The sequence below is a fragment of the Chrysemys picta genome, chromosome 4 (genome assembly GCF_011386835.1).
Source record: "Chrysemys picta bellii isolate R12L10 chromosome 4, ASM1138683v2, whole genome shotgun sequence".
Classification (NCBI taxonomy): Eukaryota; Metazoa; Chordata; order Testudines; family Emydidae; genus Chrysemys; species Chrysemys picta.
The window spans coordinates 40,693,326-40,837,504 of NC_088794.1; the positions used below are offsets into that span (position 1 = coordinate 40,693,326).

At 46.8% G+C, this 144,179-nt stretch overlaps 2 protein-coding genes and 1 long non-coding RNA gene across 5 annotated transcripts; 1 reads left to right on the forward strand and 2 right to left on the reverse strand.

The window, feature by feature from the left end:
- Positions 1–11,227: 11,227 nt before the first annotated feature.
- LOC101952407 (adenylate cyclase type 10-like) lies at positions 11,228–22,693 on the reverse strand. The gene is made up of 6 exons (XM_065594058.1): positions 22,303–22,693; positions 22,123–22,219; positions 20,750–20,865; positions 16,939–17,056; positions 16,076–16,271; positions 11,228–11,416 (listed from the first exon to the last, which is right to left on the reverse strand). Exons 1-6 carry the CDS (start codon positions 22,490–22,492, stop codon positions 11,228–11,230), a joined length of 906 nt encoding a protein of 301 aa, XP_065450130.1. The 5' UTR covers positions 22,493–22,693.
- A 25,975-nt stretch (positions 22,694–48,668) lies between these two features.
- Positions 48,669–69,360, reverse strand: LOC135983370 (uncharacterized). 3 transcript variants are annotated; one of them, XR_010600958.1, is made up of 3 exons: positions 69,342–69,360; positions 63,293–63,415; positions 48,669–51,293 (listed from the first exon to the last, which is right to left on the reverse strand). It is a non-coding gene; the product is annotated as an uncharacterized LOC135983370 (long non-coding RNA). The 3 variants fall into 3 exon arrangements; XR_010600959.1 differs by lacking the exon at positions 69,342–69,360 and adding an exon at positions 68,844–68,862; XR_010600957.1 differs by lacking the exon at positions 69,342–69,360 and having other exon boundaries at positions 63,293–66,314.
- Positions 69,361–72,500: 3,140 nt separating this feature from the next.
- Positions 72,501–105,563, forward strand: LOC101934222 (tesmin-like). Its single transcript, XM_065594745.1, has 12 exons — positions 72,501–72,610; positions 82,167–82,284; positions 84,471–84,529; positions 86,417–86,575; positions 87,153–87,273; positions 89,569–89,645; positions 91,749–91,840; positions 97,148–97,219; positions 97,815–97,917; positions 101,249–101,386; positions 102,193–102,368; positions 104,072–105,563. The coding sequence occupies exons 1-12, from the start codon at positions 72,596–72,598 to the stop codon at positions 104,262–104,264; spliced, it is 1,323 nt and encodes a 440-aa protein (XP_065450817.1). The 5' UTR covers positions 72,501–72,595; the 3' UTR covers positions 104,265–105,563.
- Positions 105,564–144,179: the final 38,616 nt, after the last annotated feature.

Sequence of the window (144,179 nt, forward strand, 5' to 3'; positions counted from 1 at the left end):
TGGCAATATACAAAAACCTGTAGGAGAACACTTCAACCTCCCTGGCCACACAATAGCAGATGTAAAGGTAGCCATCTTACAGCAAAAAAACTTCAGGACCAGACTCCAAAGAGAAACTGCTGAGCTCCAGTTCATTTGCAAATTTGACACCATCAGATCAGGATTAAACAAAGACTGTGAATGGCTATCCAACTACAGAAGCAGTTTCTCCTCTCTTGCATAGTGACTGTCCAGTTTGGCCAATGTCTAAACTTCCTGATGGCCAGTTTATATCCATTTGTTCTTGTGCCCACATTGGTACTGAGCTTAAATAATTCCTTTCCCTCCCTGGTATTTATCCCTCTGATATATTTATAGAGAGCAATCATATCTCCCCTCAGCCTTCTTTTGGTGAGGCTAAACAAGCCAAGCTCTTTGAGTCTCCTTTCATAAGACAGGTTTTCCATTCCTTGGATCATCCTAGTCGTCCTTCTCTGTACCTATTCCAGTTTGAATTCATCCTTCTTAAACATGGGAGACCAGAACTGCACACAATATTCCAGATGAGGTCTCACCAGTGCCTTGTACAATGGTACTAACACCTCCTTATCTCTACTGGAAATACCTCGCCTGATGCACCCCAAGACCGCATTAGCTTTTTTTCACAGCCATATCACATTGGTGGCTCATAGTCATCCTGTGATCAACCAATACTCCGAGGTCCTTCTCCTCCTCTGTTACTTCCAACGGATGTGTCTCCAGTTTATAACAAAAATTCTTGTTATTAATCCTTAAATGCATGACCTTGCACTTTTTACTATTAAATTTCATCCTATTACTATTACTCCAGTTTACAAGGTCATCCAGATCTTCCTGTAGGATATCCCGGTCCCTCTCTGTATTGGCAATACCTCCCAGCTTCGTGTCATCCACAAATTTTATTAGCACATTCCCGCTTTTTGTGCCAAGGTCTGTAATAAAAAGATTAAATAAGATTGGTCCCAAAACCGATCCCTGAGGAACTCCACTAGTAACCTCTCTCCAGCCTGACAGTTCACCTTTCAGTATGACCCGTTATAGTCTCCCCTTTAACCAGTTCCTTATCCAGCTTTCAATTTTCATATTGATCCCCATCTAATTCCCCATGTGGAACTGTATCAAATGCATTACTGAAATCGAGGTAAATTAGATACACTGCCACAGAGGGTCCTGTGGCACCTTTAAGACTAATAGAAGTATTGGGATTGAGCAGGCAGTAGAGGCTGGGGATGGATCTTTGACGGAGAGAGGCAGAGAATGCTTCAGGAGCTGTCTGTCTTTCTCAGAAAAAGGGGTGTCTGAGCTGAGTGGAACTTACCCAAAACTTACAAGAAAAGAATAAAGTTTAGGTAAGACCCAGGTGTATAGGCCTTTTGTTGTTTTATCCCTTTTCTCTGCTTGTTATGTACCTTTGGATGAATAAATAGTGCTTTGATTTTGAAGAAGCCATTTCTGAGTCACTCACAAGCCCCTGAAGAAAAATGGTTTGCAGGTGCCAAGCCCAGTTGGACCTGTTGTGTTAATGTGGTTGGGAAATAAGGGGGTTGCCACCCAGAGATCCAGTCCCAGCGTGGTTGCTCGGTGGGAAAGGTGAGAGGAAGACAGGCCTGTCACCTAAAGGGTGCACTAGAGGGACTAAAAGGGATCTAAAACACAGCTTGCCATTTAGCTGCAATAGTGCGTTTTCAGCTAAATTTTCAGAAGTGGCCTAAGATGTCTCAATTTGGACACCTATTAGTGGAGAGATCCCAAATCAGTGGCCACTTTGCTCCATGGTGGCCTTCGTTTTTCTAAAGCTCTTTTTGGTTCTGTGTTACGTCCTGTTGGGTGACTCCATTTTCACATCCTACCATTTCTTTTTCTTATAGACCTGAAGAAAGAGTTGCAGGACTTCAGGAAAATGTTAAGGAAGCGGTGAGTGGCCCCGGGGCAGGACCAGTGTCATAAAAGAGGCTTGTTTAGCCTTTGTGGCAGGGGTGACTATCCACCCTTCACAGACCATCCAGGCAACACTACCTGCTTCTGCTTGCTTGGAGTCACCACTTGGAAAGTGCTCTGCTACTGGCTCTGGGGCTGAGGGGCCAGTGCTCTCCAGCAGGAGGCATCTACAGGGTTGTGCTGCTGATACTGTCTTGTATCACAAAGTTTGCCTTGAGGGATCTGTGTCTCTTCTGCTCCTGCATTTTAGCTCACACTGAACTTATTGGGGAAATGGCTGAAACAGGGTACAGAGACACGTGGCATGTATCTCAACAGTAACACCTCTGGCCAATTAAGGAGCAGCATCAATGTGTCTCAGAAAGAGTCCCATCCGGTCTAGTCTTCATTTGCTGGTGGATATGACCTCCAGAAAGGGTGGGGATGAAGAATGAAAGAGGGGTAAATTAAGTTGCGGAGGGCAACAAAAATGATTAGGGGGCTGGTGCACATGACTTATGAGGAGAGGTTGAGGGAACTGGGATTGTTTAGTCTGCAGAAGAGAACAATGAGGGAGAATTTGATAGCTGCTTTCAACTACCTGAAAGAGGGTTCCAAAGAGGATGGATCTAGACTGTTCTCTACCAGATGACAGAACAAGGAGTAATGGTCTCAAGTTGCAGAGGGGGAGGTTTAGGTTGGATATTAGGAAAAACTTTTTCACTAGGAGGGTGGTGAAGCACTGGAATGGGTTACCTAGGGAGGTGATGGAATCTCCTTCTTTAGAGGTTTTTAAGGTTAGGCTTGACAAAGCCCTGGCTGGGATCATTTAGTTGGGGATTGGTCCTGCTTTGAGCAGGGGGTTGGATTAGATGACCTTCTGAGGTCCCTTCCAACCCTGATATTCTATGATTCTATAAGAGGAAAGAGGTGCTCCCTGTTGCCTATCTAAACTCCCAGCTTTTCCTCCTCTGACTGTTCCTTAGAACTCCACTACCTACACAGAAGAAGGAAGTTGACATGGAACAGGTCTGGCAGTTGCTGCTGAATGCTGATAGGAAGGATTATGAGAAAATCTGTTTAAAGCATGGGATTGTTGACTTCCGTGGGATGCTGAGGAAGCTTCAGCAGATGAAGAAGGACAGAGAGGACAAGCAACAACAGGTAAGACAAACCTTGAAAACCATTGGATTTCAAGCAACAGAGGGTCCTGTGGCACCTTTGAGACTAACAGAAGTATTGGGAGCATAAGCTTTCGTGGGTAAGAACCTCACTTCTTCAGATGCAAGTAATGGAAATCTCCAGAGGCAGGTATAAATCAGTGTGGAGATAACGAGGTTAGTTCAATCAGGGAGGGTCAGGTGCTCTGCTAGCAGTTGAGGTGTGAACACCAAGGGAGGAGAAACTGCTTCTGTAGTTGGATAGCCATTCACAGTCTTTGTTTAATCCTGATCTGATGGTGTCAAATTTGCAAATGAACTGGAGCTCAGCAGTTTCTCTTTGGAGTCTGGTCCTGAAGTTTTTTTGCTGTAAGATGGCTACCTTTACATCTGCTATTGTGTGGCCAGGGAGGTTGAAGTGTTCTCCTACAGGTTTTTGTATATTGCCATTCCTGATATCTGAGGAGTGATGAGCAGCAGTGGCGTAGCCAGCTTCTAAGAGGAGGGGGAGCAAACATAAAAAAGGCTCCCCCCCCTTGGCTCCTCCTCTGACCGCCCCTCCCCCCCATGGCTCCTCCGGCCCTGCCGTGCCACCCCCGTGGTCTCCCCCCCTTGCTCCTCCAGCTGCGGCTGCTGGCTGCCATGCTGCGCCCCCCTGCTCCTCCGGCCGTGCTCGCCGCCCCCCCCCATGGCTACCGGCCGCGCTGCGGGCCGCCAGCCTGCGCTCCCCCCTCACTCCTCCCGCCGCTTTTGGAAAGGCGGGGGAAGCAGCTGCTTCCCCTGCACCCCGCTAGCTACGCTACTGGTGAGCAGTAGTAGCGAGGTGGGTTTACCTCTGTATACTGCACACATTTTTAACAGCGAGCGTGATTAACAATTGGAACAAACTACCAAAGGAAGTGGTGGATTCTCCATTTCTTGAAGTCTTCAGATTAAGACTGCATGTCTTTCTGGAAGATATGCTTTCGCCAAACACAAGTTACTGGACTCAACACAGCGATAACTGGGGAAATTCTCCAGCCTGTGTTATAGAGGAAGTCAGACTAGATGATCTAATGGTCCCTTCTGCCCTTAAACTCTGTGAAGCTATGAAACAAATGGGTGGGGAAGTGGTCCATGCAGCCACAAATGGTAGCAGAGATTGTGAGTAAAATCAAAAATTGGAGGGCAGTTTGATCACAAGCTATTCCATCCACATTAGGAGAGAGTCTAAGCACCCTGAGCATTTACATCTTCAAAGCTACAATGAGAAATTAATTAATTAAGCCTCAAAATGCCATGTGAATCAGGCAAATAAATATTTTTTCCTCATTTAAGAGAGTTCTGTACAGGGCTCATTGTGAAGTCAGTTTTCATAAGCAATGAGCAGCAACTGCCCATTATCAGCAATAATAGGCTATAGGGCAGGGGTCGGCAACCTTTGGCACGCGGCTCACCAGGGTAAGCACCCTGGCAGGTCGGGCCGGTTTGTTTACCTACCGTGTCCGCAGGTTCAGCTGATCGCAGCTCCCACTGGCCGCGGTTCGCGCTCCAGGCCAATGGGGGCGAGCTGCGTGCCAAAGGTTGCCGATCCCTGCTATAGGGCCAACAAACATGTGGACAAAGGTGATCCAGTGGATAGAATGTTAGGAACTGTTAGGAAAGTAGGGTTACCATACGTCCGGATTTCCCCGGACATGTCCGGCTTTTTGGTGCTCAAATCCCTGTCTGGGGGGAATTTCCAAAGAGCCAGACATGTCAGGGGAAATAGGGAGGCATAAGCCAGGGTCTGCCCAGCTCGATCCACCGGGTCCGCAGCGCAGCCCAGCTGCCCCAGCTACAATGCTCAGACGGGGAATGGGGGGGGGGGGGGCTCGGGCTTCCCTCGCGGGCGGGGACCCCCCGGCCACTGGGGGACCCTTCCTGTGGCCCCGTTGCCCCGCGCGGATCGGAACCCACCGCCGTGGGAGCTGTTTCCAGTGGGGACAACAGGCCGGGGAACGTGCTCGGCGTCGGCAGGAAGGAGGCTGTGGCCAGGGCTGCAGGGACCCGCGCCGCCCTGGTCACCGCTGAGCGTCTGAAGCCCCTGCCAGGCAGAGGCGGCCGGGTGAGCGGGAGAGCAGGGCAGGCGGGGGGGCGCAGAGGCTGCAGGGCGAGGAGGAGCAGGGCAGGCAGGGGCATAGAGGCTGCAGAGGCAGGGCAGGCGGGGGGCGCAGAGGCTGCAGGGGCAGAGGGGTGTGGGGGCTGCAGGGCGAGTGGGGAGCAGGGGTCACAGAGGCTGCAGGGGCGGGGAGTGCAGGGGCTGCAGGGCGAGAGGGGAGCAGGAGTCTCAGAGGCTGCAGGGGCGGGGGGGTGCAGAGGCTGCAGGGCGAGTGGGGTGCAGGGAAGCACTTAGCAACCCCCAACCAAGATCAGAGCGGGAGGGAGGAGGGGGAATGCAGGGTGCTCAGAGGAGGGGGCAGGGACTTTGGAGAAGGGGCGGGGCTGGGTGGAGTTGGGGTGGGGCCGGGGGTGGGGAAGGGGCGGAGTTGGGGCAGGGCCAGGGCCCCCGTGGAGTGTCCTCTTTTTTCAGTGTTGAAATATGGTAACCCTACCCAAGCCTGGGGGGGTGATGGAGTGGTGGGGAAGGGGTATGGGATGGGGAAGCAGGGGCCCAGCATGCGGATCCCCTTGTCAGCAGCTGGGGCTCCCCTGTTAAGCAGGCCCATTAAACCCTCACCTTGACAAGCCCCACCTCCCCTTCATCTGTACCACCCCGATGAGCCCACCCAGACACCTCCCCACTGAGCCCCATCCACCTACACCTGGACCTCCACCCAAATGAACCCCACCTCCCCTGCACCCAGACACCCCCGTCCCCCATTGAACTCCAACCACTTTCACTTGGTCCTCCCTACAGACTCCCATTGCCCCTGCACGTGGAATCTCCCTGTGCATCCAGATCCCGCACTGAGCTGCCTGCACCCAGACTTCCCCACACAGAACCCTCTTACCCCCATCTGGATCCCCCCACACTACGTCCTTCTGCACTTGGATCCCGCTGCCAAGATGAGCCTCCCTGCCCACATCTGGTGTGCCTGGCGCAAAAGGGGCCGGACCCCAGTGTCTTTCTGTGGCAGACATGGCCCTTGTGCTGTGTCAGGGTCAGATTCAGCCTCACTGCCAAGTCCCTGTCCCAGGGGGGCGGGGGAGGCTGCAGGGTATTCTCCCACCTCCATGCAGCCAGTGGCCTGTGCTCCCCACTGCCATGGTGGAGCTTCCACATTTATTTATTGTTAAAAAAAAATTGCAGAATTTTAAAATATTATGCACAGAATTTGATGCAGAATTCCCTCAGGAATATGGGGCACTGTACAGCTATAATGGTGGGACTGTGAAGGGGGTGCTGGACAGTAGGGCATCTGTAGGTGGGGGAGCTGGGCAGGGGGTGTGGTGTGCAGGGTGCTGTGCAGTTGTGGTGGGAGGTCAGCGGGAGGGGTCTCTGGGCAGGGGGTGCTGGGCAGCGGGTCTGGGGGCATGGGGCATTGGGCATAGGGATCTGTGTGGGAGGTCTCTGAGTGAGGGGGTGCTGGGCATAAGGGCAGGGCACTGGGCAGGGGGGCAGTGTGGAAGGGGCGTCTAGCAGTTTTGGGTTTGTAAACAGTGCCCTTGTGCTGGACTGAGTGGGGCCACTCCTGCTGCGCTGCACCTCATTGCCCCCAACCATTCCCTCTGCGGATCGCCCCCATCACATGCCCTATTTCCCCAATGGGGGCCCACAAATATGTTTGGCACCAGGCCCACAAAAAGTTAATCCAGCCCTGCCCTTTTCTGTAAGGTGAAGATCCTAAAGCCATATTTAGGCTGACATTCCCAAATGTGTAACCACCTACTCCACTTCCAGAATGTGCATATTCTGGTGTGGTCCCATAGCACATGTGTAAGCAGGGTGGCCTCTACAAACAACATTACCCCGGGGCTGGCATTTTCCAGACATTGTTAAATAAACATGTAGAAGATCAAAGATATATATAGATCAGTGGTTTTCACCTTTTCCATACAGGACCTGCTCATTTAGCAATATGGGAAGGGCAAGATGGTCCCTGATACCTGGTCACATGCCCCAGGCTGAGAACCCCGATATAGATAATATGTAGTCTCTGAAAGTTAATTCAAGAAAGTATCAAGAGGACTCCATAATTTTCTCAAACTTCTATGGTATTCTCATCAGCAAATACTGAAATGGGTTTTGACCCCAGTACAATGTATATCGCCACTGTCCCCCATCCCCTGCAAGAGAAATTGGCTCCCACTGGAATTCTCAGCTCAGAGGGGATGGAAGGTGGCCTCTTGGGTGTTATTTCAAGGGCATTTTTTGTTTGCTGAATAGCGGAGTAATACTAATCCTGCACAGAGGGAATAAGGCAGAAACCATAATGGCAGAATTAGCTGCTAAAGTGAATAACTACTGGGTATTTCTCAGCATGAAATACATTTATATTCCATACATAGAATAACCCGAGGATGGCACTGCTGTACTATCAAAATCCCTGTGTCAGTTCAGCATACAATAACACAGTGGTTCTCAAACAGGGGCCAGGAGGGCCGTTGGCCGGTTTCAGGGGGTCCACTAAGCATGGCCAGTGTTAGACTTGCTAGGGCCCAGGGCAGAAAGCTAAAGCCTTGCTGCACAGGACTGCAGCATGCTCCACCACCCGAGGCTGAAGGCGAAGCCTGAGCAACTGAGCTTCACGGTGCCCCCTGTGGCGTGGAGCCCTGGGCAATTGCCCTGCTTGTTACCCCTTAACGCCAAACCTGGCTTTTATATGCAGTTTTTGTGGCACAGATGGTCTGTGGAGTTTTTATAGCATTTTGGGGGGCCTCAGAGAAAGGTTGAGAACCTCTGCACTAACATAAAATAAATATTGACTATTGACACATGACACAGAAACCCCTGCCCATACACAGTTCTTTGACCACTTTTGGTGGGAACATTTTTGACTATTTTGTAGCTAGTTTGGGACACTTTTTAAGACCACATTTTAAACCATTTTGAAGCTTTTTTTTAAAAAAAACTTAGTTTGTATCACTTTGGGCATTTGGGGGACAGTTTTGATCATTTCTGTGCATTTTTTGTCCTCTTTTGGGGAATTTGGGAACATTTTTAAACATTTTTGAGGGGAAGTTGTTTTCACAGCTTTTTGGCAGTTTGGGGGAAAGTTTTATTTTTCTCACCAGTTTTTTGGTACATTTAGTCTCTAAAAATTGCAAAACTCTGGCACCACAAATGCTCAGTTGAAGTCAAGGGGCTCATTTAGGTGCATGAAGTTAAGCACGTCCTTAAATGTTTTCAGGGTGAGGGCCAAAGAAAGGAGGGAGAGAAAGTGGATTTTTTTGCAGTTGTGGTGACTGACATGTGCAGGGTTATTATTACTCTGGTTATTTACCTTTGAGCATCATTGCTTAGTAACTTCTGCACTTACTGAAACTCCTCGGGAGTTAGAGGATGCAGTGTTGGAGAGTTTGTATATCACCTGTGTCAGAACAGAGTTGAATTCCTCACTTAAAAATGTTTTCTCCCTCCCAGTGTGCAGACACAGATTTCTATGAGACTCCAGATTTTCAGAACTTTGATAAACATTTTTTTTTCTGTTTTTCAATGCTTTCATAGGGTTTTGGAACTTCAAATTTCAATGACAATTTTTCCACCAACTCTATTTCTCAGTACACCACAAACAAGAAGTTTTGAATGCATGCCTTCGGCTTCTCATCTCCCATGTCTGTTTCCTTTCAAAAGTTAAGATGGAGGCAGCAGCCTAGTTGAAGCAAAGCTGAAGGCCACGTGGATTAGCACCCTCATACACAGGATCTCTCTTATCGAAAGGCATCACGCAACAGACTTCATGCCTTTTAATAAAATATAGAAACTAGTCATGAACAGCACCAGCTGGGGATGCCTAAAATATCTGTGGTGCGTGTGACATTATTGACATAAACTGTGACCATATAGATCATTGTTGCAACCAAGGTCCTATAGTTAAACCAAATCTTGTACAAAGGAGGTCAAGTAAGGTGTCTATGAAAAGGTTATGATTTGCTGGTTATGATTATGCTATCTGGATGCATGTATCATAAAGGACATAAATCCACACCGTGTAGAGGGCAAGCATAGCTCTCATCTATATTTCTTTCTTTTTATGAATAAACCTTTAGATTTTAGATTCTAAAGGATTGGCAACAGCATGATTTGTGGTTAAAATCTAATTGGTATATTGACATGGGTCTGGGGCTTGGTCTTTTGGGATTGGGAGAACCTTTTTTCTTTTACTGAGGTATTGGTTTTCATAACCATTTGTCCCCATAAGGAGTGGTGCTGGTGGTGACACTGGGAAACTGGAGTGTCTGAGGGAATTGCTTGATGACTTCTGGTTAGCCAGTGGACTGAAACTGAAGTCCTCTCTGTTTGGCTGGTTTGGTATACCTTAATAGTGAAGGAACCTCAGCCTTGGGCTGTGACTGCCCCGCTCTAAGCAATTTGTCCTGAATTGATACTCTCAGTAGTGTCCTGCCATAGGCTGCATTGTTACAGTGGGTGGAGCGTTGTAGTGACTTTGTTGAAGAAAGTGCATTTTAGTCATGAATGTTTAAAAAAAATTAAATTCGACTTTCTGTGACGTTGTGCAGTCTATATGGCTTTATAAAAACATGATAATAAGTGAATATAAGGTAACTGGAATAGTTTTATAAAAACATGATAATAAGTGAATATAATGTAATTGGAATATGCTTCATGCAAAAGGTCTCTTGTAAGGTATCATTACAAAGCTTATAATCTACTGTGTGTGATCATCCTATTTGTATAAATGTACCATGTACCACTCTTGTATCTAAAACTAGAAATATAAAATATAACTCTGAGGGCCTATTGTAATTGTGCAAAGTGTGGGCCATTAATGGTGGTTTGGAATCTTGATGACTCCCATTAACCAGGACCATTGTCTGCAGATGGCTGTGTTTTACCTGTAAGTCTTTCTGTGTATGTGTGTGCTGGCAAGTGGGTAATGAAGTCTTGCAGTGACATGTGATCATGTCACCTGAACTGGATTCCATCTTTAACCTGGTGCTTTTCCAGTGGGGGGGGGAGGGAACCCAGAGGGACAAAGGGTTCCCACCTATGCAAAAGATATATAAAGGGGTGGAAGAGAACAAGGAGAGAGAAGAGCCATCATGAAAAATCCAATAGGTACCACCTAAGCTGGAACAAGAGCTGTACCAGGGGAAAGAATTGTTCCCAGGCCTGGAAAGTGTCCAGTCTGAGTAAAAAACTTACTGAAGCATCTCTAAGGGTGAGATTATCTGTATTTAGTTTGATTAGACATAGATTTGCGCATTTTATTTTATTTTGCTTGGTGACTTACTTTGTTCTGTCGGTTACTACTTGGAACCACTTAAATCCTACTTTCTGTATTTAATAAAATCACTTTTTACTTATTAATTAACTCAGAGTATGTATTAATACCTGGGGGAGCAAACAGCTGTGCATATCTCTCTATCAGTGTTATAGAGGGCGAACAATTTATGAGTTTACCCTGCATAAGCTTTATGCAGGGTAAAACGGATTTATTTGGGTTTAGACCCCATTGGGAGTTAGGCATCTGAGTGCTAAAGACAAGCACACTTCTGTGAGCTGTTTTCAGGTAAACCTGCAGCTTTGGGGCAAGTAATTCAGACCCTGGGTTTGTGTTGGAGCAGACGGGAGTGTCTGGCTCAGCAAGACAGGGTGCTGGAGTCCTGAGCTGGCAGGGAAAACAGGGATAGAATTAGTCTTGGCACATCGGTTGGCAGCTCTCAGGGGGAGTTCTGTGATCCAACCCATCACACTTTCCTTTTTGGGAATAGCACTAGATTCTGTTCCAGGTTATAAAGGAATAAATTACTATAATGAAGAGATACTGCAGAGTTTAATTAACAGTGAGGAAAAATGGTCTAAGCAAGCCACGGTGAGACATTAGAACCTACATTTACCAAAGGAAGAGATGAGCAAATACAGAGGGCTTTGCAGAGAGCAGGTGTTGTTATGTGTACCGTAGGAATATCATAAATGCTTATAAATTTGGGCAGTGCCAGCTAGAAAGGCTTACAAAGTGCTCCAGTTGGGCAGAACTACATGCAGCTCAGACATCGGGGATCTCAGGTTCTGGGAAAGGATTGTTAATATCCAATGCTGGCACCCGCAGCAAGTACTTGGTTTTATGGATCTCTGGAAAGTCTTTCTCTGTCATTCCTATTTTCCACTTGGGAAAATCTGGTGCGGCCTTCAGCCATAAGTCTTCCATGGGGCCTTTTGCAGTGAACCACCACTCCTAGGGAAAACAAAAGGGAAACGAGATGCCAGAATGAGACTGGATCTTCAGAGACAGCATTTCCAAGATGGTCAGGAAGGGGAGAAGTCTGACAAGAGCCCCCTATTCTTGCTATCGATCGCTATCTATCCCACACTGCCCCACCAGCAAGCCAGGGAACAAACGGATTACGAAAGTTGCAATTTGACCCTTGGTTCCCAGCTGGCTTTGGGGAAGGAAGTAATCTGCATCACGCCTAAACCAGGCACAGATCTCTTCCCCTTCCATGCTGGCTCAGCACTGCTGGCTGGTGTGTTGGATTCCCTGCTCCTATGTAGGAAGGGAAGTAGGACCCCATTGAAACTACTCAGCTCCCCATGTTGTGACCCACGATACAGATAGCCCACAGAGGGATGTTGAGGCCCCTTAAACCCCCTTACTTACGCCCTTTTAGGGTGTAAGGTGAATGGTTTTCATTGATGATTTACTCCTGCTTCACGCTACAGAGGCGCTATACTGGAAGTGTAAATATTGTAGTGACTTATCTTTCTACAAAAGACTTTATTGCAATAAAGCAGGCCAGCTGCCTTTACAATGATGACACCAGAACAGAACCATCAAACCACAGAACTGTCCTCCAAGATGATAAAAATGCATCTTGCTAGGGGAATTGTTCTCTCAGTTTGCCACCGGGGTGGAATTTCACAGGCTAGGCTGGCAGAGCCTATGGTTGGAAAGGCCGATTCCAAACTCAAGTCTTCCACATTTTGTATGGCAGAGTACTGTAAACAAGGAGCCGGAGAAGGATCTTACGCAGATGGTTAGAACTCTACCTGTGTCCATTTGGGTCTGGAAAAAGTTCTCAGACATCCATATTTCAAATCCCCTCTCTTCCTGGGGCATGTCCTTCTGATGAAAGTAGGTAGTCGCCATGGTTTATATGCCATCCTAGCTGTAGATTTCCCATACTTTTTTCCCCCCTTCTCCTCCAACTGTGATTGGACCAAGCATATTTCTGGCCAATGTCTTTTTAAAAGGCCAATAGCAGGTGCTTCCTGGCCCCAAAGCTGTCAGCCTGTCTATTAGTATTATTATTATTTTTTATCTGTATTGCCTCATTGTGCTCGGTGCTGGACAAACAGAACAAAAACCATCCCTGCCCCAAGGAGCTATCAATCTAAGACAAGAGTCAACAGGTGGATACAGACAGACGGGGAGCATAAGAAAACAGTGAGACAATATTGGTCAACATGGTTGACTGTGGTCTCAAAGCACTTGGCATCATGGCAAAGGAGAGTTTTAACTCCAGTGCCCACACTGGCCTTTGTTGTCTTGGTCCAAAACAGAACTGTGCAGCCAGGGCCATGGTAGAAGGTCCTGTTAAGACAAACCAAGTAGTTTTGAGTTTGTGTCCATAGTAAGCCATCACACCTTTCTTAGCCTAATACTGTACTTTCAAGGGATGAGACAAATGTAGCCATTTTGCTTAACTTCTAAATTCCAAACTATACACCCCAGCCATTTGCTCCAATCAGCTCCCTGGGCAGGAGAAGAAAATAGGCTCTGTCAAGAAACGCAAGAGCTACATTAGAGCACTGGCTTTGAGATATTTTCTGACATTACCTCACAAGAGTGGGCTAAAATTAGGTCAGAAACTAACACGTTCAATGGTAAAACTCTTCCAGTAAGAATGCTTGTCACTGTTATATGTCCATTGTTCCTGTGGTTGCCTTCACTTGTTCCATGTCCCGTCTATATGAGGAATGTACCATGAAAGCGCATATTACTGTGCACTGATTTTCATGCATTGCAGGCATGCTACCATCTGGCAGTGTGTTCCAATTATACCAGCCTCTTTGCAGGTGCTTCAGGGCACATGGCCCAGCAGATACGTTGTCATGTAGGTGTCTTGGCCAGACTGCACTAGATCTTTAGTAATGCTCCTGTTTTTAAGTCTTTCTGCATTGCTGCTTGTGGGCCTTTTACATTTTTCTCTGCTTGTCTGACATCTGACAACAGCCAGCTGCTGTTCATCAGGGACTGGGCGTTTCTGTCCCTACTGGGAACAGTAGGCCAGGCAACCAGAAGGTGTGGGGTCAAGAAAGGGAAATTGGGGTGGGGACTGGGTGTGCTGGGACCTACTGACCATGCAATGGAGGTGTAGGAAGGAAGGAGGGAAAGAGGGGAAGGGTGGCTTGTGCAGGGCTCTTACAAACACACCCTCAGGAGAACCTGGGAATGCATTCCCTTCCCAATCCAAATCAGACCCCATTGGTACATTTTCACAACTAAAAAGTAGCTTACCAGATCTGAATGGCATTTCTCCTGCTCTCCAGGTTGAACCTGCAGCTGTCTCAGGAAGCACTTCATCAGATTCCTCTTCCCCCTGGCATTCAGAGGCCTTCTCCTCTATTGCTCTCATAATGCAGTCTCCAGTATAGGGAATGTCCATCTCTGCCAGATGCTGGGAAATGCCATCATACTATACACCTTCCCTGATTGCTGTGATCATATGGTACCACAGGCTCTGGCCCTGTCTGTAAGGCAGTGAGCAAGCTGATGTCGGTGCTGGCCAGCTGGCAGCCCGGTCGGATGATCCAATGAGGCATTGTAGAGATCAGATCACAAATCAATCACCAGAAGAAGCCTGCCACTGTGGAAGCACTGTGCAGCTAGGGGCCACCCATGTGTGCTGCATTGTTTGTACAAGTAGGTGGGTCCTGGCCAGGCTGACTCCTGGACAGTGGAATGCAGACAAGTGTCCAGACAGGCCACCTCTACAGTATGGGATTGCACTGGGAGGTCCATTTGCACTCTTTGGGCTAACACAACATTGCCCTCTGCTCACCATGACACTGAAAATGACTGAGGCTCGATCAAGGTGGACCTCAAAAAGCACAGGTGGGTCAGCACAGTCAATAGCATAATAGAAACCCAAGTGTGTGTGTAGATGTGGAGCATGTTACGGCCATGCTAGGGAGAACATGCTATGTTAACCATGACAAGTTTGACCAAGCCATGATGGGCAGGCAGGTGTAGACAGACGCATGGACAACATGAAAAGGAGATTTAATTTTGCAAATATAAAGTTTGTGCTAGAGAGAAAACCACTGGCCCCTAAAAATGATGCTCCTATAGATCTTCCATCAAAATGTACTCCAAAGCACAAGTTCCAGGAGGCACAGAGCAGGAAGCAATGCTATTTTGGAATGGTTGGTCGTGTACTAGAAATGGTCCCAAACCTGTTAAATGTTTTGAATGGGATTTTATGCTTCTTAAACCATAGCCCTGAGAACCGTCCAGTGACGTCACATTGACTGGAAACATATCGTTGAAGGGCCATGATAATGAAATACTGCTGTTTGATCAAGGGTTGCCCCCACTTTCTGAATCCTTCCACTAGCTTCCTGCCTCTTATTGCATCAAATTCAAGTTTCTCTGTCTCCCCTACAAACTCTATAATGTAGAAATAAACCTAGCTGCACAATGCAAAAATGTCAATGCCGTCTCCCCTCCTCCCTTGCACAGCTGGACACATACAAATATAGAACATCACTTTTGACCAGTTTCCATGTCAAAAATAGAAGTGTCTATGTATGCTTTGGGGGCACTTCATTTTGTCTGGGGATTTCCCCTCCTCTCCATTGTAGTGTATTATGGGGAAAAAAGAGTTTTTGCAATTCTTGCCATCAATTTTTGGATGAATCAACTGGAAAGAAGCAAAATTATGATCAACCTTCCCCTCCACTTGTAATAGGCTTTGCATTGGTTACTGCTCATGCTGAGCTGTAGTGCAGCACTGAAGGGATTTCAAAACCAAACCACCACCTGAATAGCCATTAAAACAATTACAGGGGCCCGAACAGGGAACTAGGCAATTCAAGGGAGGAGACCAAGGCTAGTAGAGCTGAGTAGATACACAGGGCTGGAGTGTTGCAGGTGTCAGGACCCTGGTATTGAATCCAAGTCCATTGGGTCCCTAAAAGGTATCCCCAGTGTCCGCGCCATGGCAGCATGCTGAACCGCTACCCCTGACTGACAGCCTTGGTGCTAAAGACCTACAGCCCCACAACAGCTAGGCCCCTGATTGGCTGGACAGACAGCATTCTCACTAGGCACCTGGACTATATAAAGACCCCAACAGGAAGAGGAAGCTGTCTGAGCAGCAGGCCATTACTGCCTGGACCACCTTGCTGCCCTGCTGTTTTGCCTGACCTTGCCTTGCTGCTGTACTGTCTAACCTGACTCTGCCTTGCCTGACTGCACCTACCTATCGTGCCAACCCAAACCCTTCGATTGTATCTCCTGGCTACAGACCCCCCTGCGAGAACTCTAACCATTGCCCCGGACTGCCTGTAATACCAATTGTCCTCCCAGTTACCAGACCACCCACACACCACTAGACGACGACTCTGGACTCCCCTAGTCTGCTCATCCTGACCTATCATAATGCCCAGTGTCTGAAAGAGAGGTGTGCAGGGAAACTTGATAGATGGCTGCTCCCAGTGGGCCTGATTCAAAGCCCATTGAAACCCGTGGAAAGACTCCCATTGACATCATGGGCTTTGGATCAGGCCCTCCATGTCTAGCAGCCATCAGGAGATATCCAACTTCCATTTGCAGATGTATTGCATTTTACAGTCTTTCCACATAATGTGGACATCTCCTTCTCCCTCTCACCTTTAGCGTCTTAGTACGAGTCTCCCGGACCAATTCAGGCTTTTCCTCAATGTGTTTCCGTAGCATAAGGATCTCACACTCCAAGAATCTACAGAATCCACTGGTAGCAAAGAATGAGGTGCTAGTTCTCCTCAGCAACCTTCTGGCCTTTTCAAAAGGCTCCTTGAAGTTGCCCCACTGCTGAAGTCTGGCAAACCTAGATCACCAAGAGAGAGATCCACATAAGATTTGCTGTAGGGGATTGGACTATTGGACCAGCCAGTGGCACTGATCTATATATGGAAAACTCACGCTGCATCTAGCTACCTGCACAGTGCTATACAATGGGCAGAGGAATTCTTCCTAATGCATGCAGCAAAGCATGAGATATGATTACCACCAACTTAGATTGTACTTTGGGGGCAGTGACTGTCTCGTTATTCTGTGTTCGTACAGCGCCGAGCACAGCAGGGTACTGGTTCATGACTAGGACTCCTAGGCACAATGATGTTGATTATAATAATTTAATGCAAAATAAAGATGTTTTTACTAGACCTAAAATTATCCATCCGAGGTATGTGCCATGATCACAAAAACTTTTCAGCCACCCCCCCAGCTAAGGTGGCCTTAAGGCTCATCAATACCCCATTCAGTCCTCTAGTAGAACTGGCCCAGTTCTGCCACCCTTACTCATATTGAGAAGTACCTGATCAGCCAAGTAGTCACACTGATTTCAACAGGACTCATGGACTAAGGAACTATTCAACGTGAGTACGGATGGCAGAATCCGGCCCAAAGTTTCTGAATTCCGACACACCATATGGCAAAATAAAGATTAAACCAGTAACACAGCAAAGCAATTTTGAGGAGACTTTGTATATTACCAAATGGCCAGGGATGAATACAGCCCCAACATGATGCTGTTCTGAGACATAAGGATGCAGTTTTTTTCATTGCGTTGTATGAATTCCAGGCATTCTTTAAATGACTTAAATGAAAATCCTGTAAAAGAAATTTGCATTAGAGAAGCTGTTTCCCCTTCTGGTGGGGGTGTATTTCCCTGTTCTAAAACTACCATAAGTACAAAGATAGTCAAGAGGGATCTTGGAAGTAGCTGAATCACCTGGCATAAAAAATCCTCAGATCTCAATGAAAATCTAAAAGAAATGTTGCAAGATTTGAGTTTTAACTGAGCTCCTTGGGGCTGTCACAGGCTCTGTATCAGTGGTCTCTAGTGCAAGGGGAGAAACCCCATACTGGGCAGAAAAAATGAAAGCCTCATCACCCAAGCATGCAGTCCATTTTAAACTGCCCATGTTTCTGTAACACCGACAGACTCCAATTGTCAGCAGCTGGGATCGAATCTGAGACCTCTGGAGCTTAGTGCATGAGCCTCTACTGCATGAGCTAAAAGCCAACTGGCTGCTAGCTAAGGTTGTACAGCAGACTCATACTCTCGCTCTAAGTGGTCTCGGTGCCACTAGATGGGACAGAATACCACACTCAGCAGCATAGGCGTGCACATGGGGTGTGCCGGGTGTGCCCAGGCACACCCTAATGCAGGGGTGGGCAAATGGCCCCCTGTCATAACTATAAAGGGAAGGGTAACAGCTGTCCTGTGTACAGTACTATAAAATCCCTCCTGGCCAGAGACTCCAAAATCCTTTTCCCTGTAAAGGGTTAAGAAGCTCAGGTAACCTGGCTGGCATCTGACCCAAAGGACCAATAAGGGGACAAGATACTTTCAAATTTTTTTGGGGGGAAGGCTTTTGTTTGTGCTCTTTGTTTGGGAGTTCGTTCGCTCTTGGGACTGAGAGGGACCAGACATCAATCCAGGTTCTCCACATCTTTCTAAACAAGTCTCTCCTATTTCAAACTTGTAAGTAAATAGCCAGGCAAGGCGTCTTAGTTTTACTTTGTTTTCTTAACTTGTAAATGTACCTTTTACTAGAGTGTTTATCTTTGTTTACTGTACTTTGAACCTAAACCTAGAGGGGAGTCCTCTGAGCTCTTTAAGTTTGATTACCCTGTAAGGTTAATTTCCATACTGATTTTACAGAGATGATTTTTACCTTTTTCTTTAATTAAAAGCCTTCTTTTTAAGAACCTGATTGATTTTTCCTTGTTTTTAGATCCAAGGGGGTTGGATCTGTATTCACCAGGAGTTGGTGGGAGGAAGGAGGGGGAATGGTTAATTTCTCCTTGTTTTAAGATCCAAGGGGTTTGGCTCTGTATTCACCAGGGAATTGGTGAAAGGTTTCTCAAGGCTCCCCAGGGAAGGGAATTAGCTTGAGATGGTGGCAGCGGACCAGAGCTAAGCTGGTAGTTAAGCTTAGAAGTTTTCATGCAGGCCCCCACATTGTACCCTAAAGTTCAAAGTGGGGATACAGCCTTGACACCCCCTCTTCCAGCACGGCAAGCCACAGGGTCTGTGCTCCTGGGCCCCCTCCCCTGGAGCCATGCCGCTGCGCACGCAGCGCTTTGGGGGCCGGGGCTGTGCACTCCCGCGGGGCAGTGTTTGGCTCCGCGGGGAGGTTAGGAGCCTCATCTCATGGTAAGGGGTCTGGGGCCAGGGGGGTTGGATAAGGGGTGGGGGCAGTCGGGGACAGGGTGGGTTGGATAGGGGGTGGGATCCTGGGGGGGTGGCTAGGGGTTGGGGGAGGTCTCTGGAGGGGGCAGTCAGGGAGCAGGGGGGGTTGGATGGGGCATGGGAGTCCCGGGGTCTGTCAGGGGGCGGATAGGGGTCAGGGCAGTCAGGGGACAGGGAGTAAGGAGGGTCCTGGGGGGCAGTTAGGGTGGGGGGTCTATGGAGGGGGTGGTCAGGGGACAAGCAGCTGTGGGGGATTGGATGAGTCGGGAGTTCTGGGGGGGGCTGTCAGGAGGCAGGGGTGTGGAGAGGGGTTGGGGGAGGCAGGGAGCAGGATGGTTGCATGGGTCAGGATTTCTGGGGGTCCTGTCTGGGGGCGGGGAGCGGTTGGATAGGCATGGGAATCCTGGGGGTCTGTCTGGGGGCGGGGGTGTGGATAAGGGTTAGGGCAGTCAGAGGACAGGTAGGGGGTAGGATCCTGGGGGGCAGTCAGGGGACAAGGAGCAGGGAGGCTTAGATAGGGGGTGAGGTCCTGGGGGGCAGTTAGGGGCAGGGATCCCAGGAGGGGGTAGTCAGGGGACAAGGAGCAGGGGGGATTGGAGGTTCTGAGGGGGGAAGTCAGGGGGCAGGAAGTAGGAGGGAGTGGATGGGGGCAGGGTGGGGGTGGGGTTAGGACGGGGCTCACTGGGTGCACACCCTAATGAAATGGGCTGTGCATGCCTATGCTCAGGAGGTGTGTGAGTTACATTTGTTCTCCACAATGGATGCAATGCAGGGATGGGCAAAGCAATTCCTATGTTGTGGAGCAGCAGCAGTCCTTCCATAAGGAAGGTTGCCACTTGGGTCCATCCCTCTCTTTCTAAAAGGTGTTTTTGAAAGAGGACCTCCTTAAACTATAGAGCAAAAAGAGAGTTTCAAATTCTTCCAACTTTTTTGCCACTTTTGTAGGGGAAAAAAACAGATAACCTCAACCAAAAACCCAAAGAGAATTGGCTTCAGCAGATCACTGCCTTTGAGCACGATTGTGAGAGTAACCTACAATACGTTATTAAACACGTTTAACAGATACTCCAAGGAACAGACATTCCTACACTGGCTAGCTTGGTGTTGCATGTAAAAGGATTGCTGGAGCCCTAGACTTTCACTGCAAGGAAAGTCTCTAGCCCTTTCCCATGCAGAAGCAGAGCTCACAGCATAGTCAGATCAGTAGAGAGGCTAGACTTGTCAAAGAAAAAGGTTTCCCACCACCAATCAAAGGTTCACAAGGGAGTTCTCCCCTCTTGCAGATCTCAGGAAACCCACTGTAAGGTGGTGTGAAGTGACCACCTAATCTCCCAGCCAAGCTCACCCAGTCCCTTCACTTTGTGGGCTTTCTGAAGTCTGTACAAAGGGAGCTGTGGTCCTGGAGACCTTAGGCCAGGTCTACAATTCAATGTTTTACCGGCCTAGTTAAGTCAGTTAGGGGAGTGATTTTTTTTAATGAGATAGCTGTGCCAGCCAAAGCCCTAGCACGTAGCAGCTATACTGGGCGGGGAAAGGGCTTTTGCCAGTACAGTTTATGTAATTCACAAAACTGGTATAAGCTGTACCAGCAAAAGAATTTTTTTGCTGGTATAACAGCATCTCCATTAGCAGGGTTTTGCCAATTCAACCATACTGATATAGTTATACTGGCAAAGGTTTTAACTGTACACAAGGCTTTAGATGTGCGGAGTGCCAGGGGGCTAAAAGGAGCAGGGTGATTGGGGTAGAGATGAGGGGAATTCCTCCATGCCAGCTGAGTGAAGTCTGCAGAACCCCAGTTAGCCTTGTTGGCCAACTTTACAACCTCCCACCTCCCAGTATAAGGCTCCAGATTTGTATGAGAATATCCCAAAAGCGTCAACGTTCACACAGATATCAACATCCCTTCATCGGAGCTACAACCCCTTTTCTGTTAAATCTTTTAGCTCTCTTCTTTAAAAGCATATCAATTGCAGTTTAACCACAAACGAGATGCCAGAATGGCGCCACCGTTTTCTGGCAGTGTTGACATGGCAACCGTCCCTGTCCAAGAGTGTCTTTGCAAAGCACGCCTTTATCTGTTGTCCTCATTACCCAGTACTTACCAACATAAAGCAAGAGTTCTAAACAGTAAGAAAAGAAACAAGCCATCCCAATGATTGTCTCCTCCACAACAGCCAACTGCTCCAGCCAGCTCAGTACTTGCACACAATCTTGGTACCTAGACATCATGGAGAATTATTGCACGACTCATTTTATTCTGAGGAGTTTCTCCCCTATCCCTTTATTTCCTTTCCTCTTTCCATGTCTCATTCTCTATCCTCCCATCCATCATTCCACTCATATATCTATCCTATTTTTCTCTCCAAGGATCTTTGGTCAATGAGCTTATGGAGAAGGGCTTCAAGGATGCCTGACAAGACACTGAGTGGATAGGGACGTTCCACTGTGGTCCTTCCCAGGTGCGCAAAGTATCTCTATGTGCATATAAGTGTCTGCAAGGTCCACTGTGGATAGCTAATTGCCTTTTCAGCTGATCATTGACAAGGAAAAGCACCAGGAGCAGTGCATATAGAAGCCAGGTGGCCAACCTATTACTACAGACAAACATGCCCCAGCAGAAGGAACAGTTGTGAGAACAAGTGTGTTCAGGAAGCCACTGTGGCTCAGAGAGAGTTCTTATAGATTGATGTCTAATAAGAGACAGACCAGTCTTTTAATCTGCCAGGGGTGGGAGGAAATAAGGCTGCCACATGACTCCAGTTGACACTTCTGAGCCATGTGACAGAGGTACCTGCATCCCAAGTATGGGGATCCAAACTACCTCCTCATGAGGAAGAAATTCACTTCAGAAGAAAAGTACCAGCCAACCAAAGCAAAAAGCCAAACTTAGCCTGTCCATACTTCCTCACTTCCTGGCTCTCTAGACCAGGGAGGTCAATGGTCGCCCTCATAATGTGCCTCCCACCTCTTTCTGTCAAGGGCACATTGTTATCATCGATAGTAATTCACATTAAGAGCTGTTAGGTATGGCTCAGTATTATCCCTCCATCTCCTCCTTGGTCAGCCATGAGGTCAGACACCATAAATAGGGCCCTGTGTAAATCACATTTTTGTGGAGGACATGGAAATCGAGAAAATGCCCCCAAACCATGATCTTTTACATATTTTTCCTTACAATTGACTAAATGTACTTATCAAATTCATTCCTTGCAAACTGTCGGGAATTTTCTTTAAAAAAAAAAAATTGATTTATACAGGGCCTTAAACATGATGTCCTTCCTAGAGACACTTCCTAGAGACACTGGTCTGTCTTCTGTCATTGTAACCACACGCCTTGCCCACTGAAGTCATTGGAATTTCTTTATATTTACTATACTTGTGTCTCCATCGACCTCCCACAGTTCCCTATTAGATTTCTTCTCCATACACCATTCTCCTTAGCCCATCCATATGGGAACATAAATTTGCATCATACCTGATGCTCAGAAAGAGAGCTTTGAAGAGCATGCAGAGAACCAGATAGTCCAGCTTCGGTTTCTTCAGACACACACACATTTCATGGGCTCGATAGCCTGTGGAGAAAACAAATCTATTAAGTGTCTCTCCCTTAATACTGACACCTTCTCTTCACAGTATACGATGAAAGCAGACTTACCTAATTGAATAGATAAGGGCAGGTTACCCAAGCAGAGCTTCATATAGGCCAATGACTGTGCTAATTTAACTGTTGTTAATAGCCCTCCTCCGATAACCCGGAGGTGAGAGCTACGCTGGATGGCCATCAGCTCATATTTCATCCATTCATCTTGGTTACCCATCATCTGGCAGCAGAGTGAGAATTCCATATAGGATGAAATGATCTAAAATGTTCAAAACAAGAAAAAACAAGAGCCTGAAACTGTTGACTGAATCGTTATCTGGTATAGGCTCAAAAGGGACACATGGATGAACCAGAAACCCCCACATTTCTTTGTTCCTTTTTCTCTTACAACACTGACCATTAAAAAAAATTAGGATTATTAATATTAACATTTATTATGCTCATGTCTAAAGGCTCCAGTCAGGATTCCCCCCTGTGCTAGGTGTTGTACAGACACAGAATATAAACTAGTGTACATGAAATTAGCAATAGCTTAAAAATCAGAACCAACCTAAACTGTTACAATAAAAAAAATGAAACTGAACCTCAGATCAACTCTTTTGGGAGGCTTAAAAAGCTCAGTGAACTTTAATTGTTTGTCATTTCACCACATCTCTGCCTCCCTAGTTCTTACCAGAGGCAGAAGTGCTGCAACATGACAAGGAAGACCATGGGCATATTTTACCAGCCAAGACAGAAAGAAGCAAGGCATGCTGGAAATCTGACAAGAAAGCTGGTTTTCCATGAGATTTCCAGCCCCAGAGGCTTAGACAGTGTGAATGAGGTTCAGAAAAACATCAGAACATTGGGATGATTATCCAAAGCAAGCTTTTACAGGTCAACCCATTGTTTGTTGAAATCGGACATCTGCTCCATAACAGTCAGGACTCTTCAATCCCCTTTGGGCAGGGTGTGTCCTGTCACCACAGTTATTTCCAGGGCTGCTAGTTACTTCCTCTTCTTTGGGGGCAGGAGGAGAGGGTTCCCAGTGGCGAAGGTGGACCCACCTGGCTCTCATCATCTGATTCCTCTGCTGAGTTCACCTTCATGAGTGCTGCCAGGTGACAGAACTTCTTGCTGTTTGTAGCAGTGTCCAGGCTGAAAAGTTGCCACAATAAGGAAAGGCAGTGGCCCTGCTGGTACAGGAAAGCTAATTTCTTCTCCCTGTCACACAAGAGACACATCTTTAGCCAGAGCAGATCACAGCAGCACAAAGATCTCACTATTGCTACTAATTAAACAGAGAGCAGCGGTGGGAGGAGGAGGAGGCGGGATCCTGAACTGGACATTTCTTCCTCCTCCTAGGAGAGGAGGCATGGAGGATTCCAGGGGCAGGAAAGGGGAAAGGAAGAAGTAGCAATCGGATGATGGGGTACCAGTTGGGGGAGGGTCAGTCAACGGAGGGGTGGCATTGTGGGGGAGGTGGATGTAGCAGCAGGGAGGTTGAGGGTACCTGTGGGCATTGGAAAGGAAGGGAGACATCTGCTCCCCCACTTTGGCTGGCTGCAGAAGGGAGCAGCACAGAAGAACCTGAGGCTGCTTTATGCAGCAATGCTGAGAACCCTCCCCCTTCCCTGGCCACTACAGATCAGCTTTTAGGCTCCAGCCAGGGGGGATTAGCAATTGTAGCCCTGTGCCAGCAGGGGTTGCTCTGTCAGCAGAGGGGAGCAGGAGGGGCTTGGCCAGGGCATGAGGGAGCACCATTGGCTGGGTCAGATGCTTCTCCCCCACTATCCTGCAAGCATGGAGGGGGCACAGTTATGGGGAGCATCACGGGGATAGCTGTGAGGGGGATATGGGGAAAGCCATGCTGTCAACTCTCGTGATAGATGGCATTTTTCCTAAAGCCCCAGCTCCTGGAGTCATGGGATCACAGGAGAACCTTGGCTGCCATTTATTATTTCAAAAGAACAAGGTTCATGTTGTGAAGAAAAGCTTGAGAGACTGGTGATCTTCGGGGAAGGAAAGAGAAGCTGGAAGGGCTGGGAGAGAGGAAAGAGACTGGGGTGGGAGGCTGTTTGGGGCAGAGAGAACAAGAGGGCTATTGGGGAGTCTGGACGGATTTCACATGGAGAGAAGCCTGGAGCGGGAAGGAGGGTGAAAACTCAGCTCACCATCTGGAGACTGCTGCAGTGTAGGCTGGGAGCCTGCCACTGGGGACACTGTAGGGGGAGGCCAAAGTAGGTGTTGGGTGTTTTATTGAGGGGTATCGGATGAAAGGCAGTTGTGCTAGGACATTTTGGTGATCCAGGAAGGAGGGTTGTTTCGTGGCAGAGAATTACTCTGTCCATCTCCCCCACCAGTGGCTGTAAGTGGTGAATGTAATGGGGGGAAGGGGGAAGTTGCGGCATCAGGAAGGGGGTTCCAGCAGAGATGGGGAAGAAGGTGAGCAGAGGAGGAGGGTGGCAGCAGCAGGGGAATATGATGAGGTACATTGGGGATTCCTGGGGGAGAGGTGAGACAGCCTGACTCCCGCCTGGTGCCTCAACCCAAACTCTGTCATCCCACCCCTCAGGGCCTCACCTACCCCTCCTGGAATCCAGCCTTTTCCAGCTCACTTTTTTCCCCACTCCTGAAATCCCCCTGCTGGACTGTCCATCACTTCTACCTGTCCTCACTACCTCACCTTCACCCCCAAGCACCCCATCTTCAGGCTCCCCTTCTCCCCTCCTACCTTAACCCTTCACCTCTGCACTTCCTCCTTTCCACTGCCTTAACCCTCACCGCCTGGTACCCCGGGCTGCCTCACTGACCTCTGCCACCAACCCCTCCCCTGCTGTTTCACCACTGCCTCCCTCCACTGGGGCTCCATCATCTCCCCCAGCTTCCCCCTCCACAGCACCTCCCCCATTATGCACCCCACTCTGATATCTCCCCTTCCTGGGTACCTCCAGCCCCTCATGCTGATACCCCCACCGCCTCATCTCTCTCTCTCTGCTTGAATCCCCAACAACACTATCCTGCACGGCCCAAAGGGTATCTCCATAACACCAGATGCTTTTCCTTGCTCCCTCTGCCCCCGTTGGCCCCAAAGCCCATGGCTCCCAAAAGAGCTTCTCCTAATCTCAGGTGCCCCTTCACCTAGGACATCCCCGAACCACTAAGATGAGGACTTCTTGATCCACAACCTAAAAGAATGCTTGTAAACACATTACGCAGCCATGCAGTAGAATACAGTCTGTTAAAGCATTGGCACTGTTCAAGTAGATTATTTATAGTGCAAATAAAAACCTTAAAACTTGTTTACATATGTTGCACCCATTTTTATCACAAACGGGTAAATTGAATCACTGTTCCCAGACTGAAATATGAGCATTCCTATGACGAGGCTGGTTAGCAAGAACAGGCCAACGTTTGGAAATAATGCCTTCAGCAGTAGCAAGGAGTATAAAAATATTCTCAAAAGCAAATGCATTTCTTTGCAATCGATTCCTGTTTTCCAAAATAAATGCCTTGCTTTAAAGTACTGTACCATTGGGAATGCACGTATCTGTAATTCCCTCTTCCCTACAGTGTGTGAACACCATTTTTTAAAAACCCCACTCTTCACATGCTTAATTTGAAGCTTGCAAGTTACATACTTCAAATTAAGCATGTGCTTAAGTGTTTGCAGGATCGAGGTCTAAATGACAACCAGAGACTAAAGTAAAATCCACCCAACTTGGTTTTACTCCAGTTCTACTTCCTACCCTTTACTGCGACTATACAAGAATTGCTGCTTCTTCTGGTGAGACGCGTGCTTTGACACTTCCATCAGAGTCTTAAAAAAGACTCCAATCAAGATAAATGGGAATCTTCTGTTTAATAAAATCAAAGCCTTCCTGATAAATTTCTTTGACAAATTCATTTGGCCCATGTTATAACAGACCTGCAGAGGGGAAGCGAGAGTGAGACAAAGACCGTTTGTTATCAGTCAACTGCATGTTCCGAAATGGTGGAGCTCTCAGCTGCCATTTTCTAGCATGACATCAATGCTGGAGCCAAGGGCGGAGGTGGGGAGTAGAGAGTGGGTTGGGTTAAACCTCATTGAAACTGTTGTGTCCTCCACTCCTCATTTAAGATAGCTGTGAGAGACAACTTAGTGGCCCCGCCTAAGGCAAAGGGGGCATGCGAGCCCATCCAGTAGTTTGGACTTTTAGTTTTGGATGAGGTTGTACGGACATAGGAGGGAGACACAGGAAACCTGCAATCATCTTCCATAGATGTTCCCAACCAGATACATAAAGAGGTTCCTCAATGTCTTGCTGTCTCTTTACCTCACCCTTCAGGCTGTAGAAGGTAGCTTCCTCAAACTGGTTAATTACAGTTGCTCTGAAGTCCACCAATTTGATCAGATTCTCTGCTGTATTCAAATTGCAAAAGGCCTTAAGCAAAGCAAACCACAGAGAAGGGTAGGTGACCATCTGTGCCGCACACTTTCTCCAACCCCACCACCAGCTGAAGAGAAACGGCTGGATTCTCTGGTCTGCTACGGCCACTGCAAGCAGCAGGAGATGGCCAGTAGAGAATCCCCTCTGCACAGGTGGAGGCAGCAATGTGTCTCCTGCCCCCCTCCTCCCACACCCTGTGGCAGAGGAAGGAGGGAGTGTTCTGAGGGCAAGGTGTGAGCAGAATGGGGTCATGGCAAAGCTTTATGCCTGATCTTCCACTGGTGGAAGCCTAAGCTAGGGTTGCTCTCATGCAGCTATCGCACACCAGGGCAACATGGCACTGAATCACGGAGCTGCGGCTGTGCATCCCGTCTCTTCGCCACCCTAGCTGTGATCACACAGGGGTGAATCAAGCCACAAAGCAAAGGGAGCTCTCGTCACTCTGTCTAGGACAGCAACATTGCTTTCTTTCCCCTTGGAGTAACCCAGGAGCTGCCTGCAGAACTGGGACATAATGCCCATGGGTTTCTTTGGCTGAATGTATGGAGGAAATGTAGTACTGAAGGACTGATGGCACTGAGTCCCAGTCACCCTTCAACCCCCCCTCACCCCCCCCCCCCCCACAGCCCTGCCAATGCACCTTATTCCTGACCTGTGTACCGCCTCCTCCAGGCTATTCCAGTTGTGGGCACCTTCCACAGCTCGGTAACATACTCTAATTCTGACTAGAAGCACCCTATCTCTCCCATGAGCTCTCCATGGTAGAGATTGCTAATTCATATGGTGATTTTTGTCATATGACTAAATGTCACCCAGAGACTACGATGGGCCTCCCAAAATCATGTCCCTAATGATCTCCTTATCCTCCCCACCCCCACCCCCTGTGCTCTAGCCTCTAGAGGACTGGGGCTAGTGCCCTAAACCACCATGCCTTTAAACATTCCTCACTCCCCTCCCATTACTATATTCACTATATTGGGGGGTTGGGTGAAACCGCCTTGAGGCTGGTGCATGTGATAGCTGGTCTTCACTCCGGACAAATGTGTAAGGCACTCAGCTCTTTTCTGGAACAGACAGCCAAAGCGATAGGAGCCTCCCCCTAAAACACAGGCCACGGGCAAAGCTGGAGCAGGAGTTGATCCATGTGACCTAAGCAGTTTCCTGGGAGTCTGATAACAAACATAGGGCTTGGGATCGACTGGACTGCACAGGCGTGTGTGGGTGAGAAACACCACAGAAAGACCCAGAGAAGGCAGAAGAAAGCCAGGAGAGCCACAGAAGGACTTGTAGCATGACCCTGAGAAAAAGGTGCAAGAGCGAGAGCGTTGGGGCAGAGTGCTGTCTCGAAAGAAACTTGGATCTGTGAGCAATTAACTGTCTCCAGCTGTTTGAGTCCTACAGCGTTCAGGGAAACAGAACTTTATGTACATTCCTTGTAAATCAAGAGGATTGCATCAATGAAATGGCTGACTTAGTTTTTCCTTCTAACAGAAACAACCCACAGGATCCCAAATTTTGACTTAAAGCTCAGGTCAAAAGGGGTAATAATATTAAACTGTATGTATGCTTGTAGTCTCTCATGTGCTATGTCTGTAACATTAAAATCCTGCGCCACAGCTCAGGGTCTCTTGCAAAGTAGGAAGGAGAGGCAAGGAAAATGTAGGGCCTAACACTACCAGTCTGAAAGAACCAAAGAACGTGTGTTCCTAGATGAAATCTGGGGTAGCCTGCTAATATGGCGAGAAGTAAAAGGGAGACCAACGGAAAGGACATGAACTCGCATGGGATCAAGGAAGCAAAGCAGCTCACCATGTAGTTGTTTGACAGATGTAAGTAAGCCGCTGCACACTCCAACAAGTAATACAAGCCTCTGGCGTATTCTCCCATCGCCATGCAGTGCCGGGCCAGGGACACAAAGACAGCCTCCACGATCTCTTCACATTCGCAGGATCCCAAGCGCTTGATCTTCTCCCAATCCCCGTCAGACTGCTGAATGATCTCGTCCAGCCTTTCCAGAAACTCCTTCTCTATCTCTTCAGCTCTGGCCAGAGACAAGATGGCAGAGAAGGGGCAGGATTCCCATGTCACAAGGCTTTCTTGTATATCTGTGTTTGGCAGAATTCACAGTTCTAATTCCCTGGTGCTGTTTTTATGTTGTTCTTGTGACCCAGGGGATGGTGCTCTCTGTCCCTAAACTCCTAGCCCCTCCTGTGCCTTTATGGCACTGTTCTGGAGGAAGACTATGGTATTCCTTTATGCAGGGCAAGTTTAAGGCAATCTGCGACTCTTGGCACCCCCCCACATGGGGTCTTGTGGCCACTAGAGGATGGACATGTGGCAATGCTCCCCCACCACCACCTCCACCAGACATGGCAGAGCCCCCCTTCTCCCTTGGCCCTGCCCTGTCTGCTGTGAGGTGGGCTCAGGCAGCTTCCTCCCTAGCTACAGTGGCTGCTGTTCCCCTGCAGACTCAGGCAGACGTCACATCCCTGCATCAGTTACTCTCCCTTCTGTTTTTTCAAGTTCTTTTTTTTGCAAGATCTGGAAACAGATTTCTTAAAAATGAAAGCTGAGATGCAGACGTCATTGCAGGATTTCTGGAGGGAACCCAGGCACACGGCACAAGCCTGTGACATTAGCCAGCCTTGGCACCCTGTGCTTTTGGCCAGGATGCAGGCAGCCCTTTCCCTGCCTCGCTTGAGAAGACAGAACTCCATCGCCTCTGACAGCACCAGCACCTACTCCCTCCTAAACAGAATAACCGAAACCATTTCAGCTTGGAGAGCTTCCTGTCTCTTAATACGCCAGAGAGAAAGCGGAGCACAAAAGTTGGCTAAAATGTACCTGACTGAACAGCGGCTCTACAAGATAACTTTGTAAGCTGGCCTGAGTACCTTACTTTGGATAGAAAAGAAATGTGACCTAATTGATTAATCTGTATCTCCTGCCCTTGGCTCATCTGCAGCAGGACTGTGAACCATAGCTGGCCCAGACAGTATGCAGCTTTCATGACTATCTGTCTTTCCCGAGCAGGACCTTGAAAATGTGAATTGAATGTAAACAGATGGAGAGATGCCTGCCTGAGTCTGCAGAGAGCCTGAAACAATCATTCTGAGAGTGTGTTCTGCCGCATCCATCTCAACCAGGGCTCCATCAACTCTGATCTTCCATGGCTGCACAAGTTGCCATTTTTCCAGGATGCCACAGAAACCACCATTTCTGCCATGGAAATCACTGTTTTGCTGCATTCAGGCACTCACCGTTTTATCTTCCTGACCTGCCAGGACCTGCCTGCAGCTACCTCTTGCTCTGCAGATTTCCCCACAACAGAGAGTTATTTCAGTGCATGCTCCCTGCATGGTTCCATAGAGCCAGGGAGTAGGGAAAGCACCAACTCCATGGAACAACACAGGTTGGTGAGCTAACCAGGCTGAAGAATGGTACAAGAGCCAAGGTCTGAAAAGATGAGCCACTAAGCCAGCTCCCAGCTTCCCACTTCCCTGGCATCCATTGGGGAAGAGGGCTCTGGGCCAGGCTGGGGCAGGAGCTAAGGTTTGGGGTGTGGAGCCAGGCCACCCAGAGGGTGTAATGAAAAATCCATTCTTGGACTGTTGAATATAAACAAATTCTACTGCAAGAATGTTTAGCTATGAGCCACGGGGGGATGGGAGGGAGAGTGAGTGGGAATGAAGGGCATTTCCCAGAGAGAGAGAGAGAGAGAGTAAATCAGGGTCAGCAACTTTTCAGAAGTGGTGTGCCGAGTCTTCATTTTTTCACTCTGATTTAAGGTTTTGCGTGCCAGTAATACATTTTAACGTTTTTAGAAGGTCTCTTTCTATAAGTCTATAATATATAACTAAACTATTGTTATATGTAAAGTAAATAAGGTTTTTAAAATGTTTAAGAAGCTTCATTTAAAATTAAATTAAAATGCAGAGCCCCCCGGACTGGTGGCCAGGACCCGAGCAGTGTGAGTGCCACTGAAAATCAGCTTGCGTGCCGCCTTCGGCACACGTGCCATAGGTTGCCTACCCCTGGAGTAAATTAATGCTGCTGTAGAATGTAGGAGTCCCATTGTGCCATGGAATGCATGGGGCCCTGACAATAGGGATGTTCCATTCTGAGAGAGTCCTTCACACCCTCCAAACTCCCAGTCTCCATGGGTATCTTGCCCCCCATCAGGTAATGTCTTCCCCCACAGGTAGCAGCCAAACGCATATATTCCACTCACAACCTCTGGAGCCGCTTTTTACCATTCTCTAGCACTAAGATAATGAGATGAAATTCCATAACATAGGAAATGTCTTCACTGCAGACTTAGTGTGTGACATACCAGGCCAGGAAACTCCAAAGGCCACAGTTAATGGGAAGAATCCCACCCACCCAGAAATCCTCCAAATGCCGATAGCTTAAAGAGAAGAAACACGCACTACTCTCAAATGTTCTTTATGGTCCAGATCTTTAGCTGGTGTAAATCAGCATAGCTCCATTGATGTCAGCACAGCTATACCCACTTACACCAGTATATGATCTAACCCAGTGGTTTTCAACCTATTTACCGTTGTGAACTGCATATGTAGCCCACAATGTGTTATGTGGGCCACATCCAATACTACCTCTACGGCCCTGAGGATGTCACATGGGCCGCAGCTCTGTGCGGATTGGGCCACAAGCAGCCCGCGGGCCGCAGGTTGAGAACCACTGGGTGGGTTTTTTGCCCAGACCTGTTAGTCCATAATGCACTTCATCAAACTGTTAAAGGTTCTTTTCAGTGCAGCATTTTAGGTTTTGGCTACACTAGCACTTTTGTTGGCAAAACTTTTGTTGCTTGGGGTGTGTGTGAAAAACCACACCCCGACTGACATAAGTTTCACCATCAAAAGCGTCGGTGTGGACAGGGCTATGTTGGTGGGACAGCATCTCCTGCCGACATAGCTACCACTGCTTGTTGAGGGTGGTTTAATTATGCAGATGGAAGAGCTCTCTCCCCCCAGCATAGAGCGGCTACACGGGAGACCTTACAGCAGTGCAGCTGCAGCGGTACAGATGTGCCGCTGTAAGGTCCCTAGTGTAGACATAGCCTTAGTTAGTCAGAGGGAAGGGGGAGAAATTCAGTTCCCTCTAGTCACCTATTTTTGTTTGTTGCTTTCTTTTAAACAGTATTTTTCACTCCTGAATTTTTCAGGCTAATATATGATGCTGAGGAGGCAAATTTTGCTCTCCGTTACAAAGATGCAACCCCCATTGAAATCAGTGGAAGTCCTATATCTAATAAAGCTGTGATTTGAACTAGACAAGCACAGTTCTGTTTGGGTTAGAAGCTGTTATAGTCAAGCATGAATTTGGTCTTTAATTTCTCACTGCTGCACTGACTGAGTCTAAAAAAGAACCCATGGCTCGTTTGTTACATTCCAGGAAGATAAGCTTGAATTTACCTTTCTCAATGTCTTGTGGAAGTAATAACTCTAACTTCTTGGAGAAAGTAGAGGTAGTGATGTCTGAAATTCAGAGAACAAGGGAGAAGTCATATCTAAGAGTGCTTGCTGCACACATCCTTTGTTCAAGACAAATGGTTCTCATACATGCTGCCTACATAGAGAAGAATCTTTACTGGCATTGGGGATCATGAAAATTTCAGGAGATGGTTGCCTGGACACAGAGATCCTAGTCAAGGGTGCACCTGCTCAACATGAAAAAGAATCAAAGAATAAAGTTCCTCTGAAAAGCAACCTTAGAGTCATCACTTGCCTTTGCTTATTGGAAAGAGAGTGTGATGAACTTTCATCGTGACCCCACCTGCAGTCTGCAGCTGAGAAAGAGAGTGCTGCCTCTATGAAAGTGGCTACCATCCCAATAGACTTGCCATTGGACATTAGCCATTTTCTGTTGTACTCTTTTGTACATGACGACTTGAACGCTCCCTTCATTTCTTTCTGCAAAAGGACCACAACCAGCATAGTATGACTGTCTTTTGTATGACATATTAAACTCAGGTACTGACCATTCATGGTCATGAAAGATTTCATAGCACTTTTCTCAAAAGTTAGAGGTGGCAACCGTGATGTCCTGACCTAATTTCTTTGTGGAAATGTACATTCGGCTTCATAAACACTTTTCGGAGTGTCATTTGAAATGGTTATTCCTTCCCTCCTACTCCTTAAAACACCCTGTTGGGTAATGTTGCTGACACAGAGTAGTTGCAGTACTCCACCCCAGAGATGGCTGCATTTCTTGGTGGGTGAGTAATCCATGTTTAAATAAACTGTAAAACATGACGCCATTGAAAGACACTGTATAAATACTGTAGGAAGTTTTACTGTATTTTCAGTGCCCTGTTTGGCCCTATTTTATTACCACAATAAGCGTAATGCCCCTACTCCATTTGTTACTTTCTTAGATCTGGTGCGATGAACAGCTCAGTGGTGTAGGGGAGAATATATAGAGAGAGGTTTAATTATTATCACAAAACACCACCACACACGGTACCTTTAATCCACCTAACTCCTCTTTTCATTAAGAACTAAATGTCCAGTTCTTTCGCAGAATCTGTGCAAAGCTGTACGTTCTCATAAATTAACATACTAGGTCAAATTCACTTTAGTCCAACTCCACTGAAGTAGGCTTACTCTTCTCTTAAATTATCTGCAATAGGTTTGGTACATATTGCACATATTTTCCTACTCGTACTGTGAACAGCAGCATTCTTTAGAGAGAGCCAATGTTTCAACATTCAGACTGCCTGAACTGAAGCAGGCTGAAAGGAATGACCCAAACTGGAACTTGATCAGAACACCTGGGCTTGGATCCTTCTTCTTGCCTCACTTGCCGTAGGATCTTACAGAGCTCAAGTTTACATTTCATCTGAACAATGGGAAGTCTCCAGCCGGGCAGCAATCCCTAGCACCATGGTAGGGCACTGGTTCAGTACTGACTCAGGGGACTAGGCCTCAAAGGTATTTAGGCACTGAGCTTCCATTGAAATCAATGGGAGTTAGATGCCTAAATACCTTTGAGGGGCTGGGCCATAGTCAATTGCTCCCTGCAGGGCCGGCTCCAGGCACCAGCCGAGTAAGCTCGTGCTTGGGGCGGCAGATTGTACGAGGCGGCAATCCGCCCAATCCTAGGGCGGCATGGCAGCTTTTTGTTGTTGTTGTTGTTCCGCTCCGGCCGCCCCCTCCCCCCTGGGGCACATCTGTAGCGCTGGGAGTCCCCCTGCACCCTGGCTCCGGCCACGCCGCAGGTTTTTTTTTTTTTGCTTTGCCGTTTTTTGCTGCCCCGTTTGTTTTCTTTTGTTTGTTTGTTTTTGGTTTTTTTTTTGCTTGGGGCAGCAAAAAAGCCTGTGAGGGGGCTTTCTCCCCATCACCTGCAAGGCAAGGGAAAGAACCCCAATTAGTCATACTCCACACTTGGGAGTGATTAACTAATTGCCTCCTGGCCAGAGGAAGCAGAGCAAGACATTTTAAGTAGACTGAGGGTGCTCAGGTGGGGACAGACTACAGTGGACACCGGTTTCTGATGGAGCAAAGCCCTAGCAGCAGGTTTAACAGACAGGAAGCACCAGAGGAAGAACTCTACAGGAGTGGGTTAGGCCTCTGCAGGAGAAGTCCTGAGGCAGGGCCAGCAAGGGAACTACAGTGGACCCTGAGGCTGCAGAAGAGGTATTAGTTTGAAGATCTGATTGGACTTTCATTTGGACTTCTTCATGTTATCCCTGAAAGGGGTTTAAATTTCCATGTGCCTTGGTCAGATGGCCATGCCACAGCGTATCCAGAAGGGGCGAAGAGGAAGCCTGAGAAAGGCCATTGAAGGGCAGGGAGTGAGCCCAGTAGGTGAGGCCAGAGACAAGGACCCTGTGCAAGGCAGCATGAGGGGTGCCCACTAGGTGAGAATGTGCTACTAGTACTACACTGCCCCTGAATCCTTCTCCACTCTCCATACCAATACTTTACCTGCCTCTTTCATTTTCTTTTTTGTGCTCTGTCTCATACCTTCACCCATACTATTTCACTCAATCTCTCTCCCTGTCAGCCACTTCCTTTTTCACCCCTCTTTCTCTCCGCAGCTCCCTGGGTTTGAGTGTGGTGGTCTTGCCTCGGTCCCTCCAGGTTACTGTGAGTTCTGTATCTGATGGGACGTTTTACCTTCACTTGTCCTCTGGACACTTTCAGGGGAGCATGTGCTGGTTAGGGAAGCCTCGGCTGTCACAGCTTTTCTCTCCATCCCTGCCAAATCGGAGAGAGAAACACATATTAATAAAGAGCTGTAGAACAACTTCTCATCACTATCCGCATGGCAGTGGCCAGCGGAAGCTAGTGGGCCATTGTGCTAGGTGCTATACTGACACAGACTACAAAGATGTTCCCTCTCCAAAAGCACTTAAAATCTAAACATTTAAAAGACAAAACTCTAAAGGTTATGTTCTTACTGGCCATGAAAAACGCATCACGGGCCGTGAAATCCCTTCTTCCCCATGAAATCTGTTCTTCTGTATAGTATAGGGTAAAAGTACACCAATTTTACAGGGGAGACCAACGTTTCTCAAACTAGAGGTCCTAACCCAAAAGAGGATTGGGGGTGGGGGGGTCACAGTATTGCCACCCTTACTTCTGCCCTGCCTTCAGAGCTGAGTGGTCGAAGAGCAGCAGCTGCTGGCCAGGTACCCAGCTCTGAAGGCATCACCCCATCAGCAGCAGCGCAGAAGTAAGGGTGGCAATACCAAAACCCCCTACAATAATCTTGTGACCCCTCCACTCCCCCTTTTGGGTCAGGACACTTGCAGTTACAACACCATGAAATTTCAGATTTAAATATCTGAAATCATGAAATTTATGATTTTTAAAATCCCATGACCATTAAATTGACCAAAATGGGACCGTGAATTTGGTAGGGCCCTACCTGTGGGGGTTACACAGCCAGTGCCCATTGTGCTCTGTGGAACAACTATTATTTGCATTGCCATAGTGTCCAGGAGACCCAGCCACAGATCAGGACCCCCCTGTGCTAGGGGCTGTACAAGCACAGCTGTCACTGAACTATCTCAGTGCCTCCAGAAAGATACTAACTAAAATCACAATAGGCCCACAGTCTGATTCTCCTCCCCATTCTCACAGCTGCTCTCCAAGAACCGATGCAAGGTGTAAGAGGGGGGTGCTCAAAATAACTGGTGGGCTGCAGGTAGCAATGCTCCCACTTCCACTCCCTGGCAGGTTGGTCGTATTGTCAGAGTTCAAAGCGGGGACACCAGGATTGGCAAGGGGGATGGATCAGGGATTTGGGTGTTATCCTGTCAGGATGAGTACCTGGGGCCTTTTACAGGAAAAGGCAGGGCAAGTGAGAAGAGTATTTACCCTTCTGTGACCCCTTTCTTGTTCTCTCCTAGCCCTAATATCTCCCATTCCAATCTAGCTGTACCCTACCACACCCCGACCACCCCCTCCACAGTCACTGATTCACCCACACCCTCAACCGACTCCATCAACCTTCCCACCCAACTCTTCCCTCAGCTCCCCACCTGCTGAGAAACACACCCGACAAACATACCCTTTCCCCCAGGCTGAGATCCTCCCTCTTCCTAACAGACCTCCACAGCTCAGGCCCACACCCTCAGCTCTGAGCCCTGGCCACCAGACAGCCCCAGGCTCAGAATGCCCCCACACATCCCTCCAGGTCTAGCAAATCCATCCCCAGGCTCCAAAATCTTCCCCCTCCTACCTGACACCCATCACCACCAATCTCAGATGCCCCACAGGTCGGAACCCTGCCCCCTGCTCAGAAAGCTCTGGTATTTGCTGCTCTGCACCTCCTCCCTCTGCCACTTGCATCCCTTCTCTTGCAGAGACTCTTGCAGGGGCTGGAGGCTGCAGGGAGCATGGGTAAAGAGCCCCATACTCTGGCTCTGTGGCTCTGTCCCCTGCACTACAACAGCTACACTACCCAGTTCTGAGATCACTGGTGGGGCTTACCCCCCTTATTCCCTAACGACCAGCCACTCCTGGCAAGAGGAAGCCAAAGTTAAGTCCACATTCTACTATGCCTTCTTACTTCATCACCACTTTCAACTTTCGCATCACCATCCCTCTCGGCCCCCTCTGTCCAGCTGGTCCATTGGATACAGGCCCAATAACAGATATACACACAAGCATACGTGTGAGGTTGCATCCAGCAGAAGACAATGGGGCGCGTAAACACACCCCAACCTAGATAACAAAGCAATACACACGCCACTGGTTATGAACAATTGTTGCACACTCCACATTGCCCACCTTAACAGATCTTTGATCTTTAATTGTTTCTATTTCTATCATGTTCCTGTTACAGAGTTCCCAGCAGTTCGGCGATAGAATAACCTCGCTTGCTTTTGCTAGGTTTTGGGCCAACCGAACTTCATCCACTGCTCGGCCAATTACCAGAAAATATTGGTGCTTATTGTCTCCAACAACAACTTTGGAGATGTGACCTGCAGATAGCCCTGACAAGAGAAACAAGATTGTTATGGAGGGCATTTTTACTTTACCATTTGTAATATATGTATCTCAATTATCTTAGAAGCAGATTTTGGAGGCCAACCTATTTTTTGGGGGGTGGGAGGTTTGGATCAGTTCTTGACAATATGTGATATTTATTCCAGGAATCTGAGGATTTCTAGCACAACACTCTCCAATGAATTAAACAGCATGTCAGTTAATAAATAATAATAATGCACACATAATTATAAGGGTCACACGGTAGCATCTGTTATAAGGTTACAAATCGGTTTTCATTAGAACAATCTGTTTATATCTGAAGAAGAAAGCAGTGTGCTGTAATCTTGGACTCTCATTCAGACAATATCTGGATCTATGAGATTTGTAACAAGCTGTGTTACTCTCTGTGACGTTGCAGTCTATATGGTTTTATAAAAATATGTTGATGAGTGAATATAATGTAATTGGAATATGCTTCATGCAAAAGGTCTCTTGTAAGGTATCATTACAAAGCTTATAATCTACTGAGTGTGATCATCCTATTTGTATAAATGTACCACTCTTGTATCTGAAACTAGAAATATGAAATATAACTCTGAGGGCCTATTGTAATTATGTAAAGTGTGGGCCATTAATGGTGGTTTGGAATCTTGATGACTCCCATTAACCAGGACAATTGTCTGCAGATGGCTGTGTTTTACCTGTAAGTCTTCCTGTATACGTGTGTGCTGGCAAGTGGGCAATGAAGTCTTGCAGTGACATGTGATCATGTCACCTGAACTGGAATCCATCTTTAACCTGGTGTCTTTCCATTGAGAAGGAGGGGGTGGGAACCCAGAGAGGGACAAAGGATTCCTGCCTTATGCAAAAGATATATAAAAGGGTGGAACAGAACAAAGTGGAGGAGCCATCATGAAGAATCCCCTAGTTACCACCTGAGCTGAAACAAGAGCTGTACCAGGGGAAAGAATTGTGCCCAGGCCTGGAAAGTGTCCAGTCTGAGGAAAAAACTTACTGAAGCATCTCTAAGGGTGAGATTATCTGTATTCAGTTTGATTAGACATAGATTTGCACACTTTATTTTATTTTGCTTGGTGACTTACTTTGTTCTGTCGGTTACTACTTGGAGCCACTTAAATCCTACTTTTTGTATTTAATAAAATCACTTTGTACTTATTAATTAACTCAGAGTATGTATTAATACCTGGGGGAGCAAACGACTGTGCATATCTCTCTATCAGTGTTATAGAGGGTGAACAATTTATGAGTTTACCCTGCTTAAGCTTTATACAGGGTAAAACGGATTTATTTGGGTTTAGACCCCATTGGGAGTTGGGCATCTGAGTGTTAAAGACAGGAACACTTCTGTTAGCTGCCTTCAGATAAACCTGCAGCTTTGGGGCAAGTAATTCAGATCCTGGGTCTTTGTTGGAGCAGACGGGAGTGTCTGGCTCAGCAAGACAGGGTGCTGGGATCCCGAGTTGGCAGGGAAAGCAGGGGTAGAGGTAGTCTTGGAACATCGGGTGGCAGCTCCCAAGGAGGTTTCTGTGATCCAACCCGTCACACTCTCAAATTGGTCTTGTCAGCCACAGGTGGATTCACCCATCTTTTCTATCCTCTCTCTTCTCTACCTTGTGTCTGTTAGTAAAGAACAGGATAAGTAAATGCACTCTACACATCAAAACTGAGAGTAAAATTAACCCTTTCCATCAAAGAACAGTTGTTCTGAAAATATGAGTCTGCTATTTTGTCTCCAAAAGGAGAAGGGCTTTCAAGGTTTTGCCTAAGTTTGTTTTGCATAATCATTCAACCACAGTTTGACTATAAATGCCTGTTTTGATTTCTTGTTCTTTCTTGTTTTTAATCAATAAACTTTTAATTTAAATAATGCTTTTGGGTGTTTGCCAAGTTACTGAGTAAAATCAAGCCCTCTGTTTAAAATAACCCCAAGCCTATCTATCCCTGTTTGAAGTTGGACAGTGAAAGAGTTTATAAACACCTTTAACTCTTTGGGCTTTTGAGATCACTATCCATACAACAAGGCCCAGTCCATCCCACCCTGTAACACCTCAACCAAGTGTCAAGCTTCAAGGGAGGAGGGAGAACCCAACTCAGTTGTTTCCTGGCTGGAAAAGAGAGCAAGTCTGAGGCTTTCATGGTGTGAGAGATTGGTTGGGGCCAGAAACTGGGGAAGATAGCTACCTACCAAGGCCTGCCTAGGGGAAGGGAAGGGTTTATGCTGCTTTGTGTTTATTTTGGACTTTGGGCACCCCGATAAGGTTGAGCTGTTACATGACCTAGCTGAAGAGCTAAATCCCTTCAATCCAGAAGATGTTTGAGACTTGGTGGAGCAGTGGAGGACCAGGAGGGAAACAGAGGCAGAGCCATGGCCACACAGTGCCATGCCATGAGGGGGTATAGCAGGAGGACATGTCGCCACAAATGGTTAATGCCATGAGACTCTGATGGTCTTTCCTTTCAAACTCTGGGCTTGCTATGCTTCCCCACTCAATAGTTGAGTAGAAATAAGGAGACTATATTACCTCTGTATTTGGCACTGGTGTTACCGCCAGTTCTAGTGTCCACAAGTCAAGAAGGATGTTGAGAAATTGGAGAGGATACATTGTTCAGAGAAGAATCATGAGATCAGAAAGGGATAGCTCAGTGGTTTGAGCATTGACCTGCTCAACTGAGGGTTGGGAATTCAATCCTTGAGGGGGGCATTTAGGGATTTAGTTGGGGATTGCTTTGAGCAGGGGGTTAGACTAGATGATCTCCTGAAGCACCTTCCAACCCTGATATTCTATGATTTATGGATTGGAAAACATGCCTTCCAGTGAGAGGCACAAGGAGCTCAATCAGTTTAGTTTAGCTTTCTCTTTGTTAAGGGGAGACTTGATCACAATCTCTAAGTACATACGTGGAGAACAGAAATTTGATAATGGGCTCGTCAGTCTAACAGAGAGAGGTGTAACAAGATCCAAGGGCTAGAAGCTCAACCTAGTCAAATTTAGACTGGAAAAAAGGTGCAAATTTTGCACTGAGCCTGTGGGTGGGTGCCAGGGCAGCTCATTACAAAGGGGCCCTATTGTCAGCTGCAGTGATGCCAGGGAGGAAAACCCAAGGTGGGGGCTTTGTCCACCCTTGGGTTCAGCAGTTCACACTGTGTCAGAAATGGGGGAAGCATCCCTTGAACAAAAGAGGGTCTGTGTGAGACAGGAAGGTCAAACCCACTGGAGACAACAAATGAGTAGCTCATTTAGCTCCCTTGTCGAGTATCTTAATTGCTCGCTGCATTATTGCCTCTGAAAGTGGGTCACCCTGTCCTGGCCCCCCACCCCATGGTCCACGTCCCCATTCAGAACATTTGTAGGGCTGCCATGTGGTCTTCAGTGCACACTTGGGTTAAGTCCATGCCACTTAACTTGGGTTAAGTCCATGCCATCAGCAGAGGGGTACATTTGCCAAACACGGGCCAGGCATGCAACGGCTGTGTCACGGTTCAGTGGCCCCAGTCTCTCAGCAATAGCCTTGGCTTGACTAGGAGACCACCTTACTACATCCGTGACCAGCTCTGTTGTGGGAAGATCAGCTCCTGCAACTATGCGCTTAACCTCCCTTGTGAAAACAGGGGCAACATTATGCCTGTGTGGCCAATTGGGGTTAAACGGGTTTTGGGGGACAGCATCAGGGGGTATCTTTGTTTTCCCAGGGAGCTCTAAATCACAATCTTCTCTCAACCTTACAGCTGCTACCACCCCCTTATGGGCACTAAGTTGGGCACGCAATTTACTAATTTTTGCCTCACACTCCTGATGGTCTGCTGCTGCCTTTGCTGCCCTGTTCTCTTCTGCCAAGAAGCGAGTTGATGCTCTTGCTTCTTCTAACAGAACTTTTGTGTGTGTTAACTCTTTTCTATACTGTTCTGCATTCCTGCTTGCCTTGTCTCTCTCCTCTTTTATATCTCTGAGTACAATCACCATTCTGAGCTTTTCTGCTATCAACTCACACCCGTCTGTCTCACATTTATTCAAACGTTGTTGTAACTGCTTTTTCTCAAGCTCTAATTCCTGCCCTCTCTTTACCATTTCAACCATGTCCAGACATGCATAAAATAATGCCCATGCAGCAGATGCATCCTTTGCACTACCACGTGACTTAAAGGTTGTGCAATACTGTTCAAAGCTCAGACTAGCTTCAGTCAGGGGATTCTCACCCTTAAAACACACCCTTTCCCAAGGGCATTTCCCCTTTTTTATTACCCATCTCTCTAACCTGTTGGTTTTCTCCTGTCTCAAGCGAGCAGCAAAAAGGTCTTTTTCAGCCATCTCTATTTCCTTATTTCACTAATGATCCCCACCAACAGCTCTTTCTAACACCTTTACTTTGAAGACACTACTCTTAACTCCTTATTTCACAGTTCTACAGGTATTCTAAGCACAATTCTTATCAGAAGGTTACCAAATAGTGTATGAGAGAGAGAGACTTGCTAAAGGAGCTTGGTCTGAAAAAAAGAACAGAAAGAAAGCTTATGCAGGTCTGTGCCTCAGTTTCCCCACTCCATAGCAACTACTCAACAATTACCACGTGATTAGAGTCATGTGCTGCCCACGTATCTCCACCAATTTGTTACCAGATTTGCCCATTACTTTGCGGTATGCTCATTTATTCGGGGGAAGGGGGTTCTGTAATCCTGTCAATGTACCGCTTGTGTCACTTGTGTTTACATATGGAGCTCTACTTCTCCCTTCTGCAAGTCCCCTCCCAATGGAGCTATCTTGCAGGACCTAGGGTCCCTAGGGCTGGGTTACTCCCACCCCAGAACCGGATGAACACCCACACGTACATTAACAGAGCAAGTCTGAGCAGACCGGGTCAATCAGCACTGTCAAGCTGACCCCTTATATGTCTCTGGACTCACTGGGCTGGAGGAAGCAGCACTTTCAAGCTGTCTCTCCTTATATGCCCCTGGGCTCCATGGACTGGGTCAAGCAGCACTTTCAAGCTGTTACCCTTATGCGTCCCAAATTCAGCACGTCCCTATCCCCACTCCCCCAACACAATTGTACTGGCAGTAACCTGCTCGATGAGCAAACCCCACAGTATTTTGGACGCTGCAGGGATCTTTAGCTTAGGTAAAAGAAGCGTTGCTGTAGAGTGAATGGGGGAACTAAAAACACAAACGTAGGGTTACCATTCGTCCGGATTCCCCTGGACATGTCCGGATTTTTGAACTAAAAATAGCGTCCGGGGGAAATTTGTTAATGTCCGGACTTCCCCCCCCATGCAGAGCACGCGCGGCTAACAGGGCAGCCGGATGGTGCCACTTACATGGGGCTCTGACAGCGAGAGAGAGTCCCTCCTCCACTTCCCCCTCCTCCCCTCTGCAGCATAGCTCATTCATTCCCTCCCTCCCTGCATTCACCTCCGGCAGTCTGGAGCTCCTCCCCCACTGCTGCCCAGCGTGCCGGGAGAACGGCTCAGACAGTTCCTGAGCAGAGAGACCTTAGGCGAACCGAAGCCCAACGACAAGGGAGCCAGGGGGTCGGAGAAGGGGCAGGGAGGTTCTGGAGGGGGCAGTCAAGACACGGGGAGCGGGTGGGGGGTTGGGATTTCGGTGGCGGGCTTTCTGGGAGGTGTGTGGAGAAGGTTTTGGGCAGTCAGGGTACGGGTAGGGGGTAGGGTCCTGGGGGGCAGTTAGGGAGAGGGGTCAAAAAGGCAGCCAATGAGGCCTGTGCCAGAGTCGAGTGCGCCTTCACAATTGGTGGCTGAGGGATTCCCGCCAGGTCATAACAGGTACGGATGCATGAGGTGATCCATTTGAAGAGTCGCTGAGTGGAGATCAGCTGACCTTTCATGCACTCAGCCGAGGCAACGAACAGTTGCGAGGACTTTCTGAATGGCTTAGTCCGTTCCAGGTAGAAAGCCAGAGCCCGTCTCACATCCAGCGTATGGAGGTGGCACTCATCACTGGACGCATGGGGCTTGGGGCAGAGGACTGGCAGAAAAATGTCCTGACCCATGTGATAGGTGGAGACCACCTTCGGGAGGAACGAGGGGTGTGGGTGGAGCAGGACCTTATCCTTTATGAAACACCATGTACGGGGGCTCAGAGGTCAGGGTCCTGAGCTCCGAGACCCGCCTAGCTGACGTGATTGCGACCGGGAGCACATGGCTAGCAGCTCAAACAGGGGCCCCGTGAGATGGGCCAACACCAAGTTTAGGTCCCACTGCGGGACTGGGGGCCTACCATATGGGAAGAGACGATCCAAACCCTTAAGGAATCGGCCAGTCATAGCATGGGAGAATACCGTGTGGCCCTGCACCGGTGGATGGAAGGCCAATATGGCTGCCCAGGTGCACCTTGACTGACGAGGGCACCAGGCCCTGGGCTCTAAGGAGAAGGAGGTAGGCCAGGATAAGCTGGATCGGGGCAGCCACCGGGGAAATGCCCCGCTCATCCGCCCATCTGGAAAACTGAGACCACTAGAGACTACTAGGATAATGCGCTAAACTCCTTCTGAGCACGTCCTTTCCTCCCTACCTAACCATTGAGCAGACATGCCGTGAGGTGGAGTGCCACTAGGTTGTGGTGGAGGCAGCAGCCCTGGTCCTGGGAGAGCAGGTCCAGGCGGGACAGCAACAGCCATGGTGGGGCAACCGCCATGCCCATGAGGGTCCTGTACCAATACTGTCTGAACCATGCTGGGGCAATCAGAAGGACCCAGGCCTTGTCAGTCTTTATCTTTTCCCGGACCTTGCCGATCAGCAGGAATGGGGGAAAAGGCATAGAGAAACTGGCCTGACCAGGACAGGAGGAAGGCATTGGAGATAGTGCCCTGTCCCAGCCCCCAGCACAGAACCAGGAACAGCGATGGTTCTGCCAAGTCGCGAACAGGTCCACCTGGGGAGTTCCCCACACTTGGAAAAGTCTGTGCACCACCTCTGGGTGGAGAGACCACTCATGCTGAGAGGAGAAGTCCCTGCTCAAGCAATCCGCCCGCGTGTTCTGGGCACCTGACTGATGGAAGGCCTGTAGGCAGATGTGGGCTATACAGAAGTCCCACACCCTGAGGGCTTTGCAGCAGAGGATCGGACCCTAGCTTGCCTGTTGATATAGGATATTGAGGCCGTGTTGTCTGGGAGGACCCATACCACCCGGCCCTCCAGGTGTGAGTGGAAGCTCATGCACGCCAGCCGTACCGCTCTGAGCTCCTTAACGTTTATGTGGAGGGTAAGATCCTGAGCCGACCACAGACCTTGGGTCTGAACGTCCCCACATGGGCCCCCCATCCCAGGTCCAACACATCTGACATCAGCGCCAGGGCCTGCCCCTGAACGGGACCCCTTGGAGCATGTTTCGCAGGAAGGATTACCACCCTAGGAAGGTGATCATTGATTCGGGCATTGTGAGGACTTTGTCCATCCTGTCCCTGGCCTGGGAGAACTCCGAGGCCATCCAGAGCTGGAGGGGCCTCATCCTGAGTCTGGCGTGACGGACCACTTATGTGCACACTGCCATACGACCCAAGAACTGGAGGCACGCTCTGGCTGTTGTCACCAGAAACCTTGTGACCATGTCAATGAGCACCTTCAGGGTGTCGAACCTGTCTGGTGTGAGGGAGGCTCTGTCCGACGAGGCATTCAGGACCACCCTGATAAACTCTATGCGTTGAACTGGGACTAGTGTGGACTTGGTGTTGTTTACCAACAGGCCCAAAATGGTGCACGTGGACAGGAGCACCACTTGATCCTGCACCTGCAACCGGGAAGTACTCTTTACCAACCAATCGTCCAGATAGGGGAAGATCTGGACCCCCCAGCACCTGAAGTGGACCGCCACCACAGACATACATTTTGTGAATACCCTGGGGGCTGTGGACAGGCCAAATGGGAGGACCGTAAATTGGTAGCGCTCCTGCCCCACCGTGAAACGAAGGAAGCGTCTGTACCCCTCCAATATATGAATGTGGAAGTACGCGTCCTGCATATTGAGGGCGGTGTACCAGTCCCTGGGATCCAGGGAGGGGATAATGGAGGCCAGGATACCATGCGGAACTTGAGCTTCAGCATGTACTGGTTTAGGCCTCACAGGTCCAAGATGGGCCTGAGCCCACCTTTGGCCTTCGGGATAAGGAAGTAGTGGGAGTAGTACCCCTTGCCTTTTAACTCCCCGGTTACCACTTCCACTGTTCCTAGGCCCAGGAGCCACCCCACCTCCTGCTCAAGCAGGGCTACATGCAAGGGGTCCCCCAGGAAGGACGGGGGCAAGGAGGAAGTAAACTGGAGGGTGTAACCCGAGGAAATGGTGTTGAGGACCCCATCGGTCCAAGGTCAGCCGCGGCCACTCAAGCCCACAGCCGATTGGCCAAAGGAAGCTTTATTGGGGGTGGATCCCTGATGAGAACTGGCAGGGTGCCCCCAGGCGTCCCATCAAAACCGCCTTTTCCCCCACCGGCTTGCCCTTGGAGGACCCAAGCTGGGAGTCAGGGCAAGACTGCCTCTGTGGGCACCTCTTATAGTCAAACGACTTCTTAGAAGCGGTCTCATATTTTGGGTGGGTGGCCTGAGCAGGAGTCTGCTGCAGCTTGAATTTAGTTTTAGACGGAGTTTGGAGACCCAGAGTCTGGAGAGTCGTGTGCGAGTCTTTCAGGCCATGCAGCTTTGTATCCTTTTGTTCCGCAAACAAAGCTTTGCCATCAAACGGGAGGTCCTGCAGGGAGGTCTGCGCCTCACTGGACAGTCCAGAGAGCAGGAGCCGCGACACCCTTCTCATGGACACCGCTGAGCCCATGGACCGCGTGGCTGTGTCTTCTGTACGCGAAGCTGCCTGCAAGGTTGCCCTGGCAGCTGCTGTACCCTCCTCCACCAGCGCTTTGAACTCCTTCCTGTCACACTCCTGGAGGGAGTCCTCAAACTTGGACAGGGAGCCCCACAGATTGAACTCATACTGGCACAGGAGAGCCTGGTGGTTTGCCACCTGTAACTGGAAGCTCGAGGATAAATAAATCTTCCAAAAGATTACAGCCTCTGTAAATCTTTATTTTTCGGGGTATGGGCTGGCTGGCCCTGCCGCTCCCTGTAGTTGACCGACTCGACTACCAGGGAGTTAGGAGCAGGGTGGGTGTATAAGTATTCATGCCCCTTGGCGGGTACAAAATACTTGCTTTCCGCTCTCTTGGAGATGGGGGCCAATGAGGCCGGTGTTTGCCACAGGGCATTTGAAATTTTTGCCACACCTTCATGGAGAGGCAAGGCCACCCTGTCCAGTGCCGAGAAGGACAGCACATTAAACATGGAACCCGAGGGCTCCTCCATCTCCTCTGCTTGGAGGTGGAGGCTTGATGCCACCCTTTTAAAGAGTTCTTGGTGGGGCCTAAAGTCCTCCTGGGGGAAGGAGGGGCTGTAATCGCCTCATCTGGGGAGGGCGAAGAGGCTGTGCGGTACTTTGGGTGTCCACCAGCACCGGAGGGTCCACCGCCTGGTCGGTCTCCGGGCATGGTGCCGAAGATGTACATCCCACAACTCCTTCCTCGGAGGTCTGGAGAGGGAGGCCGATGGCCCTTCTGAGGCTCCAGCCACTGGGGGATGCGTCAGAGGCCACGGTGCCCACTGGTACCATTGGGCCACCCCTGGGGCCTGGTGCCACTGCATCTGCTGTGGCACCAGCAGGACCAGCTGTTTGGCCTGGCTGGCCTCGCCCATCCGTGGACGACTTCGAAGGGAGGCCGGGCTGACATATGACCTGCCGCTGTCCCCAGACCGGGAGGAGTGGTGGTGCTGGGAGCGGTGCCGACCACAGGACTGCAATCCCAACATGGAGGACCGGTACCATCCGTAACAGTTGCTCTGCGATCAGCTCCGACGGGTGGACCTGCGACAGCGAGACGCCAGCGATCGATGCCCGGGGCTGCGAAGGCAGTGCCATGGTGGGGTCCTGGAGCAGGATGCCAAACAGGAATGATATCGACGTGCATGCCATGACCAGCTACGATAACCCCTCCGAGATGAGGACCTTTGGCGACGTCTGTCTCGGTCCCGTCAGTGTTCGCTCCTTGAGGCGGAGTGGTACCGAGAGTCTTGGTCAGATGGAACCCAATCAGACAGCCTGGTGGGCATCGAGGGTGATCCACGTAGACTTTGCCCTGAGCCGTCACTGGGCAGCGAACGGCATCGGGAACGTTACCTCGACTGAGACCGGTACCGAGCTGGGGGCAACTGCGGAGATCCCAGCGGTGGCTTGCCTCAGGAGCGCGGGGCCGACATTGGTGGTGCTCCTGGTACCGGCATGGACATAACATCCCGGGCCGCCTGCAGGGCCTCCTGCATGGAGGGCATCCGGACATCCAGGGAGGCCTGCTCCAACTTGGCTGGGCTACTCCGCTCGACTTGAGTCGGAGACCTATGGCCGGTGAGGATCGAGGACTGCCCGACATGGGTCTAGCCTCTGTCCCAGATTTACTGTGGTGCCATGGTGAAGAAGGCCTCTTTCTAGCCTTCTTGGCGTGCTGCGCAGACAGGGAGCAGTGCCGACTAGTCGATGGCGCCGAAGGGTCACCACGCACCAACACGGCGGTGCCCAGTGCCGACTCGGAGCGGCGCACCGGAGCCGGGGTCAGCACCGATGCCATCAGAATAGCCCGGAGCCTAATGTCTCTTTCTCTCTTGGTCCAAGGCTTAAACAACTTGCAAATCTTGCAGCAATCGCTGAGTTGGGTTTCCCCCAAACAGCGCAGACAGTCTGCGTGCAGATCACTCAGTGGCATAGAACACCTACAAATGTCGAACGACTTAAAACCTGGGGCACGGGGCATGCCCCGGCCCAGGCACTGTAGCTAAACTAAACTAACTACAGGTACCGTACACTGAATGAACAAGCAGTTTTGGGGACAACCTACAGCAAAACTGGAGCAGAGCAGTTCCAAAGCACCTTCTGAATGATCTGATCTTTAAGACCCTAATTCAGCAAGGTACTTTAGCATGCTATTTAGTTCCACTGAAGTAAGGGCCTATGGCTTGATCCTGCAACCAAGGCTAAGAACATTTAGTTGGACCAGAAAGCTTTCAAATAGTAGTCCTGGACCAGGAATCAGAAATACAGTATGATCTCAGGTATCTATGTGAGCTTAAAAGTCCTACCCCTACAGTTGTTATACAAATTAATTATATGGCTCATGTTTAAAGATTTAGTTTTGATATATGGAGATATACCTATCTCCTAGAACTGGAGGGGACCCCAAAAAGGTCATTGAGTCCAGCCCCTTGCCTTCACTAGCAGGACCAAGTACTGATTTTTCCCCAGCTCCCTAAATGGCCCCCTCAAGGGCTGAACTCACAAGCCTGGGTTTAGCAGGCCAATGCTCAAACCACTGAGCTATCCCTCCTCCCCTTTTGAAAGGTTGCAACCTGCCAAGAGGATAGGCTTGTCCTCATTGCTCAATAACTATGAGTTGAAGTTCTGAACATGCATCTGGAATTCACAAAGAGACACAAGTAAGGAAATTCCCTGTTGTTGGAGTAAATACCTTATACCAGAGAGAGACCACAGTTTGGCTGAGTCATCCTTTAATTATACTCGACATCACTATTGTCCTTCACAGTGTACACTAACAATTGTTGAACCTTTGGCACTCTCTCATAAAAGCAGCACTATTGGACAATACTCTGCTGTAACTGGGTGATAGTGGCAAACTTTTCTTTCATCTAAGAACTAAAAACTCTCAATACAGGCGATACAGAAAAAATTGAAAAGGGGCATATTTACAAATTTTTACCATAAAAAGTTAAAATCTCAATCAGTACATATAGGGTGATTAAGATGGAGCCCATTCAAAATTCACAAATGGGCAGTTGGATTCTCCAACTATACCTTTAAACCCCACTATCTCCTAACACAAGAGGGAGAGAGGGAACACAAGAAAAATACTTCTAGAAACTTAGCACAATCTGGGTATTATAAATTTACTTATTTTCTATAACTTCCATTTCATGATTCAGCATTTCTGGTGTAGTTAATATACAACAGAAAATTAGAACTATCACCTTTTGTAATTTGAATGTAACACAGAAATGCTTCAAACCTCATCAGATCTTCGTAATCCCTGTAAACGCCCCCATCTTACTGCAAAACTCTTCAGCGAGTATCTGCATGCATTTCTCCTTGCTTGCTAAGGAACAGGAGGTCACTAGAGGAAACAAGCAGTGCTACTTCCCCCAAGGACACCATACCTGGAACCCAGACAGCTGGAGCCAAAGTTGGTGGTTTTGGTACTGAGATAACCGGTTCAGTAACAATCACAAAAATACAACATAGAACATCCTCAAGATAGCAGATAAAGTTAGCAGTAGAGCATTAAAAATACTCTGATACCAACATGTGAAATATATTCAGAAGTGCTCAGTTGGAAGTAAGACAAAGTAGGAATATTCCATTTTATAGAATGGGACACTTTTTTTTTCTTCCTCTTTAAAGTGAGTGGGTTCCTGCATCATTTATGCACAAACAAGTAACACTGGTTGTCCTTTTTTACCCTGAAGATTATTGTTGTTTGCCTCTGTTTTCACTAGATGGATCAAGTAATTTCTTGGGGTTTACCATTTGGAATCTCTCTGTGGAGATATTCTAGCATTACATTGTATGAAATGCAAGACAGGAAGAATTAAAAGAAATACCATTATACATTTGTTTTTCCATTTGTGTATGCAATGTAATGTTTAGGCCCGGTGCTTGGGACACTTTCTAAAATAAATCATTGGCCATTGTTTAGAGTATCCTTTTGGCTTTAAATACTGGTCAGGAAAACAAACAATGTAAAAATAAATGACTAACTTCCTATTACAGAAATAAAAATGGATTTGCATCTAAAAGTACAAGAGGTGAAGTACTTTAACCCTTTCACCAATCTGGCAATATACAGTATATTGCTTCTGTTTGTTTGAGAAGGCTGTTGGAATTTCATACTGACATAGAAAATTATAAATTACGCAGAATTAGTTTCCATAATCACTATATATATATATATATATATACAAACCAGCTGTGAAAAAAATGGTTTAGAACTTACAAATGAAAGCCTCACACAGATCAATACAGTGAAAGTAACAATTAACATGCTCAGGTGCCAAATTTTGATTTGTACTTTAAAAATACTATATTTTTAAAATGCATGTACTGTAATTACATTAGCAGCACAGGCATTTCACTTAGTTGACTTGTCTAACAGGATTATGGTGTTTAAAATATGTAGATTGTTCTAAAATGTTCAATTGTAGAATGCTTGGTATTAAAGTAAATCTCGGTGAATGGGTTCAAAGGTAGGTGAATCACTTTAAAAAACACAACAAGCCAGGTGCACTTCAAATAGTCTAGTGTTTCACCTGTAAGGTATTGTTTCAAGCAAACAAGACTAACAGAACATATGGCTTTACAGTAACATCAATTTGTCACCTAAGTTGTAGTAATAAATACTTAAAATCTCTACAATAAACTTACATTTTTGATCTGATTTAAACAATACAGAAAACAATTACCAATTAAAAACCTGTTGTAAAATGCTGAACACCAAAAATTCTTATTTAAATCACTTTCGTAAGCTAAAACAACCAAAATAACATTTATAGGGCATTTCAGTTCTACAATTCTTCACCAACCTGGAAGAAACATGAATTTTTTTAATTTTATTTTTACACGGTGAAAAAATGTATGAAAACTGCTAAATACTTCGGTCCACACTAATTGTCAAATAGTTATGTCTTAAATACATTAGATTTGTGTATTCACTTTTTTATAAAACTATTCTTACAGCCATTTTAACTATAGTATCACTACTATCATTACCTGGGTGGCAAGATCTTATTTCACAGGCCACCCATTATTTAGAACAATACAGTATAAACATACACAAAAAATATTGGTATTTCTCAATGTGCAATTTTTTTACACTTATGAATTTCTGTACAATGTCTTAAAATCTAGAATATAAATGTTGCTGGTCTTGATCCCTTGCAAAATTAGTGCAGCAGTGACTGGCTTTGACAGGCTCAAGATGAAATCCTTGAGAAACACTAAACCCCCTGGATATCAGTTCGTGTTCTTCAGCCAACAGCAGCAGACATCACATATCATACAGGGCCATTAACAGCTGCCTCTCCTAAAAGGGTTTGTTGATCAGTCCTAAGAAGTCAAAAGGAGGATGGTAAGTGTATAAGAAACCAATGCACCCTTATAATAATCACTACAATCAAGTTTGGGGGTCAAAGCAAGAACATGAACTTCCAAAGACTTGTCAGAATATACTAATTTAGAATTGGGGTCATGGAAAAGAGACAATGCATCCATAACACTGAAACAAAATAAAAAACACACCCTGCTATGTCCTATTTTCATTTTCTTGTTAATCACCGAAGTAGATTAGCAGCTCTACTCTAGTTAAGGTTAAGACCAGCTTTCTGTTTAAAGGTTCCTGTTCTAACTGCTCTAAAATCTACATGGTTACTGGGATTGCCTTGAAATTTGGTTTGTCTAGTGGGGCTGTAGGGTTCTGTTAATGATCCAAATTTGGGGCCAGCTGATCAAGGGGGTTCCCAAGATAGAACACCTGGAAGAAAACAGCTTTACTTGAAATTGACAGATTCTGGCCACCTAAAAAGCAACAGAGGGTCCTGTGGCACCTTTAAGACTAACAGAAGTATTGGGAGCATAAGCTTTTGTGAGTAAGAACCTCACTTCTTCAGATGCCACCTAGTTTTGCTCATAGACAGAGATCAAGCCAGGGCCTAGATCATTGCATGCTCACCACACTCTGGGGACTCCCCCCCTTCCCTGGCCCCCTAAAGTGAGCCAGTTTGGGGTGCTTGCTCTTCTGGGGGTTTAAGCCCTGCCCACCGTGAGCTGGGATTCAGGGTCTGTTCTGGTAATGTCTGAGCCCCAATCTCTGTGCCTCCAGGTGTGTGGCAGAATCTGGGGGCTCCTGCCCACCAATGGGGTTCTCACCCTCATCCCTGTCCCCCCACCCCAATGTGAGCCAGACTCTGTGGAAGCCCTGCCCCCCCTCTGGCTAAGAAGCTAAGAACATGGATGCCATGAGCATGCATCCAGAACATTCTGTTGACCAGGGGTCGGCAGCCTATCGCACATGTGCAAGACACGGCAGGCGAGCCGATTCTGAGTGGCACGCTGCCTGCCCACTGAGAGGAGGAGGGGCTGGAAAGCGCCACGCTGGGGGAAGAAACGGGGGAGGAGGGAAACTTGGCTGCGGCAGGACCAAGCTTCTGCCTCCTGCCCTGGCAGGGGAGAGCGGTGGGGGGGGGGTCCTGGCCCCCCGCCCCACTCAGCCCCCCCGCCCACCGCTCTCCCCTGCAGGGGCAGGAGGCAGAAGCTTGGTCCTGCCGCAGCCAAGTTTCCCTCCTCCCCCACTTCTTCCAACAGCTTGATGCATTCCGGCCCCTCCGCCCCTCCTCCTCCTCCCTCTCCCTGCCCGCATGGCCCTTGCGGGGGGGGAGGGGAGGGGAAGAGCGGCAGCCTGCACACAGCTCCGTAGAGCAGGCAGAGAGAGATAGGGACGGGCCTGGGGGAAGGGGGTGGAACACGGCATATCCCCCCCAGCCCCCCTGCCATGAGCCGCTCAGGACAGGGGGCTGGGAGCACCAGCAAGAGCCGAGCACCCCAGCCTTCTGCCCTGACCTCCCATCAACACCCAGTCCTCTGCCCTGACCTCCCCACACACCCTCCAGCCTTCTGCCCTGACCTCCCCCCAACACCCAGTCCTCTGCCCTGACCTCCCCCCAACACCCAGCCTTTTGCCCTGCACCTCCACACACCCCCAGCCTTCTGCCCTGACCTCCCCACACACCTTCCAGCCTTCTGCCCTGCACCTCCCCCCAACACCCAGTCCTCTGCCCTGACCTCCCCACACACCTTCCAGCCTTTTGCCCTGCACCTCCCCTCAACACCCAGTCCTCTGCCCTGAACCCCCACACCGCAACACACACCCAACCTTCTGCCCTGCACCCCCCCACACACCCCAGCCCTCTGCCCTGAACCCCCCCAACACCCAGCCTTCTGCCCTGCACCCCCCCACACACCCCCAGCCTTCTGCCCTGACCTCCCCCCAACACCCAGCCTTCTGCCCTGCACCCCCCCACACACCCCAGCCCTCTGCCCTGAATCCCCCCACTACAACACACACCCAGCCTTCTGCCCTGCACCCCCCCACACACCCCAGCCCTCTGCCCTGAACCCCCCCACCGCAATACACACCCAGCCTTCTGCCCTGCACCCCCACACACACCCCAGCCCTCTGCCCTGACCTCCCCCCCAACACCCAGCCTTCTGCCCTGCACCCCCACACACCTCCAGCCTTTTGCCCTGCACCTCCATACACCCCCAGCCTTCTGCCCTGACCTCAAGTCGCCCCAAACACCCAGCCTTCTGCCCTGCACCTCCACACACCCCCAGCCCTCTGCCCTGACCTCGAGTCACCCTAAACACCCAGCCATCTGCCCTGCACCTCCACACACCCCCAGCCCTCTGCCCTGACCTCCCCCCAACACCCAGCCCTCTGCCCTGCACCCCCACATCCCTCCCAGCCCTCTGCCCTGCACCCCCCCACACACCCCAGCCCTCTGCCCTGCACCTCCACACACACCCCAGCCCTCTGCCCTGACCTCGAGTTGCCCCCAACACCGAGCCTTCTGCCCTGCACCTCCACACACACCCCAGCCCTCTGCCCTGACCTCGAGTCGCCCCCAACACCGAGCCTTCTGCCCTGCACCTCCACACACACCCCAGCCCTCTGCCCTGACCTCGAGTCACCCCGCTCAGCCCGCTGCAGGCCTAGGTGAACAGAACCCCAGGCTGGAAGTGGGCTGAGCAGGCTGGCGGCGTAAGAGCAGCATTTTAATTTAATTTTAAATGAAGCTTCTTAAACATTTTGAAAACCTTGTTTACTTTACATACAACAATAGTTTAATTATATAATACAGACTTACAGAGAGAGACCTTCTAAAAAACGTTAACATGTATTACCGGCACGCGAAACCTTAAATTAAAGAGAATAAATGAAGACTCGGCACACCACTTCCGAAAGGTTGCCTACCCCTGCTGTTGACACTGGGGTGAGCAGCTAAGAAGAGGTAAGACCAACACATCAGAAATTCTCCACACCTACAGCACTGCAGCAACGCAGTTGTACTGATGCAGCTGCGCCGCCGCAGCACGTCTGGTGAAGAAGCAGAATGAAATCACCTCCGTGAACGGCTGAAGCTATGTTGTTGGGAGAAGCTCTTCTGCCAACATAGCACTGTGCACGAGTGCTTATGTCAGTGTAACTTAGGTCGCTCAGGGGGGTGGTTTATTCACACCCGAGCAAAGTAAGTTATGCTGACAGACTGTAGTGTAGGCTTAGCCTTAGGCTTTGTCTACCGTTCTGAAAGGCACAGGCTATCACTGAGCAACCTTAAATCCCCATTAGCAAAGTTTTTGCCATTTAATTACTCCCACTGACTAATTATATTTAGCACTTTATTGAAGACGACTGATGAAGTAAGCACAGCTAATAGAAGTTGCATTTGGTCTTTAACAAAAGGCAACTGGCTTCAGTCACTGATGGAACGCACGTAACAGTAGTGATATTGTAAGGTACAGTGTCTCCTCACAAAGTATGTTTCTATTTCCTTTAGAGAGTTCCTCTGCTTCTCATTCTGTACTAGGTGTACTGGGGCTTCAGCTTACCAAAACATTACTTAAGTACATCTCATATCAATTATTTTTCATATGTAAGTAATATTTGCAGAGTCAAAAATACAAAGTAAATAAATACAATTTTTTTAAAAATTGTGCTGTGTGCTAATCTGACCTAGGAGCTGCTGTTTCAGGAGCATTCTGAATTTCATTCACTCCACTATGGTGAAAGGATCAGGAACAGTTTGGGGGCAAGTAGGGAAGAAAGTAAAAAGCAGAAAAAAAAAAGCAAGAGCCCTATTATGGTAAGAACAGTTTTAGTGTAAACACTCTCCCTGTAACTCAGGCAATACAAAAAAACCCACTCCACTTTCATCCAGTGCGATAACTAATCCACTGAAAGCTTGTCAAGAATTTTTTTTAAAGGGGAAAAAAATGACCATTCTGCACTGCACACAAAGAAAAATGACCTGTAACGCTTGTTCTCTGGTGGTGTACAATCACAGAGAAGCCACACTCTTGGGTCCGTGCTCTACATGCACATGACCAGCAGGAGTCCCCTAGCTAAGTCTTTGGCTGCCAATCACTAAAAACACTTTTTAAAAAAATATATACATTAGAGAAGAGACAGACTGCACTAGACAGAAAATTATCATCAACTTTTCAGGAAAAATCTGGGAGGTAAAATAGAAAGAAACTAGATGGGCAAGAGTCTGTTCTACACAGTCATCACAGCTGTAGCAGTGACCTTCACTAATTGATTGAAATAAACTAACCACTGGGACATTCTGGGACTCCTAGCACAGACCTATTATTGACTGGGGGTAGAGGGGGCACGACTTACCTAGGGGACTCCCACCAACTATATATACACATGGAGCCCCAAAAGTGAGGATAAGTCTATCTACGCATTTATATTGCACTTGTGATGAATCTGATGAAATCTACTGTGACAGCCACCTTTAGAGAGAGTATTTTAAAATACCTTGTCCATTCTAAAATTTGTCATTAAAAGCCAAAAAGGGATTTAGAAACAAGGATATCTAAAACAAAACATTTACTGAAACCAGGAACAATGCAAAGAATTGCTAGCTTTGAGAGCCCTCTTCTGGTTTATGCTGGTAAGTCTTTATTCACAGGCTAATACTGTGTGTCTTGGCAAACATCTGACAAGCTTTGCAAAGCTATTTTTAAAATGGTGCAGTATTACAGCATTTCAGTTTTTACATTTCAGATAAACAGTTGGAAATCAAAGAAATGTTCAAAACTTTAAATCTACTAAGAGTGCATGTAAAGGTCAAATAGTTGAGGTTTTTTTTAAAACACCCATAGTGGAGTGTAAAAGAGAACCCCTACATGTGTTATTTACTCTTCTTATATATAAAATATTTACAAAAGTAAAAAATCGCAACTCAATAAACAACACGGTTACCCACCTTTTGTAACTGTGGCTGTTTGACATGTGTTCCTCATGTCCATTCCATTCATCAGAGATCTTTGCCTTAGCGGTATCCGTAGGGCCGGCTGTGTTGCCCCCTTGAGTGCCGCACTCATGTGCTGGTATATCAGGCGCTGCCGGCCCTATGCCCTCTCGGTTCCTTCTTGCCAACAATCCAACAGAGGGGCGGGGGGGGGGGTAATGGAATGGACAAGAGCAACACATCTCGAAGAACAGTTACAAAAGGCGGGTAACCGTTTTTGCTTCAACTGCTTGCTGATATCAACGCCATTGTAGATGACTCACAAGCAGAATCTTTGGAGGTGGGCTTGGAGTTCACAGCCTTGCAGATTGCAGCACAGCTCTGCCAAAGTCAGCGTCATCCCGAGCTTCCTGGGTCAACGCATAATGCGACGCAAACGTGTGGACGGACGACCAGGTTGCAGCCAGACAGATTTCTTGGATCGGCACCTGCGCCAGGAAGGCTGCCGATGACGCCTGTGCCCGAGTTGAGTGAGCCATTAAAATTGCTGGTGGGGATATCTTTGCTAGCTCGTAGCAGTAACGGATGCAGGCTGTGATCCAGAATGAAATTCTCTGTGCGGACACAGGGTGACCTATCATCCTATCCGCCACTGCGACGAACAGCTGCAATGACATACGGAACGGCTTCGTTCTGACTATGTAGAAAGCCAGCACCTGCCTGATGTCCAGGGTGTGACGCCTCCCTTCCTCATCTGATGAATACAGCTTTGGGCAGAGGACTGGTAAAAATATATTCTGACCAGTATGAAACTGGGACACCAGCCTGGGCAGGAACGACGGGAGAGGTCGCAGGTGCACCTTGTCCTTGAAGAAAACCGTATAGGACGGCTCCGAGGTGAGTGCCCTGATCTCCAACACCCTATGGGCTGACATTATAGCGATCAAAAAGGAGACCTTCCAGGACAGGAAGAGGAGGGAGCAGGAAGCCAAGGGTTCAAAAGGAGGACCCAGGAGTCTGGACAGCACTATGTTCAGGTCCCAATGGGGGGACCGGCTGCCGGATCTGTGGGTAGAGGTGTTCTAGCCCTTTAAGGAACGCACCATCATAGGATGGGTGAAGAGGGACCCACCCCGGACTGGGGGGGGTGCAGCTCCGAGATGGCTGCCAGGTGGACCTTGATGGAGGAAAAGGACAACCCCTGAAGTCTCAGATGCAACAAGTAATCTAGGATGTCCTGCATCGAGGCTTGCTTGGCCCGAAGACGTCTCTCTGCAGCCCAGCACTCAAATCTTTTCCACTTTGCCAGGTAGGTTGCCCTGGTCGAGGGTTTCTGCTGCCAAGCAACACATGTTGAACACGGGCGGAACATGCTCTTTCATCTGCATTCAGACATGCCATCAGATGCAGCGCCGCCAGGTTTGGGTGCAGCAGGTTGCCATGGTTCTGCGACAGTAGATCCTGTCGAAGAGGCAGCGGGAGGGGGATGGCTGCTGATAGGCCCAACAGCATGCTGAACCAGTGCTGATGGGGCCATGCCAGAGCTACGAGGATGACTTACGCTCTGTCCTGGTTGACCTTCACAGGGACCCTGTGGATCAATGGCACTGGTGGAAAGGCATACATAAGCACCCCGTCCACAGAATGCGGAAGGCGTCCGAGAGGGAACCCCTTTCCAGACTCTGGATGGAGCAGAACTGGTGGCACTTCCTGTTCTGCCTGGACGCGAGGCAGAGTTCCCCACCGTTGGAAAATTACGCTGGGGAGTTCCCCACCGTTGGAAAATTACGCTGACCATCTCTGGATGGAGGGACCCTTAGTAGTGAGACGAGAAGATCCTGCTGAGGCGATCTGCAAGGACGTTCCTGGAGCCATGCAGATGGGTGGCAACCAGATGAATGGCGTACTGCACACAGAAGTCCTATAGGCTGAGCGCCTGGCTCCTCCCTGCCTCTTGATGTAGTACATCGCTGCAGTATTATCTGTCAGGACCTGCACCACCTTGCCTTTCAAGCGAGGTAAGAATGCCTAGCAGGCCAGGCGAACCGCTCTGAGTTCCCTGACATTGAGGTTGTCCCGCATCCCGCGGCCCTGGATGCTGAACTCGCCCAGGTGGGCTCCCCAGCCCAGATCTGAGGTGTCGGAGACCAGGGTCAACGACAGGGATGGGGCCGCGAAGGAAACCCCCTGCAGCATCGACCTGGGGTCCAACCACCAGCTCAGGGACAAAAGGACGTGGTTTGGTACCGTGACCAATCTGTCCAGGGAGTGTCTGTTGGGGATATAAACCAAGACTGGCAATGCCTGCAGTGGCCACATATGAAGGCTGACCACGTATGTGGATGCAGCCATGTGCCCCACCAGATGTAGACAGGTGTGGGCTGTAGTGAGCGGGTGCCTTCTTAAATGGCAAATCAGGTCCGCGATAGCCTGAAACCATGTTTCTGGGAGGAAGGCTCTGGCCCACGTGGAGTCGAGAACAGTCCCAATGAACTCTGTGTTGAGCTGCCGTTAATGTGGATTTTTCTGGGTTTACTAATAGGCCCAGGTCGCAGCAGGTGGAGTGCACCAAGTCGAGACTTCTCTGCACCTGCTCTGGAGACCTGCCCTTGATGAGCCAGTCGTCGAGGTACGGGAACAGATGGACCCCTCACCCCCACATCTGAGGTAAGCGGCAACCAGCGCCATGCATTTTGTAAACACCCTGGGGACCAAGAGAGGCCAAAGGGTAGTGCCGTGACTTGGAAATGGCGCCCTCCCACTACAAAACAGAGGAAGCACCTGTGGCCCGGGAATATAGAAATGCGGAAGTAAGCGTCTTCCAAGTCAAAGGCAGCGTATCAGTCTCCCGAATCCAGGGAGAGGATGATGGGGGCCAGGGAGACCATGCAAAACTTCAACTTCATGAGAGACTTGTTGAGGCGGCGCATGTCCAGGATGAGTCTGAGGCAGGGGCGGGCAAACTTTTTGGCCTGAGGGCCACATCTGGGTACAGAAATTGTATAGCAGACCATGAGTGCTCATGAAATTGGAGTCTGGGGTGTGTGGAGGGGGTGAGGGCTCCAGCTGGGGAGGCAGGCTCTGGGGTGGGGCTGGGGATGAGGGATTTGGGGTGCAAGAGGGTGCCCCGGGCTCGGATGGATGGGTTCAGAGGACAGGAGGGGAATCAGGGCTGGGGCAGGGGGCTGGAGTGTTGAGGGCTCTGGCTGTGGGGGCAGGCTCTGGGGTGGGGCTTAGGATGAGGAGTTTGGGGGTGCAGGAGGGTGCTCCGGGCTGGGACCGAGGGATTTGGAAGGTGGGGTGGGGGGATCAGGCCTTGAGGTTGGGGCATGGGGGAGGGGGGGCAGCTCAGGCAGCGCTTACCTCGAGCAGCTCCCGGAAGCAGCAGCATGCCCCTTTCCGGCTCCTATGCAGCGCCACCTGTGCAGCTCCCATTGGCGGAGCGGTGCGGCGGGGGAACATGCCGCTGCTTCCGGGAGCCATGCGGAGTGGCCCCCGACCCTGCTCCCCAGCGGGAGCTCGAGGGCCAGATTAAAAATGCTGATGGGTCGGACGCTACCTGTGGGTCGTAGTTTGCCCACCCCTGATCTGAGGCCTCCTTTCACTTTCGAGATTAGTAAGTACCAGGAGTAGAACCCCTTTTCTGTCATGTCCTGAGGAACCTCCACCATGGTCCCTAGACAGAGGAGGTTCTTGACCTCCTGAACAAGGAATTGCTCGTGAGAAGGGTCCCTGAAGAGGGATGGGGAAGTGGGGGGGGGGGGGGGGGCGGGGGCGGCGGTCAAAAATTTCAGGGTATAGCCCCATGATATATCTAGAACCCAGCGGTCTGACATAACCCGCAACGAGGCTGAGCGGTAGGGGAACAGGCGGTTGAGGAAAGGTAGCAGTGGATCTGGAGAATTGACTGGGGCGTCGCTCTTGACCATGCCATCAAAATGAGTGTTTCTGCCCTGCAGAATGCTTGGTCTGGCCGGTTTACACAGGCAAGCGGGAGGTAGAAGGGCGGCAACGACTAAAAGTAGTGTCCCTGTCCTTTCTTTTTGCAGGTCCAGGGTGAGACTGCCATGACCTCAACGGAGGGGGTGGCCGGAATGGTTTAAGCACCGACTGCGGTGTGTGGATACCCAGCAAACAGAGGGTAGCCTGGGTGTCCTCCATCCCGTGCAGGCTCACATCAGTCTGCTCAGAAAACAGACCACTTCCATCAAAGGAAGGTTTTGTATAGAGGTCTGCATCTCCTGGGAGAGACCTGCGATCTGAAGCCAGGAGCTGCGCCTCAACCACTGAGGACGCCACCACCCTGGCTGCCGAGTCCACCATGTCCCAGGCCATCTGAAGGGCACAGCAGGCTGCCGAAGTGCCCTCCTGCAACAATGCAACAAACTCCTTGGCCCAGTCCTGTGGGGAGTCAGTCCTTGAATTTATGGAGAGAGTCCCATAAATTGAAGTAACAGGGGCTCAGGAGGGCTTGGTGGTTTGCCACACAAAACTGTAGACTTGCAGTGGAATAAATTTTCCTTCCGAACAAGTCGAGTCTTTTGGCCTTCTTATTTCGTGGGGTGGCGCTGGTGTGTCCCTGCTTCTCCTTTTCATTGGCAGCAGAGATCACCAGCAAGCCTGGAAAAGGGTGGATATAAAGGCATTCAAACTTTTTTTGGCCGGCACAAAGTATTTTTTCTCAGCCCGCTTTGAGGCGGAAGGGATGTAGGAGGGCATCTGCCAGATACCCTTGGCAATTTTCAGGATCCTTTCGTGAATGGGTAGTGCAATACGTGTAGGAGTGGAGGCTGACAGGACGTTGAAGAACGTGTCCTCTTGCTCGGCCATCTCCACCGGCAGGCCCAGGTTGTCCACCCCGTGTTAGAGCAAGGCCTGAGGGTCCTTAAATTCGTCAGGTGGGCTGGCACTGGAGGGACCCATGACGATCTCGTTAGGCGATGAGAAGGAGGACTGAACCAATGGAGGGGGGGCTTGGTCATTCTCCTCTGCTGGGGAAGGATGGCTTAGGCATAGGTGTAACCTCGGTCACTGGGTGTGCCTCCGGCACTGGGGCCGGTACTGACGGTGCCAGCGGTCGCTGCTCCGTGGCTGCTGCAGGTGATTGAGCCGATGGGGGCAATACCGTAACCGGAACCTCCCAGGTGTTCTAACATGGACACTGAACAGGCCGCTATCCTGATTGCTACTGTCCCAGTGTCGCCACTGGCTCGGATGCCAATCTCGCCGCTGAGGTCGAGGTGATGGACTCAAATGTCCCTCTGTTCCGGAGGAGCCCCCTCCCGGGGACCACGGAGGGGCTGTCAAGGCCTGAGTTTGCCTTGAGGCCACTGACATTGGAGACCGGTACCCCTCCCGAGGTGACCGGTATTGCTGGTGCAGGGAGCGGCTGCGGTGCCAGGGCAGGAGGGAGATCATTCCCACGGCATCGGTAACTGGGACTGATGTCGATAACGGGGGACTGGCGCCTTTCTCTTGACGAATCATGTCAAGAAGGCGGCAACCACGAACGTGGAGCCGGAGACCGACGATAGGTTCACGATGATTTAAGGGGACTATGCTTCAAGACACAAATGATTTGTACATGTTTTGAACAGTTTTGTCCAGAGAAGCAATATATTCAAAATCATCATTTATAAAGATGGGAGTTACCAGCATAAATTGATAAATTACAATAAAGTAAGGTGGGATGTTGGATTACTGGCACTTTCACCAATCCATGAGAACTGAAACAGCAAGATTTATAATGTGCTATTTTCCTTTCTCCATGTTTGCAGCATTTGTGCGCTCATGCTTATTGTGCTAAAGTGTCAAATATGGTTATTATGCAGAATAGGACAGAGGAGCTAAGAGTAAAATTAACTGTCATTTTCTAAATGACTGTTTTACATTTTATGCCACCATATCAACTCATGGTTCAAAATATAATCCTGAAAAGACTATTACAACACAAAATGAAGATGGATGTCTTAAGCACCTCACAAAATGAACAAAAGGTGAATAAAGTGGATTTAAATACACCATAGATTAAATTGCTGTATATCACATTTTAAATGGAGAGTCTGAAGTCAAAAGATAAAACTGCTTTCTGTGATAAATTCAAGGTTTCCCAGTATCTCTCTGCTTCTAGACTCCAGGATATTCCACAGTAAGTCAAAAGGAATTAATCACTCTTGTGTGTAAGGCCATCACAAGACCTATTCATCACAATGTCATGTTATGCCTTCAAAATAAGCCGTGCATAAAGCCTTGTGCTGCCTCTTAGGGGTTAATTCCACCCAAAGTTAACTCCATTTTTAAACAACATCAGGTTAGGTGAAGTCACGTCAGTTTCTTGCATTATTTAGTGTCAGTCACCACTACAGTACCTACGAATATGTTAGGTACTTCAGTTTCCAACTAACTGAATCTGAATATTAATTTCATTTGAGAAGACTAAGGTTTTCCCCATCTTTTGGAAATTGTTTGACCATTAAAGCCTTTTATATTTTCAACCCAATAAACTGCCTGCAAAACAATGTTCTTTGTAGAGTTGTTGTAGCCATGTTGGTCCCAGGGTATTAGAAAGACAAGGTGGGTGAGGTAGTATCTTTTACTGGATCAACTTCTGCTGGTGAAAGATGCAAGCTTTCAAGCTACACAGAATTGCTCTATAGGTCTCAGGCTGAAGAGCTCTGTGTAGTTCAAAAGCTTGTCTTTCACCAACGGAAGATTGTCCAGTAAAAGACTACCTTACCCACCTTTTCTCGCAAAATAATGGAAACAGCTCATTTTAGCTACAGTATACTGAGCACAATGCACACAGTACTGGGTAAAAGGGATTTGGATGAAATACTTCAGAGGAAATAATGTCTGGAGTTCTGAAAAAACTAATAGAAAAATACAACTCATAAGAATGCACATAAAACAGGTACAAAGAATAGATTAATGTGTGCAGAAAAGACCCTTAACACCAAGCGCTGATAAATGGATTCTGGAACCAGAAATTGTAGATATATGGATCAGTTCTATTAGAAAAACATGCTATAAACAGCTGGTAATAGGCTTGAAAGCAGCCTGTAATAAGGTTACCTCTGTTCTGGACTGCTGCTATCAGGCTGTGGAGTAGCAGGATTTTCTTCTACAGCTTCTGTGTTCTCCTCCACCACATATTTACAAGAAACATCTTGCGAGGTAGACAATTTTCCTTCCTCACTAAATAAAAAGCAGGTTACAATTTAACTTCAGTTTTGGATGTAGGGAATTTCATGCAATAGTGGGAGACTGAGGGAAGGGTGCAGACTACATGCAAATGGTTTTTGAATTATGATTGAAGCATGGAAATCAAGTACGGGAATCTGGACTCTGTAGACATCCATTAGCACATCAGTGTTCTGCACACTTAAACTGGATTGAAAAAATGCATGAACTACAATGATTACATACAAGTGCAAGGAGGGAATAAAGAATGTGCTTGGTGCCTGAAGTGAGAACAATCACAGCCTTTACCATACATACCAATAGGATTTCAACACTCTGAAGCCAAAAGTATGCAAAAAATAGAAGGAGAAAAGTATAAAAGATTTGAGGTTCCTTTCAAAATTAGCACTTTGACTAAATTTGTCCATGGAAAAGCACATCAACAAAACCAGCCTTATATTTCTCTTTTTATAAAGCCACTTATTTATATTACACTCTACTCATTCAAAATTCCTAAAGAAGACATCTTTTCATTTGGAGGCTAAAGAACAACTGGCATATGTTGCATAGCACTAAAACAGACAGACAATGAACAGCACACATTTGAGAAAAAATGATCATTTATGTAGATGGTTAGGGTTTTTATTCAGCTAGAACTACACATGAAATGTATGAATTTCCCTTACAGTCGTGAAGCCTACGAGGGGGTGGGGAGGAAACATCTATATTTATTAAAAAGTTTTCGCCCTTCCCATTTGCACTCCAATGCTACATGTTCTTTTTTTCTAGCTACTCTGTTATGGGTATGTTCATACCCAGAAGATGTCAGCCAACCACCTTTCATTGATTTCAAGTGCAAACCTTACACCACACCTCTCAAACTGTAAACCTGCCACCATATGACGTAAGTCATCTGACAAAGCCCCTTTTCTCTCTTAAGATTTGAGTGACTCTCCTCTGCCAGTTGTTCTACTACTTTGGTTGTTCTTTCAGTGGATCCTCCTGCTTTCATATCTCACTTTACCCAGGTATCCCATCCCACAAGGCTTTGTCCTTGGCCCACTTCCTTTCTTCCTGAAGATCCCATCTATACATGACCTCACTGACACTTTCAGATCCCACTACCACCTCTGTGCCAATCATACTGACATCTCTCTACCACTGACCCATCTCCCTCCATTATTATTTGTTTGCATTACAGTAGCACCTAAGAGCTCATCCATCTAAACTGGCATCTCCTTTTAGATGTTTCGCCATTAACTTACATGTAATAGAACCAAAACTTAACTCAAGTCCGTCTCCTCCAAAGCCCTCCCCACTCCATCCATTCTCCATCACACCTGACACCTGCTATCCTTCCTGTCACACTGGTCCATAATATGGCTGTCAGCTTTGACTCCACCTTTGTTCAAGATCTGCACAACATCCAGGCCATGTCCAAATCTTCCTAATATTGACTCCCTAACATAGCTAATCCCTTTTTTCTTCATACCACTAAAATTCTTGTCTGGATCTTCTCCTCTCAGATAGGTTGTGACATGGCCAGAATTTTCTCCCACTTCTGGGTCTCTCCACTTCCTCTCCTTTCTTCACTGCTTGAAATTCAAACTTCTGGTCTTTACAGACCTTCACAACTTAAATACCTCTACTCTGTCAGCTTTCATTACCCATTTATCAGTTTCTTCCATAAGCACTGCCATAAAGAGCAACACTAAAGAGTGCATGAAACACCCTTCCCAACTAGTCCATAAAGCTTTTACTCTGTTCTCCTTTAAATCTTTCCTCAAGAGCAACTTTCCCCAAGATGCCTACCAACAAACAAACAAACAAAACAACCCCAACTGATGACAGATGCCCAAGAGGGATTTCTGGTATTTGTTTTGTCTTTACAAATAAACATGCCTATAACTATTTTCCCCATCTTCTCCCCCAAATGTTTTTGATACCTCCTTTAAAATTAAAATTATTTGGGGCAGGAACTATGTGTACCTCCATGTATGTATTTTAGCACAAAAAGGGTCCAATTCTGATTACAGCCTCCAGGTGCTACCTCAATTCAAACAGCAGTTAGTAATAATAAATTAGCTGACCTAAAGTAAGCCCTAAATACATTTACTGAAAACCTCTTGTGCAATCTCAAGTTTCGCTCCCATGGTTCAGGGAAAAAGAGGGAGACTGATCTGAACACCCAACTCTCTCTGGGACCCTGTCAATTTCATTATACCAATTTTCTATCAGCAGCAGCCTAAATAAATTCAAAATGAGAGAATATGGTAAGAATTTGTATACAGTGCCTAACTCAGGGAGGAGCAAGCCAGAAGGACTGATGCAAATTTCTATATCCTCACTACTAATGGACATCCCCACATCCCAAAGCTTTCCAAAGCAGCAAATGGGGTTTTAGCCACACAAATATTGACTCTAATGGGAGTTCTACTGCTCCCACAAAATTCTGTGCACTGCTTTGAAATATTTACAGATTAGGATTACAAGGAATGAAAAGACACATGATTACAATTGTCAGAGAGTTGATTTGATCAAAGCTTGCCATACTGCATTCTGGAACATTCCCCTGGTTTGTGGGATTACAAGTTACATGTTTTCCTATTCCAAGCTACTCTCCCATCTTTCACATTGACCTGATCTCTGTCTTACTAGGCATGAGTGATCTATTTACAGAAGTGCTGCACTTAAAGGAAATGGATTTGATTATCTAGTAGGTATTTTTTCATATGTAACATCTGTTATCCTAAACCATACAAATTTACTTTAATGTTTTTTAATCATATATGTTTGGTTACTCCAATAGTGTTCATAGATATTTGGACTGTGGTTTTCTTTCCTCTTTGATTAATCCTCTGTCTGTAGTATGCTTTTAGACACATTTCTGTGACAGAAAGATTCCCCATTCCTGTTGTTGACTTCGCTAGGTAGCTTTTCTCAGTTTAAGGTATTTGCACTCCATTTTTCTGATGCTGTTGTAGATGGAATCTCTTTTTAACATGATCATAGAAATTTAGATTTTCTCACTACTGCAGCCAATTTTCTCATCCTGAATTCTGAAAGTATCCATGAATGCCCCTTGTCAGGCAACCACCCTGAGCAATAGTTCATGTCATTATTACTTGCAGACTTCATTAGAAGGAGTAACTGGCTTGCACACCTGTCCTGACTTGGATTTTAACCAGAAAGCTGCTGATACATATTAATTGGTGATGTGTAACTTCCTTGGTAAATTTTAAAATCAGTGTATGGGCTGTAATGCGCCCAAGTATAGTAATATGTAGGAACCTTTCCATTGACTGTTCAAATGGGCTTTGGATCAGGCCCTGTCAAGCTATAGAGAATTATGAAGGAAAAAAATGTGTGGGATCGTTTTTGTTAGGCTTTTGGTTGCTTTTATCCGAAATTTTGGGAAATAGTTGTTGAGCCAATTTTGTTTTCATAGACTTTAGGATGCAGACTGTGTTTCAAGTTTTAGGATGAATGGATAAATACTTTAGTTTGGTCAATTTAATTTATGGTGTGATTTTTTTTATTATTAGTTTCTGTATGCTTGCCTTGATCTGCTGCTTTATAACACCAGGTTTAGTCTGAGTAGATTTTTCAATCTTTGTTTTTTGTCTCCAAGGACATGGGAAAATTTTGTTTAACATATGAAGCCTCTATGACCCGCCTGTTTAGAGAAGGCAGGACAGAAACAGTGCGCTCATGTACTACTGAATCATGCAATTATGTTCGAGGCATGGAAGATCTAACCCAAAATGTAAGTTCATTGCAGCAATTCATGATAAATTCTCATCAATTTTGTGTACATATATAGGTATCTGGTAATAAAACACAGACTTCCTGTGACAGTACACTAGATTGCTTTACTGCATTGTCTACCAACCCAGAAATAACATTAACTATACAAATAAACCCCATAAGAGGCAGGGATTTGGAGCAGAGCTCGGAGATGAAGCACAGACCAGTAGGTTTTTGCCTGGAGCCGGAGCGGAGCAATTCAAAAATTTGATTGCTCCAAATCCCTGATAAAATGGTTTTAAATGCTTAGGAACTTCTATATCTTTCTTTCCTTAATGAGGAATAAATATCTAAGTTTGGATCTACACTGCGAAGTTTTGTATGCATAGCTATGTTGGTCAGGGGGTTGAAAAAACAGTACCCTCCATCTGACATAGCTATGCCAGTAAAACCCCTAGTGTAGACACAGCTACGCCGAAAGAGTGCTTCTGTCAGCATAGCTAAGGTTTGGGGATGTGGTGGTGTCATGCCAACAGAAAAACTCCTTCTGTTGGCATATACTGCATATACAATAGGGGACTCTGCCTGCATAGCTACACCAGCAAAGCATTTGTGGTATAGACAAGGCTTAAATGCAGACTAGTGATGATCTGTACTTCTCTATCATTGCAGCAGGATTTCAGAATTGTTACATAAAAAGAGAATCGCAGTAGCTAAAAAACAAAAAGTTTCTTTGCAACTCAAGATTTCCACAAATATAAATCAATTATCATTTTTAAGCGAAAATGTGTTCTCTTCTTAGAAGGAGAAACTGAGCAAATTAATGCTATTGAAAGGTAATTTTCTGTTATGCAAAGTACTGTGCTAGCTATGTTTGTGTTTTACTTTAAGGAATAAATATTTGGTAGTGGTTGTAATCAGTGATGAGCTGCCAAAATTTTAACAACCGGTTCCATATAAAAAGTTCTGATTTAAGGGATGTGCCACAGTATGTATTTTTTAGTACCTTTCTCCATAAGAAGTGGCAATGCATTGAGTCATTGGGAGTCATACTTAACAATAAAAAATATGTCCGTATTTTCCCGGGACAGCGATTTAAGAACCAAAAAGCCTGACCTGTCCGGGAAAATACGGATGTATGTTAACCCTACCTAAAGTTCTTTTTTAAAAAGATGGGCCTGAACTAGAAATGAGCTCTGTTTCACATGTGTGGGTCCCTGCCACTCCCCGGGGGTGTGCTAGGGTGACCAGATGTCCCGATTTTATAGGGACAGTCCCGATTTCTGGGTTTTTTTCTTATATAGGCTCCTATTACCCCGCACCCCCATCCCGATTTTTCACACTTGCTGTCTGGTCACCCTAGAGTGTGCACATGTGTGGGTCCCTGCTGCTCCCTGCCCCCCTCATTGAAGCAGGTGTGCAGAGTTACTGCCCTGGGAATTGCAGGGCACCAGTGGACGTGGGGCCGGCTGCAAATGGGCGTGGGGCAGGGCTCGCTGGAGGCAGGGGGTGCAGGGCTGGCTGCGGGCAGGGCAAGGGCTGTGGGACTGGCTGGAGACAGGGGGATGTGGGGCTGGCTGGCTTCGGGCAGGGCCGTAGGGGGGTGCGGCAGGGGCTGGCTGCAGGCAGGGCAGGGGGTTCGGCAGCGGCTGGCTGCAGGCAGGGGCTGGCTGCAGGCAGGGTGGCGGGTACTCACGGGGAGAACGGCTCGGAACAGCCCGAGCAGCAGGACGCAGCCCAGGTCCAATCAGAGCAGTCGGGGACCCACCAGGCAGCAGCGGGAGCCCCAGGGCCAGCGGTTGGGGGAGCAGTAGCAGCAACAGGTCCCGTGCCCAGGGCCAGGCGGCAGCCCACATGGCTCCCACAGCCAGCGCCCCCGGCGGCCAAAGGAGGAATTACATCACTTCCTGGCCGGAGCCCATCAAAGCCGCAGCGCCCCCTTGCAGGGAAGCGGGTTAACAACCGGTTCTAAAACTGCTTCAAAATTTAACAACCGGTTCGTGCAAACCGGTGCGAACCAGCTCCAGCTCACCACTGGTTGTAATAGTATGAATGCTGATAAGGGAACACAAACATTTCTGGATGACATCCTCTGATAATACCAATAATACACTCTAGCTAACATAGACATAGAAGAAAATATTGAACTGTAGCGTGGCTCTTAACTATTTAATCTAAAAGCTTCCTTCCTTACCCCTCAGTATTTCTGCTAGTCTGTTGCAAATAACTGCAAAGTCACAAATGTAGCATTATAACCTCACTGTGAGACTGAGCAAGAGAACTCCGGGCCTTGTTATGGGTAAAAGCTTGAGGGGTGGGGAGGGCGAAGGTTGTGTGGCTTTTTTACACAGATGTTTAATAAGTAAATGTCATGGGAAAACCTAAACAGTTAAAAGGTAAATGGAATACAGTCTAAGTAAATGTTTTCCTGACTGTGAATATCTCTTTAAGTGAAGCAGATAGTTCTGCTGCTGCACAGTTGGTAGGGTAAAGTCCTGTTTTACAGCTGTGCAGTGCAGGTCAATGTCTTGTGAACAAACTGTATTAAGATAACAGAAAACATGTTCATTTTACGCAAGAATTGCCCACATACTGCTCAGTCCAACAATATGAAAGGTCAAAGTGAGGACACATGTACAGGCTGAATGAGGTCAGTTGAAATTGTCACTTTTGAGTTTACAACTACAAGTAGGCATATTGCTGAAGACACCTTTGTGACACCACCATTGAATGACTCCAGTTAACATCATGTTAAATACCATCTTTGCAACTTCTTCATATTACGTAGTTTTAAACAAAAATTCACAATTGAAATGGTTACTTTACCCTATGATCTCTTATTTGGTGCTCTCAGACTGATAGTGTAAAGTACTACAATATGGCATGTTTCATAAGATCGCTGGTGCTTTCGATGAGCTTGGAAATTACTTACCTGATTTTCAGATGTGCTGAGCACTCACAGCTCCTATGGACTTCAGTTGGAGTGCTAGCAATATTGAAAATCAGGCCTAGAATTCAAACTTAATTTTTAAAAATGTTTTTATTTATGCAGTATGAAAAGTGCTTTTCACCCTGTGAACTTACTGAAGGCCATGCCAGAAAGTCACTGGAAACTGTGGGTGCGCAGCATCTATGAAGATCTTTCTTTAGGTGCCTAGATTTGAAAATCTGGGCCAGGGCTCATTTCAGAAAGTTCTGTGACAATGTCCTATTATTTGGCCAAACATTTTAAAGGTAAAGGTTATAGCCAAGGGTTTTTTTTATTACAGTAGGTCAGATGACTCAATCACTTACAACTTTTCCAAGTCGTGAATGGGCTTTTCTGAAGGCAGTACTTCAGCCTCTGACAGGATGCTGTTTCTACTAGAATACTTTTTTCCTTTCTTTATTTCTACATCTGATTTTTCCTCCCCGTTTTTCCTGGTCTCTGTTACTTCTCCTTTTCTTTCTGTTTTTCTTCCTGCATCCCCCTGTGCGCCTTTCCAGCCACCCATGTTTTTCTATCCCGCTCTTTGCCACTCTTCCCCTTCTTCTTCTATTGAATGCTATCATTATCTCAAATAACTAACAGGAGAAGTATTAGCAGCTTCTTATGCCAAACCAAGTAGGCTGTCTAATACCCTATTCGGATAGTACACCATGCTATGATGGGAGAGGGCTAGGGAAGAAGTGACAAATTATCATACTCTGAGATAGCACACTGGGTGTATGAAATAATCTGACAGAATGTGCTTGACTATCTAGAAAATGAGTGTTTTATTTAGTAACTAAAATCTTCTATTGCCATTGACTGCACTATCTATCAGCCTCTTAAAATAGCTGTTAAGCTCCCAGTTCTTTCATCAGTTCAATAAGATCTGCTTTTTATAGCTGTCTAAGCAGAGTAATACAAAAACAGAGTAAGATTAGATTTTTTTGTTCTATAATCTCTCAGGGAGCTTGATTTGATTAGATGCACAATGAAGACACAAACTTCATAGGGCTAGTATTGTAATCATATCTCATGATGTACCTGATTCAGTGAGTTATATCATACGTTTTCTACCAGAAACTATTGACATATATGCTAACTCCAGAAATTGAAATATGTTAAAACTAGAAAAATTGGATTTAAAAAAAAAATCAATCCCACATCACTTCAAAGTTCCTTTCCTGATGTTGGTGGTAGTTCCTCATAGCTGGTTTTTGTTGCATACTTTGTCTTGTACTTGGCTTTTAGTGCTGCAGGTTGAGACCAGTCACTGTAATTTTGATTTCCCAATTTAAATACCTTCTGTCTTTTTCCTTGGTGTTTTTTTATTATTATTATTCTTTAGAATGAAAAGAGGTGTAAACTATTCAGGATTGCTGCGGATAAACACCAGCACTTGTAAAGCACACTCCACAGCCATTCTGCACCGACTCAGCCTGTTGTTGAACCGCTTCTTGCTGCTGTCAAGGCTCCCTGTGTAGGATTTCATGAGCCATGGCATTAAAGGGTAAGCGGGGTCTCCAAGGATCACAGTGGGCATTTTGACTTCCCCTACGGTGATCTTCTGGTATGGGAAGAAAGTCCCAGCTTGCAGCTTCCTGAACAGCCAAGTGTTCCAAAAGGTGTGTGCGTCATGCACCTTTCCAGGCCAGCCTGCGTTAATGTCAATGAAACGCCCACGGTGATCCACAAGTACCTGGAGAACCATAGAGAAATACCCCTTCCAATTAACGTACTCAGAGGCTAGGTGGGCTGGTGCCAGAATTGGAATATGCGTCCCATCTATGGCCCCTCTGCTGTTAGGGAAACCCATTTGTGCAAAGCCAGCCACAATGTCATGCATGTTACCGAGAGTCACAGTTCTTCTGAGCAGGATGCAATTAATGGCCCTGCAAACTTGCATCAACACAATTCTAATGGTCGACTTTCCCACTCCAAACTGGTTAGCGACTGATCGGAGTTGCCAGCTTCCAGATTGCAATAACCACCTGCTTCTCCACCGTCAGGGCAGCTCTCAATCTCATGTCCTTGCACCATAGGGTGGGGGGCGAGCTCATCACAGTCCCATGAAAGTGACTTTTCTCATCCGAAAGTTCTGCTGCCACTGCTCGTCATCCCAGACATGCATGATGATGTGATCCCACCACTCAGTGCTTGTTTCCCAAGCTCAAAAGCAGCATTCCACGGTGGTGAGCATCAGGGGCGGCTCTAGGCACCAGCAAAGCAAGCATGTGCTTGGGGCAGCCCATTTGCAGGGCCGGCAGGGATCCAGCCTGGGAGCTGAGAACCAACAGAGGGCCCTGGGAGCTGTAGTTCCTTGGTTAGCTCCCTGCCTATAGAGCCAGCCCTGGAGCAGGGAAAGAACTACATTTCCCAGCATTCCCTTGGCCATTTCCCAGCATTCCCTTGGCCACTACCAACAGGAAAGAGGAGGAGAGAGTGAAGTAGCTGAGACCTCACTCTGTAGCCTGCTGTGAATGGAGAGCTACACTGTGAGTAGGGATACCATATTTTAACATTAAAAAAATAGGACACTCCACAGGGAGGGAGGGTAGCCCCACCCTGCCACCATCCACTCCCTCTGCCTGCCCCCCACAGAAACCCCAACCCCTCCTGCTCCCTGTCCCCTGATCACCCCTGCCCCTAACTACCCCCCAGGACCCCACCCCCTATCTAAGCGCCGCTGCTCCTTGTCCCCCGATTGCCCCCTCCTGGGACCCCTGCTCCTAACCGCCCCTTGGGATCCCATCTAAGCCTCCTTTCTCCTTGTCCCCAACTGCCCCCTCCTGAGACCCCCCCCCAACTTCCGCCCTAGGATCCCACCCCCTACCTGTCCCCTGACAAACCCCTGGGACTCCCATGCCTATCCAACCGCTGCCTGTCCCCTGACTGCCCCCCCCCAAACCCCTGACCCATCTAACCTCCCCTTCTCCCTGCCCCTAACTGTCCCCCCCGAACCTCCACCCCATCCAACCCCCCAGCCCCCTTACCGTGCCACTCAGACCAGCGTGTCTGGCACCGCGCAGCGCCAGACACACTGCTGCATACATGCTGCTGTGCTCCCCCGCAGAGCCACAGCCCCCTCCCCCCCAGCACCTGCCTTCCAGATTTGAACACCTCAAAGTTCAGGAGTGCTCAAGCTCAGTTTGGGCAGCTGTTACTTCATTTCTCTCAAATCAAATATACTGATCCACTGTAACTTGCTGTAGAAAAAGTAGGATAAAATTGAGCAAGAAATGCTTCCCAGTGGTTATTAGGACTGGAATTGCTATTTTCAACAGCCATTGCCTTTTTTGTTTGTTTGTTTGTTTGAGTAAAAGTAATACAATGATATTGCATTGGCAAATTCCCCATAGAAAGAAAGAGTGGAACAAAAGAATAATAAAGGCACCTCAACTTTTCCTCATTTATGTAGGACAGTCTTATAATATGCATCCAGATATCCTCCAATCACACAAGCTGAAAATTGTTCCACTTTACTGCAGTTCTGTAACCATATGGGAACGAATCCTGTCTGTGTTCTGTGCACATCTAAAATTCCTGCTGAATGACCTGCTGTGGGAGCGAGTTACCAGTGATCCAGGGCTGCAGCGGAAGGAGGGTGCAGGTGGGGGGGGGGAGAGCCCAGGGCTGGGGTGGCAGGAGGTGTGTGTGGGGGGCAATGGTGGGGAGGAATGAGGGAGCCCAGAGCTGCTGTGGCAGGGGGTGTGGGTGGGGGGGGAGAGCCCAGGCCTGAGGCAGCAGGGGGGTGCTGCGAGGAGCCCAGGGCTGGGACGGGGGGCAGCCAAAATTTTTTTTGCTTGGGGTGGCAAAAAACCTAGAGTCGGCCCTGATGAGCATGTCCGTGAATGCCACAAGCAATCTCATGTCATATGCATTATGTGAGTCGACATCATTGTCGGACTCCTCACTGTCAGTTTGTAGCTTAAGGAGTAACTCGACTGCCAACGTGATGTGCTGGCGAGACCTATCAGCATATTCCTCAGCACTTTGGGATCCATTCCCGCAGACCAAAAGGGAAGACAAAGCGCACAGTACAAAAAACGTTGAAAGAGGGCGCCAGATGTGGATGGAAGCACAGGGATTGCTGGGATGCAAAGCGATGCATCACAGGGCATTGGGGCAGGACCCAGAATGCCCCACGTACCCCCGCCCCCTTCCCACAAGCCACAGCGCCGGAATGGGAAGAGGTGCTTTGTGGGATAGCTGCCCATAATGCATGACTCCCAGTGCCGTTGCAAGTGCCGCAAATGTGGCCACACCAGTGCGCTTGCAGCTGAAGGTGTGAACACACTGCAGCGCTTTCCCTACTGCTCTCTCTCTGTGGGCTGGTTTAACTCACAGCGCTCTACATCTGCAAGTGTAGCCATGCCCGTAGTGTCTAACAAAGTTATGTGGAACAGATTGTTTATCGCAAGTAGTTAACACATATTCAAAGGGACCATTGTTTAACTTAAATTGATCACCTGATTGTGAAGTTCCAGATCAGGTAGTCTGTGTTTGTTGTAATTTCTGTTCATAACTTAAATTTGCAAATAAAAAACAGGTATTACAGATGATGCAATTATAAGTGCCCTGCATTTAAAATACAAAGATATGTTCGTGAACAAGAAAACAGTAGTAGTGTGTTCAGCTTTCTTTCACAAGGTTTTATTTTAGTATCTACTAGTACTAGATAGATTGAAACAGTCTTATACAGCTCTCTGACTATCTCTAGATCATATAAATATAATAGAAGCATAGACTGTGAGGCCAGAAGAGACCACTGTAGTCATCTATTCTGACCTGTATAACACAGGCCACTGGACTTCCTTGAATTAATTCATATTTGAACTAGAGCATATCTTTTAGAAAAAATCCTATCTTGATTTAAAATTGTCAGTGATGGAGAATTCACCATAACCCTTGCTAAGACGTTCCAATGATTAATTATACTCACTTAATTTTTTTACCTTATTTCCAGTTTTAAATTGTCTAGCTTCCATTTCCAGCCATTGGATCTTGTTCAGTCTGTTAGACTGAAGAGCCCTATATCAAAATTTTGTTCCCCATGTAGGTATTTATAGATTGTGATCAAGTGACCCTTGGCCTTTTTTTTCTTTTGGTTAAACTTAGCAGACTGAGCTCATTGAGTCTGTAAAGCATGTTTTCCAATCCTTTAATCATTCTCCTGTCCCATCGATGGCTCTCCAATTTAATCAGTATCCTTTTGGGGTTTTGGACATCACAACTGGACATAATATTCCAGTAGCAATTGCACCAGTGCACCATGTCCCCCCTAAATTTCAAGGTAATTGTAAATCAGGTTTTTGGATAACCAAATCTTCTTCTTCGAGTGCTGTTCCTGTGGGTGCTCCACTTCAGGTGTCAGTGTGTCCCGTCTGTGATGTTACTGACATGAACCATGACTGTATAGATCATTGTTGCAACCAGGGTCCTATGATGGCACCAGGTCTTGTACAGAGGAGGTCAAGTGGTGTGTCTATGGAAACGTTGTAGTTTGCTGGTTATGATTATTCTATCTGTGTGTGTGTGTATCATTTTTGTATTTGAAGTTATGAGTATTGGCTATGTACTTGTATCTCAATGTGTTTGATTCTAAGTAGCCTCAGTGAAGGATTTGGTCAGCTTCTTGAGAAAGGACTAGTCTCAGTAAGTGCCCAATCAAGAAACACTTATCTGACAATGGACTTTGGGAGACGCCCATCCACATCTGAGCTTTCCTGGGAATGTTCAAACTAATATGTAAACAATGGCTTTGGCCTGCAAAAAGCTGAATCATTCATGGACATAAGCTTTATACAGAGTAAAACAGATTTATTTGGGGTTTAGGCTCCCAGAAAAATTGAATACCGGATGCTGGGAAAGTTCCTGTTAACTGAGAAACTCCTGGGCCAAGTGAATCTTAGTTTCTGTGAACTGCAGGGGGGCATGGCCCAGCCTCTTGGTCTGTGCTGGAGCCAACTGGTGTGTCTAGCTCAGCAAGATGGGAGTGGAGGGAAGCCTTTTCTGGCAGAGGGGTTTGTTCTCAGTGGTATCCCAGCACATCTAGAGACAGTCTTCAGGGAGTTTCTGTGACCCAACCCATCGCACAGTCAATCTGAGATTTTCGGTAGCAGTGTCTGGTCAGGATGCACCTGTACAGTAGCAGTCTCACGGTGCCGCCGGTGCCTCATCTAGCTCACACACACCCCGACCCCTGCAGTTCCTTCTCAGTCATCCTCGGCTTGAGACAGAGTCCGGTAGCAATGTCTCTAAAACCTTCAAAAACATTAGGTTAAGTTAGATAGCATAGTTATTACCCTTTTTTATTAGTAATTTGTTATTTTAATTAATATAGTTAAAGTTAGCATTAGTTAAACTTAGTTAGATAGCCATAAAAAAACCTTTCATTTTCCCATCCCCCTTTTTCATAAATATGCCTGGCTTCCCAGGATTTAAAAGATGTACTTCATGTAAGGACGCAATACCAATTTCTGATGGCCACTCCTTATATGTCCGATGCTTAGGTGAGTCACACGTACTGCAGAAGTGCGCTCACTGCAACAATCTCAAAGTGAGAGCAATGAGAGATAGAGATCTTTATTTTAAACTTATTCTAATGGAGAAATCCCTCACTCCTACATTGGGCCCTGGACAACTCGCAACAAGGGACTCTGCAGCTCATCCTCCATGGACAGACTAAGTGCCAACTCCTCTACAAAATCGAGGAAAAGGGTCATGTCTCCACCAAGCCAAGAACTGTTAAAAAAGAATGGTCTCCAGCGAGATCGCTCCCCATGGTGCCGACCTTCTCCAGAATGAGCACTATTGATGCATCGGGCACCTCTGATACCGTCCGCTCCATGACCTCTGCCGGCAGGAGAAAGGAGTCAAGTAGCAGGCACAAAGAGACTTCCTGCTCCACAGCTCCGACTACCCCTACAAAGGGCACAGTACCACAACCTCAACCACCTGTGATGGCTCCCCCTCCAGCATCAAGCTCATCGGCACCGAAGAAGGCTACACACAAAGGGTCGGCACTGGGCTCACTTCCATCTAGGATGGCAACGCAGAAGGATACAGCACCGCATACAACGGTACCAATCCCCCTTATGCACTTGTCAGATATGGAAGTGTTCTCTGTTCCCAGATCTCCACTGTTCGGCACTGCCTGCTTGCCATTACTGACTGCACTGGACCAACCAGAATCTCCTGGTGCTCCACATTTTTTGAGTGATGGGGACGACAACATGGAGGAGGCAGTTTTCTCATCTGGACACTCCTCCCCAGCAGGAACCTCGTTATAGACCCAGGGAACAGAGCACCAGGGACTTCCCCCCCCCCGGCTCACTAATCCATGGATGTGCCCTCCCATTCCATTTCCGATTCAATGGCCACAATGGGACCCATGGGCAGCCTACAGGTCTCAATTTCACAGACCTCCCACTTCCCACAGGAAACCCATACGCTCTGTAATGACATCGGTACCCGAGCCCTCTGAGGTGACAGAGGAGGTGGAGGAAGACAGGGATGAGACAACAAAAAATTAAACATCCCCTGATCACAACTCCTGTTCCGCTGATGAGGCAGTTATGCCCCCGCCTCCCACTAGTACAGATGATTTCAAACACTTTTAGGAGTTATTCCGGTGGGTGGCATAGAGCCAAAATATTCCTCTTGAGGAGGTACCAGGGACGCAACACCAACTCCTCAAGATCCGACACACTTCATCAACTACAAAAATAGCTTTGCCCATAAAGGATGCTCTGATGGAACCTTTAGAAACGGTGTGGCAAACACCTGCCACCATCCCCCCAACCCATAAGCATATGGACAGGAAATACTATGTGCCAAATAAAGTCATGGATTTCCTTTTTTTCACACCCACAGCCTAACTCCTTAGTGGTGGATGCTGTCAACCAGTGGGGCAAATATCCTCAATTCAAATCCACACCACAAGACAAGGATTGGATGAGACTAGACCTCTTGGGGCAAAAAGTTTACTCTTCTGCGACTCTTGAATTCCACACAGCCAATTACACACTGTGTACGATCATGATAATTATATAAAACTGAATTATATAAAAATGATTTCATCCAGGAAATTCCAGAGGAAAAAAGAGACCAATTCCATGCCATTGTCAATGAGGGACAACGTATTGCTAGAACAGCGCTCCAGACATCCCTCAATGTGGTGGACACAGTGGCATGCATAACAGTGACAGCTATCATCATGCACAGAGCATCCTGGTTGCACTCATCTGATATCCCAAGGGAACTCCAGACCAAGGTAGAGGACCTTCCCTTTGACAGGGACAAGCTCTTCTCCGCTAAGACGGATGAGGTCCTCCATTCCATGAAAGCCACACTGAGGACCCTCAGGATCTACACACACCCTAACAGGAGATGCAGATACCAGCCTTACAATGGTAACAGAGACAGCACGTCTCAACGCCAGCAGAGACCATACGACAATCAAAGACAAAGGCACAGACCACAGAGATATTGCCTTACCCAATCTCAGGTTGCGACGTCCCAAGCACCACCAAACAAGACACAATTTTAAAACATTGATCGAGGGTCTGACCGACCTCCCCCTACCGTTAGCGCCAATGGAACAAACGATCCAAAACTTTGGTCATCAGCTTCGACCATTTTACCATCCGTGGGCCTCTATCACCACGGACCATTGGGTTTTAGAGATCATTCGAATGGGTTATACCATCCCCTTTACCTCCATCCCACCTACCCGTCTCCTCGTCCCCGTTCCTCTTCAGGGACCCTTCTCACAAGCACCTATTGAGACAAGAAGTACATCACCTTCTACAACTAGGGGCCGTGGAACAAGTTCCAACACAACACAGGGCAGGGATTTTATTTCCATTAATTCCTGACTCTAAAAAGAAAAACGGATGTTGGCAACTCATACTAGATCTCAGAAAACTCAACAAATTTGTCCGTACCCACAGATTCAAAATGGTCACACTGAACTCTATCATCCCTGCACTGGAAGAAGGTGACTGGTTCTAAACCTTGGACCTGCAAGATGCCTATTTTCACATTGCCGTCCATCCCGCTCACAGACGATTTCTATGAGTCACAGTGGGACAAGATCACTTCCAATACAGAATACTGACATTCGGACTGTTGACCGCTCCATGTGTCTTTACCAAAACCCTAGCGGTGGTAGCTGCTTATTTGCGCAGACAGGCAATATTGATATTCCCATACTTAGATGATTGCCTGCTAAAAGGCCGTACCTTGACAGAAACATTACGCATTACTCGAGAAACCATCTCTCTTTTTCACTCCCTAGTGCTACAAATCAATTAAAAGAAATCTATCCTAACTCCAGTACAATGTTTGGACTTCATAGGAGCACACCTGGACTCAGTGGAGGTTAAAGCATCACCCCGATTCACAGCAATGACCTCCCTCATGTGGGTGGTCTCAGACAGCCCATGGGTGTCTGCACACACCTGCCTACAACTCTTGAGACATATGGCAGCTACCACTTTCGTTGTAAAACACCCCAGACTCTACATGCGCTGCCTTCAAGGATGGCTGAGCTCGGTATAGATTCCACGAAAGCACAGCCTAAACAAAAGACTTACACCGACCCCAGAGGTTCTACATTCACACACGATAGTGGACAAACCCAATAAACGTTTGCTCAGGCATCCCATTTCAACAGGATCCACCATCTATACAAATCACAACAGATGCTTCACTGATCGCATGGGGAGCTCACCTAAACCAACATTCAGTCCAAGGCAAGTGGTCCCCACTGAAACACATTTACATATCAACCCTGCTCAAATTACGCACGTTCCACAAAACATGCCTTCATTTCCTCCCTCTTATATGAGGCAAAATTATAAGGGTTCTGACGGACAACATTGTGTGTATGTTCTATATAAATCAACAGGGTGGAGCATGTTCCCACTCCTTATGCACAGAGGCCTTAAAACTATGGAACTGGTGCATAAAACACAACATCACTATTACAGCAGCATACCTCCCGGGTCGACTGAACATGATGGCAGACACATTAAGCAGACAGTTTCCCCAAGAGCACTAATGGGAACTGAATGACGAAATAACACAACACATATTTTACATATGGGGATCCCCACACATAGACCTGTTCGCGACATCAATAAACAAGAAATGCCCAAAGTTTTGCTCACGAGCAGGACTAGGGGCACAATCCCTAGGGGACACTTTTCTCATCAAATGGAACGCTCCCCTTCTGTACACATTCCCATCAATACCTCTAATCTCCAGAGTAATACACAGAATACAAACCGACAGGACCAAAATAATACTCATAGTACCAACATGGCCCAGACAGACACGGTTCCCTTACCTGACACCCATAGTGATCTGCACACCATTCACTCTCCCTGGCCTATGGAATCTTCTCTCTCAGGACGATAGTCAAGTCCTCCATCCAGACCCAGAGAAACTTCACCTGAAGGCGTGGCTCCTTCATGGCACCACCACAACAAACTAACCTGCTCAGAACATGTAAAACAAGTCTTAATAAACAGCAGGAATCACAACACGCATACTACTTACCTCCAAAAATGTAAAAGATTCTTCCTATGGTGCCAGAATAAACAAATATCTGCAAGCAAGGCACCACTTCCACTAATCTTGCAATATTTATTATCCCTAAAGAACTCAGGGCTTACTATGAGCTCACATAGAGTTCATCTTGCCGCCATCACGGCCTTCCATCAACAGGTAGACAGGACTTCGATATTCACTCACCCGATTACTAAGCAGTTTCTCGCGGGCATATAGAACATATACCTAGATATCTGAGAACCCATGCCAGTATGGGACTTAAATCTGGTGCTCAGAAGTCTAACCAGAGCCCCATTCGAACCCTTAGCCACATGCTCATTACTTCACTTATCTATGAAAGTGGCATTCCTGGTCACCATTATATCAGTGTGAAGAGTCAGCAAAATAGGGGCTCTCGTGGCTCACCCACAATACACAATATTCTTCAAGGATAAAGTGACACTTAGAACACATCCTAAGTTTATGCCCCAAATATCGTCCTTGTTCCATCTCAACCAACTGATTCACTTAACTACATTTCATACAAAACCACACACTATCGCACAAGAGGCGGTCCTGCACACGTTGGACATGCGCTTAGCATTTTATCTATTTGGAATGAAGCTCTTCCAATTGACTTTTGACTTTTTGTGTCAACAACAGAACGATCAGAGGCTCTGCCATATCTACGCAAAGATTACCGAAATGCATATCCAGCTGTATCCATATGTGCTATTCACTGCACAACACTGAAGCCCCTCCGGGCATCAGAACCCACTCAACAAGAGCTTTATCTACATCCATAGCATTCCTACACAATGTGCCCATTCTAAACATCTGCAGGGTGGCCACCTGGGCCTCTTAACACACATTCACAAATCACTACGCAATTACTCTCAGTTCAAGCTCAGACACAAGACTAGGCCTCACTGTACTAGCCTCAGCAACAAACTGAACTCTGAATTCCTTTCCATCCTCATGAGAGCACTGCTCTACATTCACCTGAAGTGGAGCACCCACAGGGACAGCACTCAAAGAAGAAGAGAAGGTTACTCACCTTGTGCAGTAACTGAGGTTCTTTGAAATGTGTATCTCCTTGTGGGTACTCCATTACCCACCCTCCTCCCCTCTAATTCGGAGTACGAGCTAAACACTCCACGGTAGAGAAGGAACTGAAGGGGTCGGGACCTGAGCATGCTAGATGAGGCACCAGCAGCACTGCGAGACTGCTACTGCGCACACGCACCCCGACCAGACACTGCTACTGAAAATCTCCGATTGACAGCACTGGGACGCACCAACACCTGAAGTGGAGCACCCACAGGGACACACACCTCAAAGAACCTCAGTTACTGCACAAGCTGAGCAACCTTCTCTTAAACTTTGAACTAAATGGCTATGATTTTTCACAATTGAAATCAAATAGTTAAATTTTTCTATAAATGTGTTGAAGTTAAAGAAATGAATGAAAGAAAACATATTCTCTTTCTCTAGGTATTCAGACCTCTACTGGATCCAGTTACTGGTGGGAATAATTGTATTTGTTATGACCAATTCAAAGGAATGCTTAATAGTTGTGTACAGTCACAAGCCTTGCCAGGTACCTCCAATGGTAAGTGTTTGGAGAAGTCACCTACTGTGAGTTTGATTTTTTTAATTTGGTCTCCTCCCATCTACAACTGACAGTATAAATGATTGACCGTCCCTGTATGATTTCTAGTTTGTTTTTCTCCTCTAAGTTAATTTTTTGTTAGCACTCATTAAAGTGTGATGGGATTGGAGATGGAAGTCTTCTATTTATCCATGCATAAGGCTATGTTTATGTTATGGAGGTCATCGAAGTCACGGAATCCGTGACTTCCAAAGACCTCCATGACATTCTCTGCCTCAGGCCCAGGGGCCCCCTGTAAGGTTCCAGTGACAGGCAACAGCCTCCTGAGTGGGCCCTTGGGGTTCCAGCAACAGGCGACAGCCTCACGCGAGAGGGTGGGTAGGGGGCGCCTTTGGCGAGTGGCTAAGGGTGTCCAGTTTTCTCTTTGGGAAATTTGACCCCCCTTCAGCTCCCAGCCACCGTGGTTGGAGGGGGCCCCCCTGCAGCTTCCAGCTGCCACAGGCAGAGGGGGAACCCCACAGCTCCCAGCCACCATGGTGGTAAAGGAAACCATGGAGCCGCAGCAGCAAAAGTCACAGACAGTCACGGCTTCCGTGAATTTTTGTTTATTGCCCATGACCTGACTGTGACTAAAAATAACCATGACAAAATCTTAGCCTTATCCATGCAGCAGTTACAGCAGTGCAAGCTTCTCCACATTCCCTTATCAGTGTGCCTCAGCCCCAATCTAGGAGGAGCTGCTGCTCTAGTTAGGGAGAGGGAGATTATCAGTCTTCAGGTTATTTTAGATCTTGACCTCTCTGCTGAGTCTGCCAGCAATGAGTGCCACTGGTAATTGGGAATTTGTAATGTGGATGCTTACACATTAGAAACAAGACAGCAATCACAAGCTCATGTGACATAAGCCACTGAACAGCTATTAAATGGGAATGATTTTTGGTCATTACTCACAAGGCCCAAATTTGAACCAGTTACTGAAAGGTAAGAAGTATGATATACCATCACCAATCCTCTGAATTGTTCCCCAGGGCTCTGATTTCTGATTGCACGTTAGCTTTGTGACTTTTGATCTTGCTATGTGATAATGTGGGCTTTACATCATGGAGGTTGAAAGGAATTGTTTTTAATTTCTAGGCAGTATTGTTTCTATCCATGTACTTCTATTTACTTTGATGTCCATAAGGAAGCTGAAGAAGTTTGAAAGAGAATGTGTTCAAAAAAATTGTCGTAGCTCAATGGTTATCTTGAAAAGTGAAGATATAAAGTTCAATTAAAGGATAGTTTTCTCCCTGGTCCTTTAAAAAGATATTGCTCAGGTTCAAGTAGGTAGGAGTGAGCTCTCTTCTCATGGGCTCAGTAATGGCCACTTTGTGCCCTTCCATACACAGGTGTACAAGGGAAGGAGAGGGGATGGGGTGGGCAAAAGGAGCCTTACACCATTGCATAGGGGCCATGCACCGTTGCACTCCCTGTGTGCAACAGTATTCCTTGCTTACGAGCCATCCCAAAGGGGTAAGGGAAGAGACAGGAGTAAAGCCAGGTATACAGAGCTGGACAGATATGCAGAAAGGATCATGCTGCATCTTCCTAAGCAGTGATGCCGGGGGTGTGCTCCCTACAGTATGCATGCCTGGAACCTCTTGGAGGGATTGTGCATCCTTGAAGAACGTTGCCTTTTGGAGTCCCCCTGCGATTGTGCTGCTCTGCATCAGTCCTAGCATGAGCCAGTGTCAAAAAGACAAAGCTGCCCTTATATAGATGCCAGACCACAAAGCATGTTCTCCAGTTGTTTCTTCTAATATATGAGGTATCGCATAGCCATTTGTCATGTGATCGGGTATTAGAATCCCTCCAGTGGCAAGTTGCACATTCATTAGCCTTTATTAACATAACATCACTGAGAAATGTATAATTTTTCCCAGCTATTTTGAGAAACATCAAGCTGGCTCAATACTGGGGTCTCATTTCCCAGCCTTCCTGACAGGAAGTCTGTTAGTGGAGAATAGTCAATATTTTTATGCCAGCTTAGCTGCACTTTCAGAGTGCTTGTTTTAATTTTTGTCAGTGTCCTACGCAATCCTGTGATGTCCAAATCTTTTTTCCTTAGACCTATAGTATAAAAGATCTCCTAATGTTTGCCATTGTCCTCATTGTTTGTTTAAAAATCCTTCCATTTTGTGTGACAGAACCTTGCAGTGATACCAGCACTTTACCTCAGACTAGTGCTCCTGTCTGTGATGAACTTGTAAGTATGATTTTAAGATGTTATTGTTATTTTTCTGAAAGTTTTTGTTCTTTGTTTTTGATCTTACAGGCAAAATATTGTAGAAATTGAAAACGGGAATCACCTAAACTGCCAAAGGGTAAAATGTTTTTTCAAATGCAGTCCTACATATTCCACATACAAAGAAAAAAGAGAACATTAGACATCCATTTATGAAAATCTTGGCTGTAAAGTTAGGCTCCTAAATCCTCATTTAGGGGCTAACCTAAAACCCACTGAAGTCAATGGAAAGACTCTGATTGACTTCAGTGGGTTTTGGATCAGGCTGCTAGGCACCTAAGTAGGTGGCTGATTTTCAAAAGTGCTGAGGACCAGCAGCTGTCATTGAAGAGAATGGGTATGTCTGAGTTGACAGACTCAGGTTAGTGGAGCTTGCACTACTGCACTGAAAGTGGGCTGTGTAGATATCATGGTTCGGGCTGGAGCTCGGACTCTGAAGCCTGGGGAAGGGGGTAGGCTTCAGAGCCTGAGTTCCAACCCAAGCCTCAACTTCAAAGCACTATCTGCACAATTCTTTTTAGATCACTAGCACAAGCCTCAATTCCCCAAGTGTCTCATCCTGGGCTGGGAGACTTGCTTCTGTGGGCAGTCTGCAGGCAACATGGACGTACCCAGTGAGGCAGTGCACATGCTAAATCAGGGCCCAAAAGAGACACTAGTCCTGCAGATGCATTTTATTTGATAATGTAATGCACTATAGCTGCCTTGCCTGCCCCCAAAGGATTTCCCCAGTCCAGGGGGATCTTGGGTGGTGTAGTAGCTTCTATGCTACCCCTCTGCCTAAGGCAGTCACATGGACTGTGGCCAGTCATCCTTGTACAGTCAGAGAATACAGAAGTGGCTTATGGCTACCTTTGCACATATCTCATCCTGAGCTGTGCCAAAAACCCCTCAGCTGTCACTTAGCATCTGAGCCTGTATTATGTTGCATGCATACAAAGGGGCAGAGTTAAGGCTGAGGTACAACTGTAACACTGGCAATTCCTACTGTTGGAGTGCTTCACTTTGCAACCCTAACATTCTTTTACTGTGTTTGGGTTTTTTAAATGTAATTTCCTAGGTTTATAAAAGACAAACCATAAAAACAAAGAAATTCCAGGTTGGAGAACTTTTTGCTAGACATCCCTAGGACACTGTCATGGACAAGGTGTGCCGGGGTTCCTGGTGAGTGCTTTAGTGTGTGCTTTGAATGAATCAGGGCTTTATTCAGAGGTTTGATCATTATGCAGTGGGTACTACAGTTCTTCCACGTACCAGCTTGACAAATGCTTTATGGTGGATAGTGTTGCCAATGAGTAAAGGTGCAGCAATTCCCATTTGAAGAAGAGTACCACCAAAGTTTACTCACTGACCACTGTGACAAATGACTTAGTATGGGAATGCTGCTTAAACTGTTAGGTTCCAGTCCTGATGTTATTGCTCAGTTGTTAATTAAATTAAATCCCTTGGGTCCATAGGGCTCAAGTTGTGTATTTTATAATTAATTCATGTGTTTCACATTACTTGCTAAAGCAGTCTCTTAGCTTCTCCAGGGCAGCGTGGAACTGAGTTGATGATTGCCAGTATAGGAAGGGAAGGAACGTCTTTGTTACTGTAAAATATGTCTTTGTGCATTACCCATTGTTATTCTTTAGAAGTATTTTCATTTGAATATTAAATGAAAATCATTCAGCCTAAGCTGTAACATTTAGAACTAGCTATTCTCCAAATTAGGTTTGAATACAGTTTTTGCTTTAAAATGCATTGTTTATGCAGCTATAAATTTTCATCTCTTGTCCTACTGGCATTGTAATTTAGGGTAGCATTTAAAGTATTCCTTTTAAGATGTGAAACTATTTATTTTTTCAGGCGGAGGTAAAAGAAGCAATTGTTAGTAATATGGCTAATAACCAAAAGGAAGCAGTTTTTCAGAATTCAAATGCAGGAGAAACCAGCTGCAAGTTACTAACTGCACAAAATGTAATGGAGGACCCCAGCTGTTCACACAGAAAAGATTCCAGTCCAGTGGTAATTACTTCTTGAAACTGACAGCAACAGTACACATTGAAGGAAATTATGTTTATTTGTTTGCTTATTTATTTGTATTATAGTAGTCTAGAGGCCCCAGTCAGGGGACCACTATGCCTGTGCTATACAGACAAGTAATGAGAAGGCAGTCCCTGTTCCAGAGAACTCATGATCTAGGAGCTTATATTTAATTATACTATATTTTGTCTATATTTACTATATAACATTAGAAACAAAGCAATCTGTGGAGTTGGCTACAACCAAAAAGAGGTGCTTGCTCTATAGTTATAGTTGGGTGAACAAAATGAAACACCATTGCAGACCCATATTTCTGTCTTGAGGACCAAATCCTAAACACAGAACACAGCACTAGTAATTGGAATGTGTCCTGGAGAGTTCCATGGTTGGGGAGTCTAGAAAGCTATAAATCCTTCCCACCTGAGATGAGGAGCAGCAGCATAGCTGTTCAATGGCATTCTGCAATCAGACAGATAGGTATTCTTATGAAAAACTTTGTATCTATGTGCCTAGAATGACTATCCTTAGATGAAAACTAATCATTTATGGTGTATTTCAGGTGATCTGCCAGTTGAAAGGAGGTACTCAAATAATCTGCATAAACAATTCTGGCACAAGAGAACTGAAAACAGTTCATCTGGTTCCCCAGTATCAAAACCAACATAATTATCTTCAGTCAGGTACAAAGAAAATGAAAATTTAAAATAATGTGTCAGACATTATGCCACAAATCATTAATGTGTATCTACGTGTTTGTGTTTCTAAGCAACATTGGTGCTGAGATGAGCCAGGACTACCACCAATTACTATTTATTATTTTACGGTTTCTGCTAGGTACTTCACAAAAAGACCACAAGAATGCTACAATAGATGTGCTGAAATTAATGAATTGGTCATATGATGTTAATAAGCAGATTACATTCAGTAGGAAGCAGTTTGTCCAAGCCACATGCATTCTCAAGGATGACACCCACTTGCATTTACCCAAGCTTGCCACCAAATGTTACTCTTTCTCCAAAAATAAAAAGCAGCTGAAGGGGCATGGATTTAGCATTAAGATTTTCATCTACAACAGCAATGCTGTATGCAGGGCCAGCTCCAGGATTTTTGCCGCCCCAAGTGGCGGAAAAAAAAAATAAATAAAAAAGAAGCCGCGACCACGATTGGTGGCAGCTCCACCGCACTGCTTTCTTCTTAGGCGGCAATTCGGCGGCAGGTCCTTCCCTCCGAGAGGGACCGACAGACCCGCTGCCGAATTGCCGCCAAAGAGCCCAACGTGCCGCCCCTTCCCCTTGGCCGCCCCAAGCACCTGCTTGCTGGGCTGGTGCCTGGAGCCGGCCCTGGCTGTATGTGCATGTAGTTTAATGGTAACATTTTAGTAAGCTTCTCTTTCGTCCAGCAGCATGACTTTCTTAAGAGCCATCTTACCATTGTCTCCTTCCATGTTGTTTTTAGTATTATCTGTTGTTTGTATTGCAGTAGAGCCAATGGGCACCAATCTGAGATTAGGGTCTGATTATGTTAGGCACTGTAAAAACATGACTAACAGGCTCAGTTTCACAAGGTGCAGAGCATTTCCAACCCTGATTGACTTCAGTAGATTCTGCAGATGCCCAACATATTTGATATAGTGTAAAAAAGCCAAACAAGGCCCTTACCAAGGATAAATCTGAAAGATCCAAAATGAGGAAAATATTTATATTGAAATTCCAAATTCTATTACAGTCACAATATCTCCAGAGCAGAGGATGGTGAAACCATATCAGAGAACTACCATATGTCTTTATCTCCCATTTGACCAGACTATCTTCCATTTTACTCACCTTCATAGTATAAAACAGAGGGCAATGGGAGGCCCAGTATTAGAGGAACCAGAAATTAAGTCCATTAAAGTCCCAGAGCGATGGACCCCAAAAGTTTCCAAATTGAGCTTTTTTCTGAGCTCCATTTTTTCTTACAACATCTGCAAGAAGGCATCTATAAATTAATTTCAGATAGCAAGATTCATTTAGTCAATCTCATAGAGTCTAATCCTTTTTTTTTTTTTCAAACTGGTGTGGAGGATTAATATGAATTAAAGTGAGTGGGACTGTTCACGTACTTCAAGTTAAGCATGTGCTTGAGTGAATTGCTGAATCAGGACCTATGTAAAGAAACCCCCTCTAGGGCTATGGCCTCCTCCTTATTTTTCTAGCTGTAATTTCTTGTTCATAGGCAAATACTTCTGCTCCAAGTGCATTCTTTTGACTTTCAAAGTTGTAAAATAAGAGTCCGAAATAAATACAATGAAAGTTTCTGTCAGTTACTTATTTATAAAGGTATTTTAGGCTATAAAATTTGGATTTGGAGTATTTTTAAACATACTCTGATGTATTTAAGGTCAAAGAGTAAAGGCCTCTGATGGTCAACTTGTTGACAAACTGGTGATGGCCTTTGGTGGCTGTGTGCAGTTGTTTAGTACACCTCTACCTCGATATAACGCTGTCCTCGGGAGCCAAAAAAATCTTACCGCGTTATAGGTGAAACCGCGTTATATTGAACTTGCTTTGATCCACCGGAGCACGCAGTCCCGCCCCCCCCCACCCCCGGAGCACTGCTTTGCCGCCTTATATCCGAATTCGTGTTATATCAGGTCGCGTTATATCGGGGTAGAGGTGTATTTAATTCCCAAATGCAACCCTTTTGCAAATTTAAAAGAAATGTTTCTGGAGAGATATCTTCTGGGCCCTCCATTAACAATATTTATTGTGGGGGAAGCATGAGTTTGGTTCCAAGCTAATCTATGACAAAGAAGCGGAGATGAAAGATGAACTCCGGAAATGTCTTTTTTTTAAATAAAAGAAAGGCTTAAAGATGCTAAATGGCACATCTGCTCCCACAAGTTTAGGCTTTGATCCTGAAAACACTTATGCATGTGCTTAACTTTATGACCTATGAGCAATCCAATTAACTTCATATAAACTTTTTCTTATCAGATGTGCCTAACCCTATGACATCTCTGCTGGGACAATTTTTGCCAATTCCAGGTAAAGTGGATCTCAATGAACAACAGGTGAGGAAGCCTTTAAAAAAAAAAAAAAAGAAAAAAAAAAAGTAAATATACTGTCATTTCTTCTCTTAAGGCTTCTCATTCATTCATAAAATGGGATATTCATTCGACTTAGGGAAGTAACCAACACATTGTAAATTCTGTAAAGACCCTATAAATCAGAATTTCTAGCTGTTATGTACATGTTACTGTATAACGCTTGGCTAGGTCTGCATCCAGTGTACAATAAGATATATTGAGGCCTGTGATTTCAATATCATTTTTGGAAGAATGAAGGTGAACCCAGTGTTAAGAACATACCTTTCAGCAAGAATGTAATTATTACAGTATCAAGATCTTGAATTTGGTATTCATATATGAGCTGTTATGATTGGAAACTGTTTCAGGTGTTGTCTACATAGTGCCACAATCTGGACTATCGGTGTGTGATTTGTAGAGCTTTTTGAAGTGTTCCACTCGACCCTTCTAGCTTTCATGATCTAAAAGTTCTCTACTCTGAGTTAACATAGTCCTGTCTGAAACAGGAATACATCAATATGAACTAGGTACCTTTTAGTTCATGTCAGCAGAATTTACACAGGGTAGTCACAGAGCAACAGTTTAGTGTGCTCTACAAATCACACACCTGTAGTCCAGTCTGTGACACCATACAGACAAGGCATTAGAGACTTGTTTCTGTTTGTAAATGAAATCACAACTTCCTGATTTTTGCCTGGAAAGGCGGAAAGTCTTCATCCAGAAGCTTTGAAGAGAGAACATGAGCTAAGAATAGCAGTCTGAAAATTCACACTTGTGAGGTGCCAATTACCCTTCAACTCCCATTCAAATCTGTCAGAGTTGAAGGTGGTCAGCACCTTGGGGGATTGAGCCATAATTGGAAGAAATTCCCACCATATATAAAATATGAAATGGTTTTGGAATTAAAACTCACTTTTGCCTTCTGTGTGCATGTGTGAATGTTTGTTTAAAATGTCAAATTTTGAAGTGGAGCAATCACAACCCAATGCATAATACATATGCGGGGCATTAATTTTTTCTGCCATTGTAAGCACTCTGGCAAGCATCCTCCGTTGTACTTCAGTACTTCTCCTCTACTCACCCTGGTTAGGACTTAAAATGTTCATTGTTATTATGCTTTATAAGTATTCAAGTTGTTATCCTTGTTATTTATCTATTATCACTGCGGTAGTTGTTAGAACAGTGTGATAGTTTAAATAAAACAATGGGACCGAAGCCTGATAAGAAGATAGAAAGCCCTGGATTTCTAGTCTATCAGTACAAATAGAGTTCAAACCAATAGTGACTGGAAGTTATTACGTGATGACGTGTGATTTGAATTATATTAATTTGAATGAAATGTGTCAGATGAATTTGTGGCTCAGGCGAATTCCTAGTGGATAAGTGTCTATATAAAAAGGGGAGAGGAGAGAAACCCCAAGCACTGAATGGAGTAAGGTGCCGGAAGTGTTCTCTTATCCATAAAGATAGTGACTGCAGGTCAGGGGTGAGACACACTGGAAATGTGGTGTAAAGAAATTTGCAGTTTTGTTTTCCATATCTTTCTGTATCCTCTATTTCTACATTCCTTCCCGTCCTCTTCTTCCCAACAGTTCCCTGTTTTCTCCTTCCATCTGTATAACCTCCCAACATAGCCCCAGCCTTTCTTTTCCTGATCCTCTCCAAAAAAGGTCCTAACCGTTGTTACTCTTTTTAAATTTCAAATGCTCTGGGGCCAGTCAAAGGGTTTATTACATTTAAACTCAATGGAAAACATCAGTGGCCAGTGGCTACTGACTGCTGGAATTAAAAAGAGATTGGACCCAGACTAGACAGCAGCATGAAAATACTGTGCCAGTGCTGAACAGCATAAATGAAACTTACTGCTAGTTCTCTGTAATAATGAGGACAAGGGTCCTGGCATATCGAACCTTTCTAAAGAATGTGACTACATATTTTCCCAAGATCTGTGCCTCCATTAGTTTTATTAATAACTTTTGCGTGATTAAACCAGTCCACTGTTCTCTGTCTCATTCTCATAGTCACAGACATGATTTGTCTTTATTAAAAATTATCAAAAACAGATTTTTTGCTTATTATTTTGAACAGCTTGAGAACGGATCCTTACAATCAGTAGCTAGCAGTGCCACATTCCAATCAGAAGTAAATCTTCAAGGGCCAAGAAAAATGACTTTAGTTGGGTAAGAAACACAAAACCTTTAATTTTCTACTAATTTCAGTGTCAAGTTATTTTGTTTCAGAGTGGTAGCCGTGTAAGTCTGTATCAGCAAAAAGAACGAGGAGTACTTGTGGCACCTTAGAGACTAACAAATTTATTTGGGCATAAGCTTTCGTGGGCTGAAACCCACGTAATCGGATGTATGCAGTGGAAAATACTGTAGGAAGATATATATACACAGAGAACCATTGTAATATTTCTTGTCGTTTTGGAGAGTTAACTTCAAGCACTGATATTGTTGTTCTTAATATGTCTTTTCCCCTCTCTTCTTCAGCAAAACTGAAACTAACAGGAAAGTGAAGCTTTGCACTGGGGAAGGAGGAGTGCTCCAACCTTTAAAGGGACAGGCATCACATTTCCCCACCCTACTTTAAAAAACTTCCCTAATCTATGTACATTATCATTTATGTGGCTAACAGGAAACACCTTAAAGACTTAACAGTGAGCTTCATTGACATGTTGCTCATCCGTCCAACTTCTTTTTCAAAACTTTGGAGTGTCTGCCCAGTGTTTCTTGATTTCAAGGTGCTTTTGTTATCACCTTGATCTTAATCCAATTCACCTTGAGCTTCTCAATTCAAGATCTGCCTGAGAATGGTGGATACTTTCCTTCAATCACATACAAGGGTAAAACAACTGATTGTCCATGAATGTGAACTTTCACCTGGAGTATCCCTTTGGGGACTAACTTATCTCCAGTATAAGTCTTCAAAACCATGAGGTGTCTTCCAGAGCAGTGGTTCTCAGCCTTTTTCTTTCATGCTATAAAATCTCCATGGCTCACCTGTGCCACAACAGTTGTTTTTCTGCATATCCAGTAGATTGAAAGCTACGTCCGGCATTAGGGCGTAGCAAGCAGGGCAATTGCGCGGGGCCCCACACCACAGGGGGCCCTGCAAAGCTAAATTACTCGGGTTTCGGCTTCAGTCCAGGCAGTGGGGCTCAGGCTTCAGCTTCAGCCGCAGACCCGAGCGAGTCTAATGCCAGCCCTGCTCTCTGTTTTCTTTTGGCAGATCCCCTGAAACCTGCTTATGACCCCCCAAGGGGCCCCGGACCTCTGGTTGAGAACCACTGTTCCAGAGGAACTTGTGACAACATCTGGTGATAGGTAGATGCAGAACTCAGTGAGATGGCAGCTCCAGTATCAAGCTGCATTCTTGTAGGAACTCCCTCGATCAAGAATGTGACCAAGATAGCATCTCTTACTCCAGCTTCTGATAGCAGACGTAGTGCTAGGTCTTGATCAGTGTCTCTAGAAATCTTGTCTTTTTCCATATGATGAATTCCCAACTTCCATCCTTTCTTAGGTTCAGTCTCCAGAGGTGTCTTCTTAGATGTATGGCTACTCTGTGTTGCTGGTAATTGAACTGTGTGACAGGTCACAGCAATGTGTCCTTTCTTTTTGCACTTCCTGAAGATAAGCTGGCATGCCCAGCATTCCTTCTCAGCACATGTGGTTTATGCATAACAGCCACACAGAAGTTCCTTAGGTTCCCGTGGTCCTCTGTCTCGCCAATGCAGGAGGGGAACTTCTTGATTCACATTAAATTTCAGCAAATCCTTCTCTGCAGTCTCCATGACAATTGCTATCTCAACAGCCTTCTTGAATGTGTAAGGGCTAATACAGTCAGTAACTTTTTCCAGTTCTGGTCATTGCATAATCCAGAGACAAATTGGTCATGTAGGGCATCATTTAATGTTTGTTGGAACTGACTGTGTTCTGACAACATCCTGAGAGCAGCAACAAATTGTGCTTCCGAATCTCCACTTCCCTGATGTCACTGATGGAACCAATATTATTCTGCTTCATCAGCGGGGTAGGAAAAAATGTTCCTGCATTGTTGCAGAAATTGTGGCAGATGTAGCAGTTCAGGGCACAGCTGGAGACAGTAGGTCACACAGGTGTCCATATGCTTTTGAACCCATCATTGTCAGCAAGATTGAAATTCTTTGCATGTCTGAAATGGAGTTGCAAGCAAGAAATTGCTCAAAACATTCAAGGTACACTACCCATGATTTCTGGTTTTCATCGAACTCCCCAACATTGCCCACAAGAGTTGCCATTTCTCTGCTCTCCTGTTGGACTTCACATTTCCTGAAGGTCTTCTTTCATAGAATCATAGAATATCAGGGTTGGAAGGGACCTCAAGAGGTCATCTAGTCCAACCCCCTGCTCAAAGCAGAACCACAGTGAAACTTTTTTTTCCATTTTACTGTACATGAGCTGCACTTAATCTGCCTCTTCTGGCTGTGTCTACACTGCAGAATGCAGAATTCTTCCTGTGGTTGCACTTGGGCTCCCTCTCTGCTTGCTTCTTCCTCATTGCTTTGTTTGCACAACTCCAGCAGTAACTGCAGAACCCTTTATCCTTCAATTTTATTTGCCTGCTTCTCCCTCTCTAGCTAGCTGGCTCTCACAGTCCCAGCAGCAAAAAGCAGCAGTTTGTCACTTTGTGCCTCTGAGTCTAGATCAGGGGTCTCAAACTCAAATGACTATGAGGGCCGCATTACTGACACCTCCCCCACGCCGCCTTCGACCCCGCCCCCACTCCACCCCTTCTTTGAGGCCCCGCCCCTGCCCCACCTCTTCCCACCCCTTCCCTTCCCCCATTCCAACCCCTTCCTCGAAATCCCCACCCCAACTCTGCCCCCTCCCTGCCCCCAGGGGGTACAGGAGGGGTGTGGGGTGTGGCAGGGGCTCAGGGCAGGGAGTTGGGGTGTGGGGTGCAGCAGGGGGCTCAGGGCAGGGGGTTGGGGTGCAGGAGGGGTGCAGGGTGCGGCAGGGGGTTCAGGGCAGGGGGTCAGGGTTCAGGAGAGGTGTGGGGTACAGCAGGGGGTCGGGGTGCAGCAGGGGGTCCAGGGCAGGGGGTCGAGGTGCAGGGTGCGGCAGGGGGTCAGGGTGCGAGGTACGGCAGGGGGTTGGAGTGCAGGAGGGGTGCGGCAGGGGATTCAGGGCAGGGGGTCGGGGTGCAGGATGCGGAAGGGGGCTCAGGGCAGGGGGCTGGGGTGCAAGAGGGGTGCGGAGTGTAAGAGGGGTTTGGGGCAGGGGGCTCAGGGCAGGGGGGTTGGCTGCAGGACTGGTTCAGGGGGCGGGCTGTGGCCTGGCACGCACTGGGAACAGGGTAGGCTCCCTGTCTGCCCTGCCACCGTGCTGCTCCGGGAAGCGGCCAGAACCTGGGGGAGGAGGGGCACAAGGGTCTGTGTGTTGCTGTTGCTTCAGGCACCGCCCCCAGCAGCTCCCATTGGCCGGGAACGGGGAACTGCGGCCAGTGGGAGCTGCTAGGGGCGCTGCAAGAAGCAAGAGCAACACACAGACCCATGTGCCCCACCTTCCCCACGTTCTGGCCACTTCCCGGAGTGGCGCGGGGGCAGGGCCGGCAGGCCGGGAGCCTACCCTGCCCTGGTGTGCGTCGGGCTGGAGCCGCTCTAGGTAAACCCTGGAGGAGGGTGGGGGGGCCGCGAGGAGCTCACGGGCTGCAGAAAATAACCCCGCGGGCTGCGTGTCTGAGACTCCTGGTCTAGATGAACTTTTTTCTTTTTGATGATCATGATGATGATGATTGTCTTCTTCGGGCAAAGGGAGCACTAGATACTCATGGGATAAAAATTCCTCATCACTAATATATTCTATCTGAACCCAGCACAGAAGGAGATAGACACAGAGGGAGCTGATAAAAGCACAGGTGACTGCTGTGATGGTAGGTTTATTGTTCAGCAGGAATACTGAAACTAACACAAAAGTGAGGCTTTGCACTGGGGCAGGGGGGTATGCTCAAACATTTAAAGGGACAGGACACCACAGTTGCAACCTGCAAATAGTGGCTTCCTCTGTGCTGCTCTATTTAGAGCACTTAATTTCAATCACTGTCATACTCTCCAGTGGTGTATTGGTCCCATTGATTCCCAACATTCTGTTTGCTTTTTTGACTGCTGCTGCACATTGAGCGGATGTTTTCAGAGAACTATCCACAATGACTCCAAGATCCCTTTCTTGAGTGGTAACAGCTAATTTAGAACTTATCATTTTGCATGTATAGTTGGGCTTATGTTTTCTGGGGTTACTTTGCATTCATCAACATTGGATTTCATCTGCCATTTTGATGCCCAGTCATCCAGTTTTATGATATCCCTTTGTGACTCTTCGCAGTCTGCTTTGGACTTAAGTATCTTGAGTAATTTTGTATCATCTGCAAAATTTGCCACCTCACTGTATACCACTTTTTCCAGATCATTTATGAATATGTTGAACAACACTGGATCCAGTACAGATCCCTTGGTGACCACTATTTACCTTTCTCCATTCTTAAAACTGACCATTAATTCCTACCCTTTGTTTCCTGTCTTTTAACCAGTTACTGATCCATGAGAGGACCTTCCCTCTTATCCCATAATGGCTTACTTTACTTAAGAGCCTTTGGTGAGGGACCTTGTTAAAGGCTTTCTGAAAGTCCAAGTATGCTATATTCACTGGAACACCCTTGTTCATATATTTGTTGATCCCCTCAAATAATTCTAATAGGTGAGGCATGATTTCCCTTTACAAAAGCCATGAAACAAACCTTGTTTTAGTTTGGGATTTTTTGGATAAGTACATGTATCTTCTCCCTTCTGCACTCCAAACTCTTTGCAAAACTCTCTGTAGTGCTGCAGATTTATCCCATACTCTAACTCTTCAGTAAAACCCCAGCTGAGAACTTCAATAAAAACCAGATTCTCCTCTCTCCCCATCACCTTTCCGTAGTCCCAGTCACATTTGGGGTTCTTTCCTTTCTTTCAGCTCTGAAATATTTCAAGAATTTGACATTCCTTTATTTCATGCTAGATTAAAAAAAATTGAGAAAACCTATATAATATGCTTTAAAAAAAAATCTGTGTTTATCTGACATCTCCTAACCCATCCCATAGGCCTGCTGTGTGTTCCAGCAGACTCCATAGTTGATGTGATGTTACAAGCATAGTGCATGCTAGGCATCACTTGGAGTCAGTGATTTGGACTTTGGGGACCTGAAAGAATAAAATATGTCAGTTTTAAAAGTTAATTTATATGCTGATGACTCGAAATCTAACTATGGAGAATTCACCATATAATTCTATAGCTAATGAATCTTTCTTAATTATGCTGTATTTGAAAATCATCTTTAAATAATATTGATACCTGATGCTAAAAAGTCAGTATTTGTGGTTTAGGGGAAAATAATCATAATTAATTTTCATAAGTTTTTACATTAAAATATCATCTAATATCTTTTTTCTTTTTTAATCTTTATAGATTGCCTCTTAGTTCATGGGATACAAAGTCTAAAAAACCGTGTAACTGTACCAAATCTCAGTGTTTGAAATTGTAAGTAACTAACCAACTAGCATTTATTATGAAATATGAGCTAAGTTTATTTTGGAAAAGGCAAAGCTTAGAAAACACGAAATAGAATACATGCATGTTCCAAAATACACAACTAGTATGTTGGGTTAAAACCAGAGAGGGTCAGATCCTTAGTGGGTGTAAATTAGTGTAAGCCCATTGTGGTCATTGTAGCTAGGCCTGTTTACACCGCCTGTGGATCTAGCCCAGAGGTGTACATGACTACATGTGGTCCAGAGTTTTGAAGAATAAAACTTGAAACTAAATAATATTGATTATAATATGTGGCAAAAACATTATGAAGTTGTATCAACCTCTGTATACTTGAGGCTCACTCCTCTCCATGTGTGTATATATAAATATATATATAGGGAGAGATACAGATGCTGATACAATTTCATGATGTCATTATGTTTTTGGCATAGATTATAAAATGTGTGAGAGAGAAGTAAGCATCAGATATAGTGTGTGTGTGAGACGTATATGTTTCTTGTTTGGTTACCAGAAATTCTTTCTTGAAACAGGAGAATGATGAAAAATAGTTAATTTTTATATATATTTGCTTTGTTAATCACAGGTATTGCGATTGCTTTGTCAATGGTGATTTTTGCAACAACTGCAACTGTAATAATTGTTACAACAATCCACTTCATGAAACTGAGCGGTTTAAAGCTATTAAGGTAATAAAAGTACAATATTTATGTAGTTCAGACAGTAAAAAATATACAAGTGTTTTTGTTTGGTTTTGGTTTGGTTTCAAAAAGAGTGAAAAATAGAGGGCTAATTGCTATGCAAGAAGCAATATAGTATATCTGTCTCAGCTGTTACTACGGAATTATATTATCTAGCTAATTTTTGTAAAATTTGTAACATAAAAAAAAATCTATTCTCCAAAGGTAGGTGCTTTGTAATAACTCTGTATTACTGGGTCTGTGCTCCTAGAGTGCAACTGTTAAGAATTCCTCAATATGGTTCTAAGCACTGTGAATAGTGGTAGTAGCTGATGCTGATCTAATCAGATGAGAGTTTTGTCACATCTGATCACACAAAGCCATGACACTTCATTGCATCATACCCTTGGACTTCTTTCTGTGTAAGCCTGGCTCTTTGGATGGTAAAGCTGGAGAGGTTTGGACTCTCCAAGCAGGTGCCTGAAGTCCTCCTTGCTACTTCAGATTGCATCCTGGAGAGTACATTTGGTTGCTGTTTCAGTTTTGTGTATCACCATGCTGAAGGCAGACCAGTTTCTCTGCTGTCCCTTTTCCTCAGATTCATGAGGGGCTTGTTACATTTAAAGCCTGCCCTTTAGAAGTCCTTGGTGTCATGAAATCTTAAGGCCTGATTGAAAACCCATTGAAGTCAATTGAAAGACTCCCATTGTCTTCAACAAAAGGGCTTTAGATCAGGCCCTTAGTATGATATTTATAAATCTGATGAAACCTCCTCAGATAAATACCAGTGACTTCAAGTTTCTTACATGGAATGTTATGTTTCTGGTGAAAGTGGCTTCAGTTTGCACAGTGAGTGAGCTTTAGCATTTCGTGATTGAACCATATTATATTAAGATTATTTAAGAATAATGTGTTGTGTACCAGACTGATCCTAAGTGAGCCGGGGAGAGTAGGAGTCACTAGAGTTTACCATAAGAGGGAGAGCACATGGTACCATTGGTGGAGCCCTGTCAGCTCAGAATTTTGAGTTATAGGAATTCCCACTTACCTTACACTAGATATCCAGACTCAGAGGTGTGGGTCTATTGCACATACCTCAGAGAATAAGAATTACAGGTAAGTATTTTTTCTTTCATAAGCACAGTTGATCTTGTATTTTACATAAAGACAATTTCTGTGCAGGGCCGGCTCTAGGCTTTTTGCCACCCCAAGCAAAAAACATTTTGGCTGCCCCCCTCCCCCCCAACCCTGGGTTCCCCCCCCCCGTTCCCTCCCCCATACCCTGCCGCCCCAGCCCCAGGGTCTCTCTTCTCCCCCCACCGGCACCCCCTGCTGCCCCAGCCCTGGGCTCCCCCCCCGAAACGTGACCTCCTCGTTCACCACAGCAATCCCCATTTACACTTGCAGTGGGGATCAAACCATTTCTCCTATTTTTATTTCACTTTAGTATAAATCTCACCCCCCCCCCGTCCCCCGCAACCCAATCTTTAGTGCTCCAAATGCACATGGAAGGCATAGGGACTAACCCTCAAACCTTGTACCCGGAAAGGGGTGGGTCTCTAGTAAAGAGGGTTCAGGCAGAGGAGCAGGTGTGGGAGTGCTTGGGGGCTGTACAGTGGCAGAGAAGCAGGGTGTGATGCACTCGCGGATGAGGGTGAAGGAGGAGAGAAGGTATCAGGAGGGTTGCGGGAGAAGAGGTGCAGGGGAAGGGCGAGGGTACAAGGGGAGAGATGCGGGTTGAAGGGAGGGTACAAGGGGAAGGGGTGCAGCGAAGGAATGACGGGGGGAGGTACAAATGGACGGGCTGCGAGCGGGATGGGGGGGTGCAAGGGCTGAGAGGGCCAGGCGCTGACAGCTGCTTCCCCAGCCCTGTGCAGGCAGAGCCGAGAGGACAGACACTGACCCCCAAGTGCCCAAGACGCAGGGGTCCCCTGGTGGGGCAGTATCCACTGCCCCACTCGGAACTGGGCTCTGCCTCTCCCCGCCCAGGGCAGGCAGCACGGGGCTGAGGCGGGGGAGGTGCACGGCAGGCTGGGTCTGGGGGCAGGAGGGGGCGGCGGCCAGGGCCGGTGCAAGGAAGTTTCGCGCCCTAGGCGAAACTTCCACCTTGCGCCACCCCCCCCAGCCCTGCAGCAGCTCCCCGCTCCGCCCTGAGGCGCCCCCACCCGCAGCAGCTCTCCCGCCGGGGAGCTGTGCGGCAGCTCCCCATCCCAGCTCACCTCTGCTCTAATTCTCCTCCCCTCCCAGGCTTGTGGTGCCAAACAGCTGTTTGGTGCCGCAAGCCTGGGAGGCGGGAGAAGTGGATCAGCGACAGTGTGCTCGGGGAGGGGACGTAGCAGAGGTGAGCTGGGGTTGGGAGCCCTGTGGCAGCTCCCCCCCCACCCTGAGGCACCCCTGCGGCAGCTCCCCACCCCCCCGGGCCTGGGGAACTGTGCGGCAGCTCCCCACCCCTGCTCACCTCTGCTCCGCCTCCTCCCCGAGCACGCCGCCCCCGCTGTAATTCTCCTCCCCTCCCAGGCTTGCGGTGCCAAACAGCTGATTGGCATTGCAAGCCTGGGAGGCGGGAAAAGTGGAGCGGCAACCGCGTGCTCGGGGAGGGGACGTAGGAACGCTGTTTTAAAAAAAAAATTGGGGGCACCGCTTTTTGGCGCCCACAAATCTCGGCGCCCTAGGCAACTGCCTAGTTTGCCTTAATAGTAGCACCGGCCCTGGCGGCGGCAGTTCCCTGGCAGCTCGGGCTACCCAGCCACTTGCCCTGTCAGCGCGCGAGCCGGGATCCGCGTGCTCTGCACAGCCCACTCGGGCGGGGAAACGCCATGCCGCCCTGGGGAGACTAGAGCAGAGCAGCAGCGGCAGCAGGACCCCACCCCCTCCTTGCATCCCGGGCCCCACTTCCCTCCCTCCCCGGCTCCTCACACAGAGGCTGGACTGCAGTTCAGGCTGCCTTGCCGCTGGAGAACCAGAGCATCATCCCCTCTCGCCGCTGCAGCCTGGGCTCAGCTCGGGGATGATGCTCTGGCTCTCCAGCGGCAGGGCAGCCTGAACTGCAGTCCAGCCTGTGCAACTCAGGCTGCCACGAGCGCCATCTAGCGACTGAAGCCAGAACTGCAGTATCAGTTCCAGCTTAGCCTGAAAGCCTCAGCTGACAGGGAACATCTTGGTTCAGGGCCGGCTCCCGGCTTTTTGCGCTGGAAGCCAAAAAAAAAAAAAAAAAAAAAGGGGGGGGGGCTGCAGTGCCGCCCCTTGGAAAGGGCTGCCCCAAGCACATGCTTGGAGCGCTGGTGCCTAGAGCCGGCCCTGTTTCTGTGTATGTCTCACATGCCAATGCTTTTTGTTCTAGGCTTGTCTTGATAGAAACCCAGAAGCTTTCCTACCAAAGATTGGGAAAGGGAAACTGGGGGATATTAAACCTCGCCACAACAAAGGATGTAATTGCAAGCGCTCAGGGTGCCTTAAGAATTATTGTGAGTGCTTTGAGGTTAGTCAAGTGAACTTTCCTAGCATTAATCATGTTCTTAATAGAAATGGATATGTTCTGATCCAGCTGTTTTTGCATAAATAATATTAGACACTAAAAATAAATATTTTTCTTTTCCCCCCTCAGATTGTTCATTCTAAATCTTATTCAACTTAGGGGGACAGATTCTTTTCCCTGATCGCTGTGGCTCACCAGCTAAGAATTTCCCCATGGGGGTGGAGGAGCTCTCAGCCAGCTCCTATGCCAGCTGCACTCCTTGCTCCAGTGTAGGGGATGGGGAAAGGCTGTGTTGCGAGGAGCAAAGCACAACTTTGCTCCACTAGTTCTCAGTTGTGTGACTCCTTAAGGGGCTTGCCCCACACCTGTTCCAAAAGTATTTGAAGACAGAGGAGAGTTTCCCATTGGATTTTTGGATCAGGCCCCAAGTGCAGATTTTTCCTGTCCATGTGGAATGGTGGCCCAGTTGCTTCTGTAACATTGCCCTCCCATCTGATTCAGCAAAGTCCTCCACATGTCTAGAGTCCATGCTGGGGGAGCTGAAGGAGACTAGGCAGGCTAGAGGGAAGGAGTGGGTGGGCCATGTGCAGGGTCGGAGGCATACACATTCCAATCATTCCCCTCTGTGGCCCCACAGACAATACTTGCAAAAGCTGATCATAGCCCCTTGCTCTATTGACTTTTCTCTAGTCTCCCTCTGGGAGTCTCCAGGACTGGAACAGCCAGGGTGAGTCTGGGGTAGCATGGCTCCAATGGATAGTCTTATGTATGTTTAGTAATTTATGATTTTGGTGTTTGTTGTTTTCCAGGCAAAAATTATGTGTTCCTCTATTTGCAAATGCATTGGTTGCAAAAATTATGAAGAAAGCCCAGATCGAAAAACACTAATGAACATGCCCAACTACACGGAGATTAGAAATAATGAAGAAAACATCCTTGTTTCAACATCTACATTTGAAATGTTATCAAAATCTAGAGGAGACAGGTGAATATTTGGCATTAACAAAATCAAGTCCATCTATCTGTCCAGCTATTTTAGATTTTTCTGAAGTGCCCATCACTGGGTTATCTAAAAAATAGTGACTAATATTGACTAATGGTTTGTATAACAGATATCTGGAGATCCACACATAATTTTGGATTTATAGGATTAGAAAGATCATTTAAGACAAACCATTTAGGAATACACTATGCATAGCTTAGGGTTTATAAATATTACACCTACTTACCAAACTGCAATTACTTTTTTACTGATTGAGGGCCTGATTCTGCCCCCCCTTCTCTCCTCCCCTGTCCCACTCACTTTCAGCATCCCTTCTCCCTTCATTTGTCTTTCGATTTAGCTAATCCCCTTTTAACAAAATCGTGGCCAAAGAATTTTTTTAAAATGGCATTTACAAAATGTTTGCAGGTGATCACATTGTTCACCCTGCTTGTATGTTATACCCCTCTCCCCTCTGCCTGTTGTCTGTCTTGCCCAGATAGATTGTAAGCTATGTGGGGCAGGAACTGTCTGCTACTCTTAACAGTGCCCAGCCCAACAGGGCCCCATCCTAGGGACCATCCTAATAAACATCATAAACATGAATAAGGATCCAAAGCCCACTGAAATCTATAGGAGTCTCTCCATTGACTTCAATGGACTTTGCATCAGGCCCAGAAGCTTCTATGCAGGATGAATTTTTCACTGCATCAACCACTGCTTTTTGTTTGTTAACCGTCATATACACCGCTACCCCGATATAACGCGACCCAATATAACACGAATTCGGATATAACGCGGTAAAGTAGTGCTCCGGGGGGCGGGGCTACACACTCCGGTGGATCAAAACAAGTTCGATATAATGCAGTTTCACCTATAACGCGGGTAAGATTTTTTGGCTCCTGAGGACAGCGTTCTATCGGGGTAGAGGGGTGTGTGTGTGTGTGTGTGTGTGTATATATATATATATATATATATATATATATATATATATATATATATATATATATATATATATAATTGTATTATTAATTCTGGTTTAAAAACTGACTGGTGACTTATTTTGATTAATTTAAATAGTTTTTGTAGGCTTGCTGTTTGTGCATGTGCTTGTGAGGTTGGTTAATTAGTTAGTTAGTACTAAGTCCTGCCATTACTTGCTTGAGTCATGCTGCAGGGGGAGTGGAATGATGGTAACCATATGGTGGTTACAAGAGTCATCCTGTTGACTTGAAGCAAGATGGCTCAGTGTGCCAGGAGAGGACACTCACTGCCTTTTCCTTAAAAATTAGCAGAATATGTTTCCAGCTAATGTGTGTTGCTTCCTGCAACATATACCATGGTGCCTGACTAGGCCTCTTAAATGGTAGATCATCTTCCTTGACTGCAAAGGTGGGAATCTGACTGTTTCTTACAAAAGAGGAAAGAAATTCATTGCACCATCGTTCCCAACTTGTACTACATGTGCAGCATTTGGAACACTATCTTACATGTGATTAATTAGGAGGATTCAGAAGCAGCTTGTTGGCTTCTAGAGCTGTTACAAGTAGAGGAGTAAGATGTCCCACAAGAATATGCTATCTAGAAACAGTGACTCAGCTCTATGTATTTTCAGTTTCAGTAAGTTTAGTAGAGTGTAATTTGTCTTTCACATATTGAGTGTTTACTATTCAAATAGTTTATATTGTTGTTTTTTTCCCTGACAGGCAACCTACTACATGTATATCCTGGGAAGTGGTTGAAGCAACATGTGCTTGTCTCCTGGCACAAGCTGAAGAGGCAGAAAAAGAAACTTACTCTGTTTGTCTAGCAGAGCAAATGATCTTGGAAGAGTTTGGGAGATGCTTGTCACAGATTCTGCATTCAGAATTTAAGTCCAAAGGGCTGACAGTTGAGTAATGTACAATGTATTCTAAAACTAATGAGTGTTCACTTTATTGAGCATCACTATATTCTGAGTACTATTATTACTCAGTGGCCTGATTTTGATCTCACACTGGCTTAACTTCATTGACTTTAACTCAGTTGATTCTGAATTACAGTGATTTAAGTGAGATCAGAATCAGGACCAAAACATTTAAGAGTCACCTAGAATATTTTATTTATGTTAAAGGATTTTCCATAAAACAACATCATTGCTTTGGGCTAAATTCTGAAATCTTTACCCAAACAAAACTGCCATTGAAATCCAAATAATTTACATGGTTTTGAGAGGAGTTTACCTAAATAAGGTATTTAAGTCAATGATTTTAGGATTAGGCCCCAAAAGAGGCCTGATTTAGGATTAGGATTAGGCCCCTTTTAGTACTATGAAAGCACTTAGTAAAATCAGAAGAGTAGAGAGCTACCTTATAACTTGTAATATACATCTTTTGGTATTTTCTCCACTTTTCCAGTTTGGTGGAAAAATTAAATATTAAAACCAAGATTTTTAGATATAGCCTTCATTTTTGCAGTTGCAATTTTGCTCCCACAAATCTGGTAGTTAGATGTGAATGATTGATATTTATATGTGCAGTTCACTACAGCTGCCCAAAAACACCTGCAGAAATGGAGATTAGATGGAGGCGCAGCTGAAAACTAGGGCCTCAAAGTTTTCTCTAGACCTATCTCCACACCTGCTCTTCCAATTACAATGAGTAGAGCTGCGCTACTTTAAAAAAGATTAAACAGTCACTGTCCATTTTTGTGGGAGTTTTGTGAATATTTGTTTTTGGTACATATATACTGTACCTGTCAATATTCAGTCTACCTGCAGATAACTGTATTTTGAAGGTGTTCACATTTTTGCATCCTTACTTAGATCCACCTTTATTCTCACAATAAATATTTAATCTATTTATTTCCAAGTTTTATATGTCATCACAAATACTAATGTTCTAAAAACCCTTCCACACTGCTCTATACTGGAGTTTGATATGACAGAGCAGTGTTTTTATTTCATTTGCTTTTTCCTATTTCTCATAGTATTCTTCCACTATGTCCCTGGTCCAGCAAAGCATTTAAATATGGGCTTAAATTTAATCACCTGGGTAATCCCATCACCTTCAACAAGGACTATTCACGTGAATAAAATTAAGCAAGTTAAGTGCTTTGCTGGATGGTAGCCTAAATCTTCTTTCCAATGTTATTGTTTTTATTTAATATAACTTTGTTGTGAACCATATGTATAAAAAAGCAAATAAAGCATAAGAGATATTGTATGCTTCAGAACTTATTTTTGACAATCAGTATCTTATACTGCTTATAGGTAATTTACATGCTACAGCATTCTGTATTTTGAGCAATTTCTAGAATCAGTGTTTGAAATTAACGTCTTAATAGCTTAATTTATCACAAGGTTTGTCTACACAGCTTGATAATGCATGCTAGAGGGTTGTGAATTCTAAAGCACACCGCTTGCTGCACACTAACTGGCCCACGTAGACCCTGCTGGTCAGAGGTGAAACTAAGCCGGTACGCCCCAGTACGGCGTACCAGCAAGAGCTGGTGCGCTATACCAGGGCGGATTGGCTTCCCCTGATGGCAATTTAAAGGGCCTGGGGCTCCCAGCTGTGGCTGGAGCCCCAGGCCCTTAAATTGACGCCAGAGCCCTGTTGCCAGAGCCCTGGGGAAGAGGCGGCGAGGCTCGGGTGGCAATTTAAAGGGTCCGGGGTTCCAGCAGCCGCTACCGCCCCGGCCCTTAAAATAGCCGCCGGAGCCCCGCTGCCACCTCCCCAGGGCTCCAGCAGCAGGGCTCTGGGGATGATTTAAAGGGTTCAGGGCTCCAGTAGCCGCTACCACCCCAGGCCCTTTAAGTCCTGGGGTAGTGGCGGTGGTGCTCTGGCGGCAATTTAAAGGGCCCAGGGCTCCCACTGCCACTACCCTCTGGGGCCCTTTAAATCACCCCCCAAGTCCCCCTGCTGGAGTCCTGGGGTAGTGGCGGCAGGGCTCTGGCGATGATTTAAAGGGCCAGGGGCTCCCAGCTGCTGCTACTGCAGCAGAGCCCTGGTCCCTTTAAAGCTCCACCAGAGGTCGGGGCCCGGGGGTAGCAGCGGCAGCCGGGAGCCCCCTCCGATGGTGATTTAAAGTGCCTGGGGCTCCAAAAGCCCCGCCTCTTCTGGTAGAGGCCACGCCTCTTCCAGTTGAAGCCCTGCCCCCTCCTAAGGACTCCGGGGTACCGGTAAGTCCTTTAAGTTATTTTCACCCTTGCTGCTGGTGTACACTACATGTTCCCTACTGCGCAGTAACGTAGTTACTGATTCAACAGCACTACAGGAACATGCACTAGGGAGCATTTAGTGTGCGCTACCAGGGTCTAGAGAGGCCAGTTAGTACACAGCATGTTGGTGCTCTTTAAAATTCACACCCCTTTAGTGGGCATTGCTACAGCATGTAGACAAACCCTCTGAAGCAAAAATTCTTCAATAAGACTTTCTCAGGATGCCTGTTTTTGCATCATATCCAGTTGCACTGCACTAATAGGATATTTCAGTTCAGTATTGTACAGCAGAGTTCCAATCCATCCTTTATCAATCTATATACAGATACTGTATATTGAGCCTAATTCTCCTCTCACATACATCAGTGTAACCCCACTGACTCCAATGGATTTACACTGGTGAATCTGAGAACAGAATTTCACCTATTTTATTTAGACATAAAGCATTTAAATTAGATAATCAGAGGGAAATAGTCTTATCAAAGCATGCAAATATTTAAAATGTGCAAATATTTAGAGTTTTGAAATATCAGCAATTATACTAGCAAAATGAAAACTACAGTAATTAATAAACTTAATTTCATAAGCTGATCATCAACTGAGGACATGAAGGGATTCCCTCTATGGTATAGTATTGCACCATTATTATTATTGTTGTTGTTTATTTATTATTAAGCTTCAACAACATGGGGATTTTACACTTTCTTCTGAAACTTATAGTGTTGGCAACTACAGAGAAAAGGTACCAAACTAGTTGAACCTTTGGCCTGGTCTGACAATTTCTCTTACTATAATATCTTTCTTCCTGTCTGCAGTCTTTCCTTATTCAGAAAGTTAAGCAGACTTCTCAATGCATTTTGGTATTTAACATTGAATATCATGTGTTTCAAATAAATACTGAAACCTCATTTTCACGAAAACCACACAAATATCCAAACACAATGCATTCCTATGACAAACATTGTGTTGAGTCCACTCCTCACAAAAATAACAGAGGTGGGGGACTTTCCCTCCCTCTGCTCTGAACTTTAAATTACATTTGAAAAGGACATTATAATTTACTGTTTAAATGTTCATAGCATCATAATTTAAGTGTATTTCCTGAATCATTTATTCATGATCCTGCACATAATTTATTTTTAAAACTCTGAATGTCTTTTATTTAATTCCTCTCTCTGTCTCCCTCATATAGATGTTGATCTGATGGAGTTTCTTTTTATGCTATGCAATGTTCAGTTTAATTTCCTTAAATTACAGCAGGCCTAGTTGCTGCCATTTTTCAGTAAAATAAATTCTGTTCTTCTGAATGATTAGTGGGATTAAGAATGGCACTAATTAGAATGCAGGCTATATCTGCATTACACAGTATTTTACATTGGAGAGAGATGGTCTTATGTCTAAGGCACTGAACTGGAGGTACTGAACTCAGGAAACCTCGGTTCAATTCCCAGTTCTGCCACACCCTTCTTGTGTGGCCTTATTAATCTTTCTGGCGGGGGGGTTAAGGAGGCACCTTACACGTTCCACTGCTCGAGCACTCAGTCCTCACCCCAACAGCCAATTGCCACATCTCTCTGCGGGGCTCTGCTCTGGCCCACGCCACCAGCCTCCCTGCTGGCTGCTTGCCACACCTCTCTGCCAGCCACCCTGCTGGCCACTTGCTGCGCCTCTCCACCAGCTGCCCAGCTGACCACTCACCAAGATGTCTTCAGGGCCCCCCACTTAACACAGCTCTCAGTGATTTCAGCTGTTAGTGTCTCTGCTCAGGAGCCTTTGGGGACCTCCCCTTATTCTTGTTCTTGCTGGATTTGTTCTTAGATTTGTTCTTGCTGGACTGGTACCCCCGGTTAAGATCATTCAGGGGTTTTACAATGGTAGCATAGTTCTTTACAAATCTGCAATAGCAGCCACTAAATCTAAGAAAGGTCTTGAGTCCTCTGTAATTACTTGGATGTGACCATGTAGTGAGGGCATCTATTTTGTCAGGATCAGTACTCACATCCTCTTGAGACACAATGTGACCCATGTACTTCATTGAGGTTCAGCAGAACTGGCATTTGTCAATTGAAAGCTTCAACCCATAGGCTTCCAACCGATCTAGAACTTTAAGAAGTCTTTCTTCATGCTCCTCCAAGGTTCTTCCAAATACAATCAGGTCATCCAAATAAACTAACACTTGCAGTAAATTCATGTCTCCCACAACTTTCTTCATAAGACACTAAAACTTAGCAGGTACTCCAGAAATCCTGATTGGTAGCAGTCTGGAGTAGCCAGCTTCCACAGTGCAATTGCCATATGCTTCTCCAATGACAGGGCAGCTCTCATTCTTGTGTCCGTGTGCCACAGTGCTGGGGCGAGCTCATCACACAGTCCCATCAATGTGGCTTTCCTCATATGAAAGTTCTGCAGCCACTGCTCGTCATCCCAGACGTGCATGACGATATGATCCCACCACTCAGTGCTTGTTTCCCGAGCCCAAAAGCAGCGTTCCACTGTGGTCAGCACCTTCGTGAATGTCACAAGCAATCTTGTGTTGTAGCTACTACACATGGTGAAATCAATGTTGAACTCCTCTTGCCTTTGTAGTTTAAGGAGTAACTCCACTGCCACACGTGACGTGTTAATAAGAGCGAGCAGCATATTGGTCAACAGTCATCCATTCCTTCAGACCGAAAAGGCAGAGCACACAGTACACAAACCGTTGAAAGATGGCACCAAATGCGGATGGAAGCACAGGGATTGCTGGGATGCGAAGCAATGCATCACGGGGCAATGGGACAGGACCCAGGATGCCCCACAACCCCCTCCGCCTTCCCACAACTCTTAGCGGCAGAAGAGGAAGAGCTGTTCTGAGGGATAGCTGCCCAGAGTGCACCGCTCCGAATACCGATGCAAGTGCCACAAGTGTGAACAGGCTATTGCGCAAGCAGCTGACAGTGTGAACACACAACAGCAGTTTCCCCTCAATGCTCTCTGAGCGGCGCTGTAACTGCCGGTGCTGTAACTCTGCCAGTGTAGACATACCCTATATGTATGTGCCTAGCACAACAGGGCCCCAATCTTGGTTTGGGCCTCCAAGCACTACTGTAATACAAATAATAGTAATACTATTAAGATATTAGGCCCAGGAAGAGGCGTGTAGGGAACTTGCAAAACCAAAAAACAGTCCTCTGAGCATACCACAAAATAATGCTTTCATAAATCTTCATTATAATGTGGATATTTGGCATTCAGTATTATCCACTTCAGAGACAAATATGACTCAGTATTAAATTACTACAATCTGTGCTGATGTACGAATAACCCTGACACTATCTCTTTGTGAGCCATTTTTGTTAGAGTAATTGCATTAGTAATAGCCGATTACACAGCAATCTTATGTTCCCACAAAATTAAGGTAATTACTGTAACTGGAAACACATCCCCCGTATTCCATCCTAACAAGGAAACTGGTTAGAGGCAATGTAATGTTTTAGTGTCTATAAAAGAGATTCAGTGAGGTGTAATTATATTATTCGAAGTGGGGAGGGGAAAGTCTTTACATTTGGAAAGAGCATGGAAACAAAATTACAGTTGGGGATACAAATGTCTGTTCTGAATGCATGCAGAACAGGAGGCATTTATATTTAGGTGCTTTTTTCCAACAATATAGAGGAAACGTCTTGGGAACATGTGAACGGAGTTCTGTATTTTGAAAGAGGTAGATGTATGTGTTTGAAATAGATTTATTGTGACTTACATAAATGTACATTCTTCTCTGAACTGAATTACCCAGAGCACAGAGAATCTTGGGTTCATTTATTTTAATACAGTAGTAAATGTGTCTGAACATTTACTTTAAGCAAACATTCCGAGTGCTACATTCAGCTCATAATTAGTCCATATTAATGTAATGTTGTATTTTAGCATTTACCTTTCTTTAGATTCCCTGATACCTGTACAGAGCTCTGGGCACTTCTCAGAACTTTAAACACGAGGTTAGCTATTTAAAAATTACCACACAAAACCTTAGTTCATCATTTTTTCCCAAGTACTATATTAACAGAGTCTCACAAGAGCTAAAGTCCAGTGATATAAGACACCACCTAAATTGTCTTTCAGCTTTCAGCCCTCCAGAGAAATACCAGTGAGAAAATAGGAGCACTGCACATGCCTGTAAGATTAACAAATCCAGGCTCTGTCAGACCAGTGGGAAAGTGAATTCTATAGGGTCCCTCAGAGAGAACCTGTCACACTGCCTTCTGAGACTCCTGCTAGGTTAGTACAGTTTATGCATCACCTCTCATTCAGGGCCGAGCACTGAGCCTAAAGTCACAATCTAGCCTTTATGTATTTTGATTTGGAAAAGATGGCAAATAATTTAACAGGCATGCAACTTGTCAGCAATTAAAATTAGAATTTCATTAATGTCATAAAGCAACAATTAATAAACTGCTCACCCACCACAAATACCCAGCTCCCCCAAAGCTACAGAAAACAAGTAACCAATAATGCTTCAAATAAAATATAAAACCTTCCTTTCCCCTTCACACAGCCTTCTCCCCAAAGGCCTGGGAGCAAAGTTGGGCCTTGCAATATGTCCAGCAGATTAAAGGGTCACTGTCAACTTGAAGCCTATTCAATTTTAAAACATGAGTTAACAGTAGTTTCAGATACTACCCTTGTCCCTGAAACTCCCTACCAATCTATGTGGTTTTACAGTCATGCTTTCCTATTTGTTTTTCTCTCTTGTTGCTAAATGAAAAGTGAAAGTGCTGTTAAATGCAAAGTAAAGTGGGGAGAAAGAAAGAAATAAATTTTATTAGAGAATATTTAAAAAAAATAAACGATACAGAAAATTTGAAGCGTTAGTTATTGGTCATTGGGGGTAACATACAGAGTATAGGGGTATGTTGGTGTTTTGGGGCTGGGCAGCACACATAGTATATACAGACTGCAATATCCCCAATGAGGGGTGGGTAACCGGTGGGCGGGATCAGGAGACAGTCGATAAACGGTGAGGGTCTATCACCCATACGGGAGGTAGAGACAGTCATGGGTATAAGTAAGCAGGCTGGGTAATGGGGATGGGGTGACCCTCACGTGGCGGGATTCAGCTAGGTTTGGTGGGTTTAGGGCTCAGGGGATAGGGTCCAGCAGGATGTGTGTGTGGGTGCACAAGGTCTCCCTGGCTCACTCTCGGTATTGGCGGTGGCCGGTGATGTGCTCGATGTAAATGTCCCGGGACCAACGGATAGTGTCCGAGACCATTAGGCGTCTCATGAGCCGCGCGTAATGACGGCCCACCCCACAGGTCCTCAGCACGCGTTCGTTACACGGGTCCCAGGCACCCAGGGCCCCGACGAGCAGAGCGTCGACGTGCACCTCGTAACCCTTAGTCCGCAGGGTGTCAGCCAGGGGGGCGTATTTTTCGAGCTTGCGGGCTCGGGCTTCGCGGAAGGCCGGGGTCCTGTTCTCGAACGGAATCGTTACGTCGACCAGGATGATCTTTTTCCCCACCTCGTCCGTGACGACGATGTCTGGGCGCAGCGGGCTGTCGGTGCCGGGGACGGTGCGGTTGACAGTGATCTCTCCCAGACGTGGGTTGATGGCCTTCACTAGACGGTCCTGGACGGCGTTGTGGCGTAGCTGCCAGGCTCTGGCATGGGGCTTGCAGCAGCATAGGACGTGGGGCAGGGTTTCGTTGACGTACCCGCACTTCCTGCAGCGTTTGTCCCGGTTCCCGTGGCGGATGGCACCGTTGAGCGGGACGCAATTCAGCCGGGCGCGGTGAATGAACCGCCAGTCGGCGAACCGGGTGAAGCTGCCTGTGGGGAGGAAGTGGTTGCTGGAGTCCCACTTGTTGGTTACTTCAAAGACTTTACCCTGGTCCGGCTTTTTCTTCAGGGCGTCCACGTAGAGCGCGTGGACAGCGGCCTTCAGGGATCTCTCCAGCACGCCTCTGGCTCCGGGGGTGACGATGATGTTGTCCTCCGTTCCGATCCGCGGTATCAGGACTCTCAGCTCCTGCCGTTCCTCGTTCCATTCCCAGCGGCAGCCCAGGCGCTTTCCCAGCCGGCGCGTGGCATTGCGGGCGCGGGTCCACAGCGAGGCGAAGTCGCCCCTGTCCCGGGCGAAGTCGCCATCCAGGGAGCCGCTCATGAAGGTGGCCACATCTCGGTCGGAGGGAGGTCTGCCGATTCGTTTCTCGGTGGCGGCGTGGAGGGTGGTCGTCGCAACGTTCTTCACTTTGGTGTCCGGGCACGTCAGGAGGCGGAAGGCGTGCGTGAGGACCGCGATGTCACAGAGGTCTCCCATACGGGGGACGCCGGCACCACCGTGTCTGTGTTTGATGTATACGAGTTCGTTGCTGGCTTTCCGGGGCAGGGACAGCCAGTTTTTGACCAGCTTCCGGATGGCGTTGTCCGCCTTGTTGAGGGGCACCTTTGCCACAGCGGATCCCCTCAGGACGAAGGCGATGCGGGGGATCAGGAAGGTGTTAAGGGCGTTGATCTTCTGCCACGGCGCCAGCAGGGATGTGTCGATTTTGGCGGCGTCTTGCAGGATCTCCCTGATGGTGTCCTCGGGGGTCTGCCGGACGCGGAAGCCTGTCGGCGTGCCGAGGTGCTGGTACGCCTGCCCCTCTGCCAGGGGAACGACGGACTCGCCCTGGATGAGGAACTCCGTCATCAGTACCGAGTCCCTCTTGCTCCCGTCAACATGGAGGGACGCACACTTCTTGGCATTGAAGCCGAGTCCCGTCCAGTCCGCGGCTCTCCCGATGGTGTCGAGCATGCCCTGGAGCCTCTCGGGGTCGTCTGCGATCAGGACCAGGTCATCCGCGTAGGCCAAGACGCTCACCCTCTCGCCGTGTAGGTCGAAGCCGTCGGAGATCGCCCGCAGGAGCGGCTCCATGGCGAGGTTGAAGACGATGGGGCTGAGGGGGCAACCCTGCTTCATGCCGCTGTGGATCGGTATTTCTGCGGTCTCCCCTTCTACCGAGCGGATGGTGGTCCTGCAGCCCTCATATAGCTCCCGGATCAGGTGGAGAAAGGTCTCTGGCATCCCAAACTCCTGTAGGGTGTCGAAAATGTGATGGTGGGGGATGGACCCGAAGGCGTTGGCCAGGTCGAGCCACGCTATCGAGCACTGCTTCCGCGTTCTCCTGGTCGTCTGGATGACGGTCTGGAGCAGGAAGTTGTGCTCGTAGCACCCCTCCGACGGCATGAAGCCCTTCTGGGCGGGGCTGATGGCTCCCCTGGTCGTCGCCCATTCCGTGATCCTGGCTGCCAGGCAGCTGGCGTACAGTTTGTACATGGTGGAGCAGAGGGAGATGGGTCTCCAGTTGCTGGGGTCATCCCGCTCGCCCTTCTTGGGAATCAAGATGGTCATGGCCTTCTTCCAGGAGGTGGGGGATCGGCTGAATCGCTTGCACAAGTTAAAGATGTTGGAGAGCAGGAGGCAGCCGGGGTCCCGCTTCTTGAGGAGGCTGTAGGGGACGCTGTCTTTTCCGGTGCAGTGTTCTTGGTTCTGGAGAGCCTGGCCGTCACCTCTTTAGGGGTGAAGTCGGCCTCCAGACCATCCACGTCGGGAATGCGGGGCAGGGGGCGGAGGCACTCCGGGCGCTGCGCGTCGTTCCTGGGCACGCCGCCGAACACTCCGAGGAAGTAGTTGTAGAGGCGCTTGGGCGGGATCGTGCAGTACGACGGGGGCCCGTCGAGGATCTCTCTTACGGCCTTGAGGCGGTTCGTACGGTACAGTTTCTGGATCCTTGACGCCGCTGCCGGGTCAAAACGGCGGCCAGTGTTCCTCCTTCCAGCTCCCCTGGTGTTGTTGTCACGGTGTGGGGCGGGCCGTCTGGGGGCAGGCCGGGTGGTCTCCTGGTTCGGTGTCCTCCTGAAGGCAATCTCCGCGGACAGCTCGCGGGTGAGCCTGTCGACGAGCGAGTCGAATTCCGCGAAGGAAGCTGCCGCTTGGAGCTCCTCAATCCAGGCGGCCTGCCAAGGCGTGGCTGGCCTAGTCTTTGGCCGCTGGTCCTCGGGCTCCTCGGTCGGCGTGGGCAGCGAGTTTGTCGTGTGGTCGATGGGTTGTCTCACTTGTGGGTCAGGGGACTCCGCGGTTGGGTCCCGGGGCGTAGTCGCTGGTGGGGTAGGATCGCCACTGGTTGTTGGCGGAATCTGGACCGGGTCAAGGGGGGCGGGGGTGATGCCAGGTCTTCCGTGTGCGGCTGCTGTCTGAGGGGTTGTCGCGGAAGCGTGCGACCTTCTGGCAGCAGGGATCGGCCTGGTGGCCTCTGGGGCCGTGCCGGTCCGCCAGACGATGGGGGTCTGGTGCTGCGGCCCGGTTGTGGCGTTGACTCCTTTGGCAGCAGTAGTTTGCGGAGCGGGCTGGGGGGTGGATCCCGTTCCCTCGGCAGGCGGGGTTCGCGGTGCAGGTTGAGGGGTCGCATTGGCTCTTCCTGCGGTTGGCGCCCCTAGGGTGGCCTGGGGGTCGGCGTCGGTTCCGCGGGGGGCAGGATTTCGGGCGGCCACGCGTGGCGGGGCGCTGACCCTTCTTGGGATGGGGTTGCGCTGGTTGGGCGTCGGGAGGTGTTTTCCTCTGAACTCTTTCAGTTATAGTAATCTTAGGTGTTCCTTAACAATATAAACAACGCTCTCAGGAAGGGCACTCCACCATGTACTCTGAAACACAAAGTAGTCCTTCCCATCCTCAAGAAACCAACACTTGATGCTAGTGACTCTGGCTATTTTTCAGCAGGGATCATATAATATCAGTAGCCAGAGAATTGCCCTGGTTTCCTACAGTTTACAGAAGTTCAAGTCGCTGTATGTTTTAAGTCAGAAAGTCCTAAGTGGCACAGGCCCTGGCTACCTGAGGGGCCACTTATTTTATGTTGCTGCAGTGGATATCAGTAGAGATGCTCAAGCTGGACGTCCCTCATTATAAATGAGAGGAAATCATGGCAGGACATTCTCCCTGAGGAGAGGTTGGCTATGAAATTCACTTCTCTCCTTGGTCCTTCAGAGTCTGAACAATCCAAGGTATCCTGCAAAGTGCATCTTTTTGCACAGGCTTTCAGGGCTGTTAGAGTTCATAGATGGAGGGGTTGGAGAACACAGGATGAGGCAGGTCAAGTCTTTGGATATTCCCATATTGACTGAGTTTCTTTGGGTTTTGTGTGAGACTATTAACTAGATATTTGGTGAATCCTAACAGCATATTGAACATTTTTAGGATTTCAAATGCTGGGTCAGACTCTCAAGTGATGTAAATCAGCAAGGCTTCATGGAAGTCAACAGATCTATTCTGATTTATACCAGAGTGTTTTAATATTTGGGAGATACCTGGAATTCTGGATAAGCACCAGGGAAATCAAAAGAATAGAACTTTGAGATCTTTAGTGGGTGGAAGATGCTATAGAAATGCAGAGTCTGGTTATTATTTATTATTAATATCTACAGTGAGGGAAATGGCACCACAAATGGCGGGGGGAGATTTCCTGCAGGGAAAAGTCCTGTTGGCTTTAATGGGAGTGCAAACATGCAAATCACACTTTTCTCTATTCTATTTTGAAGCAGTGTTTGCTTCCTTAGGAAAGGATTTTTCAGTGCTTCCATTTGTTTGCAAGTAGCTTGTCTTCTACTGTACAGTGTACTTGGTTTTATCACTTGCAGATCCCCTTTCCTTGCTTTGTGTGGTTCAGAGCACATATAAAAGTCAGGCTACCTGAGTGCAACAAGAGAAGTGTCAAACTAGTGACCATTTTTTCACAAAATTTCACTTGAAAATATTTGTTCCATTTGGAGAATTTTCATGATCTTGGAATTTCATGCCCGAGCAGGATAGTGGCCATTTCTTAAAATTTTGTGCACTGTAGATGAAGAGAGTGGCTGGGTCAGTGGAAGGAAGAAAGAAAAATTGTTAATTGGTTGGTGTTAGGGCTTGATTCATATGCTAGTGAAATCAGTGGGAGGCAGGTGTTTGTTCTGGCCCTCTTGCCTGTGTCCAAGTTTCTTTCCCCCAGATCTAACCCAGTGGGTCCTCACATGTAGTCAATGATCTGACTGCTAGTCGGCCTGCCTGTTGCGAGGTGAATTGTTTTACCTACACAGTTCCCCAAGTTAGCCAAAAAGAACAGCAATAAATCAGGAGTCAGCATTTTTTCCAGCTTTGCTGAGGCATATTCTGTAGAACTTAGGCTAGGCAGGCAGGACACAAAATCAGCATCACTTAAACAACGAAGTTCAAGAACAGCAGAACTGACAGCACAGGCAAAGTTCGGTTGTGAAAGTCAATGCATACTTTCATATGTAAGCAGAGTCAGGATGAGCTCTACCCTAACATCTGGTGGTGAATTATGGCGAGTGTGAAAAAGAACTCCAGGGGCTGATCTGGTTTGCATAGGCACACCCACTCACCTGGCATGAAACAACAGCAACTCAAAGTGGTTACTTTGGCTGGTGTGGGATCCCCAGTTTCTCTATTATTGGGGCAGGAAGAATAAAGTTTTGTTAGCCTGATTCTGTGAAGGGCAGTGGAACTGTTGTATGACAGAAGGACTGAGTGAGTCCTTCACCATTACCTAAGTAGCACTTGCTTGACAAGGGGCATGGGTTACAAAACCCAGTGAATTGAGAGAGGATGTGGACAGGTATTTATACCTAATGGTATGGGCCCTTTTTGAGGGTTTGAAACACCAATTGCACTATCTCCTCTCTCCACTGTTAAATGTTAGAGCTAACTTTGATTTCATTAGGAGTTTAGTTACAGGCTGCTGAGCTGAATTCACTTTGGGCCAATGGTGCACTAGCACTGGGGCTCCCCTACTATGAGCTGAAATTGCTAAGAGCTGAAATTACAAAAGAGCTAAAGTTATTAAGAGCTGAGATCACAGAGACTGTGTTAACTAGTGGGGGAGCCTGAAGCTATATTGCTAAGCGGCTGGCGGAGCAGCTAGCAGAGTGGAGCCTCACGGGGACGGTTGGAGCGGAGCTGAGCGACTCACAGGTCGGTGAGCAGAGCGGAGCAGCTGCCAGAGCAGTTCGTGGACGGCGGGAGCGGCTCACGGGACAGCTGGTGGAGTGGAGCGGAGCGGCTCGTGGAGAAGCCTGCGGCGGAACCCCACGGAGAGGCAGCCAGTCGGCCTCGGATCACGTAAGGTGCCCCTTAACACCCTGAGTGCCTTCCCCCCCCCCCCCGCTTGAACTCTGGGGCTGCACTGACCAGGGACAGAGACTTTGGGGGGTTGTTGGACTTTTGGGACTTTGGTGATCCTTGGGTTGCTGGTTTCAAGAACCAAAGGGAAAGGACACAGCCCAATTTGCTGGGGTGGGTTTTTTTTTTTGCTCATGAAGCCTGTTTGTGTTGTTTTTCCAATTTAATGCTGATGTCGTTTACCTCATGTTATTAAACATTTTCTGTTACACTCAGACTCCGTGCTTGCGAGAGGGAAAGTATTGCCTCCTAGAGGCGCCCAGGGGGTGGTATGTAATTGTCCCAGGTCACTGGGTGGGGGCTCGAGCCGGTTTTGCATTGCGTTATTAAAACGGAACCCCTAGATACAGAACCCGGCCCTTGTTGCTGCCAACTTAGATGGGCAGAAGGGTTACATTTTTGGGGGCTCGTCCGGGATCCCCTGGGTCAGTACCCCTCGCAAGCACCTGTTGAGTGTTCCACTGCATTGGGAAACAATTGTGGTTATATTTTAAGGAAATTACTGTTTGTATAATGGCTAATATGTTACGTTTGTTGGGCCCCGGCCCTGCAGCCTCTAGCTCAGGGGCCGCAGCCTCAGCCAATGATTGGGCAAAAGCACTGGGGCAAATATTGAAAAAGGTTGTGTTGTCCCATGCTAGGTCAAACTCTTGTCGTAAGTTAAGGTTATTTGCTGGGGCAAAGAAGTTCGAACCCTGGTTGGAGCATACCACTGAAATGCTGCAGAAGTGGGCTGTACCCGATGCAAAAAAGCAAAGATGTCTAATAGAGAGCCTTAGTGGCCCAGCATTAAATGTGATTCGCACCCTGAAGCTAATTGACCCTGAGGTCAGTGTGAAGGACTGCCTGGATGCCCTTAATCATACCTTTGGGAGCGTAGAGGGCCCTGAAGACAGTTACTGTAAGTTCCTTAATTCCCAACAGCAAATTGGCGAAAAGATTTCAGCCTATATACAGAGGCTGGAGAGACTGCTTCAAAGAGCTGTCATGAGGGGTGCAGTGACTGCTGAACAAATGGATCGGACCAAACTGGCTCAAATTGTAAAAGAAGCTCAATATCAGAACTCAATGCTACTCCATCTCCGGCTAAGAAAACGACGGAAACATCCCCCAAGTTATTCCCAGCTAATAAAGGAGGTCAGAAAAGAGGAAGAAAGGCAGGCTGCCAGCGAGTTTTGGGAAGCCCAAACATTGGAGCCAGCCGGCACAACACCACTGCAAACGGCCAATGTACTGATGGTGAGCACCACAGAGAAACTTGCCCAACAAGTGCAGGTCCTGACAGAACGAATAGCTAAACTGCAAAGCACCATTGACCGAGCTAAGACTTCCGGGAATAAGGAGCCTCTGACTGTGGCGATAAAGAAGTCAGCATTTAGAGCCACCATCCCATCTGGGCGAAGGGGGAAAGGACAATTCTTCTGCTACCAATGTGGTCAGAATGGACACAGTGCTGCCAAGTGCCATAATAAAAAAAAACCCTCCTTAGTGTATAAAAAGCTGAAAATCAGTTGGGAGAGATCCGGTAGCTGCCAAAGAGTCTGGGGACGGGGACCACCCAGGCCTGCAAAATTTAAAGATTCCCCCAAAAAAGACCATCCAGCTGGGATCCCCGCAGGACTAATAGGGCCTCGAGCAGAGGTCATGGTAAAAATTGAAGGGGTGGAGTGTAAAGCCGTGCTTAACACTAAATCTCAAGTGACTATTATATTTCAGTCATTCTACCAACAAATGCTTAGGCACCTGCCTATACAGCCACTGACTGGCATTGGTCTGTGTGGCCTCAGCATGAATGAATACCCCTACCAAGGGTATGTCATAGTGCACCTGAAATTCCCAGAGAAGGTTGCCGGGGTAAAAGAAAAGGTGGACACAGCTGCATTAATATGCCCTGACCCTAAAGGGACCTCTAATGTGTCTGTGCTAATAGGGACCAACTCCAGTCTCTTCAAGGTGCTCGCGAATTACTGCAAACGACGGGCTGGGGACCAGTACCTGAATACCCTGATGATCCATACGCTTTGTGCTAAAGCCTATAAAAAGATTAAGGGTGCTAAAAAGGAAACATCTAAGCTACCAATTGGGGTGCTAAAGTACATGGGCACAACCCCCTTAGTAGTGCCTGCAAGGACGGAGCAAGAAGTGCTTGTCATAAGTACTCGGCTAACAGGCAGTAAAGGGGCATTAGCAATGGTAGAGCAGCCAGTTAAAGGAAAGCTCCCGAAAGGAGTGCTGGTCCCCAGTGAAGTCATAACCCTACCTGCTAAAGCCCAGAAAAAGGTGACTATACTGATTGCTAATAAAACAAGTCAAAATGTTGTTGTAAAGCAAGGACAAAAAATAGCTAATCTCTTTGAGCCTAAATCAATCGTAAAACCCCAGTGTAAAACTCAAGTTCCGCCAATAGTCCCTGCAAAGTTTAACTTTAAAAATTCACCGTTGTCCGAAAAGTGAAAAAATCGCCTAAGGAGGAAACTTTGTAAAAAATCCAAGGTGTTCTCATTGCATAAGTGGGATGTGGGATGTGCAAAAAAAGTAAAGCACAACATCAGACTACATAACTCTCGACCTTTCAGGAAGAAATCTAGGAAAATTGCCCTCTCCGAGATGGAAGATGTGCAACAACATCTTCAGGAGCTGGCTGCGAATGGCATCATTACAGAGTCCCGCAGCCCATACGCCTCACCCATTGTGGTGGTCCGTAAAAAGAATGAAAAAATCCGAATGTGTATTAACTACTGCACCCTAAACCGCCGTACTGTGGTTAACCAGTACACAATGCCCCAAGTCCAAGATGCCTTAGACTGTTTGCTGGAAAGCCAGTGGTTCTCTGTGTTGGATCTTCGAAGTGAATACTACCAGATCCCTCTGGGTGAAAAAAATAAGAAAAAAACAGCCTTCATCTGCCCATTAGGGTTTTATCAGTTTAAACGCATGCCCCAAGAAATTTCTGGAGCACCTGCCACATTTCAACGTCTTATGAAAAAAGTTGTGGAAAACATAAATTTACTGCAAGTGTTAGTTTATTTGAATGACCTAATAGTGTTTAAAAGAACCTTGAAGGAGCATAAAAAAAACTTCTTAAAGTGCTTAATAGGTTAAAGAATCATGGTTTAAAGCTTTCAATTAACAAATGCCAGTTCTGCAGGACCTCAGTGAAGTATGTGGGTCACATCATGTCCCAAGAGGGTGTAAGTACTGATCCCGATAAAATAGAAGCCCTCACTACATGGCCATGTCCAAGTAACTACAAAGAACTCAAAACCTTTCTTGGGTTTAGTGGCTACTACCGCAAATTTGTAAAAAACTATGCTACAATTGTAAAACCTCTAAATGATCTTACCAGGGAATACCAGTCCAGCAGAAACAAATCTAAGACCAAGAATAAGGGGAGGTCCCCAAAGCCTCCTGTGCAGAGACACTATGGCCCCTTCAAACCATTTGGGCCACGGTGGAATAAGAGATGTAAAAGGGCTTTTCAAGAAATCATTACTTGCCTAACTCATGCTCCAGTCCTAGTCTTTGCTAACCCAAGCAAGCCATTTATCCTGCATACTAATGCCAGTTTGGAGGGTCTGGGAGCAGTACTGTACCAAAAAGTGAAAGAAAAACGTAAACCTGTAGCCTTTGCCAGCCAAGGACTGTCTAATAGTGAAACTCGCTATCCCACCCACAAGCTGAAGTTCTTGGCCTTAAAATGGGCCATCACTAAAAAATTTCGAAACTACTTATATGGTGCTCAGTTCCAGGTGTGAACAGACAACAACCCACTGACCTATGTGTTAACAAGTGCTAAGCTGAATGCTACAGGGCAAAAATGGGTGGCCGCTTTGGCTAGCTATAACTTCAGCATTCAATACCAATCAGGAAAAAGCAATGTAAATGCAAATGCATTGTCCAGGCGTCCACAGGCACCAGAAGTTGCTGTGATACCCACAAATGGAGTGAGGGCTATTTGCAGTGTGAGTCGCCGGGAGCCAGAGTCCCATAAAAGTCTTCACGAATGTGCTGCAGAAGCTTTGGGCCTGCCCCCTGAATGTGTGCCTTCTGCTTCAGTGAACTATATTGCGTTGGACCAATCTCCTTTGCCCATGCTCAATGCGGCTGACTGGCAGAAAGCCCAGCTGCAAAATATTAACATTCGTGATACACTACTTGCCAAAAGGGAGGGGAGAAGCCCAGCACTTGCCAAAAGGGAGGGGCGAAGCCCAGCTGTGGTTGTCCCACCTAACCCGGAGTGTAAACTACTATTAAAAAAATGGACCAAACTAAAACTGATTCAGGAAGTGCTACACCAAGTAACCACAAACCCTTTACAAAAGCAACGAGCACAGCTAGTGCTGCCAAAAGAGTACAGAGCCCTGGCCATGAGGGCCCTGCATAATAACTTTAAACATTTAGGGATGGAGAGGACCCTAAAACTTATTCGTAGTAGATTCTATTGGCCTCGGATGGCTAAAAATGTTCGCAAAAAATGTAAAACCTGCGCTCAATGTGTTCAAAGAAAAACTCTGCCCACAAGGGCTGCATATCTGAAGAACATCACCAGCAACAAACCTCTGGAGCTGGTATGCATTAATTTCTTGTCTTTAGAAGTAGACAAGAGGAATATTGGGAACATTCTAGTAGTAACTAACCATTATACGCGATATGCGCAGGCATATCCCACACGTGATCAAAGGGCCACCACTGTTGCTTGAGTACTGTGGGAAAAATATTTCTCAGTTTATGAATTTCCAGCCCGGATACACTCAAATCAGGGGCGGAACTTTAAAAGTCATCTTCTAAAGGAGGTGCTAAGAATAGCGAAAATTAAAAAGTCTAGGACAATGCCTTATCACCCGCAAGGTGATCCTCAGCCAGAGAGGTTCAACCGAACCCTATTAGATATGTTGGGGACGTTGCGGCCAAAGCAGAAGGCAACCTGGAGCCAACATGTCGCATTTCTGGTGCACGCCTACAATGCCACAAAGAATGATGCTACAGGAGTCACCCCATATCTCTTAATGTTTGGGCGAGAACCAAGATTACCCATAGACCTGTGCTTTGGTGTATCAGAGGAGGGAGATAGCTACGAAACTCATCAGCAATATGTATCCCGACTAAGAAAAAAGCTGCGGGATGCTTATCACTTAGCTACATCTGCGGCTTGGAAAAACGCAAACCGCAACAAACATCGATATAATGCTAGGGTACGTTTGCAAGAACTCCAGCCGGGGGACAGAGTCCTGCTGCGAAATTTGGGTATTACTGGCAAACACAAGATAGCTGACAGATGAAAGGCAATACCTTACTTGGTAATGAAAAAGTTAGGAGACCTGCCGGTCTACAAGATCAAACCTGAAAATGGTCCAGGGCAGACAAAGACGGTGCATAGAAACCTTTTGCTCCCTGTGGGGGAATTGGTAGACACCCCGTATAAAATGGGCCACAACAGGGTAACCGGGCAGAACGAAGGTGCTGGACCAAAGCTTCCCTCCAACGTGGACAGCCAGCCCCCTGCAGCTAACCTACCCCTATGCAACACATGCAAAAGTAAGTCTAAGGAGGAAGACACAACCATGGTGTATCCTGGGATGGAGACAAAATTTCAGTCTCAATCAGCATCAAAAAAGAGCTCCTCCTCTTCCGCCCTAAACCCCATGGCAGAAGTATTTAGGCCCATTCCTGACACCCCTGGGCCACTGGTGGGACCCCCATGTGATAACACACACAGGTTATTGGACAGTGGAGACATACAGGTGGAGGATGTCCTGGGCACCTTGGACCCTCCATTGTTAGAACTAGAACTGCAGGGGCCTATGCCAGTAGCCGAGGGGCCCTCAAAGGAAACCTCCCCATCTGTCGTTCAAGAGGCTGTCCCCTCTACCACGGTAACAGAAAGTCTCAATAAACGAAACAGGGTAATAAGACCAGTAAAATGGTTGACTTATAATGCACCTGGGGTAACTAGTAAGAAACCAATATGTTTAGCACACAGGCTTGTGGAAGCTAAAGTGGGCTATCTGAGGCCCTTTGGAGGGAACCAGTAAGTTGGTATAATAGGAAGTGTGATTTGTCGGGACGACAAATTCTCGGCTGGGGGGAGGATGTAAGCAGAGTCAGGATGAGCTCTACCCTAACATCTGGTGGTGAATTATGGCGAGTGTGAAAAAGAACTCCAGGGGCTGATCTGGTTCGCATAGGCACACCCACTCGCCTGGCATGAAACAACAGCAACTCAAAGTGGTTACTTTGGCTGGTGTGGGATCCCCAGTTTCTCTATTATTGGGGCAGGAAGAATAAAGTTTTGTTAGCCTGATTCTGTGAAGGGCAGTGGAACTGTTGTATGACAGAAGGACTGAGTGAGTCCTTCACCATTACCTAAGTAGCACTTGCTTGACAAGGGGCATGGGTTACAAAACCCAGTGAATTGAGAGAGGATGTGGACAGGTATTTATACCTAATGGTATGGGCCCTCTTTGAGGGTTTGAAACACCAATTGCACTATCTCCTCTCTCCACTGTTGAGTATCAGAGCTAACTTTGATTCCATTAGGAGTCTAGTTACAGGCTGCTGAGCTGAATTCACTTTGGGCCAATGGTGCACTAGCACTGGGGCTCCCCTACTATGAGCTGAAATCACTAAGAGCTGAAATCACAAAAGAGCTAAAGTTATTAAGAGCTGAGATCACTGAGACTGTGTTAACTAGTGAGGGAGCCTGAAGCTATATTGCTAAGCAGCTGGCGGAGCAGCTAGCAGAGTGGAGCCTCACGGGGACGGTTGGAGCGGAGCTGAGCGACTCACAGGTCGGTGAGCAGGGCGGAGCGGCTGGAGAAGCAGCGAGCAGAGCAGAGCGGAGCCTTGTGGGAGCGGCCCAAGGAACAGCTGAAGTGGAGCAGAGCTGAGCGGCTCACAGGTCGGTGAGCAGAGCGGAGCAGCTGCCAGAGCAGTTCGTGGACGGCGGGAGCGGCTCACGGGACAGCTGGTGGAGTGGAGTGGAGCGGCTCGTGGAGAAGGCTGCGGCGGAACCCCACGGAGAGGCAGCCAGTCGGCCTCGGATCACGTAAGGTGCCCCTTAACACCCTGCGTGCCTTCCCCCCCCCCCCGCTTGAACTCTGGGGCTGCACTGACCAGGGATAGAGACTTTGGGGGGTTGTTGGACTTTTGGGAATTTGGTGATCCTTGGGTTGCTGGACCCTAGAGACTTTGGGGTTGTTGGACTTTTGGGACTTTGGTAATTCTTGGGTTGCTGGTTTCAAGAACCAAAGGGAAAGGACACAGCCCAATTTGCTGGGGTGGGTTTTTTTTTTTGCTCATGAAGCCTGTTTGTGTTGTTTTTCCAATTTAATGCTGATGTCGTTTACCTCATGTTATTAAACATTTTCTGTTACACTCAGACTCCGTGCTTGCGAGAGGGAAAGTATTGCCTCCTAGAGGCGCCCAGGGGGTGGTATGTAATTGTCCCAGGTCACTGGGTGGGGGCTCGAGCCGGTTTTGCATTGCGTTATTAAAACGGAACCCCTAGATACAGAACCCGGCCCTTGTTGCTGCCAACTTAGATGGGCAGAAGGGTTACATATACACCAAACAATAGACTCATAGACTCATAGACTTTAAGGTCAGAAGGGACCATTATGATCATCTGGTCTGACCCCCTGCATGCTGCAGGCCACAAAACCCTTCCCTGGACTCTGCCGTTGGAGTCCCCAATCCCGTGTTTCAGTGACTTCAATCGGCAGAGACCCTCCTGCTAGTGATCCCTGCCCCATGCTGCGGAGGAAGGTGAAAAACCTCCAGAGGCTCAGCCAATCTACCCTGGAGGAAAATTCCTTCCCGACCCCAAATATGGCGATCAGTAAGACCCCGAGCATGTAGGCAAGAGTCTCTAGCCTGACCCCTGTTGGCCATTGTACTATTTACTTACCATTGCTTGGTTTTCCTTGGCTACTATGTTTTACCATTAAACCATTCCCTCCATAAATTTATCTAACTTAATCTTAAAACCAGACAGGTCCGTCGCCCCCACCGTTTCCCTCGGAAGGCCGTTCCAATATTTCACCCCTCTGATGGTCAGAAACCTTCGTCTAATTTCAAGCCTGAACTTCCCCACGGCCAGTTTATATCCATTCGTTCTCGTGTCCACATTAGTACTAAGCTGGAATAATTCCTCTCCCTCCCTTGTATTTATCCCTCTGATATATTTAAAGATAGCAATCATATCCCCCCTCAGCCTTCGCTTTGTCAGACTAAACAACCCAAGCTCCTCTAGTCTCCTTTCATACGACAGGTTTTCCATTCCTCTGATCATCCTAGTAGCCCTTCTCTGCACTCGTTCCAGTTTAAGTTCATCTTTTTTAAACATGGGAGACCAGAACTGCACACAGTATTCCAAATGAGGTCTCACCAGCGCCTTATACAACGGAAGCAGGACCTCCTTATCCCTACTAGATATACCTCGCCTAATGCATCCCAAGACCGCATTGGCTTTTTTCACCGCCACATCACATTGTCGACTCATAGTCATCCTGCGGTCTACAAGGACCCCTAGGTCCTTCTCCTCTTCTGTTACTTCTAACCAATGCGTCCCCATCTTGTAACTAAAATTGTTATTAGTCATCCCCAAGTGCATTACCTTACACTTTTCACTATTAAATTTCATTCTATTTCTGATACTCCAATTCACAAGCTCATTCAAGTCTCCCTGCAGAATATCCCTATCCTCCTCTGAATTTGCAACGCCTCCCACCTTCGTATCATCCGCAAACTTTATCAGCCCACTCCTGCAATCGGTTCCGAGGTCAGTTATAAATAGATTAAATAAAATGGGTCCCAAAACCGAACCTTGAGGCACTCCACTAGTAACCTCCCTCCAACCTGACAGTTCACCCTTTAATACCACCCGCTGCATTCTCCCCAGTAACCAATTCCTTATCCACCTCTGGATTTTCATATCGATCCCCATGTTTTCCAGTTTAACCAATAATTCCTCATGGGGTACAGTATCAAACGCTTTACTGAAATCCAGGTATATTAGGTCCACCGCATTTCCCTTATCTAATAAGTCTGTTACTTTCTCAAAGAAGGAGATCAGATTCGTTTGGCACGATCTGCCCTTCGTAAAACCATGTTGTAAATTATCGCACTTGCCATTAACCTCAAGGTCCTCAACTAGTTTCTCTTTCAGAATTTTCTCCAGCACCTTGCACACTACAGATGTTAAACTAACAGGCCTGTAGTTACCCGGATCACTTTTTTTCCCTTTCTTGAAAATAGGAACCACGTTAGCTATTCTCCAGTCTAACGGGACCACTCCCCAGTTTACAGATTCATTAAATATTATCGCTAACGGGCCTGCTATTTCCCGCGCCAATTCCTTCAATATTCTCGGATGAAGATCGTCCGGTCCTCCCGACTTAGTCCCATTAAGGTGTTCAAGTTTTGTTTCTACCTCGGATACGGTAATCTCCCATCCTGTATGCCCCTCTGTAATGGTGCTAGTATCCCTAATTCCTTCATTGGCCTCATTAAACACCGATGCAAAATATTCATTGAGATATTGCGCCATGCCTAGATTATCTTTAATCTCCTCTCCGGCTATAGTCTTCAGCGGTCCCACTTCTTCTTTCTTTGCTTTCTTTCTATTTATATGGCTGTAAAACCTTTTACTATTGCTTTTAATTCCCCTCGCTAGGTCCAACTCTACACGGCCTTTGGCCTTTCTCACTCTATCTCTACATTCTCTGACTTCACTAAGGTAAGTTTCCTTATTGATCCCTCCCCTCTTCCACTCTTTGTACGCTTTCTGTTTTTTCCTAATCGCCCCTTTGAGACGGTCGCTCATCCAGCTCGGTCTAAATCGCTTGCTTAATAATCTTTTTCCCTTTTTGGGGATACAGGCCTCTGACAGCTCATGCATCTTTAACTTAAAGTAATCCCAGGCTTCTTCTGCCTTTAGATCCATTAATACGTTTGCCCAATCCACTTCCCTTACCAGTCCCCTTAATTTGTTAAAATTGGTCTTTTTAAAATTATAAACCCTAGTCTTTGACTTAATTCTGTTACTCCTTCCATTTAGTTTAAACCGAATTAGCTCATGATCACTGGAGCCCAAGTTGTCCCCTACTACCACTTCCTCAACGAGGTCCTCACTACTTACCAGAATCAAATCTAAAATGGCCTCCCCCCTCATCAGTTCAGCTACCACTTAATGAAGGAATTGATCAGCAAGCACATCTAGGAACATCTGAGCCCTATTATTGCTACTAGTGTTTGTTCCCCAATCTATATCCGGGAAGTTAAAGTCCCCCATAATTACACAGTTTCTATTAGTATTTACTTCCCTAAATACATTAAATAGTTCCTTATCCATATCCTGGGTCGATCCCAGCGGTCTATAGCACACCCCAAGCACTATCCCCGGAGAGGCTCTAGTAGTCCTTTTACCCAGTGTGAGTATTGCCCAGACGGACTCTGTGTTATCTATTCCATCCACTATTATTTCTTTACAGCTTATTTCACTATTGACATACAATGCCACCCCCCCCACCTTTACCTTTCTCCCGGTCTTTCCTAAACAGCGCATACCCCTCCATACCTGTGTTCCAGTCGTGACTGTCATTCCACCACGTTTCAGTTATTCCTACGATATCCGGTTTCAATTCTCGGACCAAGAGCTCCAATTCCTCCATTTTATTACCTAGGCTTCTCGCATTGGTGTATAAACACCCTAATGTATGTTGTTTAGCCTGTCTCCCATTAGTAGCACTATATGTTGCGGGCCTCTTTGTGTCCGTCCCCCCTGTCCTTCCTATGTCCAATCTCATCTCCCCGGCTATGTCTCCTCTTATTTCACTCAGCTTTTCAATACTGGAATCTGGCGTGGAGATTAACTGTGCATCTCCCAACTGTCTCCCCAAACTTCCTAGTTTAAAGCTCTTTTTATAAGATGAGCCAATCTCCCTCCCAGAAGTCTATTTCCTTCCCTACTCAGGTGAAGCCCATCCCGCGAGAACAGGTGTCTGTCCCCGAAAGCCTCCCAGTGGCCATACATCCCAAAGCCCTCCTTATAGCACCACTCCCTTAGCCAACTATTTATTCTCACAATCCTATCAGCCCTTTGCTGCCCTTCCCTCGGAACAGGCAGAATCCCACTAAAGATAATCTGAGCCTCTATCTCCTTGAGCGTCTTCCCCAGCCTGGCATAATCTCCCTTGATTCTCTCTAACGAGAACCTAGCTGTGTCATTTGTTCCTACATGAAGGATTATCAAGGGGTTCTTACCTGCTCCTTTTAGGATCCTTTTCAACCGCAGGTCCACATCGCGTATCTTTGCGCCCGGTAGACAGCACACCCTTCTGTTCTCCGGGTCTGCCCTGGTCACAGGCCTGTCCAATCTCCTCAGTAGAGAGTCTCCAATTACATACACCTGCCGTTGCCTGGCAACAGTGCGATCTAGTAATCTAGTCTCAGATCCCTCTAGTCCTGACCTGTGTCTGCTCCTATCTTCCCTTATGCTGCCCCTTATGCCTTCCTGAATCCTACGGGGGGCCAGAATTGGTGCTGTCTCCATCAACTCGTCCCCTCTCTCTCTCGGACTAGCTGCTCTTCTCTTCTTCCTCACCCTCCCACCTTCAGTCACCACCTGCTGCCCCTCCACCTCGTTATCCAAACACCCAAACCTATTCCTGAGTTCTATTCCCCCCTCACTGGCCCTCCTTTTCCTTGGCCTGCTTCTCACAGTCACATGCTTCCACTTCCCTTGTTCTCCCCCTTCCATTCCCCTCTCGCTGCCATCTACTACTGCCTCCTCCTCCACCCTAGAGCATTCCCCTCCAGCCCCGCCTTGCCTATCCTCCATCAGCTGCTCAAACCCCCGTCTAAACTCCACCAGGGTCTCTACCTGCATCTCCAGCCCCTTAATCTTTTCCTCCAATAACACTATAAGGCGACACTTCATACACACATACCTTTGTTCCAGGTCCCCTGCTAGGACTATATACATACCACAGCTCCCACATGCTGCCATCTGCATTCCATCTGCTGCTGCTTGGCTCATGGCTGCTGTGGTCTCTGGTCTCTGCATCTGCGGGTGCAGAGCACACAACACACCGTGCCCTCCTGCCTCCCCCTTTACCTCCCCCTGTGAACTCCCTCTCAAACTCCCCTGTTAGCCGCCCTGTTTGCTGCCTCCGGTGCCGCTGCCTGGCCGCTTTTATGGGCCCCCTACACAGCCAAGCCCCGCCCCCTAATCAGGGCTCGGCGTCCCTCCCAGCACCCTGCCCCTGCAGGCCTCTACAAACACACAAGGACAACAAAGACAGACACAAACACAGATACCTTCTCCTCCAATATCTTCAGCAGCAGCAACAACAGCTTGTTTTTAGTCACAATTCACCTAATCATAACTGTTTCTTATGATCTATAAACTACACACAGAGAGTCGCAGGTGTCATAGCAATAATAAAGGTCTATTAAAAGTATACTAAAATATTAACCTCAGACAGGAGCAGCACCAGCCAAACTAGATAGACCTTGTGTTTGTACAGTGCCCATAGAATGTACACAGTCAGGTCCTGGTCAAAGTCTAGGGTTCCTAGGCACTCACATGATACAAATAATAATAATAATGAGAATAGACCTGTCAGCTGGGTCTTCAACTCTGATCCCGTCTCAGTGTTTTAGATGTGTATAGGTATGTCTACACTTATGGTGGCGTATAGAGTACAGACACTGCACGCCTCCCTACCACGTGGATAAATACAGGGGAACCCCACTTATCCGATCTAAGTGGGACCGGAGCCAGATCCAATCATCAAAAATTTGGAGGCAGTTCCAGCTGGACATTTCATTCTGCTTAAACACCTGGCTGATGGGGATGACTTTGTTGAGTGGGTCAAACACAGGAGGACGCTTAATGTGACTGCAGTGGAAGTGCAGTGGAAGCACAGTCAATGTACCCGTTTTGGGGAAGCATGTCTTTGGTGAAAACAGAGAGAGACACCTGTCTTGTGTTTTGAACACTGCTACTTTGCAGATACCTGGGAGTTGTAAACTTTGCTGTTGCTTTTTTACATTGGATATCACTCCTAAGAACATCAAGCCTTTAATGTGTTGTTCACCCTTTAGCTTTCATGACTACCAAATTTAATTTTATTAACATAAAATGAAATTGTTACTAAACCAAACTGACTTAAAGTTTACCAGCCTTTAATGGAACTTTTCACAGTCACATTTACAGTAACTTTTTTAAGTTAACATAGTTGTTTTTATTTTTACAGCATGATGAGAAATTAGCAGCAGGTAAAGTAAACCTATTTGTTCTATTCCAAGTAGTTAATGTCCATATTTTGAGCTGTTAATCTTCTTTTGATGTTCATAAATTTCACTGGTGTTGAATTTTTATAACCTAAATTCAAAAAATATATATTCACTACACATGTTCCTAATATGAAAACATATACAATGTTTAGTGTCCATGATTAGATATTATGGCCTGTTCAAACTCCCATTGAAGTCAATGTCTTTCCATTGACTGCACTAGGAGTTGGACTGGACCCTAAAATCAATAATATATAAACACCTGAATAGGACTCCACCTACTTTAGATGTAAAGATCTATCCCACCAAGTCTGGGCTACTGTTTCTAGCCCTCTTCCTTGCCAATTTAGTCTTGAAAACGTACATGAATCTAAACCAATTTATAGGGTAGAAAGTTTGTTACTGATCTTTTTCTAAAGATTATAGTGTATTCGTGAGCTTTGTCCTCGCCCTCCCCTTCTCCCCCCCTCCCCACCCAACACACATACACCTACAGCAGCCCAGACTTGGTGGGAGTCTGATGGAAAACAAGTTGCTCTTCCTGGAGTTTTTGTTTATTTTACTTTTTAGCAAATTCCCCAAAATACACTGAGCAGAGATAGCAAAAACAAAGAGAAAAATACAACTGTTCATTCATTTCCTAGAGCAACAGTGAGTTGCTGAGTGACCTGAGCTAGGACTCCTTCTTATTTCCCCCTGGTAAGGCCTGTCACAAACACCATCCTTGTCTCTACCACTAAAAGGCCACGTCCTCCTGGAGCTCATTCCTTCCTGTCCCCATTGTAATTTGCTGCTGATTTGCTCACCCAGTCCCCAGTTGAGGAAAGCACTTAAGCACATACTTAAATCCATTCTTAATCAGGAAAGCATTTAAGTACATGCTGTTGCACTTCTTGGCACAAGTACTGACAATAATGGCCATGAACCCCTGCCCAGAGACAGGACTGAGGTAGGGTTTCTGCTGCTGCTGCATAATAGTGAGAGAAGATGGTATTGTAACAGCAACCACTTTTTGTGGCTTCATGGCAGCAATCAGAGAACTGGGGTATGATTCTGAACACTCCCAGCTCACCTTGTTAGGGCTGCCACCTTTTTGTATTTGCTTGTGAGCCAAGCTAATCCTGGGTGAAATCCTGGCCTCATTGAAGTTAATGGCAAAATTCCTCTTGACTTCAGTAGGGCAGGATTTCACCATTGTGCTGCCACATCAGAAAATGGGAATCTCCCCAGTGTGATGTTGCATCAGTGCACTGTAGTGTAGCTCCATGCTGTGATGCAGCATTGCAATGCCATTTCCTGTAATACTCCAGCATGCTTGATGGGAATGATTCTCATGTCACAAACTAAGCATATATTTTCCCCAGTAACCTTCACTGTCTGTAAATTTGGCATCACCCTGGGCCCTGAATGTCACTGTTCTACCTGCATGACTTACGTGTACAACCCTGCCTGTTAGCACCTCCATCATTGCCGCTGTGTGCACAACACTGCCACCGCTCCACTTCAGCTGAAATCCTCATCTGTTCCTTCATCTCCTCTTGTCTTCACTCCTGCAACTCCCTTCTCTCTGCCTTGCCCCACTCCCACCTCTGCAGACTCCCAGATGTGCAGAAGATTGCTGCCTGTCTTTTTGCCAGTCCAAAAATAAAGGCTTTTTAATGTAAATTTTTGCTTTATGCTATGAAATGGTTGAACCTCCAGTTTATACATGGGATTTTCCACTGCACTCCATGCTGGCCTAACTCTGCTCCCATCAAAGTCAGTGGTTCACTGGCAGCAGGGTTAAGGTAACACTAAACATTGTGGAAAATCCTGCCTGTGTTCAGTCTTTTCCCCCGAGTTGAAGTGAATTAGCAAGGCAAGGGACAGATCCTCAGCTAGTATAAATTGTCCAGTGGATCTATGACAATTTACAGCAGCTGAGGATCTGCCCCAAGGGTTTTGCCTGCATCCCAGACCAAGAAATTTATTTGTCTGGGTAACATTTTAAAAATCGACATATAAATGCTTATGGCAGATTTACTTGTATATTATATTTTAAAAATTACTTTTTAACACTGCATTTAAGTCCTCCAGGTCAAGCTTGTAATATTGCTCTTCACTATCAGAAGCATATCTTCTACCATCTGTTAAAAATGAAAAAAAGAGAGAGAGAAGTTACCAGTGAAAATGTTTTATCAATACATCATTCAAACAAGGCACATGTCTGGATGGTTTATTACAAATATTCAGTATGCATGTGAGAAAGCCACACTGAATCCAGACAAAGCTGTGATTTGCTGAGCTGTGTGAGGGAGCTGGCAACTCCTGAATCTTGACACTGACTCCTCCTTTGGTGTTGGTCAGGTCACTTAACTTCTCGGACCTGGTCTCTACTAGTTAAAAAGGCATTGCAACAAACCATTAATTGAGCTTGCAATGCCTGTACAATCATAGGCGTGTGCAGCACATTTCATTAGGGTATGTACCCAGGGAATTTTTTTTTTTAAAGGTGAACATTTATTGAATAGTATCCCTGCATCCGACAAAGTGGGTATTCACCCACGAAAGCTTATGCTCCAATACTTCTGTTAGTCTATAAGGTGCCACAGGACTCTTTGTCATTTATTGAATACTCAATTGTAAAGGACATTATTTTTATTCATCAAACAAACTAAAGAAACTAAAACTTAACTAAACATAATTTTTTTTTAAATTAAGAAATAAACTTTACTTAAATTAAAATGCAAAGCCACTTTTTTTTTGAGACATTAGGGTGTGCCTGGGCACACCCAGCACACTCCGTATGCACGCCTATGTCTACAATGCATTGTGTCCTCATAGACATCAGCTGCCCAGTGTTTTGCAAGAGCTGCTTGTACTGGTTGCTTCCAGTTCTGTGACAAAGTGCACACTACAATGCAGTGCTTTGCATATGGAAATTACCCAGCCATCTCTGCTGCCAGCAACTCTGCTCCATGTTATGGGAAAAAAGTTTCTGTGGCCCTAGAATGCACTTGGTACAGTACAAGCATGATTGTGAAGAATATTGCATACACACCAAAATGGTTTACTTCAAAAATATTCCTGTGTGGAAATACCAGACCATTGCAAGGACAAGCAAGAAAATGAACTGTTTCATGCAGTCATATCCCTGCAGTAGTTTCTTTGCTTCATATAAACACATCCTCTCTGGAAAAAATTCTGGACTCCAACTGAGGATCTCTTAAAATTTGTCAGGAGAAGCAGGAGTGCAAAAGTGATTTTAAGTACCTCTGAGTTCCCTTGATCCTGGGTCATCTGGATGTTGGACAGCTTCTCTGGCACAGATTAGAGTAGCTTGAAGATTTCTCTAACTTGCACCCACTGCTAACAGCCCTAAGGGGTCACTATGATAACTGGGGATCGCTGGGAACAGGGAAACTGTGCTAATCCCCTCTTTCCCCCAGCTTTGCCCCATGTACTGGCCACCAGGAGGAGGCTGGGTTGGAGTAAAAGCTATTATGGTGGCCTTATTGGTTCTATGCCATCCAAGAATCCCCCTACACTGGGGAATATTCCTGTGGCTGGTTAAACCAGCCTCATAGCTATTGTCCATCCGTGAAGCAGGGCCAAATCGTCCTAGTGGTGGAAGGATCTAGGCCTACATCTGTGATCCACCTCTGAAATATTTTGATTTTTAATTTGATCCACTCCAAGATTATTATTTATCTACATTAACGTCTCAACCTATAGTCACAGGAAATAAAACTTCTTAAGTAAATCAGGTTTTAGAGGTTTATGAATTTGAGAGCTTACAGTAATTATGAATGAACTCTTTGGTCATTACTCTCTAGAAGCATATTGTTCCCACAGTATCATTTATAAAATCCTTCCAAGCCTGAAAGAGCATTTCAGACCTTGTCACAGTTATCTCTTTTTGCAAATGTCATCTGGATAATATAGGAAGACATTGAGTAGGTGTAGTGTTAAGTCTCCGTACTTCAGGTACCTTTTGTCACTTCTCATCAATTAAACTAGTTTGTTTTCAAAGATATAACTAAATAGTGCTGTCTACTCTGTGACATTCTGTTGCCAAACAATGGCAAACTTTATCAGATTGCCCTCCGCTGCTAGCGCTTGTCTTTCTCTAGTTATTTAATTAAATTAGATGATTGCATACTTTATAGACTCCTCTGAGAATCAACGAAACAAAATACTTGTTTACTTACTGTAATTTAAAAAATCTGAATTGAAAGTGAATTTAAAATTCTGCATTGGAATGCATGGTTCGTTCTACAGGTAGAGACATTTGAATGCTCTGAGATTATTTGTTTTCAAGACTGGACACTAGCAGTAAAATTGGTTAAAAGTAGACAGTACAATATACAATTACCACTTTTCATCAAACTGTTTTTGGGTTGACTTTATAACAAGTACATGAAAATGTACAGACATCACAAAAATTAGAAACACAATCTTATTTTTCTGCCAATAATTATTGTACTATTTGTCCAAGGCACTAGTATTTGTAATTGTAAATAATATGTTGTGTAAAAGAAAGACATAACTGAGTAAGATATGACTGTGGTATTAGTAGAAAAATAACATTTCTAACAACATTTGCATGTAACACAAAAAAATTACCAGTGCTTTGGTATTAGGATATCCTTACACAGAAAATGTATCTGTATACTTCACGGTGGTACAACTTTCATATGATAAAACAGCTTTATTAACTTACCAGTGTTTTTATTTAATGTGGTATTTTAAAAAATACATATCAATTCAGTTTCATGACTGTTTTTTAGTCCAACTAAACATTTAATCTCACTGTGCAAATGATAGGCTACTGAATTTAACTTACATTGTCCTTTGAGGTATAGCATTGATTGTGGGCCCCAATTTCTTGCTATGAGTTTGTTCTGCAAGTTGCAAAAACAAAGTAGAAATTATTCGGCTAGAAATGAATCCTCTCATAAAGTCCTGCAGAGACATTTTTAACCCAAATTTTACCTTTGGAGCACACCAAGATTCAACTATAAGAAAAACCATGAGGATGGCACAGGCGCAAACCACTGCAGTTTTAGTTTTCTGTAAGAAAATAATAATTTTTTTAAAAAATATTTTTGTCTTTCATAATACATTTAGCAAAATGGAGCAATGAATATTATAAATCAAAGTTCATGCACACTCTGTATTTGTCTTACCATTTTAGCACGTCTGCTGCTGTCACTCTCTTCTATCATCCAAATGCTGTCAAAGATTTGGTTTGCCACTCTCTCACTGGAAAAGAGCTTGAGCAGCTGATGATCATAAAACATGCAAACCTCAGTTCAGCTGGGCATGTTTCTTTCCAGCAGTCAGTTTTAAAGGCAACAATATATAGATGCAGTTTAATATGCGAAAATTAGGTATACGGAATCTACCTTCCTTTGTGATCAAAACAACAAAATTATTGTGTCAGGCTCTTTTATACCAGGGTAGTTAATGACAGTTGTCCCCGTGAGATCCGGAAACAACCTGTACCCAAAGGAAAAAAAAATACAAAAGAAAAGTTGACTAAATGTCAAGCATTCTCAGTAGATGCTGCATATGTGTAATTTGCATCTTCCGCCCTGTTTTCTACCATAGTAAACACCTAATGATGGGGAGGGTGGAAAAGGAAAGTTTCCCTGTTCATTGACTGTTTTATATGCTCATTTATCCATCACTCTCTTCTGTTCTGTTTAGTTGGTTGTACCGTACTCATTACCATAGCACCTATGTAGAGCTACACATTTTATTTTACTTGTATGTACTGTTCCAACCCTTCCTTGCAGTCGTTATTTGTTTTTTATGCTATATGCCATTCATCCTGTATGGCATAATAAATATACATTCAGAGTATTTTATATCATCTCTTTGGTGTGTTGGCTTAAGTCCTTTAGATCATTTCATTGTAAAGTCAATGACTTTATACATTTATATGCTCATTTCAAGGGTTCAGATTCATTAGGAAATGAACTAGTCCCTGTTATATCTGTTCCCATTGATTACACAGAGCTGGGCATGGCACTGTTTCTTTTATACTTTTTAAGCGTATTAATGGAAAGATGAAAAACAAAAACACGTACATGAATTTCCTACATTTACAGGACTTTCCAGAATTAAAAATGTGTTTCGACCACAAAAGGAAAGAAGATTGAATTATTCTGAACTAGTAAACTAAAACAAACATTAAGGATTCTAGCAAAAGATGCTGGCCAGAGTAAAAGAAAGTGAGGGGACTGAAATTCAAGTTGTAGAATTGGAAGGATTTTATTTCCTCTCCTCTTCCTATATGCAGAAATATTAGCTCTGGGCTGTGTGTGAACTTTACAAATCTTTAGGGTTTACGTATAACATATGGGTCTAATTCTCATTAACACAAAGGCCACTTTTATACGGCTCTAGCAGTGTAAAGGGGCCATCTGCTCCCACTTTAAAGTCCTTCTATGCTGCCAGTGTGGTGTAGAGTTGTCTCAATATAAATCAGTTTCAGGCCGATATGTGTTTATTATAATATAAAAAGTTAGCTGCTCACTCAAAACTCCCTTGCAGTTAACTGGAATTTTGGATACAGAAGGGTCCTGAGAGAATTAAAAGGAACGGTGGACCAAATTTTGCACCGATTTACATCTTGTGCAATGCTGAAGTCACCAGCATCGTGTTATCTGGAAATCAGCACTGAATTGAGCTGTGTTTGTTCAGAAGCTGCAATACCAACAAATGGAATATCAATCAGTAAATTGACAGATTCATCACGTATATTAAATTAGATAGAAGTAAGAAATGTTGGTGATGCAACAACTTGTATGAATTTTAACAGTACATATGACCAGACCTGACTTAACTGAATCTTCGTTTCTGTGCAGTGATCTAATTATTTTGCATTTAGGAACAAATTCTGATGTCAACTGCAGGTTGAGAAACTGCACCAATGAGTTCCACCACAGTTTGTGGGCGAGCCACTTTATGGTAGCCCATGCAGCTCCTGTGTTCCTGCTCTGTAACTGGAGCAGTAACCCATGGATCTCCATAGTCTCAGACCCCACCAAGCCCCACTCCTACCCTATCCCACCTCTGCCCTCAAAAAGTAACCTGTGGGCTGGGGCACGGGCAGGGCCGGCTCCAGGGTTTTGGCCACCTCAAGCAGCCTCCCCCCCCCAAAAAAAGCCGCGATCGCAATCTGCGGCGACAATTCGGCGGGAGGTCCTTTGCTCCGAGAGGGAGTGAGGGACCGTCCGCCGAATTGCCGCCGAATACCTGGATGTGCCGCCCCCATCCGGAGCAGCCGCTCCAAGCACCTGCTTGCCAGGCTGGTGCCTGGAGCCGGCCCTGGGCACGGGGAACCTCCACAGAGCTGTGCTCAGCAAAGCAGGTATGTCTCACCTGCATAGGCTCTCCAAATCCTGCCCTTTTCCCCTTTGGAGTGGAACTGCACCAGTTCCTCTGTCTTTTGAACCCTCCTCATCAGGACCTCCAATCTGGCAAAGCACTTAAGTACATGCTTTAAGATAGGCACATGCTTTAGTCCATCTCTGTTCAGCAAAGCACATGTTTCAGTGTAACTTCTGTCAGTGAGTCTAAGAAGCAGATTTGCTACTTAAAATTATACATTCCAAAGTTTTCTTTTGGGTTTTGGGTTTTTTTTAATCTTCATCTGAACCATCCATAAACATGTATTGAATAACATTTTTTCCAGTTCCCTAATTAGCTTACATCAAAGTTATATCAATTCAAGACCGTAAAATGTGAATACATGTGCCCTTCAGTTTTAATATTGCTAGTATTACGACAGATTGCAGTTGATGCTATTTACGTAATATTTTCTCTAGCACTGATTTTATGTAATGTACTCCTTGTTTTTTTGGTTTTGTTTTAACCAAATTACGTGCTTTATTCTGTGTTCAGTTACAGCTTCAGAGAGTTATTATCCAGTCCATGATAACTGAAAGGCTAATCTCTGCATAATCTGAAGCAACTCATTGAAGCTGTTCCAAGGGAAATGGGGTGAATTTTACAACAATTTACCACTCCAATACAGAGTTCACATTTGAAAAGGTCAGCTTAATGGCTTTACCTCTTTGCTCATTATTAAAAAGTATACGTGTATTTAATGTATTTTCTTTTATAATTTCACGTGCTGCTTTTAGAATGTTTGATTTACAGAAGTTAAATCTAAACTAATTATTGTTAAAATAATCAATATGAGCCCAACCGTGCAATCCTTATACTGTCCTCTAATGCAAAACTCCCACTGACTTTAGTCGGATGCTGCCTGACCAAGGACTGCAGGATTTGAAACAAATGGACAATACGTTTTTAATGTCTTTGACTGAAGAAAAGGACGAGGCTTAATTTTTAAAAGTGAATTGGGCTGTGTAGCTTGAGATAGCTTAAAGGGGACTGATTATGAGAGGGAGACACTCAGCACTTTCTGCCAATCAGCTCCTTTTAAGGCTTTTCTTTTTTTAAAGTTAGGCTTATAAGAAATTTGCTTTATCCACATTGTCAATAAATAGGATCCACTCTGTTTTTGAAAAGAACAGTCCTAGAGACTGTTTCATTTACATTTGTTTTGAAGTTATAGGCAGAGAGTGCAAAACACTAAAATATTCAGAGAACTCTACTGCAAAAAGGTTAGGGCCTGATTTTTAAAATCTGGCATCCTTTATTTGTGCTCACAATTTGTGCCCACAAATAATAAAGATCACTTAAAAAATCAAACCCTTAAAATCTTCAAATGTTTCCCTTTCTCATCAGTTGATCTGCATACTCCACAAGAGAAACTGTCAAGCTTGAATACCTTATTGTCTAGAATGTGTGTATTAAATTAGATTTCTTCAGTCATTAAAATACTTTGAGACATTTCTTTGAGGATCTGTCTGTCTCACTTCATAGGTTTATATGGCACAGTATGTTAGACAGAAAGAAACTTTAACTGTGTAAGTTCATATTGGTGCATTTGGTCCATGGAAAGCCTCCCATTTACTTCAGTGGGCTTTTGATCAAGCCCATTGTGTTTAACTTGTTAATAGAAAGTTTATTTTTTGTTTAGATGCATAAGTTCCATAGTTCATTTTAAATACATTTTAAAGGGGCAGCGCAGTAAGACTTGGTAAAGGAGCTATTGGGTCCCACAGCAAAATGAATGAGGTTGTTAACTGTGGCGAGGCATCCATTTAGCTTCCTGGAGAGGGTGGATTGTCAATCCCTGATTGAGCTGCTTAGTTGTCCCTTGAAGAGAAGACTGGCTCCAGATTCAGCTATCTTCCAGGCCTGCTAACCATGAAAAAGTGGATAAGAGAAGGTGCTGGGAAGATGAATGCCATGTAATGACCCCCTCTAGTTCCCACAAAGATTTGGTCTAGGTGCAGTTGTAGGGATGGGTAAAAGTTCTTAGTTTTTCCAAACTGGTTTGCCCATCCCTGCTCGTGGTATAAATCCAGCAAATTTAAATAAACAAAAATAATATCACAAAGGAAAAAATTGGGTCTTTTTACCCAGCTCTAATGATTTACAGAATTCAAGCTACTGGAATATAGAAAATCAATACAAATAGCATAGAGGTGTGCCCTGTCGCTATCGCTCAGAACATCATTATGGCTGTGGAATGGTCCTTTCTTTCCTGAATAAGCCTTTCCACAGCCAGGCTGATATTTCAGAAACTAATTGACAAGATAAAATCTGGCCTCTGACAAGTCTCCTAGACTACAGACAATAAAAGGAAGATTTACAGATGGCTTTTCAGGCATTCATCTGTTTCTTAAAGAGAAAAATAATAGAGGCAGTCTTGGAAGCAGCTGTTACATGTCTTGTAAAGTGATACATCACGCAGGCTAGAGCCAGAAACACTGGAAAATCTCTTGCATAAATTTACTATGAATTAGATGATTAAAAGCTAGGTTTAGAGCTGTGAAGCTGCTTAACGCTTTGTTAGCTCAAGGTGTTCTCTGAAACCAGTGAGTTTGTTTCATACTAGTCATATAATACTATTGTCCTTGTGGCCCAAACAGTTACCCAAAATTTGGGGCCTTGAAGGGTTGTTTCTATTAGACTGAAAAATAGATTGTATAGGTCAGATATGTTCTTGGTGTAATCTTGTTTATTGATAAATAGTTTACATGTATTCTGGTCATCATCGAACCTGGGACCTCTGGAGCTTAGTGCATGAGCCTCTACTGCATGAGCCAAAAGCTACCTGGCCCTAGCTAAGACTGTAGAGCAAACTCATTAATCTTTAAGTGGTCTCGGTGCCGCTAGAGGGGACTAGGGTGATCAGATCAGCAGTCCAAAATATCGGGACGGGTGGGGGAGGGCAAAAAAAGGGGGGGAGGGCAAAAAGGGGGGGGGCGGAGCAAAAAAAAAGGGGCATTTAAAAGGGGCTGGGGGCATTAGCAGGCCCTCCCTGCAGAGCCTCCCGCCCCCCGGCCCGCCACGGGCATATGCGGCACGCGGTGGATCCGGGCGGGGGCAGCACGGAGCGGGCAGGAGCTGGGTGGGCGGCAGGGGCCGAATCCCCGCTGCTGCCAGGGAGCCCCGCGCTCCTTCCCGGCAGGACGCACCTCCCGCCGCCCCGGCCACATGCGGCGCGCATCCCCCGCGCCTACTCTCCCTCCCGCCGGGAAGGAGCAGCTGGACGCGTGCCACATGTGGCCGGGGCAGGCCGGGGGGTGCGTCCCGCCAGGAAGGAGCCGCAGCCGCGAGCGGGAGGGAGAGGCGCAGGGCTCCCTGGCAGCAGCAGGGATTCGGCCCACACTGCCCAACCGGCCCCTGCCCGCTCCACGCTGCCCCCGCCCGGACCCACCGCGCTACCCCGCGGGCTGCAGGGCTGGAGCAGCCTCCAGGCTGCGCTCCCGGCCCCGGGTGCAGCAGCCCGGGCAGGAGCCCTCTGTCATGGCGGGGGGCTCAAAGCTGAGCCCCCCGTCTCCCTCCCTTGCCAGCCCCCCTTTGCCCGCCGGGTGCCCAGGTGCCGGAGCTGACTCACCAGCTCCAGGATCCAGGCACCGCCACCACCCCCTACTCCCCCAGGCTTGCGTCGCCATGCTGCAAGCCTGGGAGGGAGAAGGAATGCTGCGTGGTTGGGGAAGAGGCGGGGCCAGGGCGGGGATTTGGGGAGGGAGCCAATGGGGGAAGGGGGCGGAGCCGGGGCGGAGCGCAACATTTCTTTTTTGTCCAGTGTCCCGACCAAACATCGGTCGGGACGTGGGACAAAGAAGCAAAAATCAGGACAGTCCCGATAAAATCGGGACATCTGGTCACCCTAGAGGGGACAGAACACCACACCCAGAAGTGTGTGGGTTACATATGTAAGGGGACTGTTGCCCCCTTACTAACATTCAGTGGGGGTGTTTTGGTTGGCTAGCTCCCAGCACTAAAAGGGGAAGGGTCGAGGGCAAATCAGGAGCCTGAGACTGACAGTCCCCAGGAACCATGGGGAGAGGCCAATGCTCCAGATCAGCCTGATTGACAGGGCGGGCAGGCTAATCAGGGAGTCAGGAGGCCAGAGGGGGTCCCGTCCTCCGTGTGAACTGGAATGGCCTGAGTCAGACTGAGTGGGGCCGAGCTAAGGAGAGAGCAGGGGCCCGAGCCGAGCTGCTGGGAGCAGAGCTGCAGCCCCAAAGCCAGAGCACAGCCCAGAGAGAGCAGAGCTGTAGCAACCAGAGCTGTGCTGGGGGCAGAGCTGCAGCAACCAGAGCCAGAGAGGCCAGAGAAGCAGCCCAGGGAGCTGAAGGCAGAGGAGCAGCAGCAGCCGTGCTGAGGCAGAGTGGAGCTGGAGCCGGGGCTGGAGCAGTCCGGAGCTGGGGCTGGGGCAGTCCGGAGCCGTGTGCAGTCCGAGTGCGGGGAGCAGCTGGGGAGAGTGAGGGGGACCCTGGGCAGTGGGCCCAGCACAGGGAGACGCCTCAGCCAAGAGGCTCTGCAGGCCAAACTTGCAGGGGGATCATAACCCCGACCGGGCGGGGGCGACGCTGGGAAGAAGGGTCCTGCCACCTAGAGCCTGAGAGCGTGTGGCCACCACCAGAGCAAGTGTCCAACCCACAGCGTCCCTGCAGCACAGACAGGGCCTGAGAAGCAGGCCTGGGACCTACAAGGAACAGACTGAACTGCCCTGACGTTCCAGAGACACTGTTTGTAATGTTCCCTGCCACAGAGTGGGGTGATGTGTTTTCCTTTAACCTTTCCCATTTTTTCCTTATTCTTTTTTAAAATTAATTGTTAATTAAACAACTTGTATTTGCTTTAAATTGTATGGAATAATCAGTGGGTCAGAGAGGTGCCCAGTGCAGAGAGAGTACCCCAGAGTGGGGACACCCTAGCCCCTGTCCTAGGTGACCACAGCAGGGTTGGGGGTCGAGCCCCCCAGGAATCCTGGGCCCAGCCTTGTTGGGGTTACGAGGACTCAGCCAGACAGGAGAGTGGAAGGGGAGCCCTCAAGGGCAGGGAGGCCTCTGGGTAAAGGAAGTGGGAGCGGGGACTCAGATCCTTTCGCTAGTCCACTTCACCGGGGTAGTGCAGAAGCCAGGAAAGTTCCCCACAATAGCGGGACCATTCCCCCGCTTACATAATTGGCGTCACGAACAGGATCCTATCCACAGGGTCCATCCCATTGGTTTTCTGGTTAAGTTCTAGTAGCATGGTCCGGGCCTAGTTGAGCACCCTACCATGGCTGGAATTGAAGAACTACGAACCCAGTTTGCTGAACTTCAGCGCAGATTATCAGACCAAGCGGAGGCATTACAGCAAGCTAGAACTGAACAGAGAGAAGCCTTATCGCTGGCCAAGGCAGTAATAGACCAACAGACAGCAGAAGCTAAGAAACCCCCTACTATTTACGTCCCACGAGAGCGGAAGGTCACGGAGTTTGGTGGCTTCCCGACTAGACCAGGAGACATTACAGTAGAGGAGTGGGTCAAGTCTGTGAAGGCGGCTCTGCGTGTGCTAAGAGTACCTGAAGAAGATCATGTGGACTTCATAGAGGAGCACCTCAAGGGCCAGGCCAAGGCCACAGTAAAGTTCATGGCAGTGGCAGACAAGAAAGATGTGGAAAAGGTATTTGAACTCCTCCTAAAAGTGTATGGAGACAAGGTACCTATTGGAACCCGACTAAAGGAGTTTTTTGAGAGAAAGCAGGAGCCTGG

What these genes read in the sequence shown, in the direction of transcription:
- LOC101952407 (XM_065594058.1), bottom strand. Translation starts at nt 22,492, where the DNA reads ATGGAATTCTCACTCTGCTGCCAGATGATGGGTAACCAAGATGAATGG. An exon ending in GCTCTCTTTCTGAGCATCAG is followed by an intron (nt 20,866 to 22,122) that starts GTATGATGCAAA and finishes CATGATGTCTAG; the next exon opens with GTACCAAGATTGTGTGCAAG. An exon ending in CTCGTACTAAGACGCTAAAG is followed by an intron (nt 11,417 to 16,075) that starts GTGAGAGGGAGA and finishes TGTTTTCCCTAG; the next exon opens with GAGTGGTGGTTCACTGCAAA.
- LOC101934222 (XM_065594745.1), top strand. An exon ending in GAAAAGATTCCAGTCCAGTG is followed by an intron (nt 86,576 to 87,152) that starts GTAATTACTTCT and finishes GGTGTATTTCAG; the next exon opens with GTGATCTGCCAGTTGAAAGG. An exon ending in TGGATCTCAATGAACAACAG is followed by an intron (nt 89,646 to 91,748) that starts GTGAGGAAGCCT and finishes TATTTTGAACAG; the next exon opens with CTTGAGAACGGATCCTTACA.